The sequence below is a fragment of the Notothenia rossii genome (assembly GCF_949606895.1).
Source record: "Notothenia rossii genome assembly, chromosome: 4".
Lineage (NCBI taxonomy): Eukaryota > Metazoa > Chordata > Actinopteri > Perciformes > Nototheniidae > Notothenia > Notothenia rossii.
In genome coordinates, this window is record NC_136902.1 from 28,697,445 (window position 1) to 28,841,623 (window position 144,179).

Here is a 144,179-nt window from a genome sequence, read left to right on the forward strand (position 1 = left end):
CTTTAAGGTTTATTTGTCCAAAGAAAACAAATAAATATATATAGATGGCTTCTGCTGCCCTAACCTGTCTGCTTAAGTGACGAAAGAGAAATGAAAAAAGAAACTTGTATAAAGTAGGTGCTGTATAAAATCTTTTAAATCCAAAACTGAGTTTGGCTCCTGCTGTCACTTCTGCCTCTTTGATCCCCTCCAGCCTGAGGGGATTGAAAGAGAACTCAGCCAAAGAGAAATAAATCATGTTCCATCAGGTGAAAGAAAACAAGTTGAATACTGTCAATCTAGCAGGATCTCTTTCAGTCGGCCCTTTTCTTCCCCTTCCCTGTGTTGTTAGTTGGACTCCTGACCTGCAGGTCTGCCTATTCGGAGCCACTGGTCTGAGAAAAGGTAATCAAAGTTCTGTGTGGGCGAAAGGAGAGGGACATGAGGGCGTTGAGTAAAATCGAGCCGAGATAGATGGGAATAGGTGGATCTAGTCTGTCCTGAAGTCAATCTGTATTCGCTCAAAGGGAGAAAATGAAGATATGTGCTGGTGGGGGAGGGTACTCGGCAAGAGAAGAGGATATCGCCTTCAGGCACCCCGCCTCTCCTGCTGCTGCTGAACTCTTTCAATAAACATTTAACATTCACAGGGAGAAAAATCAATACCCTGAAGAGGTGACTTCCCAGTGTTCCCATGAGCTCCTACTGGCTAAGAACCTGTTATGTGTGAACAGGTAGAATTGATAAATAACCGTACTGTCCTGTATGCATTCATAAACCTCCAACCTGATGCTCTGTGTGCTGTTACAACAGTTGTGTCATCACCAGATATCTTGTGAAATGGGAAGTGCCACTGTTTTTCCCCATCCTGTATTGCCATTTAAAAGTGTTCTTTCAATGATGTCCTCAATGTTACTTAACTAGCATCATTTTCAATTCTTAATTTTTTTTTAAGAATGCTGCAAAAAGCCTCAGGTGCTTTTGCTTGGGAGAAATGATTGGAGTCTTGACTAATATAAAACCTTAAAGCAGCATTTTCACTAATGGCGTAATCATTTGTGCACATTGTTACCGGTTCACATGGAATGGAAAATGGAAGTTGGTAGTCTTAGATAGCCTCCACTAACTGTGGCTAAGGACGCAAATAGGTTGACGGCCACAAATGGTTTCCAAAATAAAAAATGTATGTGAATATTTAGTGCTCTCAATGAGCAGGAGGCCTCTTCAATGTCAGCAAAGCAATAACTGCATAATTTCCAATGTGACATTTGTTGTGCAAACTCCAGGTACACAGATAGGTACATTGAAATATAAAGCTCACAGGTTCCATCTTATGCGTCCTTGTTATTTATTGTATTTCACAACTTGTAGTGTTCACTAGCTGGGATTTCATATAGATTTTTGTCAATCATCAAATCTGAAGGCTTTTGTGTAATAATATGTTTCCTTTGCACATGGGAACGTCAAGAGCCCTTTTTTTTTGCCCTGTGGCATTGAAGTGAGATCAAATGTAGAAATCTTGCCATGTGCACCCTGATAATATCCACCTTTTCCCTTGCCCCTGCTCTTTTGGTACCTTGGTGACTCATCATGGAGGTGACTAAAGCTGACTGAGGTGGGACAACAGGCTCAGCGGGATGTGATGAAATAGTCAGAGCAATTTTGAGTCAAGCTGCAGCTCTCCTACAGAACAGGAAATAAAGATTGAGCCCTTTTTTATGATATGATGTGGAAAGAACGGGTATATTGAAGAGAGGTTTTTCTTTTTTGTGTTAACATTTAAAAGCATATTTACTATTGGCAGCTGCAGTCAAAAACTGTCAGCTTTCCAAATCCAAAACTGGATTATTCTGTCACAACGTCCATTCCTACTTTTGGACATCAAGACAGGTTTAATCATGTGAACTCACAGCCAGTACTTTTCATGATTGTTTGTGCTCAATCAGAACAAGTCCACTGATACACTCTTAATATTAAGAGCAGGGTCAACATCTTAAAAACTAATTTTAAGAGTAGTACACAGGTGCTTGTTACGACTGGAGCACACAAAAAATGATAAGACCCAAATGCACGACTCCAGACAAAAGATGATTTAAAAAAAAGGTTTTTACTTGCGGTGATAAGCAAGGCAATACATTCACAAGGTTCAAAAACGATCTGGCACTGAGCACAGGGAACAGACAGAATATATACACAAACAAGGGGCTCTACAGGTGCAAACAATAAGGGCGGAGCAGTTAATCAGGTCAGTGACCATAGTGACAAGGTAGGAGTCGAACTACCTGAAAAGAAAAAGGAAATGACAAAGTAAAACAGGAAATGGCAGACAACAAAAAGGGTTAGCAGACGCGGACTTGACAATATAAACTAAACAGAGAAATAATATTAACAAATATGCCGAGACACAACAGTGCTTTAGTCAATTTTCTGTTTAGTGAACTTTTAAGTAGAACATCAGAGTAAAGTCGAGATCTAGAGCATTAGCGACATAATCACACATCCTGATATGGCTGGAAGTAGCTCAGTAATAACGTTAGAAGATTTGCTCTGTCAACTATTAAAAAGAAAAAAGTGTGTTTGATGCCATTACAGGACAAGGCATACAACATAATACAAACTACATATCTATATATTTGTCCATTATCTCTCCAGACTGTCTTGCTAATCATAACCCACCATCCAACTGCCCGACCAACGAACCAACTAAACAGCCAACCAAACTTAACAAACAATCAACATACCAATCGACCAACCAGCCAACCAGCCAACCAACCAGCCAACCAGCCAACCAATCAAAAAACAACCAACGAAACAAACAAAACATCATCAAACCTTTTTTACACTAGCTTTTTATATCCCTAAGCAGGTATGTCTCTATTATTCAACTTCTGAGCCATTTATTTTATGTTAGCAGATGAGGATGAGTCCTGTTTGGTTCCAGTCTGTCTAATATATGTATGGTGCAGTCATTCAGGTTGAAATGGCTCATATTTGGTTTGACTATACTGTATGTTCCATTTCATAAAAAAAGAAAAAAAAGAAATCAAATATGTATTGATCCATACATCCACTTAATTGACAAGTGCCTCGTGCCAAGTGTCAGAAACATTCTGCGCCAAACTCCGAGGCACCTTCAGATACGGAGCTCTGCCAAACAGGAGGAAAGGGCAGCTGCTCAGATGTGTTCAGTGTCGGCTGCTATTACCAGCCACACACAACTTTAGTCCTGCTTCATTAAATGGAAGTCAATGTATTGTACTGCAAAACGAACAGTATTTTCATTTTTTGCGTATTTCACCATCTCTAATTTTGTGCTTTTGTGTGTTTCTACATTTCTATTTGTGTGAACATACCAGCAAGATAGAATAGTGCAGCTGAACAGTGCAAGTAGTGTGTGATAAAGCTATTCTATCAACCAGCGAGTTGGCGGTTATTGCATCCGTTCCGCATCTGTGAGCTCTCTCCTTAAAGTCAGCAAAGAAGCTCTTGGTGAAGCCAATTTGCCAGGAATTGAATCACTCTTTGGAACACAGGGTAGTCTAGCCCAAACGAGGATGAAACAAAATCTGAAGTTGTTTCTCTTCCATTGGGAATAAAGTGCCTTACTGTATTATACACAGGTAATTTAAAGGGGCCGAAAGAAGAGAAAGAGCGAGCTCATGCATGTTTAATAAGTATTTTTCAACGTGCAGTCAAAACAAGCATTTATATTCCTCGAGTCAATATCCAGTGTGCATGTGTGGAGGCTGATCTATGGTTGGCCATGCAAATGTGGGGATTACAACTTCAGGCAAGGCAGGAGAGCTTGGAAATGCAAGCTTTTAAATTAGTCATTCCGCAATGCTTTTGCAGGCACATGGTGTGCACGTACGCCCAAAAACGTGCTGCAGCTGAGACTCATTTTCTTTTGTTGCTGGTCTCTGGCAGAATGTAATGCAAAATCACTACAACAACGTGTTTGATGTCAGGAATAAATTGTGAATCCACAGACTTGCCCTGTTTAGATGACAAACCGCCCAGCATGGTGAGGGATAGCGTATTAATCTGACAAATATCATCCCGGAGACATCGCCCATTCACTTCAGCATCAATCAGCCCCAGGTCCAAAAATTGCCCCAAAAAATCCCATTTGGGTCTTTCATTGATGCGTTTCCCTCAAAGGTGAGTCATTTGTTCCACACGCAGACACTCTCTAATTGGATTGTAAATCTTTGCTGACGATTAATCATACGACCTGCTTCAGAGGTGCTAATGAGGAGCTATTTTAGCTGGATGACATCACCACAAATCACCTCGAGCACCTCCAGGCTCTGGTTTTTAACCTGTTTTGGAGAATATCTTCTAGTTGCAAGAGGAAAAACATTTTAATTGGTTATGCTTTCCTTGTGCTGCCTCTGTTTTCAACTTTTGAGGGAATACTAAAAGTCCTTAATGCCAAATCTGTGTAAGGCTCTCTCTCTCTCTCTCTCACAACCTTTGGCATCTCACTGCTCCTCCAAGTGACATATTAAGCTAGTCTGTCACCCGAAAAGGTTTTCCCATTTGCAGACCAACAATGCATTACTGGAGGCGCTAAGGATGAGTATTTTTGTTTGAATTTGGCCTTTGACCATAAGCGCTGTGTAATATCCTCAATACTCGTTGTCCTTTTTTTGCTTGTCGTCAGGGCAATAAAATATATTTTCGGTCTCAGTTGGAGGATTAAGTTGTAATCACATATTTTATAAAAAGAGGGAAGGAGTGTATTTAAAGCCATCTCTCAGTCTTTCAAGGAACATTTTGAAGTAGGGTTTAGAAATGACCACAATCTCTGCATTTAATGAAGAGAGAAAAACAAAAACTGAGGCGCCTGCATGACACTCAGCTGGCTCTGAAATATCAATCATAGTATTACTATGCAGCCATAAATGCAGCATATCAGTATATCAACTATATAAGTTATTTATGGGATCAGTATGTAAAAAGCATCGCCTTATTATATGACAAATAAATATGTACGGAGACATGTCAATGAGGAAGCCCATTCATTCAAGCTGCCCTCAGTCTATGCCTTATTTTCTTATTTAGAGATTGTCACACTTCTTTAATTGAAATTCGAGAAATCTAGTACTTCAAAGATAAAGCCCCCAAAATTCAACTATAAAATAATATTGACCTTTGGCTATGGTTCAGTTAGGTGGGTACAATAACATTACGCTTTGTGCTATAGAGAAAAATCCTTGTTCAGGTTAAAAAAAGGACATTGTTAAGGGTAGGGGACTTTTGTTTTCATTGATACAATAATAAACACTTGGTGATGTAAGGTTGTCTGGGTCATGGTTGAAATTAGACAACTTTTGACATCAGTAATAAAACAGGAAATGAAAACTGGTCCGACGTTTGCTTGTCTCATCCATCTATCCTCTGCGGACACTGGCTTTCTGAGACATAATTACCACGGAAGATAGAGGGCTTTGTTACTTGAGGTATAACAAATGTAACTCTGGGGCATTTTCTGAAACAACTAATCTCACTCTCTTATTCCTCAGACAGACAGTCTCTATTTTGCATATTCGATTTCTTACCTCTTTTTTCTATTTTGGAAATACTGGTGCCAGTGAATAAAATACTGGCAGCAATTAATGTTTTCTCCAAAGTTAATTTTGCATCACAAATTAGTGGAGTATAAAGGTATCTAACTTTAAACAGGGTTGATTATTCTGTGCTCAAGAACCTATGGTTTAGAGCAGGAGTTTTCAAAGTGTGGGAAGGTGAGCCTCCCCTCAGAGAACATAAGAACTCGGTCTCCACAGACAGCCAAAAGTGTGCAAGTGACGTTTTCTGCCAGAAAGAAGAAGAAGTGTTCTGTCGATCCATGTTGCCGCTCGCACTGCTGGTTTAGAGTATGGAGTGTTTTTGTCATTTTACACTTGTATGGCTTATACGTATGGATTCCCCCCACGTCCTTATTCTGCTGTCAAAGCATGAAACCTATGTATATACATAAAATAAACTGGCAAAACATACCACAAGGGTGAGCAATTGTTTGCGACATACCGTTTTAATCCCAATATATTTGTCTTTTATGTATTTGATTATAAGACTTATAATGGCAGTTCTTCATTTGAGGTGTATAAGTAACGCTGCGCACCATACCCAATGACCTTCAGCCCCATTGCTGCATCTGTTGTGGTGTGAAATCTGTGAAGGAGGACGGTAGGGCTGCCCCCTAATAGTCGAATAATCACTAGTCGACTAATAAAATCTTAATCGAGCAATCTTTCATTAGTCGATTAGTTAAAAATAAAAAAGAAGCTCCTTCCGTGCGCTGCATGTGCTATGACGCATCAGCCGGAAACTCTCAGACTTCATTCAGACCGGAGCCTGATCATTAAGTTAATTTGGTCGGGCAGAAAATCCAAAGTGTGTGTCACAGTCTGCTCCATCTTTCACCAGATTTTTCCATTCACCTGTCTCACCTGTTAACCACACCCACATTTTTGCTCACTCTCTTTCTCTTCTGCACCCATTAGCTTTACTGACAGTATTTAAACCCTCACCAGACACACGCCCGTTTCCAGATCGTACTTTGCCTTCATGCTAGTCTTTCACGCATTTTTCCTCAGATTGCCTACCCGGTTCCGACCCTGCCTGTCCCCGACCTGCCCGCTCTGCCTGTTCCCTGATCCTGCCTGTCCTTGGACTATCCTGCCTTGCCTGCTGTCTGACCCTGCCTGTACCTACGCTGACCGCCTCGCCTGCTCCCTGACCCTGCCTGTACCTACGCTGACCGCCTCGCCTGCTCCCTGACCCTCTGCCCGGCCCTGACTCACCTTCTGCCTGCTGTCCTCCGGTTCGTTTGCCTGTACATCATCCGGTATCCCTTTGCTCTGGTATTATTACCAATAAAGCACATTACCAATACTCCGTGGTTTCTCGAGTGCTGCATTTGGGTCCTTCATAAGATTGTGACAGTGTGGATCTTTCTGAGCGAGTGAAGGACATGCAAACTACAACGGCAAAAAGTCTCCTCCTGCACACACCATCAAAGCGCAGCTTCCTGAATGCTAGCTTCATAACAAAACACGGAGCTTAATTACCTGACAACGTGTGTTACTTTCTCAAAGAAAAAAAAAGAATAACAAAAAATATATATTTATAATCATAATGTATCAACAACGTGCGACGATTAGTCGACTAATCGCCTTCATTGACGACTATTGGCCGACTAGAAATTGTTTAAGTCGTGGGCAGCCCTAGAGGATGGGCAGATGTGCAGTCTTGATTCTGATGTGTTACTGTACAGTTCTGGTGAACCTTAGCAACTGGTTATTGATTCTTAAGTGTTTTTTTTATTAGCATTAATGGTAGTAAAGTGGGAAATATTATTTCAGCTTACACACACACACACACACACACACTCACTCACTCACACTCTCACACACACACACACACACACACACACACACACACACACACACACACACACACACACACACACACACACACATAAACACAACAGATAACAGCACTGGGCCTGTATCCAAGACTGTCCCAGCTAACACTGAACAGGATGAGGGTACAAGCTGCACAGGTCACCATAACCTGGCATGTAGAGAGACAACCATTCATACTTAGGAGGCTAGCTTTGGGTCCCAAATTCTTATGTAAATACAGGGAATAGTCCTCAAAGATTGGTCCAATAAAAGGGCATATCCTTACCTGGAAAGGTGCACTCTGTTTAGACTCGGGACGCTGCTGTCATGGAACTGGACAATACAGTCTCACTCCCTAAACGTCCAGGAGTGACGCTTGGTCAGGGTCCTATGGCGTGCAGTTGTGACACGCCGAGTCTCCTTCAGCTTCATAAACGGACGCAAAGAGATTTCAACTGATTGCAATGTATTCCCATCGGCGGCGGTATTTGACGCTCAGGAAAGCACCGCTTTGGTCCATGTCGGCGGCATTTAAAGGCAATGTGAGCTTCCATTCCCATTGGATAACGGAGGATGTCACATCCGGAAGTAAGTATTCTCCTTACTGTCGATTGATTACACAACATTGATTGGTTTAAATTGTGTACAATGCTTTTGTATTTTTCCCCTTCGATTCGGAGAAACAAATATTTTTTCGGAGTTTAGGATGGCCGAAGACACTACACTACCCAGAATCCTCAGCTATCGTTTGGGACTACACCATGTGCTTTGCTTCACAAACCCCGTGATTAGTCCTCAAGCTCTGTGATTGATTGTGACTGCGGTGCTTCCCTGAGCGCCAAATACCGCCGCCGATGGGAATACATTGCAATCAGTTGAAAGCTCTTTGCGTCCGTTTATGAAGTTGAAGGAGACTCGGCGCGTCACAACTGCACGCCAAAGGACCCTGACCAAGCGTCGCTCCTGGACATTCAGGGAGTGAAACTGTGTTGAACTGGAAGCCAGGCCAACAATGTCAGAGAAATAAGGTTATGGGGTAAAAAAGGCTGACGATTTTCTCTCGACAAAGTTTTGAGGGCATGATGGAGGAACTGACCAGCTTGAACATCTTCTTTCCCCAGTTCAAAGCTAGAGCTTATGGTTGATAAGGTGGTACTTGACTCTTTGATTCACTTTTTTGGAAAGGGGCCTTGCAAAAAGAAGGAAGAGGAGTTGTTCCCAATAACTTGATTCAATGGATTTACCATTTGAGGTTTGTGTAACATCTAAACCTTGCTTGTTCTTTGCTGGGATGTGGCCTGCAACCAGAGTCACATCAGTTAGTCTTTTAACTTGTTACTGGAAAGTGCACCCTACCCTCTTTACATGCAGCTAACCTAATTATTGGACTGGGATAACAACATTCTGCAAACTTACCAGGTAAACACACTTTGAAACCCTGAATTACCCTTTGTTAGAAAAGGACAATCACATCAGGATATGGCCAATTCCATCCTAAGGCTCTTCAGCTATTACTTGAAGTAATGGCATGACCAAGCTAAAATGTATTAAGCTGCCTGTGGCATATCATTTTTTTTCAACGAACTGCATTTCAGCACACAGTGAACCCGGTCAGGATAGGTGTTTGTCCAGACTGTTTCTACCGCAACCCAAAACTAAAATAAAAAACTTGCCACAAAGATGGAAGCCGCATTACCTAACCCTAACTTGTGGAAGAAATTATCCCAATTTGGGGAAGCAAGGTAGCACAATGTCTTGACATGATAGACTACAAATCATGTCCACAATGGCTTTACAACTTCATGAGAGAAACAGAACTTAGGGTAGTACAATCGTTTTCTCCTAGACCTGCCCTCACCTGTTTTCAGCTGCCAGTCATAAATGGCCCCTCCACTCCGCAACAGACAACCATGGAGCTAATCAACTTTGACGGTGCTGTCTGAACTTGGTGGTGGCAGAGTCTGTGATGGGTGCAGGTTCGCAGCAGTGATTAATCTCACCGCACTAAAGTATCTCCCTGGCAGCTGTTGGCATGTGTCGTCCACCCCATTGATCGGGCCCGTCTGTGCAGGCAGAGCTGCATAATTCTATTTAATGTATGAGGAGGGAGGGAGGATCTCAGCCTGTCACAGTCAGTGTGGGCCGATCCAACTGGCCCATTGCTAATGCGGCCTGCCAGGTTTCCCCGAGGAGAGAGTCTGGGTTTAGGGAGCACGGAAGAGACCTCATTCTGCCCATGCCGATTCGTCAAACAGGAGGGGAGAACTATATCTCCAGGTGATCCCAAAAAACAGCCAGACAGACTGAAAGAGAGCAGGCAGAACAGAATATGACAACCCAGAGACAGAGAGGAAATGAGATGAAAAAGATAGGTTGTTAAATTGAAAAACATTAACCTGCTGCTGAGGGAAATGGACATGTACTGTATGTTCTTATCGATGGAAACATCTGAGTGGCTGCGTTAGGGTTGGCATTTGTGTAAGAAGTTATTCAAATGTCTCCGTTAATTTGTGTGTTGCAGTGGCATTTTGGTGAAACCTGAGGAAGCAGTACATCAAATGACTATGTTCAGGTATTTCAAATTAGAGGAATTAGTAATAAGCGTTACAAAAGGTTTATTGTTTAATTTCAACATCCAATTGAAATTGTTGTTGTTAATGCAGAACATGAATAACGAAATTAATGATGTATTCTTCAAAGCATTGAGGGTGTCTTAAGTGAAACAACTCCAACTCTTATACATGATGCTTTCACATGAAATGATAGCTGATCGTGCATGATTTACTGTAAGCAATTATAATACGTTTTGACGAGTAGTTCCTCACCAAAGTCAGTAGAATTCATCCTCTTGGAAACATAAATGAAAACTAATGGCAATCCATCCAGACCTTAGATTTTGAGTCTTTTGAGTCCTGATGTTTGGTAAAGTTAGCCACTTTTGCCGTCTTAGTTTGTCGTATTAATTGCCATCATTTTCTAATCACCACTTAACATAGTTTAGCTGGAGTTGATGAGAGGTCAATCGTTTTGTAGGTATTAAAGTCCTACTTGCAAGTATTTAACACTTTAAACATTTAACCAGATTATGGTGTAGGATTAAAAACTCAGGGAATCTCCATTACAGGCCATCCTGTGGGGATAAATAAATTATTTACCAGATTGAATGGCACTTAATGCAACCTGTTCAAGACCTTTCAAAGTTGTGGTAGATCCTTGGGAAAAGGATCATCGAAGTTAGAGGGCTCATTCTCAGGGAAGCATGAATATTTGTAACAAACTGATTTGCAATCCATCTAGTAGTTTTTGAGAGATTTCAGTCTGCATCAAAAGGATTAACCAACAGACATACCTAAAGACAACAGCTTGAAATGTTTCTTAAATAAGAAAAAAACGAATTAAGCAAACGCATAACGAAAGTATAACTTGGTGCTTAAGATTCTAGTGGCTTTTCAATGCGAGCCGGTGGGTTCACGTCGTAATTTTGAGCGAATGCTAAACAGGCCACCCAGCCTTCAAATCCATTGTGAAGCGAATACTAAACAGACAGGGGCAGTGCACACATAGCTTTAATCAATGCTATTATTAATGGCTGACTGCTCCCGATAGGTAGAAAAGCCAGCTGAGAAGACATTTCACACTTTAATCAGGTAGAAAAATACCATTTGCAGCACTTATGGTCCTCCCTACAAACTGTCACTGCTCATTTAGGAGCATTTTATCCAAACAGAGCAAGTTAGTTTTGTCATTTAAGAAATACATTGTGCATTAAAGCCTAAACTGAATCCTAATGACCATCCTAATATTGACAGTAACATAGCATGGTATCATATTTCGAGATTTTTGCAACAATTTATTTTTAAACAATGTTTCAATGTCAATAATCCCAGATGGACTACCAGTTTATCACAATTAGACCCATGAAGAGATAATCCAAATCAAACTGTGAGGATTCAAACTAAAGGGGCAATATATTGTAATATAATATCATTCAATTATACATTTTATGATGAAAAGCATTATGATGTATTTTTAGGTTAAAGAGCCACATAAAGTGGTTTCTGGCTTGTGTACTACCTCTCAGATTGTCTTGATGGTAGTGATGACGCCTTGTTCCATGATCCCAACAGTTTACTGTAATTGTTATGCTATCTATAATAGGAATGATGGCCAAAACTATTAAAATAAGAGCATGGTTGTAATGAAATGAAGTTAAGGCTGTCCACACCAAGAGAAACACCTACAACAATAAATATAACGATGTGAGCATTCACACTGATGAAAGATGATGTTCTGTACATTCGGCCAAATACGATATATATACGAGATCAACCGTAAGTCAGTGTGGCATCATTGTTTCTAACGTAAAACTTGTATTTACGGGCAATTTGCATATTATGGTATTCAAGCATTTTGTAGCAGATACATATTTCTATTAGTATAAGGCACTTAATTTAGCTTTTGGCTCCGACAATCTTATTATTCAGCAGGTCTCCCTTGAAAAATAGATCTATGATCTCAAGGGACCAATCTGGTTAAATAAAGATTTGAAATGAAATGAAAAATATTATTGAGTATAGGATTAGTAAGAAAGGGGAAAACAAGAAAAGCTGCCACTGCTGTGCCGGTGGATTTTGATTGGCTGTTAGTGTTTCTATCTTCCATCTAACCGCCTTCCACTTCAGTAAAAGGTTTTTTTCTTTCTAAATATACTTATAGTTATCGCCCTTGGTGTATAGGTGGCCCTTTATCCTTTATGGAAGTCCTTTTTCTTGTTTTTATTTATCTGAAGAGCATAGCTTTATCTCAAGATGGTGTTTTTTTGGTCTACATGACTTACTCTCTACCAGCAGGGTTTTGTTTAGATAATGATACGATTGTGAGAGTCGGATGTTTATATTTTAGGCAGTAGACTGAGATAAGAGTTTAATTTTCATTATTCATCTGGCATATGTGCTTATTCTCTCCTCTTTTTCTCCGTGCTAATAACGAGATTGCATCAAAGACATTAAAATAAATTGTTTGATATCTCAAGATTCCATCATAGTTAAATTGTTAATAATTAGATGAAGGTACATTGATCTATTTTGTCCATGGTATCTTGCAATATAGTCGTTATTATTTACTTTTGTTACGACTGATTGCTTGTTGAGTTACTTTTATTATACTGCGGCTTTTTTAACTATGGTGATGTCCTTTTTCTTTTGATTACTTATTTTTTGCATTTCCTATTTTACATTTTTCACCCACTTTTATATATATTTATTTTTTGCTGTTAATGAAAATTCCTCGCTGTGGGACAAATAAAGTGTTTCTGGTTCTCATTCTAAGTTTAAATGACTAAGTGATAAGATTTGTCTACCAACTTTAACATAATTCATTATTGTTTAAATTGCTTACTGAGTATAGCAACCCTAAAATTAGCATGTCATTTGATTCAACCTGTTAAGCCCCAAGCCTGTTTTCCAGGTCTCAGGCTCAAAAATGACATGCCCAGAACAAATGACTATATCTTCCCTTCTAAAAGGGTTAAATTAATAATCTTTTTTCTCAAAGCAATGATAAACCTGTGAGTTGGATGTAGAAAAGTCATAATCAATATAGATTTTTTTTTATTTTAAAGTAAATTCAGATTGAACATAGTAAAGAAATGTAAATTATAGTGTCCGTCCAAAAAAAAACATTACTTATAGTGAAAACCACCCTTGAATGATGGGATGGTAGACTAAAAGCTTTAGGAATCCAAACTATAACATATAATAAGTACCCTGTATCAAGATTGATGCAAAATAAGTGACATTTGACCTTTTTAGAGAGATTTAGCACAAAAAAAAACCTTCTGGGGTCATTTGGTTGCATTTTCCATATCTCTGGCCCCCCTCGGTTGATTTTGATGATTGACACCACATTTGAACCGTTAGAGCCAATAGAATCGAGGGGAAGTTCAGATCCGATAAGTAATAAAGTATTTATACCGTGAGTTCTGTGCTAAGTGCGTTTTAGTGCAGTTTTTCGCTCAGGGCTCATTTAGACGCTTCTTGTGAGACTTGTGTTTTCTTTCGGTAAAAATGGTTCGTATCGTCAGTTAGCTGAGTTTCTTCCCGTTAGGTGGGTATGACACATTCATAGTTTGTTATATGTTAAGAAGCCCTCAGACGCTGTTTCTTGCAGATGTTGCATTTTTTTCGAATGGCAAAAAGTTACCATTTATTCTATGCAAGATTTGTACTGCTCAAGGGACTGACATTGAGAGGGTCACTACTTACAAATATCTGGGATTTCTTATTGAAAATAACTTGTCTTTCAAGTTACACACGGAAAATGTTGTTTCAAAGCTAAAAATAAAATTAGGTTTCTTTTACAGAAACAAATCATGTTTCTCCTTTCAGACAAGGAAACATTTGATATCTGCAACGTTTTTACCTGTAATGGATTATGGTGATCTGCTTTACATGAATGCCTCTGACCAGTGCCTAAAGAGCTTGGATACTGTGTACCATTGTGCCTTACGATTTATTACTGGATGTGGATATCGAGTAAACCATTGCACTTTATATGCTGCTGCTAATTGGCCATCTTTGTCTGCTCGCAGACTTTCCCATTGGTTGTGTTTTATTTATAAATCTCTGCTTGGGTTGGTTCCCTCCTACATTTGCACATATACTGTATGTGTCATAGAGAAAGTCTATATGGCCTCTGCTCCCAAGATTTTATTCAGATTCTGGTTCCAACAGTGAGAACAAAACTGGGCAAAACAGCTTTTAAATATGCTGCCCCCACAGCTTGGAACAATGTACAGAAGGAGCTGAAACTCTCAGATGTAATCACTATGGGGGAATTCAAGTCCATCTTAAAGGACAGAGAACCTGACAACATTGGTAGATGTAGAGTGCTCGTATATCCAAAAATTGTTTTAAATGTTGCCAGTTTTAATGATTTTTAATAGTTTATTTTATTTCGCATATTGACTGGCTAATGTGCCATTTTATTTGTTTTTTACAGCTGTATTTGTCTGCCTGTCTTGTCTGTGTTTTATCTGTTGTAACTTCGTTCATGCTGCCCTTCTTGGCCAGTTCACTCCTGGTAAAGAGATGTTAATCTCAATGAGTCTTATACCTGGTTAAATAAAGCATATATATGTATTTGCCCCCTCCCGCGGGTCCGTATTGTTGTGTCCCGTCAAAAGTGTTGAGTTTAGTCATATTTCATGTTTTTGTTTGGTTACTTTTCGTATTGTCTTCCATTTCCTGTTTTATTTTGACACTCATCGGTTATGCTTCATTCCAGGTTCCTTGATTCCCTACCCTCCCGCTCTCATCAGCACCAGCCCCGCCCCTGATTGTTTCCACCTGTGCTCAGTTACCTTTTGTTTATATTCCCCAGCTCCCCTTTTTCAGTTCGTCTTGTCTTGTCTTGTCCTCATACCAGTACTCTGCTCGTCATTGATTGCTCCTTGATACAAGCCTACTTTATGCTTCTGAAACTTGTTGAAAGTTTAGTTCCTCCCGTTGTGAGCGATTTTTTGTTGTGCCTTTTTGGACCGTTTTTGTCCCCTCGTAAGAGTGTTTTTCTTTTGTATATATTTTGTGGAAAAAATAAAGTATATTAATTATACTTTACCTCTGGCTCCCGGATCGTGCATTTGAGTCCTTACCTTTGAGAATCCAAGTTCTTGACACGTGGGGCTTAACAGGTTAACAAACGCATACAGAACCCAGCTTGTATTCATATTCATATATTTTTATTTTGTGTTGTTTGCCGTGATCGCTGTCTTACCCTCCCCGTTCTGAGTCACACAAAGAAACTCCTTATAGCACAAGCCTGTGTTTTTTTACATTTTATTAATAGCAACATCAGAGTACTAAATGTACAGAGGACGAATCCAATGAGAATCGCATTTACAGTGCTTGCAAATACAGAGCTTAGTAGTACAAGAGTAACCAAATCAAAGTCACCTGGAAATCGAAACGTTTACCAATAACTACAAAAGGAAGAGATGTGGTTCATAGGACACGAAATAAAATGTACACAACATTTAGCCGTCACAGAGACAGACTGGAGTCCCTTTTGTGGAGGTGTGTTGTGTGTGCATGTGTGTTTGTATATACTATAGGTCTTATACAAAAGTTAACAGAGGTACTCATTGATATATTAAACACAAATATAAAAAATGTAAGAGTCACAAAGTACAAACTCTTCATTTTTATGGCGACAACACAACTCGAGTCAGCTTCTTCATGGTGGGGATGGATTGTGATTGTAAGTCGGCTTCGATGAACAGACCACTTGTGTGCCCAAATGTCAAAAGACCTCCCCCATTCCCTAAAAAAGGAAACAAAAAACTTGTACAACTTCCTCAGCCCTGAAAATTTAGTGTTTTTTTTTTTGGACAGCAATGTCCAAATGTATTTGATCAACTCTCATGGAGCAATGCATCAATATTTCCTTGCCGTGTCACTCATTCCAGGCTAACTCTCTGTTCTGAAGACATTGTGTCAATATGTCAGATTTGGGTCACACAGCTAGACTCCATTGAACAGGGGGATTATGGGAAAATTGAGATGTTGCAACCAAAGTGAGAATTTTTTCATTGATTGATACGCACTGACAGCGCCTTAGCTTTTTTGAATAAAAAAGTAACAACATGGCCCAAAGGAGAGTCCGAGCCCTCCGCTTTACAGTAAGCGCAGAGTATGTGATTTTTCTGGAACAATAAGGAGAAGCGGAGTGGATTTAGTTGTATACGCTTCTAGGACCGTAAAGATACACTTTTTCCTTTTTTTGTTGTCAGAACATGTATTTATCTTTCTCCCTGCTGTTTGAGCAACCTATCGACTTCTGTTTGAAATTAAATTCACCAACATGTAACATTAATGCGGACATGTGTGCACCATAATGAGACACCCCAGGGCAAACTGAGTAATCCATACATTGATTACTCTCCTTTTGCGAACGCTTCCAATGATATGGAAAATAAACAAAACCTCGGCCTTGGAGATGTTCAGCCGATATCTAATTCAGAACCATATGTCAATAGGTTCCTCTCTGTATCTCTGACATGCAAACAGGAATCACAGTCCTTGCAAATGAGTGCACGGCACATCCTTCATCTTGACAGGAAAACCCTGGCTGATTGATAGCTTGTTTGTGCTGATGGGAGCATAGGTTTCACGGGCTGCTGAAGGGGAAGAAACGGGAGTTGAAAAATATTCATTCGTTGTGAAAAAGGCATGTCTAGTGTTTGTTGTCTGTTTAAGACTCTTTTTTTTTTTACAAGCACCCTTCCCCCTGTCTTTTGCCTGCACTGCTCTGTTTCCTGAATCAAATCTGACCAGCCAAGTGGAATCATTTTCCTCCCTCTTAGCTATAATAAATCGCTATCATCGGCTATCGTTGAAGATAAACTGAAAAGGCAAGAAAGCAGTAAGGCATTTCCTTACGTATCAGTTTGATTTCAGACAGAGGTAAAAAGCAGGAAGGGGGATGTATGCCTATGTCTACCAATAGCCTGTTTTAAAATGTGTTTCATAGCTTCAAGTTCTATCTTTCCTTGTCCAGAAGTCCTTCAGAAATGCAAAGTCAATTGGTTTTAGCCGGCAGCTCCCTGTGGTTTTCATGAGTGTTGCTACCAATGCAAACATGCTTTTCAAGGCTTACTGAAGTAAAACCTGCTAATGTTTTACCACACAGTATGACACACAGGAATGAATGTCAAAATGTTCTCAGTTGAATCAGATTTAGTAAGTGGTAAGAATGAGAGAGCAGTCTCACACAATCATCATCGACTTGGTATACAATTTCGACCATTTTCAATGTCACATTGACACAAACTTGGTAACCACAAGTACAATTTTTGATGAAAGAGATCGCAATCTTCATTTTGTAAGCTTAAAGCATAATTTGTCTATAAAAACTTGGGTCTTGTTCTCTTACTTCCTTTCGGGTCACCATTACAGTGGGTAAATTGATGTTGTCATGAGTAGGGAAGTTTGCTATAGAGACCAAAACCATGTTTTACACCAGACTGTAAACATTTTAATATCTGCTCCAAAGTCAGGTAAAACAAATAGGGTTCTTTTGAAATTGGCTGAAAGTGACCATTCGTTTGACTGCAGTTTTGTGTCCTGGCGCCAGTCTCAGCTCGACTTGATACGCATACAGTTTAACGCATCTTTATCCCTTTGGACTTCATTTTAGCAAAGATGACGTGTTCCTAGTCACCATAACTGTTGGACTGGTGTTTCTTTGGCTACTATTCCTGAGAATGGACAGCTATACTAGCAGATCTTTGAGCACACAGTGTTTTTAGCTAATTGATGCTAACATTGCAGTCTATCAAATACATGTTTCCATTGGCACCAGAGGGTTGACTGACAAGGCCAGTGTATGTCAAGGCTGACAGTAAGACCCAAGTCGAAATAAACCCAAATTAGGCCTATACTTTATAATGTTGAAATATGAATACGAAAATTGTGCGAAACTCATGTATGCATTTTTAACAAGGTCAAATTTTTCCCCACAATTCTTTCTTTAAACATCTTTCCCTGATGATTTCATGAACTCAAAAATGCTATATAGTTTTTGCAGTCACAAGTATGTGGCAAATCCTACATTTAATGGGGCAGTTGTAGCAATATGTATATACAAATATAAAATATGACAAATGAACGTAACATCAAGTTTAGTCGGTTTCTTGGCAGCTACTGTTGGATTAACACTGTTTTGTTTTTTTTATTTATGTGATGAAACACTTCATATTAGAATCCATGTAGAAATGATAAGAACAGAAAGTCATTGGTTTCCCAGCCAACCATGAATGCAGCAGAACCCAAGATATGATCACACCTCTTCGAATCCTTCAGTACTTTCAGACATTCCTCCTGGAAATCACTGCCCAGCCTCTGAACTATTGCAGCGTCTACTGAAGTATTATACTGGTTAGCTAAAGATATAATACAAGTACTGCTTGAAAGTGCAGGTAGGAAGCTTGGCACAATGTTAGTTTTGTGTTTTTAAAAGAAATACTGTAGTTACACATGTAAACAAAGACACTATCCCCGACCTAGCTGAAAACCTTCCCAGAAATGGGAGAGGTCCTGAAAAATAGAACACACCTGTACACAAATAGAAGCAAATATATAGAAAATACATTTACACGTGTATAATATACAATAAGTTTTCGTAACCCTCTGACTAGTAAGATAGCACTCTTCATTCAAAAAAATATATGTTATGTCAAAGAAGCAACGCTGCAGCCTGACACACACACATGTGAGGCTGACTTGGTATGGGTCATTCATGAGAGTGGTTATCATGTTGTGAATGGGCAAAAATCGTGAGTTTTGCACCACAGTGTTTATCCCAGGCCGTGTTGGCACATCCTGAATGGCTCACATTTACAGATACTGATCCTTCCGGGACAACCTTGAATTCTTTAAGGAGGTGAGCCTTGAAACAACCGAAGCGAATTACGGGAGATCCGCTGTCGTCGCGGAAATAAAACCCACCGCTTTAATCAGTACATATTGCTGTCTGCAGCCAAGAAACGTTTACAATTTCTGAATTGTATTTGTGCTTTGTACAAACCCACAGCACAATGAAAGGTAGATTCAAAGGTGGTTTCCTCAAGAGCTTTTGGAGCACAAAGGTAATCGTTCTGTCAGAGCTGGAGGTTGATAATACAATTATTGGGGGTGGAAAGCTCTCAGGAGCGATTTACTGTCTTTCCTGACCAAGGGTTCCCCTAACCTTGACATAGGAGATAGTTTAAAGCAATTTGGCGGCAGCTGATTGGCTTGTCATAATCCCCTTACTTCAGTAATACAGTGACAGAGTGTTTTGAGATTGAGAGGACAACATGTACTACTTATTCGTATTGTGTTTGCGCTCTGCTTCCTACAGCCTACATTTATTTGTGTGCACAACCCACAACTTCTTGGCTGTAATAGCAAATTCTGATTTGCTAGAAATATTGTCCTCAAGTGCTGATTGGAGAAAGGTAACTGGCCCCTACCTCACATTTGGGCGAGGGAATTCTTCCCTTGCTAGGGTTTAAAATCGACGTCGTAGATCATTTGATCCTGATCGACACTCTCATTTGAAAACTGGATGTTCCATCAACTACAAATTGGTTCATGTTCATCTTGACTTTCTGACTTTAATACAGACTTTTTTAGGCTTCATAAAATAATGTATCAAAAGTTAACCTTGGTGGTTGCGTGGGAATAATCATTTAGTCTCTGTGGAAAGATACATTTTTCAATCTCTGTCCCTTTAATGCAAATTATCACATGAATTTACAGGCTTGAATTGAATCTCTTCCACCCTTTTAAATCATAATGGTTCATTAGAATGTATCCGAACAGCTGCTGAAACTGAGACCAACATAAAGTGTGCAAGAGAGCTAGACAGACCTGAGGCAGTATGAATGTCCTGCCCAGCTCTATGCAGTCTGTTGTGGCTGTACTTACTCTAGCTATTCGTGAATTTGCTGCTATTGGATTTGTTCCTTTACTACAGAACCCTTTTGTCTGTTTTTCCATTAAGCCAAATCAGGTACAAATCTTACATAATAAGCGATTGGAGCGGGTGTTGGGTTGGATTGCATGAGGTGTATTCATATGCTTTTTCTTTCTTCTAATCTCTATTCGGGTATTTAATTAACAGCGCTGAATCCCAGGTGCTAGGGACCTTCACCGTTTGAATCTACTGTGTAAAAAAATAGACATAACTATTCTGTTTTTAAAATGGGACCTATATAAACCATGTTTTAAAATCAACTGTTCGCTAAAGCATATACCGTTTCTTTTTTCCCCCCCTCTCTTCCCAAACTAATAGAATAGTGCCTCATATAAATATCTTTTTAGACTCTTTTTCAACACATATCTTAAAACTATTTCAAAACATATTCAAATACATTTGTAGCATTTTTTAATCTTTCACATTTCTTTAAAACACAAAAAAAAGTAGTTGGAGTCGATACAGGGTTAATATAGCGCTCTTTGTTTAGTCCATCAGTTGTTGAAACTTCCTTCTATCCAGGTTGTGGCACATAGTGGCATTATTGGCACATTGTTCAGAATTACAGTTCACCTTCCACCCACAGAAGCTCCTTGGGTTTTTTTTCAAATGTCAAATGTTTTCCTTGAGACATCTGTGACGTCCAAAAGTCCCACACATCCTGTAAATATACCTATATATAATCTATATCTAAATGACTGTACGTTCCTGGAAATATTGAGTGGCAGCGTTGTTGCTGCTCTGCTTGTCATCTCTAGAAAAATAAATATCTTCACCAGTGTCCAAAGAGTGATCGCACTATTTTACAAAAGAAGCTGTTTTGTGTGTTTCCAACTGGATCCTGTGGAGAACAAAACCACAATTATTCTTAATTTAAGCCCGGCACAAAATAAAAACATTGTAACACAGATAGGACTTTAACAACAGGCGTACTTCCTAATTGTGTGTGTGTTGTGTGTTAATTAAGTGTTAATTGCTGTATACTGTATATGGCAATATAATTCATATAGACAATTACGAATTAAAGCATATTGTATAGTCGAAGTCCTTGAATGTTCCTTTATATGTGCATTTACTAGGTCTGTTTTACGTGCACTGTATAAAGCCCGGTTGAAGTCAGGCTCTTTACATTTCAGCTATTAACATTATTATTTGTTGTTGTTTTTTTATCGACATTAAGAGTGTTTAAATGTCTTTAGGTTATGCTCATTTCCAGGTTCATATTTGTAATTTGTGCCTCTACTGTGACATGTTTACATGATTTAATGTTAAAAAAAGCTCTCTTTTTCTCATGAAGAACCTCTTTTCACCTTCTGTCTGAAACCAGAATCCAGTCGTTCTCATTGGTTAGCTGACCGTACAGCACGAACATACTGTACAACACATGACCCCAAAATTGAAGTACAGAAAAACTAATAATTCTGTTTTGTGTTACACCCAACATGCTTAGGATAGTTGGTATCCATTTCCTGAATCAGTTAAAAAAAATTTTTTCAAAAACTATACAAAAACCTACACTTTAGCCTAGGAAATACATTAGGTCTGCTGTGTAATAGTAACAGATATTGTAAGCATGCAGCATAAGGCACATGCTGTGTAGAGCAGAACAGAATGAGACTAATGTGTGTCCAGACAATGGCGAGGCGCTGTCCTCTCACTACGCTACCTGCAGGCAATCTATTCCTTTTATCTGGGTCAATAGCAGACGTTACACCTCCCCCCGGGCTCCCACAAACACTGTGGGGCCGGAGCATGTGTTTAACTTTCAACGCTTTGAATTTCAAATGCGGGCCATTCTTGCATACATTACCATGCATACAAAACATTTTTCACAAGTCAAGTGAAAGTGCTTCTTCATTCCTGTTCAAAACAATATGGTGTAAGAAAGAAAGGGGCAACATGAATATTAATGAAAGTATTTCAGATATGAGGAGTGAAATCATTAACTTTGAGAATAAAGCTTATTATTCCTGATATGTTCATAATTAGTTTCTTATCTCAACTAAAGGACCTCTGATACGGCACTGAACTGGATTTCTCAGCCCTTTTTCATCGCAGCCCAGCGATTGAAAGGAGCGCAGTCATGTCACTTGAAACAAACCCATGCCAAGTTCCCCTCTGGTCCCAAAGTGGGGCAGCATTACCACGGGTATAGAGGTGACTGAGGCTCATGCAAGGATTTGTGCAATTAAAATGTGGCACAGTACCCACCAGAGCGTGAATTCAGGAAGTGTCTTCCACCCACAGGAAGTGAAGAAGGCCTTCAGCTTGTCAACAAGAGATCTCAAACCATTTCTCTGACACGAAGGCCACAGGAATTAGTTGTCTTTCAGTGGGGGAGGGCCTGTAGGGTAAAGAGGTGAGAACGTTGTTATAGATAGATGGGAGTGTAGTTGGTTGCATATTTGCATTTCATTCAGTAGCACCATTGTTTTCATTGTTAGCTTTTAACCTGAATTGATTCTGAAGAGACATTATTGATAAACATTTGTTGTGTCAACATGAGTTTAGGGAGTATTTGTCGACATTTTTACATATAGATGTGATTATTTATTTACAAAGCGAAGAACAGCTAGGTCAGCATCTACTGCATCTTATTGTGTCTTCTACTAAAGAATACTGTCAAGTCTAGAACATATTGTTTAAAGTGCATTTTTCAGGTATAAATGCTAGCCTTTAGAAAAGACAAAGAGAGGCGTTTACATGTGTGTAATACATTTGTGAAAACAAGCCTCTGACTGACACTGATTGTGGTTGAGATTAGAAATGCATGCAAGGGGAAGAATGTGAGGAATTTAATCATTTTATGGAGAAAAAAAGTCATTGCAAACCATGTTGTTGTTTTTTCACACCGGGAAAGTTGACGATGACGTAACATGGGCACTGGCCATTGGGAATGTATAAACAAGATATATTTTGCCATGTCAACATTTGAGAGGGTTTTTTGTTAAATTACTACGTTTTCCCTTGTAGACCAACGTAGCTATTATACTTTATTTGTGAGACTTGGTTGGTTGAAATGCGGAGACAGAGATGATGACATGCATAAATAGTCCCAGGCCAGATTTGAAACCTGGGTCCCCCTCATTGATACTGAGCCACATGGCGGCACAAGTAATTATTTTTGAAAGAAGTTACTATCACATAATAATTTTGCCAATGCTGGTCAAATCGGTGTCACTAATCACAGAGAAACACAAGCAGAGGGACAGAAAAAAACATACTGAGACTTTTTGTTGAAGTTAATAATTCCTGAATTAATCAGCAGCATTGATGCTAAACATTTTGCCCTCCTTCCATGACTAAATCCAGACACTTTGTACTATTTACACCAGCTGAGAGATCCTATCCTCGCTGCCAGAATAATGAATCTGTTACAGGATTCAGATACTCAGAGTAAGTGTGACCATCTTTGGCGGCCATGCAGCTTTGATGACTTACTGTTATCCACTCAGTAACACAGTCAAAACTCCTTTTTATTTCAAAGAGTGACACATCTTCATCCACAGAGAGAAGTGATTTGAACTCAGAGTGGAAAGCAAACACACCAATGACTCAACAGTGTTACACCTTCCTTTTGGTGTGAAGCAGCGCATATTAGTTTGGTGGGTAAACATAGATGTTTTGAGCACAGTTTACGGATATTACATTTCATGACTTTTGTGTTTAGTCGTTGAGTTTTTAAAGTGGATATATAGTACTTGTCTGCCATTTGAAATGGTGTCAGAAGGATCAGTTCAATGGCTCTGTAAAGACTCCACATTGCAGTGCCCTACATCTACAAACTGACTAATTAAGCCAGAACAAAAATCCCAGGTAGGTTTGGATTTTTGTGTGCAGCTTGAGCGTGCCAGGGCTGAGCACTCGGGCAGATGATCAAGGAATGAATGGACGAAAGCATTAAGGGCAACCCATGGCTTTGCTGAGAAAACAAGCCTCTGACTGACACTGATTGTGGTTGAGATTAGAAATGCACGCAAGGGGAAGAATGTGAGGAATTTAATCATTTTATGGAGAAAAAAGTAGTTTTAACAGTTATTTTCCAATTCGGTGGGAAATTCCGGCCCTATCTCTAAATTGGTTCTGACCCTGATATTTAACTTGGCTGAATGTGGAGGGGGAAAACAATTGGCCCTGTACCTGTACCTTGAGGTCAAAAATGAAGAATTTGTTTTTCCTCTATAATAAAATTACTGGTGCCTTCAACCTGAAAAAAAAGAATCTTGACCCAACTTCTTTGGTGAACAGCTTACTACATGAAATGGCTAAAATATAAATGGGGTGTCAAACATATTGTAATGTAAAACATCCTAGTAATTTCAAAAATGTGTCTGTAACTAGTTATTTTGGTGAAAAGTATTTCATTTCCTTGTCATTTTGTAATGCTTTATACTGTCAAGTTATCAGAACATTTATCCCCTCATACAACCACTAATATTAGGAAAACAACATTTCTTAACCCAGTTTAAATAAATCTGGCTCTGCCCTTCAGCATGGGGTTACATCATATTCAGGACATTAACCTGTAATGCCTGATTTAAAAAATCTCCCTGGAAAAGACTTGAAATGTTGAAATGTCCAACGGAACAATGATTCCTGTGTGCATCCCTCTTGTGCTATAAACAGCCCTGGGCCGGCGTACCTGTTTCCATTGTAAGCAGTCTTGTAGACAGGCGTCTGCTGGATCATCTCATCAGTGTAGATTGGCACGGCAGTCCGGACGCACTCATGTGAGCACTGCAGGCTGTCATTGTAGGCAGTGAATATGTCCACCTTGCTTGGCACCCGAGCCGGGGTGAAGTCTGTCAGGTTTTGGCAGCTCTCTTCCTGCTGGTGGATCTTGCGCTGATGGCTATTGTGGCGGCCATTTCCCGACTGCGCACAGCTACAAAAACACGCACCAAAGACAAGAAACAAACATAAAATCATACCTTGTACCCTTCTCATCATCCAAAGGATATTCTGACATAGCAGAAGTTCTTACAGATGGGTTAGACTGTAAACACAATACATAATACAAAAAGTAAAGGAATCTTTCCTACCAGTTTTTAAGGACGAGTGTTGTGATCAAGGCTGCGATAACCATAATGAGAGACACAGTGATTGTGATTATCTGGTGAACTGCCAAACCTGCAAAAAGACAGTAAACACAAGAGCAGTATAATTACATTTGAGGAGGAATGAGCATGGGCGTCGCAGCCATCATATGAGGGTGGGACAAGTCCCCCCCACTTTTTCAAATGATTAGTTTAGACCCCCCCACTTTTACCATGTGGAAAGTCTGTGAATCGGTCTATCCACTCGCCGCACTTTGTAGAGCGCTGTGTCAGTGCTTCACTATCAAATCCATTCCACTTGCTTATTGAGAGAATGCCCAAATCAATGACACTCTGTACCATGTTTTCACTGCTACTTTGTACCAAGGCAGATTCTCACATAGCACGCGCATGTTCAAGGAGTGTTGTCATAGTTGGACAGCTCAGATCTGTTGTATGAAGCGATGCCGGTAGCAGAGGTAAGGCACACACACCAAATGTTCAGGAAATGGTTAATACAGCGAAAATCAAAGCTGACGATCTCTTGGTTTGATATGTTTTCTCCCCCAGACAACATGGACATAAGAACATTTCAAAGAAGAGGAAAGTAAGTCATCAGCTGGTAGCAGTTAATCAGTTAACAGTGATGGCGGCGGTGGCAAAAGCGTCTCACTTCTTGAGAGGAGTTTCGTCTTTATGTCATGGTAGAGATATAAATACTGAATAGTTTAGATGAGAAAAGGCATCGAAATGCCAGGTTACTAGTATTTATCATGTAAACAGGGAACATGAATAACCGATCTCTCTGTGCTCATGTAAACACCATGATGTCCATGTAGAGACGCAGTCAGTGTGTTTTACTGGAGCCTCAGTTCGATAAGAGATTATTTTCTGAGTTCTTTAACTTCGGTACGCTCTCTCAAAATGGTAATGTGCATTATGTTTTAATTATACTTCTTATCATTCAGAAGCTTTTTGTGTGTGTTTATGTTTTACTGAGTGCTTATAGGCAATTTCCATCCCAGCATTCAGTTAACTATTTATTTTCTGTGCACATTACATAGACTAGCTAATATTCTACCTACTGCTTGGGACTTTGAGTCTTCAAAATGTCCAATGTCCCAGACTGGGACTTACTTTAGAGTCAGTTGTATTTACATTCAGTATGACTTGTTATGATTCAATGTGAAAGAGTATACTGCTCAATAAATAATGATCACTTCACCACCTCTCTTGACATCTAGGCGCTTGAGAGTGAGTCAGAGGCAGAACACAGGGACAGTGGAGAGAGGTCCGTTGCTGAGGTGAGTGATGAAAGGGAAATGACAGTTTAGAGTCAATTGTGATGTGGACTCTCATCCCAGAATTTTAAGGAAATCAGTGGGGATATTGAACAGGAAACATTTCAGTCAAGGGGCATCATATGACCAATATAGACAGAAGAGCAACATTTATTTGAACATTTAAGTCAATGATACCATTCCTAGGTGAACTTAACATCCGTATGGAGTCAGATCAGTCTCAATATTAATAAATGCTCACAGAAGGATTCACAAATGTATTTTGCAATTTATATATAAATGACTCTCCACAACAATATCGCTCAATGCACTCACAAATATTTATTGTTGTATATAAATGTACAAAAAATGGGCCTTTAAACTGCTTTTTATTAATTCAAAGACGGCTCTGAATTAATAATCAAACATGTTTCCTTTCTTTACGACTGGATGAAATGACAAAATGTACCCATCATTTCCCTCATGCTAGTGTAGCCACATAAAACTATCAAACCACCTGTTAAAATGCACCAGAATACAGGAAATCAATTAATTTTTTTCATGGGGGGGATCCCCAAACCCCCTGTTAAAAATGTGCCCCCCACATTCAGGATGCTTCCTACGCCCATGGGGATGAGTATTACTATTTAGTTTTCTGCTGTACTCAACAAAGTACCAGAGGAAGCTCACTTTAAAAGCAGAGGATGACAACCTAAGATTAGGTTGCACTTCAGTAAGTATTGATGATACTGTCATCCACTGTGATTCATAATTTAAGAGAGATATTAATAATTCCATTCCATTACAGCCAACTGTAATGGATAACCAAGTCCAAGTACTTGTAGAATGCATTATTCTTATGTATTTTTTATTTTGTTTTTCAAACCGAATACTTCCTCACACAGCAGACACTTAACCAAAGAGCTGGCACGCTTTAAATACCCTTTTTCTCACGTGAATTCATTTCTGCAGATTTTGCCCAGAGGCTTTTTATTTAAAAATAAGTGAGAGCAATTCGTATGATGGTACGTCAAAAAAACTAAACAAATTGTTCTAATTTATTCTCAGCGCTTTGGGAAGGGAGGTGTGTATGGGATTAGTTTTGTATCATAAGGATAAAGCAACACTTTCTCAGAATAAAGCAAAACTATGAGTTTAAAAGAAAAAAAAACTGAGGCAAGCAAAATAAAATAAATTTCAAAAATAAAACTATAAATTGCAAACAAATCATTTGTGTAATCATGTAAACTATAAGTATTTTTTCTTTGTTTTAGCATAGGTTTTTGTTTGCAGTTCTTGTTTCTTCTTTCTCAATGATCAGACTTTTGCTCTCGCTGCAGCTTTCTCGTTTACGCTCCCTCATTTTTTGTTTGAGATTTTGACACAAACATCCCAGGTGGGCGGGACTTTCAGGGGTGCGTCCCCATTGGCTACTCAGTTTTTGAGTGACAGCCCAGTCCTCCAGCGATTGTACAGTGCAGGCAGCTGCGGTGCGGTAGCTGAGCTTGGATAGAACACCTCCAGAAGAACCAGCATTTCAATTATTATAATACTACAAGTGAAAATATATGTAAGTATTGATCATTTGTGTTCATTGGCTGTACTATACGTTCTGTTTCTTTATTGTGTTAAGTGAGAAGTAAAGAAAAGCAGTGCTATGAAAGTTAGCTTTTGCTACCTTTAGATCCATAACAATGCAAGCTAAGTAGCCTAACAGTTAGCTACAAAGCTAGCAGTGAGTGAGCGTTCAGACACCTGCGCACACACTCTACCAACAGGCTTTCATGATTCTGTTTAGATATGCAAGTATAAGCCATGATAGCTTATTTTATTAACACGCTAATTTGATATGAAAATCAATGGTGGCTGAGTTAACTTTGTAGGAAAACCTACCGTCCATGACTGCCCCTGAGCTGTGTTTTATTTGTTAACTTCATATTTTTAATTTCCTAAAACATTTATGTTCCTCTCATATTAACAGTGTGGATCATTGAGACAGCGAGGTGTCCAGAGTCTTATCCCGTTTCCCCACTTCCTCTGAGGGGACAGCACGGAGGGGGGGCATGAAGAAAAACCTGCACCATCTTCATCCAAGCTGGCGTTACTGTTATCACTTGCTCAGTGTCATTTCATTTGACCAAATGTCTTTACATATACATTTAATAGATGTTATTATTATCCACCTTTTTGTTTTATGTCCTTTTATCTAAAACATTCTTTGAGACTTCATCTTCTGGTTAAAATTTCAATAAATGTAATTTGTATAATCACTCTTTTGTCTTTATTCTACGTGAAAATCTTAGAGATTCCATTAGAATCTGTTGATTATTCATATCTTCCTCAGGCTAGGAATAGTATGTCGAATTTTTAATGCTAAATGTATATCATTTTCTCAGAGGATATAGAATGACACAACACAGTTTGTATCCATTGTGTGTGAATGCTTCAGCTCTTCAGACCAACATAGTAAGATGTGAGCATGTTCCTAATTGTGTTGGTATGCAGCCTAGGTCTGCTCTGTTTAATAAAGAAAATCTGCCACTTTTATATTGTAGAATTTGTTAAATTAAAGCAGTCTTTAATTGTTTGTCCTAAACATATCAATATATGCTTTCGAAATGTAACATGTCTTTGAAAAAATAATAGTATACAGTTTATATTGTGTATCACCTTTAGCTTGAAAATATATTTTAATCTATAAAATAAATAGACAGACAGACACTTTATCAATCCCAAATTGGGAAATTATTTAACAGCACCAGTGTGTTCAGGTATTAACATATTTAAAGTTGGAATAAAGTATAAACTACACAACACAAGTCTAATGCACAGCAATCCATAAATGAGTCCGATATGTTCATGAAAACTCCCCAGGAGACACCAACACTAACGTGGCCGAGTGGACTCCGGAGTTTGCTGCATGAGTTGCACTGTATGATCTGTGGTGTAGTGGGCTGTCACTCAAAAACTGAGTAGCCAATGAGGACACACCCCTGAAAGTCCCGCCCACCTGGGATGTTCGTGTCAAAATCTCAAACAAAAAATGAGGGAGCGTAAACGAGAAAGCTGCAGCGAGAGCAAAAGTCTGATCATTGAGAAAGAAGAAACAAGAACTGCAAACAAAAACCTATGTTAAAACAAAGAAAAAATACTTATAGTTTACATGATTACACAAATGATTTGTTTACAATTTATAGTTTTATTTTTGAAATGTATTTTATTTTGCTTGCCTCAGTTTTTTTTTCTTTTTTTAAACTCATAGATTTGCTTTATTCTGAGAAAGTGTTGCTTTATCTTTATGATACAAAACTAATCCCATAGGTGTGTTAATGCAGGGTTGAGGATACAGGCTCTTAAGACCATATGAGAACATTTTATATTGTTTTTGTTATTTTAGGCTACTTAAAACCATATTAATTGTGTTTTTGGCCAACAAACTAAAACCACAACATCAGACAAGCATATCACTTTTGAAATGATTAAATGCCCGCTATTCAAACATCGAACAACAGAGACAAATATAATTGATTTGATATACTGTCTCTGGCTCTGGGAAATATCTCCTTTATAGGCTCTGTTTGGTCCCTACCACCTTTATGCCAATGGCTTTCCAATGTTTTGGTGCAGTGAAAGTAGCATACTGACGTTTTTGAACCCAAACAATGTGTTGGTTTAAAGTCTTGTTTCGCTAAATCAACACTAACACTAAATAAGGAACAATGCAGCCTTTTTGCATTTTACCCATCTTGCAGATACGAAAGTTTTCCTCCCTTTGTTTTTGTGACTAGAGTACACAAGCATTGTTCTTATTTAAACTTTAACCTGCCTGTGTGCTGATCTCCCACTATTGCCAGAGGACAGTAATCCACAACAAAAACAAACAGGTGTGCTACATGTCTAAAGTAAGGATTAGTGTGAGCCTATTCCACTGTACAGTATGGTTAGTGTGTCGTGTGCTGTATGTGTGTGGGTGAGTGATAGAGCAGGAGAGCGACTAGGACACAATGACACACTGCAGCAGGTGACATTCTGCAGGAGAGGGGGGAGAAAGAAAAAAAAAGCCGTCATCAATAAAATGCCCACGTGGGCCTTATACATCTCACCTCTCCATCAGCCAGCTGCCTGGCTGCTGATCCAAGCCAATTTGTCTTCAGGAAGGCTCAAAAGGAAGTGCTGCTCTGTCGTTTTGGAAAACAACACGGCCTCTCCTCTGCCTGCCTGCTGTCAGGACAGCCTCCTCCTGGATAATAAACTTCTGCAGGCCAGGTCAACCTTGGATTAATGATATCTCCGGCTGGCTCAGGATAGCCTTACCTGCCCAGCACAATCAGAATCCCTCGCCTCGGCAAAGGCACATTAACTTATCTGTCAAGCCATTTGCATTTTCTCTCATATCCCCTCTCTGTCGTTGCCCACCTACGACTCTGCCTCGTCTCCGGCTGACGTCAAGACTGTTAAGTTGAAAGTGTTTGCTTATAAATTAACATCTGTCCAAGATCAGGCATAATAGAGTTCGTCCATGACCTTGATTAATGGCTGAGATCTCTACTGAGAATTGTTTCATTTTACATTGAAGTCACAATGAAACGAAGCACTTTAAAGTCAGGACATTTGAGATTAAAAGATGCTCTTGATGGATTCTTCTCTGCAAAATCACATCTGATTAAATCACATTATGGCACAGCTTTCGGTTGGATCTCTAATGGAAACTGCTCTGCCCATGCAAGGAAAGGTTCTGATTTTAATACCAACTGTCATGGCGTGCATGCAAGCATCGATGGGCGAGTGTGATGTCAGTGAACAAAACACATGCATGTTTAGCAGCCCTGCCAGTCTGGGATTTTATTCCAGAGGAATTTGATTGGCTCAGTTGGTAAACACAGGCATTCTGTGTGCAGCTTAGTGATGCTATGTTACATGTTGCAGGATATTTCTGCTCATTAAAAGGTCGTTCAGGCTACCATTGGAAGCAAAATATACATATTCTTTCCTACTAGTGCCTTTAATTAAACAAATGAACCCAAGCAAATGAGATCCGGCAGCACAAACCATCCCTACAAGACCACTTTCCCCTTGTTTTCAGGGCAGTATGTTAAAGGGTGCAGAGGTAACAGAGCAGCTAATGGCCTGGGTGACAAATCTGATCCACAGTATTTTCATCCAGCCAGTCAGATTGAAAGAAATTTGGATTGGCTGTTTGAAGTCAAAGTTCAAATGTAACCTTCAGTCACCTTGTTTTAGAGCTACCCGGTCAGGTTTGGTTTGGTCAAATCCCTGCCAAACAAAGAGAGTGGGAGGTGGATAGAAAGAGGGATAAAGTACAGCAAGCTTGTGACCTCTGTGGCAGCAGCTTTGGAGCCCCCATTGATGCTCCCAGCGAGAAACAAATGAGATTTTTTGTACCTTCTTGTCTATCACAGTTTGATGAACATGTCAAAGAAATGCTTGGTGGGTAAATGAAATATCTCCTTGCAACCTGCTTTTAATGAGTGTCTATATCTACGCCGGGATCCTGAGTCGAGGCTGATCCTGTTGCTGTGGTCCTGTGTCCTGGATCCTCTATCCTGAGTCCTGATTTGAGTCGTGGACTTCAAGCCGTGGCTGAACCTGTCTCTGCGGACCTGCCTGACTCTCATCATACTACTTCCCTGATGGCTCCCACAGGATTGTTGACATCTTCGTGGATTCATCTTCTTATTATAGACACATGCATTTCCAAACATTTGTTCTACCTATGCTGTAAAATGTATTATCTCTTCGATTTACACACGGCATCTATTGCACGTCTGTCCGTCCTGGGAGAGGGATCCCTCCTCTGTTGCTCTCCCTGAGGTTTCTCCCATGTTCCCCTTTAAACTTTGGGTTTTCTCTGGACATTTTTCCTTGTACGATGTGAGGGTCTAAGGACAGAGGGTGTCGTATTGTCATACTGATATTCTGTAAAAACTGTGAAGTCCACTGAGACAAATGTAACATTTGTGATATTGGGCTATATAAATAAACATTGATTGATTGAATCAAAGAACCCCAGCTTGAAAACTGTGTGTGTGGTTAATGTGATCTAAACAGGTAATGTCTGGTTCGAATTCTCTCCAAAATGTTTTTACCATTGTTACATCATGTTATATACTAGGTTATATTGTTATATTATGTTATATTAACAGGCTAGGTGTATTAAAGATATGTACATTACTTACTTATTTTTGAATGTTTTGTCTTGTAACAGTTGAAACAATTGTGGTATAACATAAAATAATAATAAACAAACTTAGCAGTTCCCTTTAGCTTTACTTTAGCTTAATAGCTAATTGTTTAAGCTTTAACCCCATTACCGCTAATGTGCATCTGGTTTAGTCTTAACTCTCCTATCAACCTAGTTTCCAGACACAGTGGGTAGCTATTTTTAATGAAAACCCGGAGACTTATCTACTGTATGCGACCTGACGACCATCAAACAGCATACAAAATTAGCAACTAGCATCTATAGAGCAATATATTTGCCCAAGTTGGTGGACAGCAAAATAAGGGAGAATGAATATTGGACTTGGAGTCAGATGGATGTGCAAAATGTGTGTTTAAAGCTGTTTGCCCCCAATGGGCCAAACATATTAATGCTGCCTTTGAGAAGAAGCATCCTGAGTTCAGAGCCTGAGAAATGCGGATTATACTTAAATCTGAACGCATTCCTTAAATTGTGAAGTGGCAATTAGTACAGTTCCGGTAGAAATGTTTAATTAGCTAATGCTGGATATAGGGAAACATCAGCACTCATGTTTTACTGAAACTATATAATCCCACAATGACATTTCAATGTGAGGAACACAGACCTGGGTAAAGACTGTAGCTCTTCAGACTCTGTGAATAAACTTTACCTAATACAACATCATCCCTCAACAGAGAGCATCCTGCAATAAGATATTTAACAAAATGATGTACTTGGTAGAAATAGACATACTGTACAGTACCACGTTAAAAGAACAAATGAGAACACTTAATTATAAAAAGCAATAACATTTAGTAACCAAAGGCGATTCTGCCATGACATGCCACGATTTATGTGGCGGTTTTTGACCTTGGCTTGTCCAGCTGCAAGTGAATTTAGTGCCAACATCTAAACTGCAGGCAGTTTGTCCTCTGAGTAACAATGCCACAACAAGGCAATACTGGCGGATGATGAGGGAAAGAGAATGACTACTTAATTGCTATGCATGTATGTAGGAATTATTGTCATTATTGTGTATGTGTTTGTATGCTGTATTTCCAGTAAGCCCTATCAGGCATCCATTGCGAAGAGCCATTTAGGACTAATGGTGCCTACACCCACACACTGTTGGCTTAAAAGCTCCCGAAAAATGTGGGAAAGGCCCCTCATTTGTGAAAGAAAGTTACGGCTCGCAGAGGTTGAGCCGCTAACTCCGACGCACCACAAAGTAACATCAATCCAGGAAAACTCAATACAAGCTAATACGCTGCCTGACCCTTCCAAGATCGCCTCCCTCCTCTCTCCAACCTGAGCACCTGAACGGGACAGGTTTCGGGAAGACTTCCGTCAAAGGTGGCGCGTTGATGGATAGGAATTGCCAATTAACATCAGTGTCAAGGTGGCAATCTAGGCTGATTTCCACTGAGGTGCCAAGCAATCTAAAACACTTATTGAAGAGGAGGGACAGACTGAGAGAAGAGGGAAAGATCAGAAACAATTACTCTTTCATGCCTTTTCTCTCAGTGTCAAAGGCAAGGATGCACCATTGAGTCAGGCAGGATAGCAAATGCTAGAATTTCCCAAAAAAGGTGCCACAAGTATATCGTTAGATGATGGCGCCCTTTACAGGACGATACAGGATACTCTTGTGTTGTGTGTCTGCCTGTATTAGGAACAGTCGAGAACACACAGTCCCGTTAACGGTAGAAAAAAATGGAAATGACTCAGTTTTCAGGTGGGAGTAAAATGCCATTGCCACAGAGCAGCTTCAATCCACCATCCTGAAATGTGCGTGCTGTCAAGCCGGAGACAGGTGGTATTTTTTAGCGAACAAAGCTTGGCGAAATTGTTTAGCAGGTGAATGGAGTGGGAGACATACCACCTGCACTGTTTTGGCTCTGAATCTAAATCCTTCTGGATACTCTATCATCTTCTTTGTCTTTCCTGTCAAGCAACACACATTTGTTGGCAACACTGAGAAGCTAAAATAAATCAAACTTAATTGGTTTTGAAAAATAAGTTGTTGATTAAAAAACGTCATGCCTTCTGATGGACAGAAACACAATCCTCCTCGGTCAACATCTGCACTCCTCTTCCTTTGGGCAGATGTGTTAAGCCATGAAGAAAGAGCTGAACAGCGGAGGAACAAAAAGCGAAGCAGCATCTGCTCGGTCATGCCCCTTCCTCTTCTCTTGGCTGGCGTTTCTGTAAATCAGGGAGAGGGTGTTTGACTCTGCACGCCTGGCATCAGCACTTAGGTCCAGATTTAACACTCGAGAAAAGGAGATCATTTTTACCCACTTTATTGAGAGTCAACACCAAGAAGTAATGGCAAATGTATTGGATTGCCATGGTAACCGATGGGGAGAAGTGATTTCTCTCTGTGTCTCTGTGCGTCTCTCGCTGTTGAAGAGGCTGTATTGTACGCCTCTACAGGTCTTCAGCGGGTCAACATTCTGCATCACAATGTTCACCGAGCTCGCTTAAAAATAGACTCCTAAAACACTTAATATACATTTTACATGTGCTCACTTTGCTCTACAGGGGACGGACTTACTTATTTAAACCATGAATTTAACCCTCCATCCTCTTCACAATCTTGAAAACGTGATGAGAATTGTTGCCGCATTTGTCTTTTTTCGAAATACTTATTTTACTTTCAACATCCCTACTGTAAATAAACGCATGTTTCCAGGCTAGACAGTATCTATCAGGAACACGTGGCACCTTTTGCTAACTTCCCACAAGCCTGTTACATTTAACCTCACAACTCGGTAGCCTGTCTAACAAGGCCTAAGTTATCATCGGTGGCTTCACTGACTGCAGTTTTAATCATCTCGTATCCATAATGGAGCTGACAGCTCCATCTGCGTGGAGTAGAGGGGGGTCGCAGTTACTAGAAGCACAATCACCGGGAACAATCAGCGAGCATCTGGAGGCACCACGGCTACAGTACACCCCCCCCCCCCCCCCCACCACCACCACCTCCTCCTTCTTCTCCCACCTCCTGTATGATGGCCAGAGCGCAGTGGGAGAAGGATCAACAGGAGGCATCCATTAAGAGCAGAGGCATCCAGATTCCACACCGAATGAGATATGCATGAGGTACATTATGATGCTGAGAGTGCACACTGGTGTCCCAATGTCTCATAACGGGAAATTACACATTACATTGAAGTTATTAACTATCAAGGCTAGCGTTTCAATGGATACTTAGTACTATTGCCAGTGGCCCACTGTGTTATTACCTCCCCCTAGGAGGTTATGACTTCAGTTCTGTGTGTTGGTTTGTTTGTCCTTTCGACAGCAGGGTTACAGAAAATTATAAGACAGATTTTGACAAAAAATTGTGAAAGGGTGTATTCATGGACCAAGGGAAAATATATTATATCTTGAAGCAGATCCAAATCCCATAAACGCATATCTTTTTTACTTAAGGGAATGGCGTTGAGAGAGACTTGCGCTCTCTGAGAACAGAATTATACCCACCTACAGAAAGTTTGTATTAAACAAGACCTGCTAACAGTTAACAATGATAATTGTAAAAGTATACATTAATATCATTAAAAAAGGAAATCTGAGTGAGTGGCTGTGGCTCAAGGTAGATTGTCTTTCTCTAATCAGAAGGTCGGTGGTTTGATTTCCAACACATGCAGTCTCATGGTCATTTTTCCTGGGGCAAGATATTTTCATGCACTCGATGACATGAAGAACACGGCGTGATTGTGTGTGAATATTGGTCTCCCTGAGCAGGTAGAACATACATTCTGTGTTAATGGGTGTGGATTGGTGAATGTTGATTTGTAAAGCGCTTTGAGGCTTCATACAGACTATGAAAGTGCTATATAAATGCGACCCATTTAAATAATACAGAAAGCATTAGAAACAATGTCTTTGCTGAAGGCCTTTTGACTGATTGTGTGCAACATTAACGTCTATGTCCTGGGAGAGGGTGTGAACTTCTTCAGCGATTACAAAGAGTTGTCCCTTTGGTTGTCCTGCGCCATCAAAGCCAACAGTGAGTGGGAGGAAAGGCACATAGCCTGCAGTTAATAAGTGCAACTCGGACAAGCTGTGGCGAGCTGTCATGTACTTGATGTGTCATACTCAGTTCAAACCAAACTGATCGGCAAAATGTCACACAAGAAAAACTAATGGAAGGAGCAAAGAGCTCGTCCATGTGGATATAAAGTGGCTTACTTCTGCTCATTGACTGACTGCTTCACACATCAGCTTGAATAGATTAGGGTGAGTCTTAGCTTGACCATCATCAGGCCTTAGAGGTAAATCATATTTATAGAATATTGCAATTGAGATTAACAATTTAATGTGCAGATTTTGGACTCTGAAAAACAAAACACACCGTCCATCTTTATTCAAACCTTCAAAAGTTCCTTAACCTATTGCTACAAAAGCATCAAATTACAGCAATGTTGATAACAACTTCTAATATACCAACAAAAAGAGGTAGATAGAAATGGTGATAGATTATAAAATGAGTGAATGTGTGTATATCTGGTCATTGTCAACATCTCCTGCAAATTAGGAAATACTTATTGAGGAGCGTCAGAATCACCAGCCAATTGTTAGTCCAACATGTGTGCGTCTGCTGTGGAACATAACACTTAATATAAGGAGACGTTTCATATTAAGAGGCAGGAAACATTGGCAACTTTTCCAGTCAGTTCTGAAGCCTGCCATGTTTCTTTACTGCCTTCATCTCTTGGTGAGCTATAAATGGACTTTTCTTCACTATGTACCTAGCACTTCGATGTGAGGCGTTTGGAATAATTTCCTCCTTTCACAAACAACCACTTGCATCCCTGTTTGACAGTTATGTGCTCACACCCCGACACACAGTGAGAGATGATTACGGTCATGATACACACATGCCTGACATGGCGAAGACAAAGTACACTAATGGCTTGAATTTGTGCTGGTTGCCTACAGTATTCGTGAGTCATAGTGAATTAGTTCATGCATGCAGTTCATTGCAGGGGTGAATGGGCATGTATATTCTCACAGTTCCTTAGAGCCTGACTAGCGATGGTTTATAGATACTCTGAGCGGTAGTGGTTAAAGCATGTATGTGTTATTCTAAGTTGTATTTGTTTGATAGACATAGATTCAAATGTATTGGTCTTTATCAGAAGGTCTGTGTAGGTCCATGTGGTCCCCAAATGTAGTAATCAATTTGTAATATTCTTTTTAATTAAAGTACGTCTGAAAATGCATATATTAATTGGCTGATATGTAGAAATATGTTATTATTATTATTATTATTTTTTGTATTTACACATTGATAATGGTGTGTTAATCGTGTGAGCTAGCTAATCTGCGCTAAATCAATGTGAGGCACAATCCATAACGGTTAACTATTTAGCTACATCTACGTAGTATTATTTTAATTGGTTAGTATTGTATGCACCATAAATCTGTGTGTGTATGGCACTTTAGGTCACATTATATTGTAGGTCCAGTTTAATAAACAACTCAATGTTTTTACATATGTACGGTAGTTAGTAGGGGGTCCTTGCGTAATCCCTCTTTTAGCTTAAAGGTCCTTGGCTTGAAAAAAATGTAAGACCCCGGTTCTAATTTAGTTGCTTAAGAAAACACTGACAGGGCATTGCCTAGTTAATGTAGGTAATAAAAAAAGAAAGGCCATATATGAGATTGAATCTATCTGAAATTGAAGATTATTTAGTTTGCTACATTTTATGTAAACATTTTAAGAGGTTGTTAAGGCACCATGGCGGAGTTATCATGTTCACCAGAATTGGACAGACAACCAGAGAATATAATACCTCTGATCATGGCTGTTGTCATTGTTGAGGCATTCTTGGTCAATGCTCTAAAGATAAAGCAGACCTGTTATTAGCCCCCTGTCATTTCCACATCAGCGCTTTTTATATTACAATTAGCTGTGATGTGTGCGTGTCTCCCAGAGGTTTACTCTGAGCTGAGGCTTTTCTGTTTGAGACGCTGGGTGAGAAAGAATCACTGATGTTATAATTATTAAATAACAAGGAATTAAATCAGTCTTAATAGAGCATGATTTTGATGATTTCGTCCCTCACATTGGGCGCAGATTACCTGGAGGATTTGCATGTCATGTCCCCGCTTGAATTTGTTCTGTATAAGTATTTCCACGAATATAATTACATCTTACATCATTCACCTGAGAAGGTTGTCATGGTTAAGTTGGCACAGTGAGAGTTCGCCTGGAGAACAACAAGACACAAAGAAAAAGCCACACAGTATCCACCAAACAGCTGGGTGCCAAATGCAAACAATTCATATCTCAACATTCGGGACTAAAAGTCTGTGCATGCATGAAAGCAAACATACATAATGCATACACAGTATCCGAACAGTTATGTATTTTTCAGTGTAATACATCTCTATAACAATAAAGGTTTACACGCTACAGCTTGAATCTGTTTGGGCAATAAACCCGAAAGTCACAGAAGCCCTCCAAAGTGAAATACTATACAGTATGACATGTGGTTTTGCAGTGTCTTACTGAGGCAGAAGAAAGTATTGCATGTAATGAATTTACTGTTTAATTTAAATGATTGTCAGCTAATTTACCAGCCCAAAGTGTTTGTTCAAAGAGTGTTTACATCAAAACATGCAGCCAACACCCTACAACCATATCTGGCGCTTCAAAATAACATTTCACTCGCTATCCAATAGCAAAAAAGCTAGGTGTAAATAAAACCAAGAATCATTTGTGACAAATAAGTATTGCATTGATCAAACCATATTGTAGCCATGTTATTACATTTGTGAATACAATTGTTTTTCTTTAAGAATGTGACAGGCAATTCTGCAAAATAACACATAAATAATTACGTCATGCAAAATGTGTTACTTAGTGGATCTTCAAAAAACATTTTAGGGAGATTTGCTGTGTTTCTCCGCCCATATTAAACATATTTGGGGTTGCACTGTTCAAAAATAAATGTAAAAGACATCATGATTTTCTAGCATTTTAATCGTCAGATTCATTGATAATGAACATAATCTCATAATCTAGTTATAACAAACCAGAGTCATACTTTAACCAAAGTAAGAAAGACATTTTAATTACTCCTTATATTATATCTAATAATATGTGTTAGATCTGTCCTCCTTCCTCAGTTCTTTGAAAAAATCATCCCCTTGTTTTTTCCATAAGAGACAAATTACTTATGTTTTGAACTAAATGCCTCCTGTATTACCTCACAAAACACAAGCAGAAATCTAGATGAGGTAAATTGTTATGTGTACTCTGATTAAGATAATTTGTTTAAATTCGTTTTTCCTGTGTGATGTTGCATTATTCCGACTTAAATTAATGTAATGTCTCCAAAAAGATCTTCAAAGACAAAGCAGGAAAGATAAGAGAAAGAGACAGAGACCAAGTGAAGCATCTCTCCTTCGGTAATAGTTTCATTTCATCAGCATCCGATGCGGTGCTGTCGGCGTGGTAATTATGTCTCGCCTCGGGGCCAATATGAGGCAGACACAGGTTAATGTGTTGTGAAAGCAAAAAGAAAGTTTTCTGCAGCATTTAAGCACAAGGGTTTTGCTTTGAAAGTGATTCAATTCATCTGCTCTGATGAGACAAAGTTGGCTTATTCATACGATAAGGTGCACCCGATCAGAAAAATCTGACTTTTCATTTCCAGCTCTCAGTTAAGTGGTGGCTCAGTTCCTCCAGGATACATATACAGCCATCATCTCAAATAATTAGTGGTCTCACAGCCACCTCCCAATCAAGTGAAAATAAAGAGATCACAACCATGCTGACAAGACAATTACATACTGCCATTTCATTTCACATTCACTATACACCTATCAGTCATCGTAGTACAACATATACTTATTCCACTTGCAATTAAACCTACATTTAGTGTTCCTGCCTAAGTTCTGAGAGCTTCTTTTTTTTCAAAGATAAACAGCATAAAGAAGCCATGCTTATATCAGCTATGAGATCCAGAAAGGCTAGTGATCCCAGTAGAGCCCTGTGGTGCTTCCATTCATTATTTAGATTCTGGAATTATGTTGTGCTTCATTTACTAACGAAGGAAGAAGGCAGGGACATACTGTTAGAAAGAGTGCGTTATCGGTTATTGTTAATACTAATTACCATTTCTTGGTCAAATAGGTGACCGAATATACCTTTTTTTTTTTTACTACCTTTATTTGCATTATGTTTAAAATGTGTCCAAGAGCTAAAGATGGTTTCTAATAAGTAACTGGCCCAATTTAATTTGTAAGTATGTATATACTATGAAGGTAAAAAAGGTCACCTTAGACAAGGCAAGGCAAGGCAAGGCAAGGCAAGGCAAGTTTATTTATATAGCACCTTTCAACACAAGGCAATTCAAAGTGCTTTACAAAAAATGAAAGACATTAAGAAAATGGCATTTCAGTCATTAAAAAGAAAAGATAATAAAATAAACATTAAAATAACAAATACATGGATAAAAATTACAGTGCAGTTTAAGATGTGAATAGTTCAATTAAAAGCAGCGACAAACAGAAAAGTCTTCAGCCTGGATTTAAAAGTAGTAAGAGTTTCAGCGGACCTGCAGGTTTCTGGGAGTTTGTTCCAGATATTTGGAGCATTATAACTGAACGCTGCTTTACCATGTTTAGTTCTGACTCTGGGGACAGAAAGCTGACCAGTCCCTGAAGACCTGAGAGATCTGGATGGTTCATAATTTAGCAGGAGGTCAGAAATGTATTTTGGGCCTAAACCATTCAAAGCTTTATAAACCAGCAGCAGTATTTTGAAATCTATTCTTTGACATACAGGAAGCCAGTGTAAAGACTTCAGAACAGGAGTGATGTGATCCACTTTTTTAGTGTTAGTGAGGACTCGAGCAGCGGCGTTCTGAATTAGCTGCAGCTTTCTAATGGATTTTTTAGTGAGACCTGTGAAGACACCATTACAGTAGTCCAGTCTACTGAAGATAAAAGCATGGACAAGTTTTTCCAAATCCTGCTGTGACATCAGTCTTTTAATCCTAGATATGTTCTTTAGGTGATAGTAGGCTGATTTAGTAACTGTTTTAATGTGACTGTTGAAACTCAGGTCAGAGTCCATGACTACACCTAGATTTCTGGCTTTATCTGTTGTTTTGAACATTGCAGACTGAAGCTCAGCGCAAACTTTTATACGTTCTGCCTTGGCTCCAAAAACCATTACCTCAGTTTTATCTTTGTTTAATTGGAGAAAGTTCTGACACATCCAGTCATTGATTTGTTCAATGCACTTACTCAGTGTTTGAATTGGAGCATAGTCTCCTGGTGAAATTCTTATGTACATTTGTGTGTCATCCGCATAGCTATGGTAACTTATTTTGTTGTTTTTCATTATCTGAGCCAGTGGTAGCATGTAGATGTTAAAGAGAAGAGGCCCCAAGATGGAGCCTTGAGGTACCCCACATGTCATATTTGTCAACTCAGATGTGTATTTACCTATAGAAACAAAAAAAATTCTGTCCTTTAAGTAGGATTCAAACCAATTTAGAACTGTTGCAGAAAGTCCCACCCAGTTTTCTAGTCGGTCGAGTAATATGTTGTGGTCAACAGTGTCAAACCTTACTGTAAGTACTGCTCCACAAATTCCCCAAAATAGTCACAGCATTTCTCCGGACAACAACAAGTGTGTTGAAGGCCAAATTGAAAACAGAAAGTCATAAAACAGCAAGACTTCATCAATTAAAATAAATATTTTCAAATTTTGGAAATCAGTAGGACTTGTACTGCACATTGAATTCTACATTTCTCCATGTATTAAGACAATTTCCATTGTAATTGAGCAGGAGGCGGCTCAGGACATTTTGATCACCATTACTGTTATAGCTGCTTAATTTTATGACATTTATATTTATGCACCAAATGGGAAAGCTTTAATTAGCATAGTGCTTCCTTCATAAGTTGTTAAACATGACTTACGTTTAACTACCTGTACGGTCCATTTAAAAACCATGTTCCTCGAGGACTTAATGAAATGGTAAATATAATATAGTCTAGGCGTTCTCACAGCACAGAGGGACTGTCAATAAAAAATCTTTAGCGCTGCTGAACTGTACTTCAGGCATGAGGGCTACAGTATGGTGAAGGACATACTGTAGGCTGTCAATCAGGTGCTTTTTTCTCCAAAGTGGAGTTTTACATTAATGAAATGTAGATCAATTCTGTGGATCGTCATGCGCTACTTTGAAAAGGTGATCATAGATTGCAAGAGAATGAAGGCAGGAGACAACCTCACTTTAAACGGTGTTTTATATTTTTTTGCAATATACCCCAATTATTTTGCTAAATGGGGAAGCACAACGATCTATTTGTCCCTTCCCTATCGAGGGAGTTAACAGCCAAGTGCTACCTACATAACACATAATGTTGCCAGAATCTTCTTCTCCCTTGCCAGCAAGAGGTTTTTCACACCATCCCGCCACATGGAGGCCACCATCGAGTCTGTAGGGCAGCCATAGAAATGTGATTCCACACCAGCTTCCCACATGTCACCATGTGCCAACTGTGTTTGTTGGAACACACAACCAAGCTGGAGGTACCAATACAGGAAATCAAACTATGGCTTGATTGGGTTCCCAAACAAATGGGCAGGGATCCACAAAGATTTTGTCTGTGCAGTACTAAATCACATAGTTTTAACATTGAAAGCTTCTATTGGGTTACAATTAAGCCTGAAATGACTTTGTGCTGTTTTGTGAGGAGCAAGCTGGAGAGCAAACAGTTTTAACCGTATTAAAAAAGTTTGACTAAACACCAAACACAAGGATTGAAGTCAAATTGAAACCCGGGTCCCTGTGGGGATGAATATACTGCTCCTATGACCAGTGTGCCCTTTTGCCTAATCTAAGTTTGATCAACTTTTCTCTCAAGTATTGACTTTTCACAGCGTTAGGACTACTTTATTTGTCTGTTCAATATACACTATAGCACAAATTCAGTTGCTGCTCTGAACGTTTCCGATTCTATTTCTGTTGGAGATTTTAATGGTAGATTAGCATTAGCTTTTTAGCTTCTGAGCTGCTTTGCGTGTCTTACCTGATGTGTCCCCATTTGGCTTTGAAGGTTTGACTGTCTCCACGAAGCTGCCTGTGGCCTTGGTGGTGCTTATCCTGTTGGCCTCTGGTGTGGTCACCACAGTGAACGTCCTTTGAGTGAGACTGGTTGTACTGCTAGTGGTCGTGGCCACTGTGGGGGTTGAGACCTTGGTGGACAGCGTTACGTTGGGTTTACCGACGTCATCTATGCTATCTGTCCCCGTGGGTCCCCAGTCGATAAATCCGGCCACTGTGGTAGTCCGGCCCTCCTGAGACTTATCATTGTCCCATTTGAGCTGCCTCCGGACTCGAAGTAACCACCTCACTGCGTCTCCTCTACTGCCGATGGATAAAGCTGCTGGAGCTTCCGCTATTACAGCAAAAGGATCACCACTCTCCATTTGAGAGTTTCTCAACCGGCACTCCTTACATCCGGCTTGTCCTTTATGTGCTGGCTTCCTATGTTTTTGACTCTTGACTTTTGGCCATATCCCTGCCCTGTTGTCTTGAGGAGGAGGGATAGGGTTGAGGAGGCGGCGGGCCAACGGGCTCACTGTTCTCCAGTGGAGCTTGTTGGGCGTGTCCCAGAGCGGCTGCCAGCGAGGTCGAGAGCGAGGCACCGATTTAGGCGTGAGTTTGACCCCCGTACCCTGATTGAGGGGGCTGCACACAGAGAAGTCCAGTGTGAGGTGGGTCATGGCCAGCAGGATCCACACCCGGTGCCCAACACAGCTGCCTGGCCTCAAAGCAGACGGACTGCAGAGAAGGGGAGAAAGTGGAAGAAAGAAAAAAGTTTTAGATTCAAAGCATCTACACAATCCAAGTTTCCTTCGTCTCCCACCATCAAGTCAATGGTCTGTATTAGAGATTCACATTCGATTCACCCTCCATTTGCTCTCACGGCCAAGTTCTACTCCACAACTTCTTCAACAACTCAATTAAAGCTTCGATAATAATTAGCTTCACTGCTCGCCTCTTGAATTACAGTTTAAAGGTCAGGCAGAAAGGAAATGTTGTAAAACATGTGAAAGATTATAGATTTGCACTCTTTGCTCTCAGCTGTCAAACGCAGTGAGGACTTATCCTTGATGTTGCAGATTCATATCAATCCAGGGATGATTACACCGACACACAAGGTCAAGCCTGGTTTAGCTCATCATCATATTCTGCATTATCTCCCTCAGACACAAAGTCATCTGATTCCCAAAGGGCAATTTGATTATGCAGTGCAATGATCGGGGAGGTAACACGCAATGCCCGTAGAAGACACAGCGTGACAAGTCTGTCGCACAAAGCGGCACCTACAGTATACGGGTACCGCTTTAATGTATTCAAAAGTATGAACAACAATGTCCTTTGTGACTGTATAAACCTCCCTTTCGCCCATCAACAAGATGGCAAGGTGATAGATAGGCCGGCTTTCCAGGCCAGGACCCTGCAGTAGACTGATTTTTACAGACAACCTTCAGTGCCCCCCAGGACAAAGCTACACATTGATTCCTAAGGGAGAAACCTCATTATGGGATATCTTTCATCTCGGCTGTCCTTGGCCAATTTAAGCCCACACGGATGACTCATTTTGGAAGCAACACCGAGGTGATGATAGATGGAAAAGTGTGAATGGGTTCATCGATGGTCAGAGGCGACGGGGAGATGTTGTCGTTGGCATCTCATAAAGTTTTCTTTTCTACAGAGCTTTTATTTTTTCTCTCACTTTTGTCCAATTATACTTTAGTGAACTAGACTTCCCTTGGGAAAGGTTTCAATGTATTCATCATAAGTGGTTCTTCTCACATGCCAATCTACAAGACATTTTGAAATCAAAATAGTTCAGCAAATGGAAAAAATATAGTAGATATTTACACGTTTCCAAGTGATTTGATGGATTATAACTGCTCAACAATGGATTTAAAATGCTGTAGGATCTCAATATTATTCAGAAATTCCAACACATTGTATGCCCTGTTGTCTTGTCAGTAAACTGGGCTTGGTTGTTTTCTTTTCCTTGCAAAATACAAGCATCTGACAGTTACGTTTAACACTAAATGTATATGGCAGATTCAAATTACTTTAGGATTAGGATTTATGGGATGTATCTGAATTACTTTCAAACAAATTGAATGTTCAGCCCTACTACTGACTTTTTATCCGAACAAAGTATTTGTGCTTTTATAATCGAGATGTTGTAGTTAGCGGTTTCAAAACGCGGGACATTAATGACGAGGGGTCACATGTTGAAATGTGCTCTCACCCTTCATTGACATACATTTGGTCCTAAATCAGCATACTTGTAATAGAACAATAGGACCTTTCAAGTAATGTTCAACATTTGTGGAGAAACTTGCACTTAGTATAAGGAGTTTAGGAGGAGATTCTGAACTATGTTTTGATTATTCATTTCACCTCTCATTGACTTCTGAGGGACCAGCAAAGCACTAACTGATAAATAACTTTGATTGGCATTTGAATTGAGCCATAAACGGTGAATGATGTGGCCGTTAAAGAGCAGTGACAAGGTCAGTGTATTATTGACAGGTACAAATATGGGTAATAACTTGTGGTGTGAGTGTTTTGGCTATGACCTCCGACAGGGATCCTGGCACTTCCCCAATCAACACACTCAGGGTGACTTCAGTTTAACTCTCGAGGGCACATTAATGCCATATCTGATAGGGAAAGCGTTGTGACTTGTCATAAATAATATGATCTGGAGCTAAATGAAAGGAAGAGATGTATCACTTTAATAGCCAGGTTTGTTAAGCGCCAAGTACCAAACGTTCTGAATGAAGACAACAGATTACTGACAATGGCAGCAGGCTGTGTACGGGTTTTGTGGGCAAGTATTTTACATAACAACCAAAATGATTCAAACCTGTCAGAACATTTGAAAACAGTCTTGCTTGAACGCGTCAGAGAAGAGTTTTGATACTAAAAATCATTACAAAGAGGTAAATATTCATGTTATCCATTAAGCACTGATACAACATGTACAGTTTTGAAGATTTTTAAACCTACACCAAAGTTTTATTTTGTATCTTAATCAATTTTTCTCTTTTAAATACCTACCACTAAATGAATATAATGTGTGAAAAAAGTTTAAACTCCAGGCCAGCACAGAGCACGATAATGCTACTAAATCTGCTTTCTAGCTGGTGTAAAAAACAACATAAAAACGTTTTCTACTAGTGCCCATATTAATTGTCAAACACTTGCTTTGTGTTTAATTATGTGTTAATTAATCAGCATAGTTTGATTAAACAATTATTCTCAATAAACCAGAATGTGTATTTGTCCTTTAAATGTTTTCAGGTTTTCATCAGCTATTACTTATATTACCTAGGTAAAGACAACAATTCAAATGGAATCAGTAATTACTGCACTTCACCATATTGTCTTTAGGGATTCTGTTCAATAAACACGGCTCAGCCTGCTTGTTGTGGAACTAAATGATCAATGTAAAAAAAATCACTATATTATGTGATGACTGTGTTATTAAAGTGTTATGCAATTTATCGTCAAGAACAGTTTTGCTGAGATTATTCTGGCACATCATGAATTCAAAATGAATGCCCAAAATTTGTATCATTATCTGCAACGTTTTTGATTTTGTATTAGTATTTTTATATATAGATGAAAGTCATCATGACTTAATTAATTTACTTCCAACACATGCTACAAATAAAATGAACTAAAAATAATATTTTCCAAGACCTGAAGTTTCATAACTTATGAGCAACACTTTAATATTCTTTGACATCCCACACAATGAAACATATCATTTGGAAGTACACTGCACAGATGGAAGATAAAGTACAGTATTCACAGCGTGAGCATACCAGATTGCTTTCTGGTGGGAATGTGTGTCTGGTGTCCTATTTTATAAGCACATGCTCCATCATGCCGTCATTACTAACTTCAGAATATAGTTAAGCCTCAACAATATGGTAGGAAATCCCTTTAGTGAAGATTGTGACATCCCCCGATTCTGAGCCTGCACGGTCCCCGCCTAACATTTCTATTATCACAAAGCATTGGGATTGTACTTTGAGTCGCCACGGGGCACACTGGCAGATGGATTTTCATCGCAGAATCACATTCAGTTGATAAATTGAAAAACTTGTACTGTGGTGGAGGAGATTGCCGTCCTATGCTCATGTTTATTTGAAGACTAGGGAAAGTAAATATGCATCATCTGGGCAGAATGTATTGACCAAACATGAAACATTCAAGTCCTGGTTCTCAGTATGCCTGTCCATTCTAGAGGTGGACATACAGGGAATGAAATGACTTTGTGAAGTAACCGAGAAAACCGTTAATTAGCGTGTTCATTGGCCTGGAGGGCTCTGGTTTGAAGGTCAGCAGAAAGACTCGCTGGAAAGATGATTTGAACCAGGACCTGAAACACATTATCGGTCTTTGTATATGCCATGTTTGATATCTCTTATTGTTTCTTGTAGGTCTGCATACCTTGTAGAATAAATGACAAATCTCAATAATTTTGGAGGATATTGTGATATAGGAGGGATTAATAACGTTGCATCATTATTCTTAACGTCAGTGAAAAATAAATTACAATTATTCATGGTGTGATTATTTTAAGATACTATATATATCAAATATTTGTGGTTACGTTTGTAGAATACAATTCGAACCCCGGGGTATCTAACAGCACCTGAACACTTGTTTATTAAGAAATACAATTAATGTACTTCTGCAAATGGAATATTGCACTAGTCCATATTGCGATTTGATCACATTTTGAATAATCGTGCAGCTCTTTATTGTACCTATCAATGATGTACATGATGCTCAACTATAGCCAGAGCTCAGAGGAAAACTTGTGTGTGTGTGTGTGTGTTTGATACCGTCCTCGTCTGTCCTTCATGAACCTCAAGTAATGTGGAATTTCAACAGCAAGCAAGTGATGTAACAGTATGTGCGAGATGTGATATTTCGGTGCAATATACAAGTATTTGGATTATGCTTCTTAGACCAAAAAAGTACAAAAATCGCTGGAGCAGGGTTCACTTCACTCTCTCTGCTGTGCCAGTTTAAGCCGTATATTCAGTAAATCTACTTCCAACTTATTCTGCAGATTCCTACAAATGCCCCTATCATGGGGGGGTTAGGATTAGGCCATGACAGGCACTTCAAATCAAACACATGATCTTCCAGCTTCAGAGCCGCAGTCCGTAGCACCTAATTAGGGTTATGAATTTTATTAAATATCATTGGCATGATTCGAGCACTGATTTATACAGCTAAATTGCATTTTAGACTTAGTCACAAATGAATAACATTCTGCAACTATGTTTAAAGCATGTCTAGGGTCAAAAAGTGCACATGTACAACATTTAATCAGGATTTAGAACGTTTTCGCAAGCAGAGTTAAAGCACACAGCGTCTGTCTCACTAATTGAGGAACCAAAAGTGTACTTATTTAGACCGTAGCCACACGGAGACAGTAGTGAAAACGAACCAAATTCGATATCAAAAAAGTCTTCCGTCCACACGCAATTGGCACCAGAAACTTGTCCGTCCACACAAGACCGCTCGACCCGCTGGAGACGCTGTAGTACATATGCCGGGCTTGTAAGTGGCGCTATACTTCCGCCACAAAATACACCAAAAGCAGCGAAGAAGACTTCACGAGCATGATTGCCATGGTTGCTCTTCTGTTTATTCTCCGCGGTGGATTTAGCAGCAGAGGTGGGGAGAAGCAGGGCTCTGACTCTTTTTCTCCCTCCCCGAGGCAAGCGTGTGCTCCTGCTGTAAATCTCCTCGGTAGTCCACCAGCAGATGAAAAACACCCACCTCTCCGCCTCTTCCAAGGGACGAGGTGACCGTGCGGCAGAGTTTCAGTTAGAATTTTTTTCCGCCGGTCAACATGTCTGTTGAAGTTGAAATCTTCCGGACAAAAATATAAAAGTGCCGGTCAAAGGTGTTCTTTGTTATTTGGCCCCCCAGAGCGTTGCGTCCGCAGATCTACCCACCTTGGGACCCGTTATCGTTATCGTTATCTACGTTTCCCTGTCGGCCTCGTGTGGCCAAACCGTCTATATCAGCGGTTTGGGAGGCGCAGCGTGAGAAAGAAATTACGAGAAACAGTGAAATCTAGCTAGTTAACTTCAACTAACTTTATGCGAGTGGCGACATGGATCGATTTTTTGTGAAGTTACCTAAAGTGATAGAGGAGACAGCGTCTGGCAGAAAATGTTTTTCCCTTCTTGTGTGTCAGTCATCCACACCAATCAGAAGTGCTGTGCTCCACATGTACCAGCCATTGTTAACCAACCAGAAGTGGCCCATGATAGAAGGTGATAGACAGATTGGGAATTATCTTGGATGCCAATTTAACATTTGAAAGCCATATGCTTCTAATATTAGAAGCATGACAAGAAAGTTGAAATATAACATTTTCAAATGTAAACATATTAGGAACTCATTAACCATAGAAGCAGCGAAAACCTTTTTTCATGCCATGATACTATCACATTTTCACTACTGTATAACCTGCTGGTCCCAAGCAACTAAGACTGCTATGAGACCACTTGAGGTTCTTTATAAACAAGCCTAAAAAAGTTATGGATAGAAAGTCATTAAAACACCATCATTGCAATATACTGTCCAAATACAAACTTTTCAGTTTTGATAGTCTTGTTCTACTTTCCCGAGTTCGATTGGTATTCAGAATCATTCACAATTCTACAACGCCACCGTTGAGGGGCTTTTTTCAGCCTCGCCGTGAGCAGAGTTGCAGAAACTCCAGATCCGACAGATTGATCCAATCACCTGCCAAGTATTTTTGAAATACTTTTCCAAATGGCTTCAAATGGAGCTTTCCTAGATGGTTTGGTGAAACAAACCATCTGAGTCAGGTTAGTAATGCTCCATCACATGTTTTACATCTATTACAGGGTGAATCTTAAACTGAAGCTTGATTTTAAAGCAACCCAACGGAAATTTCATTTAAGTTTAGTTCTGTCACTCGTAGCTCGGGCTGCAGGGGTGCTAGAGACGGGAGCATGTTGATGCGAACTTCCTAGCCGGAGATATGGCCGCATTTTACAATAAACTTCCATTGGGTCGCTTAAAAACAAATATAGCAAATCGAATCGCAATCGCAATATTTGTCAGAAAAATCGCAATTCGATTTTTTTTTCACCGAAAATCGTGCAGCCCTACTTTATATATACAGTCTATGATTCGGACCCAAGTAGACGGAAGGAATGAGGTATTTGCGGTCTACAGTGACAGAGAAGAGACTGTCAAGCTTGGCTGTACTCAGCATTGAATCAAAACGCACTAAAGCTTTAGATTTGAATAAGTTTGTGAGGCGTTTTGCTGAACAAGATGTTAATCGCCGCATTCAGCTGTTATAGGCATGCCAACAAAGTCAAATAAGACGTTGTGTAAAACTGCACTGCCCAGCCAAAGAAAAGTAAGCACTTTGATATAACTAGGCCAGTAGGTAAGGGCATTTCACTGGATAACAATACCCCTGCATTATAGCAAAAACAACAATAATAATAATAATAATAATAGTAATTGGGAGGGGGGGCGCGGCTGTTCTTATGTTCTCTGAGGGAAGGCTCATCTTCCCACACTTTGAAAACCCCTGGGGAGAACTGTAGCAGATACGACCTGTTTCGTTGCCGTGTGGCTAGGGCACTAGGATCTCCTGTCACTCCTGTCTCTTTAAAACCCATGCTACACTGCTGTGAAAACAGGGAAAACATTAGTGTAATCCATTGCTCACGGTTCTTAATACAATTTACCTGCCATTGAAACTGGAAAACCTTGTATAGCCAACACAATGCCATCAAAAGACCAAAATGAATGAAGAGCCGCCTTTGAAGTCTGTGTCAAAAGATTCACAGCCTAATCCTGAATCAAATGCTTGAGCAAAGGGTGGGAGCGGTTAATAAAAAGGCCTTTCACACACAGATTGCCACGCCTTGAAGCTCCAGGTTGCTTCGCATAAGAGGATGCTGGCCCACATGTCATGTTGCTGACATGTGAAGTGCTCAACTGTGGATGTTTTGCGATTGTTTTTGTACTCTTTCAGAGTCAGCCATAGCACGTTCAAGGGTTCTCAGCAGCACAATGACTAAGACACTCAGGAGGAAGTAATTACATTTCCTTCCCTTTGCTTCATGTTTAGCATAAGCTTGAGGGTCTCAAATAGAGATGTTAAAGACATATTAAATATACCTCTGTGGCAGCAACAGGCTGTCAAGCAGCTATGAAAATCCCATGATGACCCGAGCCTTATACAGCATCTTACTCACAGTTCACTCGTGGTTCAGTTTCATCACAACTGTATCTTTAACTCTGCTGCATGACTCACATCATGTGTATTTATGAAGTCAGCAGTGAGTTAATGAACAGTTGGCTAACCTTTACAGTTTGTATGCTAAAGTAAGCAAAGTCATACATGGCATTAACTGTATGGACTCATATCCAGGAAAGTTGACGATGCAATGCATGCACTGAAAATAAATTATAAACACAAATATACTGTAGCTACTGTTGGTATACAAACAGTAGAGCTCTAACACTTTGTCATGGCTTGATTTGAGAGTGAATTGGCAGCCAATGGAAAGGTTTGGATTACAAACCCTGCTCAACAATGAGGGTTGACTGCTCAAAGGTGGCAAGTAAGTGCCACATTAGATGAGTAAATCTATCAACTCAATTGCCCGATCAAGAAAGTGGTAAAATTTTTTATTTTTGATTAAAACAATGTTAGTGAATAGAGGAACCTGAATACAATATATAATATAGGAATAAATACAAATCAGCAGCACTATGAAAATGGAATGTTACATCTTACTAGTCATTACGTGACACATTTTATCCAGAAAGCCTTCTTATCTCCAAGAAGAGCAAGCTCATTACATACTTAATGCATGCAACATGTCAAGCGTCTTTTAAAGGCGAGCAGTGCATAGTGCTTGATCACTCTGCCTCCACCAACCCAGAAAAGATCAAAGTAGTAGAGTGCTGTGCAGGGCTGTTAAGCTCAGCAATTCTGCAAACCATGTGCTAGTGGGGCATGGTTTAGCAAAGAAACAAAGGGCAGTATATCGTCTCTTCGAACAAGGCCGACTTTTCAGCTCCTCTGAAGGCTTAAAAAAAATGCTTCGATGTTCTAGTACTCACAAGAATTAAAGCTTAACAAAAAGTGGTACAACGGTACATTAGAGTAGCACTAGAGCCAAACTCCTTCCTTATGGTGTATATAAATGATTGTCATGAGAGTACAAGGGGCTAATGAAGGATTATCTGACTCTTTGAACTCATCCTTTGCGTCATGTTAGACCCAGTAAAACAAAACTATTATCTCTGCAGCTAATCGGATATTGCACCTAATTATTGTGTTCGGCACTGTATCTCTGGCCCACTTCTTGTGTCATCATCACACTGTGATCACTTGTGCAAACTAGGTCTTAATTAGAACTTTTCACAAGAAGTGAGGCCTCAGCAGATGGGCTTCCCACCTGAGGGAGGTGAAAAAGGCATGCCTTCTTCAATCCCTTCGCCCTGTGTCCCCAGGCTGCCATCAATAGGAATTGTATGGACTCGACAGCACTGCCACTGAGCACACATCCTTTCCCAGCCAACACAGCCATTGAAAGGCTTCTCGTTGAAGGTGACTCCACCTCTGATGAAAAGCTGCGTGTGATGCCAGACTATCTTGCAGGCAGGATTTAGACTGGATCAGTTGGTCTGCTTCTTCTTTTTTTAACCTCTCAGTGGGGTTTTTTCCTGCCCCAGGGACAATACAGCCTTGTGTCAACGATTTCCAAAAAATAACCAGTTTTCTTATTCAGGGTAGCACTAGCAATTTCGTTGAACTCTGGTGTCTATGTGTATCCAACACTCTTCTAAAAACAACACTTAGTAAGAAACAGAAAATCCACAAGAGAAATGGTTCACCAAGTTTCCAGCTCAAGTGGGTGCTTTTCTCTGATGGGTCCAATCCGACACAGAGAGGTCAAAACGGGACCTTGTGAGCCCGTAGTGTACAGGAGGACTGCCTCTCAACAACACACCTGTTTTCACTGGCTTGACTTTTCTTTTTTATTTGTTTGGTGTTCAGTGTACTCCAGGGTGGCACGGCCTTGTTGATGTATCCTCTTTTTGGATTCTTGTCATAAATTATTTAAAATTAAAAGAGATAATCTATTAGACAGCTTACATGTCCATATGAATACAATCTTTTATCATTTATGTTTGTAAGTCAAGTAATACTTATCAGGAAATAAATTAATTGTCAGCATGTTGTGATGTCGTGCTTTGCTTTATGGGAAAATGTATCCAAAGCAGAAAAATATTCCTCTCCTTTGCCGATGAAGCTTTTTGGTACAGATTGTTTCTCTGTGAGGATAACCGATTACCTACTCGCCTGATTTTCATGAAACATGGTGGTAGGTAGTACAATGGCCCAAGAAAGAACCCATCATAGAGCAGTTCTGAAACATTAGGGGAGATGAAATAAGGCCTTAGCTAGGGTCTACACTCTCCGTCTTGTTACAGATGCAATAGAAGAGAACACGAACAATAATGCCAGTCCTCACAATCTCTTTACTGAGGCCTCAAAAGTGAAGTAAAAGTAAATGATTGCTTATACCATCATTATCTCTCAATACAGTAATGAGCCTACAACTTTTAAAATGTATTCACTGCTTCAGTTGCCCTGGTCATGTTGAATATTTTCGTAAATTCATGCTTTTGTGCTTTGAATCATCACTTCTTTCAGAGGCTAAAGCCTAAACTGAAGGGCTAAACCAAACTCTTTCATTATATACAAAGCATTCTACAGTTGGTTTCAGTACAATTGACCTATTCAGAATCTCCAGCGTGTAGACAGCGGCTACTATATATTGCTTATAGACAGGTTTAGATGTTGGTAACCATGAGTTTTGCTTTTTGAATTAAATATACCAATTTAAATCCAAATAGAGTAACATGTTTCCAAGATAGATTTTAAGGTAATCCTTGAAGGTGGGGTAGGTAAGTTTGAGAAACCGGCTCGAGATACACTTTTTGTTATATTCCATGGAATGCTCTTAACATCCCGATAGCAATGAATATCTTAAGTGTTTTGACAAAAAATCCATAAAAAAATGTCATCTTTGGAAGCCGTAGTACTGTAAAAAGCACCACCAATCATCTGAGCCAGCCCGGCTAAAATAACTGGATGGCCTACCTGCCTGTCAGCCTTCCGTCTGTGCACAAACTTATCTCGTGCCCTCATTGGTCATGTGCGCGTTCGTGTGTGTTGGAGGAGGGGCTCTGTAAGTAAGTGGAAGATTTTCTCCGGTCGTGTATTTTCAAATTATAGCGATCTCGAGCCGGTTTCTCAAACTTACATACCCTACCTTTAAGGCAAAAATTTTGTATTCATGGCTGAGGTGAAAAGCTTGGTGTATTACTATTAGCTAATGGAAACAGATTCAGCAATAAAGGATGGTTTACATGAGGCATGCACTAAGCATCCGGCTCTGCTGAAGAGGCGATGGCAGCCGCTTCAAACCATTTCCTCATCGTGCCACACATTTCTAAACTAACATTATGTATTGAAGCAATTTGCTTTTATAATTGTCATCTTTGTAATTTGTCTTTTCTGCAATGGTATAACGTCTTTTGCCTGGAGATTGGCCCCACATGCAGATTTTCCTCGAAAAACAAACTCCTAATTTATTCGCAGTGATAGACTATAGAAACAAGCATTCATTCACAATTCTTTTGCATATGTCCTCAAACATTTTTTGGGGGATATACACGGTTTTTGTTATGATATAACACATGTTATAAAACGGACAAGTCAAATCAAGCAATATGATTGGTTCTTAGCCGTGATATACTGAGCGTATACCACGGGTAGAATTGTAAATTACTTTTCACAACAAGTCAGTATCCCTCCGCGTCTGAGAAAAACAGTATACCGTTGGGCTTCTTTTCAGCCCAACGGTATACTGTTTTTCTCATACTGGAACAAGAAAGCAGCGGAGAAGTAACGGGGCAGAAGCCCTCCTTTTGGACGCAGCGGTCCAGACAAAGACATCAAACGCCAAAACATATTCAGTGTGCAGTTCCTTTGGCATTAGGGCAGGGATATCTAGATACTTTTGAAGGTTTAACATAATGAATTGTGCTACTTTTAAAGCAAGCAACGATGTTTTCAAATCTGTAATCAAAGAGGTCCGCAAAAACGCTATCTACCAATCAGATTCATTGCTTGATTTGACTTGTCATTTTTATAAATATATTTAAATTTCTCCCGTTACGAAACAAACTTACAAAGCAAAAAATGGAAACATTTAAGATTAACTTCGACCCCCGGGGGGGTCTTACTATAGTATGGAGGAGTGGATTGAGCAGTGCCTATCTCCAGAAAAAAAAGCACCTATGACATGCAGAGCTACGTGAAGAGCAGGTAGACCAACCGGAAAAGTACCACCATTCAAAAGCTTTCTGATGCGGGTCTTGAAACAAAGCAGAGAAATTATGACCGTTAGTGGCCACAGGTGCGAAAGCTCTCTCCAGAGCTACTGGAAGCCCAATCTCGGGGACCGGAGAAAGTGGAGCAATATTCTCGCCACGCCAAGCAACAGCCTCGAACAACCTCAACCTATACACGTGACCACGTAAGCCATGCTACTGATGCTGGACAGTTTTTCAGTGGATGCACAATAAACAGCAACATACACATAAATGTAAATAAACAGCCAAATAATGGATCAACGCTCTCTGTCTAATATGTTCGCTTGCTGTTAGTGTTGTTGCATAGCAACCACCTTGCACTATGTTTTGTGCAGAAGGCAACGGAGGGACTATTTTATTTTGAACATCATTATTTACTAATAAAAACTATTTAAATTAGAGTGTGTATTTTTCTTTCATATTGCCACACTTGGTAACCGTTTTATAAAAGCAATAGCTTGATTAACCTAACCCTGATGATTGACTAGATGTCAGAAATCAACATTTAGTAAGTGTCAGTCAGCGAAATAACATGTTGTATGTAACAAGCTTTTACCAGTAACACCATAAAGTGTATTCAGGGGGAAATCTGGAAGGATATGTTCTATCTTTAAACAATCAGATATGTTTTAGTTGGAAACATTCATTGTGGCATTCAATGCCCCTGTGGATCATTGCATTAGACGTTATTTATAGACAAGTTGTCTGAAAAACATGACACTGTCATGGCTTTCCTTAAAACCCTCCCGGGGGATGCGTGGGTTGGTGATGTCTTCTTTTAAATTCATCCACTTTGAATCATTCAACTTAGTATCTCCAGTAGCTGTGTTGCTACATTGAACAATGTTAAAGGATTATGGATTAAGAACAGTGAAGACAGTGGGATGCTGCTGGTTGAGAGCTCATACAATGTGTTTCTTTTCATTCCACCTTCCCTGATTCTGCCAGCCTCCAGGGCAGCCTGCTCACACTGGGGAGAAGAACACTCTTAAAATAGATGGTGGGGGGGGGGTTTGGTGTAGCATTTGCATTATCTTAAGAGAGCGACAGAGATGGAGAAAAGATAATAAAGGAAAGGGAAGGCAGTCTTGCCCCTTTGGGGGGTAAAAAATCTCTGATAACATCCAGGCCATGGAACAAGGACACTTCTCCTTTCAGTTGACTCACAGAATGGCAGGTTGGACCCCACTGGCTAAACAAGCTGCATTTGACTGCTTCATCAAATTACAACAAAGGCTCCTCCAGAGTGTGGGAGTAAGAGCAGAAACCATAACAATATTACTAAAAACAATATAAGAATACTTTTTTTTATGTCAAATGTTTTCAAAATCGCTTATAATAGAAGGCTGGGGTTCTGTAGTTGGAAGCTCAGCATTTGGCTAGCTGCAGTTCTGCTAGCTTCATTGACTCAAGGCCATCTCTTAATCTTTTAATGATTTATAAAGAATGTATGAAATGTATTTTTAACAGCTTATAAATGGTATATAGCAACATTTATCCCATGTATTTTATCAGACTTTCTTTAAGAGTAATATTTGTGAAAAAACACGATAACGAGACGGAAATATGGGCATACAACCCAAAAACATAATTCTTCTTGTCAAACTATACCATTTCTTTCTCGACTTATTCAACAAATCGAATAACATACTGTGTTGTTCAAGCACATTTAGTTATCTGAAGTATTAGACATGTGGGGAAGACAACGGGATTTTGAGTTAGGTCGCGTTACTTTTGTAAGTTCTGATTTTACCCCAACTTTCTATACAGTAATCATTTGGATACTTAATGACATTTTTTAAACATATTTAACCAAAACCATTACAATTTATTTAGTCGGAAGAACTCCGCCAAGGCCGAATACCGTATCCTGCCATGTTGACAGTGACATTTGAATGATACAAATAAGTAATTTTTGGCACATGAAAATCGGCAATTATTTTTTTGTAATTCTTTTGACAGGCAAACCGACAAACATCCAAAGTGAAAGTTAAAGTCGAGTGAAAAAATAAATTACATTAAGATTCTATCATCAAAGTGTTATTCCACCAACATTTTAAAATCAATTTAAGATTTTAGTTACGCATGTCACGAGTCACGACAACATTGTATTCTAGCTTAAATAACCAAACATGACATTATTGTCAGGCCCAGAAAATAGTACCTGACAAAACTCTCCATGTGTACGGTATGTGCTCCTTGTCGCTGTCCAGGGAACACATCCATCTTCTGCTCCACAGATCACTGATTGGTCAGCTAAGACTGATGAATGTACATAAGTAACATCATGCACTGTCACAGTATGATAACAGATCTGAGCTTTCAACAATAGAGGAGGGTTCTTGCCATATTACCATCACTATAAAATCACAAGTGCATGAAGCCTTAGAGAGCTTAAAATGCCCCTTAATCTCCCTAAAGAATACACTGACCTCTAAAAAACAACAACGCTGACTCACTGTAAATAATTGCATCACTCACTTATTAGAAACACTTATATACTGCTAATTGCCCTGCTGTCGTATAGCAAACATTAATTCACATTCACAAATTACTCCGACCCCTCTGGGATTAGCAAGTTTTTTTTCTCTGCAGCATATTGAGAAAAGAGGGCACAATAACAGTCCTTCTCTGCCCTTCCCTATTCCATTAATTCCAGCATGTAGCTTTAAGAGAGGCTGACCCAGAATAATCTGTGTTTTCAAGAGGAGGTCATCAGAGATGTACTGTAAAGCTGAGACAGCCTCAAGTATGGAAGCTCTACACAACTGAACTTATTCCTGCTCTCTTTGTAAAAGAGAAGCAGTACAAGTGGAGAGGCTGCACACTATCACCACACTAAGGTTATTGCTGATGTTTTACATATGTTAAAAAAAGAGGTACAAAGGTTTGTAGTTACTTGCTGCAGACGAAAAAGGTTGCTGCTGTCCGAGACAGTTTGCTTATTTAGAGTTCTAAAGGAGTAACAGACAGATTCTGAGCAGGAATCACAAGTACTGAGTTGTACCCAGGATCACAAATGGTGCCATGTTAGGGCCGTGTCCTCATAGAGCCCTTTTTCTAAACCAGTGACGTTTACAATTAATTCCAATGATAACAGAGTGCATGCCGTCGGAGGGGGCCGCCTACAGAAACTGTGATGAAATGCTTGTTTTTGGCCATGTCTGTCAGTCGTTAACTATCATAGCAAAGACCTAAAAGCCCATTGGTTGGAACAGATCAGCTGGGTGGACACCAATGTTGCTGCCGGTGAGTGTGTCTGTCATGGCTGTGAACCTGAACAGTGACAACCTCATTCATACAAAGTGTGAGAGCAAGAATCCTTGTGTGTGTAGGGGATGTGAGGGTGCGGATTGAACCTAACACAATCATAGGGCAAGAGTCCAGCACATGGTCAGGTTCTTCCTGGTCAACACGGCAAAAAAAGTAGTTAAACGTGTTGAAAATACATTTATATCAAACTTTTAGCAGCAGTTAAAATAAAGCCAGCATTTAGGTCATTGTTGTTTGTTTTTTCTGGGTACATCTAAAATTAAAATGATGAAATAATCAAGCATAATCAAATCTTGTTTTGATAGCCGGGCACTGATTGCGCAGAATGAGATCATCATCCTAGCATTAAACATAGCCAGTATAAGAGATTTCCCTGGCCTGATGTGTAATTTAAAAGTAAACGACCAGGAGTAAAACAAGGTTAAAAACAGTCCACTATAAGGCGAGTGTCTGTTTAGCTTGAGCTTATAGCACGAGTTGGTTCACGGGACTTGTGTGCAGGCCTTATCCCAAATGTTACCCCAACCTTTAAATACCATCCATGAGGTGGGTGCGGTATGAATGTCATGGGTAACCTGTGTGTTTAAAATGCAACTATGATACTTGCTATCTTGTAGATCGTACTGATAGTGCAGCCTTCAAAGCCAAAACACTACAACGTAAACATTTTGCAGTTAAACAAGGTTAACACGAATCATAATATCCAATGTTATGAGTCTTAATGTCAAGCACTGTTACAAACTTTAGCACTTCCTAAAAAGAGTGAGACAAATCTGTGGAATTTAACAGGCATCAGCAACACAACTTTAAAATGATCTTTCATAAATAGTATGCAAACTATAAACGCACTTCACTGGCACAGAATTATTGTTGCTGCATCAGAGGGGGGAATAAATGTATTCATAATATATTCCAGTTTTAATAAATAAATTGGTTTATCTGTTGTAAGTGTGGTGTTGAAGACAATGAGGCTGGAGACTTAAGGGACACAGAGATTTTACGGCAAAGGCGAGACTGTTATGTTGTGAAGTGCTTACACAGAACAAAACTCTCAAGGGGGGCAAGTATGTGGGAGCTTCAACTTCTAAAAGCTACACAGACACACACACACATGCACGCATGCATGCATGCACGCATGCACACACGCACACACGCACACGCACACACACACACACACACACACACACACACACACACACACACACACACACACACACACACACACACACACAAACACACACACACAATCCCTGACCATGCTGCTCCACTTAATAGCCCTTCCTCTCAGGTGTTCCTTCTCCTGTTACATTGTTGTGTACACTCACTGGGGACAACGAGCAAAAACAAAACATTGCCTGCATTATTAAAAAAAAATCTAACTTCAAAAGGTTGATGGATTATTTATAGCCAATAAACAACATGTGTGTTGAAGTTGTTTTGTTTTTTACAAGCTATTTGCAAATTTCATAAACTTTCATCATTGTATCTATTTACCCAGGGACTGCCAAGACCTACAGCAGGCCTATTCAACTGGTGGCCCGCGGGCCAGATGTGGCCCAGAACCAACTCCCGAGTGGCCCAGCCTCCCGTAGCCAAATTCCTACACTAGTACAGACCATGAACGCAACACTCCGCGTTGCATAGAAACCACCAAACCACAACGTAGCACGTTTTTTGAAAGTGCATCTCGTGGTGCTAGTAACGGTGGTCCTATGATAGCAACTCTAAAACATGTCTCTCTCAACTCTGAAGCGTAAACAGAGACAAAACGGTCATTGATCTTGTGGCGCAGATCCAAGTCAAGCTGGACCTTTTCGCGACCGACTTGAGCATGGGTCGGATGCTGCATTTTCCGACGCTCCCCAAACACATTACATCTCCGGCACAAATCACGGATGTGATGACAGATTTCATTGCAAGGTTGAAAGACAACTTTGTCGGTCGATTGGATGGACTTGCTCTGCCCACAGAGGTGATGGGCTTTGCCAGAGACCCCTTCACTGTTGCAATAGAGGGGGACGTATCAACCAGAGCAAAGGAAGTGGTCCCCTGCATCGACAAGGGGAAATATACACTGGAACTTATTGACATGCAGCGCACTAACGGGCCAGCAAAGTTTTGGAGTGATGTCAAAAAACAGCAGTTAACGTTCAGAAAGTAGCGATCTGTGTGCTCAGTATGTTTGGATCAACATACACATGTGAATCAAGCTTTTCACACATGAACTCAATGAAAAGTAGCACTCGCTGCTCCCTGACTGACAGCACTCTTTACCAATGTCTTAGGATTGCATTGACATCCTATGAGCCAAAAATCACTGCTCTTGTTCAAAACAAAAAATGTCCCTTCTCCCATTGAGAAAGTCAGCGATGACAAATCACAAATGAGGTGATAGTAAGCACCTAGTTTACTATAGTAGACGTGTAGTGTAGTATTCATTCATATAGTTACCCATATCTCTTGTTATGGGTTTGTGCACTGAAGGGTAACTTGACAGTTCTTTCTGTAGTCATTTAAATGCACTTTGTAATGTGTCTGGGTCAAATGTGACCAAAACGTATGATTTTTTTGTTATTACTTGAAAAGTGAAAAAATAGTATTGCTACAGTACTACCTCTTTGTGTTGCATTGGAGCTCTTTAGCTGTTTTTTTTGTATGTCAGGAAATGTATTAAGACTGCTATTATTGTATTCAGTAAATGCACTTTGTGATGTGCCTGGTTAAAAAAAAATAACCTGAATATTTGACTTCTAAAGCAAACAAATGTAATGCTACAACTGTGCACTTTTTTTCAGATTCTGTTAAATTAATGCCAATTTGTTGTGTTTTTATGCACTTTTTGACGTACCTTTGTTAGATGAACAATGAATAAAAATTGCATGTTTTTCATCGCAGTAATATGTGTTTGTTTAAAATGCGTCACTACCCGCTTTTTACAGGCCGCTGAATGTTTGGCCCAGCTGAATTTTGTAGTTATAAAATCTGGCCCAATTGAATGTGTAGTTGAATAGCCCTGACCTACAGTGTGTGTGACAGGCCTGATTAATGCATCTGAATGTTTGGCTCTGATATTTCAAAAACAAAGGCTTTATGGCCACACAACAGTTTGTTGGATTGATTCTATAGATTATCAAAACCGTTGTAAGACAGTTGTCCACTGATCAGTCATATTTCGAAGGGTTAGCATTGTTGTTAACAGGGTGGTTTGTGTGACTTTGCGGCACCGGCAATACCAAGAAAGAGTTTTATTATGTGTTGTTATCAGACATGTTCCCCTGTTTTATGTTGGGAAAGTTAATCAGGTTTAAAGTGGGATATACTGCAAATCTTTTTCGGTTGTATTTTATTTTTCTCTAAACCTTTTCATTTTGAGATTTGTTTGAGTGAGAGTGAAAGAAAGTCTGCTAACTTGGTCCAGTTTTAGAGAAAATTTATAGTATTTCATACTCAATGATTTATTAAGGACATATGATAAGATATTAATTTTAACAGAAGAATCGGCAATAGTAGGAATTGGAAGTTCAGAATAAAAAAGAATCCATAATTGTAATTGGCCAAAATATTTGCCACTTGCTGGTTGGATCAGTCTGACTTTGGTCTGAACTGAGGTGTCTGGGCAGCCATTGGGTGGATTGTCTCAACATTTGATCCAAACATTAAAGCTTCCTGTAAACTTGACCTTTCACAAGGACACACTACATTAAAAAAAAAAAGCGTTTTTTCTGCAGTAAACTGAACGGCACTTCAGGGATTGTCTTTTCACATCATTATAAAAAGAGATAATGCTCTCATACAGTCATTATAACATCTGGGATTATGAGGACACTGCTCATGATTGTCCCACGTTAAAGAAATTGCATGGATCAAATAAATGTTACAACTCAACAAGTCATTGTTATTCATAGTGGGCAAAGGTATTTACTGATGCTTTATTACCCTGCCACACAGTAATGCAGGGATCACCAACTACATTTGTCCAAGGGCCAAAATGTATCCAATAGACACTTTCGCGGGCCAGTAATTTTTGAAAGTAATCAGAATACAGTTACAGTTACGTGTCTTAAAAACGTATTCAGATTACTATTAGAATACTTTTGGAATACTTTCTTTTTCCATAACTGATGGGTATGTTTTGGTGAATAGGAGACACTTATTTTACTGTTTTAATGGCTTATCAAGAACTCAAACACAACCTCTTGGTGTCATTCTGGACAGCTCCCTCTCATCTGCACCCCACATAAAAAACATCACCTGGACTGCATTCTTTGTACTGTCTTAAAACCTTTCCTTGGAATATGTTATGAATTGTAACGTGTCCTTAGGTGCTTTGAAAAGCGCCCCTAAATAGAATGAATTATCATTATTTATTATCTGAAACGATGTAATAACTTTTAAAACTGTTTCTAGTCACTTGCCCCATGCATTCAGCAGCAGCAGGCCATTCACTTTGATTTTATCCCGTTATGAAATGTCATAATTTCGACAATAAATAAATGCTACATAAACGTTATCTTGCACATTTTATCTAACCATCTCCGTTTCTAACTTTCAATATATTTTAAAAGAGATCTCTCTCTCATTTGTGTGCAGGGGCGGGGCCTCACATACACCATCTCTCTCGCTCACAGACATGCTGCAGCGCTGTGCAGTGTGCACAGTTCTGCCGGCAATGAATATTACATTTTGTGAGGAAACTTTTCCTCCAATAATTCCAATAAGTATTCCAAAATGTATTCACTTCAGGTTTACGAAAGTAACTGTAATCAGATTACTCGTTTTTCAAATGTAACGCCAGCTGAATAGTTAGCCTACTTGATTTTTGTATTCTGATTACGTAACGCCGTTACATATATTCCGTTACAACCCAACCCTGCTTCTAGGCTACTGTCCCGCAGCTCCTGCCTCTCTGTTGGACTCTGTCGCAGCGGGGCTGCTGCTGTGGTGCAGAGCGCATTAACCAGACTCTTCACAACGAAGGATCACTTCTTCTTCAAGGCAGGGAAGGTTTCGCAGTACGCAGTCTACTGACCCGCAGCTGCTGCCTCTCTGTTGGACTCCGGTACTGCACCTTACTCACGAGACGTTGTAAAAAAAATGGGTGGGGGGCGAACGCAGTAACCACTCCGCCAACGCCACAGTCACCCCCGCCGTGCGGGCCGGATGAGAATGTCTGGCGGGCCGGATGTGGCCCGCGGGCCGCCAGTTGGTGGTCACTGCAGTAATGCATTGATCAGTTAGACCTGACAGGAAGAACAGAGCCTCAGCACAATGTCATCTAAGTGTCTCTTGAGAGGTAAAGCCTAAACTGACTGGAATCCTCTTGACTTGCACAAGGAAATCTACAGTAAATCCACACAACAGAAAGTGTAATCATGCATGCAGTTTAAGAGAAACACCCAACTGTCATTTAGGAAGATATACAACCATTATAAAGGCCGGACCTCTCAGAGAAATGTGTTATTCAAATGAAAAAATATGGCAGGGCTGCCATTCCATTCCAATAAACTGTTAATGATGAAGCAAATTGAAAATGTCAGAAGGTATACAACATGCTGAAAGGAATTCTCTGCAGCATGATGAATGGGGCTGCATATTGGATATTTATGAGTTATTATGAGCCTACATGGCTTCTGCCGTTATTCCATTTAAAGCTCATTTTAACTGGCACCTGGACCACAGTCCTGGAGACAAAATAACGTGTTATGACACTGAAGGCAAACTTTAGCACCATTGTTGAAGCAGTGGTTAACATATTGTCTCGATGGAAAGGAAATTCTTCACAAAAGGAAAGCACAAAGCCTAATTCATAACGATTGTCTGCAGGCCTTAATGTGTGTAAGAGGGTAATGTGTTATAAGGAAAGAGTGACAGTTAAATAACATCCTCACACTGTACAAATGCAAAGCATGTGGTATTCTCTAGGGACATCAGCACCTTGCTTATCCACTGTTCACAGACAGTATCATATTGTGGCAGAATGTCAGAATGGACCATTAGCAAAAACGCTCTATTGTTATTTTTCTAATCCACTTCGGCTCATTATTTCCTTTGCTTGGCACTTTTCTCCACTCATCTCTTCTCTCATTATGCAGAGCACTTTTCAGGGGATGACGCTCCAACAGCCTTTTTATTTCTGAGGGAAGATCACAGGGCTGGCAGATTCTGGTGGTTTAAGTGCCGATGATAAACGTTGTGTTTTTTTTTTGTAAGGGGTTAATCATTACAGATGACATAAAACATTTAAAGGCTACACAAATCGGACTAGTGCAACTTAGTCTAGAAGTTATTTAATTCATCCACACTGAAGAGACTGATTAAAACAACCTGACTTGAATTAACAGTACTTATAATTGCCAAATATTTATACCGTAATAGGCTTTATCATGATTTATTGGGAGAAAACTATTCCTCAATAATCAGACGTTCATATATCATGAATGGAATAATCCTGTATTTCATAACTGAGTTTCCACTGCCAATATTCAACTGTGAGATCGTTATCCGGGTCTCCTTAGATCGAACATAGATTGTCATGACATGCTTACTTAAAATTCAATACCGTGGATTTGGAGTTAAGTATATTGCCCAAGGAAATGTTGACATGTTGGAGGTTGAGCCACTCACCCTCTTCTTAGATGCCAATATTCTCCCTGATTCACAACCGCCCAGATCACAAGTCTTATTGGAATGTAAGGCTTTTGGACATTTTGGGCAAATGTATGTGCTTCATATTCGCTGATCAAACCAGTATTTCCCCTAGCTGTAGATTGTATTCTCACTGTAGTTATGGAAGTATTTGCATTAGACGTTATACATATACAGTAAAGGGGATTATCCTCCGTCCCCTATACGTTTGAACCGTGATACCACTGAGTCTCTATTTGCAGCCTGTTGAATATACACTGCCTCTGTTGGAGCTGAGGAGGGCTGTGTGCTCAAGCTCTCAGACTAAGTGACAGAGCAAACACAACCCAGCATGCACACACACACAAACACACACACACACACACACACACACACACACACACACACACACACACACACACACACACAGAATATGTAAGGGTTTAGAGTGCTTTAGTTATTCATATGTAACATGTGTAGCCTTTATTAGGCAATGCTTTTATCCAGTATACTCTGAACTTTTAACAAACTACCTGACGGATGCTGAGAGTAATCCTAATTGATAAACAATCTTCAGTTTTGACCTTTAATTTGGAGAATGCTGGTGTGCTGCAGTGCAGTATCTTTCTTCCACCAGACCTCATCACTTCGTGTAAACAAAAATGTGAAATGTGGAATCATCTCTACGTGTTGGTTGTGTTTTTTTAAGAATATCAGCAGCATGTGGTTGTGTAACTTTGACAAATACAGACTCTGAGGTGTAGGAGTTAAGCTCTGCTCAGTACCTTCCTGTATTAGGGAGATAAATACCACAGTTTGATTTATGGATTGCCTTTGTGCAGCAGGCCTCTGGGAGGCAAATATTCTACCAATTCTTCTAAATGTGTGGTACTGTTCCACACACACACACACACCCACACACACACACCCACACGCACACACACAGATACACACACACACACACACACACACACACACACACACACACACACACATACACACACACACACACACACACACACACACACACACACACACACACACACACACACACACACACACACAATTGGTCACATTGCACTTCGCATCCATGTCTGTCAAAAATGTCCAGAAATGTGTTTAAAATAGTCATATTTAGCATATGAATCCCAGATTCTGGCTTGTTGTTTAATATCAGTATGGCTATAGGTAGTAGTGTAGGAACAATTGTTGCATATCTGTGTTCTGAACCAAATCACTTTTTAAGGTAACAGTGACCTTTGACCACCACATTTGAATTAGATCATCCCTGAGTCTGATTGGATGTTTATGCCAAATGTAAAGAAATGTCCTAATTGCGCTCCTGAAACATCACAAGTCCGGAACAAACAGACGGAGGGGCTGCAGGACAGATGGACGGACGGACAAACCGAATACATAACGCCTCAGGCCCCTGCTGTCAGTGGGGTGGGTGGAGTGTGGATTTGTGTGTGGTTTTAGGGGGTCTAAGATGCAACAGCCAAGGGCATTGCATCATCCCATTAATTACTCCCACTGCACAATATCCTCCACTACAGTGTGCATGACCCACATGCACAGAAAGATAAGCAGGGCTGTAAAGAGCATGGGAATGGGGAGAGAAATAAGTGACCAGAAATGCAGGACAATGCGCCAATCAACTCACACCCTCTCTGTGAAAATGTTTATTCCGGCCTATTGCTCAACACACGTCAATGACCACTGAATGGCAACAAGAAAAAAGTGTGGGGGGGGGCTTTCTTGTGTTCATCTCTTAAGTCTTTTAGTTGGAAGTGGCCCGCTGAGAGGCGCCCCCCGAGCCTGGAGAAGGCCAGTTAGTGGGAAGGGCGATGACGGATAAATCTGATCCTTTGTAGAGGCAGTATTGATCCGGCAAAAGCCAACTACATAAATCAAGTTTGAGCTGTGTGCCGTTAGTTCCTTCACTCTGTGGGATGGATGTGTTTCAGTGCAATGGGAACACACACTGTTTCTTGTGTAGCCCAAACTGGACAGGATGGTCATTAAACCAAATCAGACTGAGGGTGATGGCGTTTTCATGGGAACTTCAATTTGAGGTCTGAAGTGAAGTCATTATATCTATCTATGCTCCACCACAGCCACCAGACTCCATTGACAAAGAACTGTGGGCAGTGGTAGACCAGCAACTCCCTTGTTCTGAAATATATAATTACTTTTTTTCAAAGTACTCTGGTGGCTTTGAAACAAGATAGATTTTTGTAAGATATGCCTTTCCTGTGTGAGATAAAATATGTTTTGCCACCGTTGTCCAGCCTCTACTGTAGGTTGATGTCAGAAACAGAAACAAGTTTATTACCAGGTAGGTTCACACGTACGAGGAATTTGACTTGGTGTCGTGGTGCATACATAAAAGTAAAACAAATTGTAAAACATAGATAGAGAACTATTTTAAGAAAACTATAATATTACAAAATAATAAAACATATAGTAAAATAAAATATAGCATTATTTACATTAAAATAGAATTGAAATATGTGCATTAAAGAAAACTGATATGTATAATATAACTAACAACCATCTCTTCTCAAATCTGTAAGCCAACTTCTGTACAACCATTTTTTTTTTAATGGAGGGATTTAATGTCAAATGAAGGTTAATATCCTGTTTCACAGGGTCCAAAAGTAATTTAATCCTTGTTATCTACTGTAGTATTCATAAAACAACTTTGACCAACAGCGCATTAATTCTAGTATTTTAGTGTTATTAGTTTTCCAAAAGCTATATGAGTTGAACTCCAGTCCTTTCATTTTCAGCATTTACTATGCAGTTATATGCCATGGAGGGAAATTATCTTTACAATGGCAGTAATGGTCCAATTCTGCCTATGTCTCGTCTCTACTAATTGCTATGCCAGTCAACGACGAGACATTTATGGTTCACCCCGGTCCAAGTTTCTCTCATTTTCACTTGTCTTTATCTCTCGTCCGTATTTCAGATATGGCTCAAATGAACCGGCGTCTTTGTCTGCTCTGTTTTTTACACTATTTCACAGGGACAACCTGTTCTGTTCCTCCTGGATTTAACAGACTGCTGAGCACAGGGTGTTTACCACATGCACGCACACTCACACAGACACACACATCTCCAGAGGATAGGATCTCAGAGAAGCAACACAGCCTATTTCACTGCAAATTAGGTTAATCACGCTCCAGAGAGGCCCGGTTAATAACTCTCATAGAGGCTATTAAGATGGCACCTAAATCACAGAAATATGTGAATATCTCATGGACCCTTCCACAGTATTGCCACGTTAAACCCTGGAGTTCTCGGTAGCCGACTGCTGGTCATGCACCCTGAGCCGTTCTAGACTGATGATGTTGTGCAAGAGCAAGGAGAAAACACCTCAGAGTGTAGAGTAGGGCTGCTCGATTATGGCAAAAATTATAATCTCGATTATGCCCCAACCTTGGACACTTTCAGAAAAGCCCTCAAAACGCACCTTTTCACCAAGGCTTTCCCCACTATATAGTTAGTTTGATAGGTTTATTTTTATTTTTCCGCTACGTGCTTGCCCCCCCTTCCCTGACCTGTCTGCCTCTTTTCCCCTACTCCCCCCCCCCTGCCCGACTTGTGAAACGACCTTGGGTTTCGTGAAAGGCGCTATATAAATATTATGTATTATTATTATTATTATTATTATTTATTTGGGTCAATAATTGATATCACGATTATTAAAAACGATTAATCATTTACTTTGAAAACATCCATTTATTGAAAAAAAATGTTGAACAGTATGTTTTTAACAGTTGATTACCCTGAACTTTAAGTATAATTCAACTGAAAAACCAATACAAAAAATTAAAAATAGTTTAAAAACAAATTTTAAACAAATTTTATTTCGATTATGTTGTTTTCATAATCGTTGCAAGCCAAAATCGTAATTGCGATTCAAATATGATTAATTGAGCAGCCCTAGTGTAGAGTATAACATATCAGGTAGGTACCCTGCTTCATTAAGGCAGAGACATAATTTGAGTTAGACTATTACTCCAAAAGAAATACTTTCTTTTTACCACGGATAAGACGAAATACTAATCACATAATAATCTGCAGGCATCAATACACATACATTCTGACATAATTTCAACATCTTCTTTCCTTTTGAACCATACTTCCAAACACTTGACATATCTCTGTTACCCTATCTCCATTAATTGCAAGAATGTATTCAGGCCATGAAAACTACACCTGTTCAGGACAAGTCACTTGTACTTAACAATACTGTCTTTGTAAGCAAGGGGAAACTGGCAAATTAAGCCCTCCCTAACCCTTAGATGCATAAGTGGGTCTTTTTGGACCCGGTGAGGTGGTTTTCTTGAAGTATCTTTGTAATTTAAAAAAATGTATCATTTCATATTCCAGCTATTCTTCAAAAAACATGTTTTGGATATCATGCCATTCAAATGTTAAATTTACATTTTATACATTTTAAGAAATTGTAGTTTTTGTATTTCTACCCCAAGCTTCCATAAGTGGGTCAAAAATGACCCGCATGCATTTCCTATGGAATCCTATGGCAACCTTTGATTCTTATCACCTGTTGCTGTCAGGAATACATTCACTGTGGACCACACAGACTACATCACAAGTGGCACCTCTCAGGAAGATTATTTTACACGGCAAGATCTGATATCTGTCAGTATAATAATAATAATAATAATACATTATATTTTTATAGGGCTTTTCAAGGACTCAAAATCGCTTTACAATATAAGGGAAGGTTAGGGTGGGGGGTATAGGACTATCAAACTTGATCAACCGGCATGGATTGATGGGGGGTGGGCTATAGGTAGACAAGAGGAGAAGAGATGAGTTTTGAAAAGGAACTGGAATACTGTGAGGGTCTAAGAATAGCGGAGATCTTTGCATCAATTATGTTCAAAACATGTCTAGAATTATAAATAGTGAAAAATGTAATATAAAAAATGTCTAGTGTGAACTAAAATATAATACTAAATATTATACAAGTGATTTTTCTCCACCAAAATGACAAAAAAGGCCTAAAAACACATATTATTCTAATACCGGTCCTTTTTGACCCACTTATGGACGAGTGTAGGGTCCAGTCACTCGTGCATCTAAGGGTTAAAGGCAAGGTGTCTCCACTGGTAATATTTAGCAGCTGCAGTGTACCGATAGCATCTCCCGTGCCTCAGCAGTACGAGAGCTCTCCATGGAAAACTTAAAATTGTGTGGCATTCATGAAAGATTGAGCCCCGAGATGCTGAGCCTGGGAGATACACTTCGTTTGGGAATGTTAAGGAACTAAATGGATCTCATTTCAGATATACATGAAACTTGACGAACCTATTGCTATGAGTGGAAAGTCACACGTTTAAGTGACTTGTATTTAATAGGACATGTTGGTGTAATGAATCTTCCTACTGCCACTTTTGTGTTCCCATTAGCATCCTGAGTAATAGTGGTGTGCTTTGTTAGTTAATGCTATAGGGAGAATTCAACTAAGCACACTATTCAAGCCACTGAACAAACATCTTGCAGTTGCCAATGTGTCAGTGTTGTGTGTTTAATTGGGATAAAGCACCTTGCCAATGTTAGTACTGACTCTAGATTTGTACTTAGTGTCTGATGCTCCTAAAGTTTTCAACAAGCAACTGTGCTTCGTCGTTACAAACGTATTTCAAGTGCACATAAAACATGTGATTCAGTCAATAGAAGTAAAACTAATCAATCCAGATGTTCAATATTGATTCATGTAATTAATAAAGCAAAAGTGCAATACACTCATTAATTCCAGATGTACAAAATTCCAAATGTGCACCTTATTTCTGTTGCTTTAACTACATTTAAATAAGACATAGAGTTAAAATAATGGGAAGTTATGGCATAGACATGTTTAACTGTACAATACATTTATCATTTGAACTTATTTGATTGAGATAATTAAGTTAATATATGTAATGTCATTAATAATCCACAACCTATATAAATATATTTAATATCTATATAATATGTTATGGCAAATGTATGAAAAATACAATGAACACTTAATAACATTTAACTGTGATCCACTGCCCTACATTAGAGAAAAAACGTCATTATCAAAATCTAAAACTTAACTACAATTTGTTTGCAGTTATTAGTGTGAATGACATAGCCTACCATCATCATGCCATCACACTCAAGTCAATAAACGACGATATTACAACAAACCGATGTATTTAAGTCGTCTTCATGAGACCACATTACATAAAAAGTAACTACAGTGGCCATCTAAAATGATTGGTTTTAATCTAACTTGGAATCTATCCATCCATCCGTCCTTTCCTTTCTCTGGGTTTGCTAAAGTCAGAGCTGTTACATTTACTGAACACCCACTGCTCGAGCTTCTGTAGGTGGTTTGTTCTCTGTCTGTTCCAACAGGTACAGAAGCTATCTGTGCACATGCTCACTGCACATATATATACCAAAAAAAAGAAACTAATAATGGTCAACACAACTGGGAAGCAAGGCTTTATCCCAAACACTTAAGAAACAAATATGCCATCACTATAATAATAATAATACATGACACACACAATACAATACAATACATCACACACAATACAAGCCTTTAGCCTGTAAGGACACAAAATAATCTGGAGAATTGGGTATTACTACAAGAAGTCCACAATAGCAGTTCCTGTTCACCCCACATCCCATTTTGACATTCCACATCATGACAGCGAGCGACAGGGACATTTCTGAGACTGGAAATTGCTGTCTCTGTGCCTCGGACCGATTCCGTCTGGAGATATGGAACATTAATGCATTTCATTTCATCATCTTATGCAACTGCTCCGTCTACGCCGTCTATTGCCATTAGCCTGCGAGGTCAGCCCTAAGACGTACAGTGTGTGTCATGCATAATAAACGAAACGGCTTAAAATGGGCAGGAATTAGGAGCTACCGGTGGGAATGAGATCCAGCAGCTGGCAAGGCAATCCCACCTCTTACAGGTTAGGACTCATTTCACAGTGTGTCATTAACTCTGAAGCTATTTTACGGCAAATGAAGGAGACCATTTTTAGCTTTTGTTAGCAGACGCCCCTAACTGAGTCAGTTAACTGGTCTCAATACTGCTTCAGTTTAGGGATATTTATCTATGTATCATAAAAAACAAAGAGTTTTTATTACGTCCTATGACTTGTAAAGGTTTATAACAGGAAGAGTAGTATACAGGTAGCCAACTGTGATTAAATGTTGTGTAAAGCTTACATCTCCATCCTTAAGCACAATACTTAAACGGACAACTTCCATATTTATAAGACTTCAAAAGCCAAAATGTATCAGAAATATGTTTAATTATTTTTATTTTTAACAGCAAGGACATTAACAATAAAAAAGATAATGCATTTTAATATCCTACAATTAGTAACTATTATATTCATCTGCCCGGAAAGCAGTGTCGGGTTCAGTGCCATGCTCAGGGCACCTCAGCAGTACTGGTTTTATAGAACCCAAAGCCAAGTTCCTACAGACAGAGCTACTGCCTCCCCGAAATTAATGCATCTTTTCAACTACTAATTACCTCATTAATTGCGCGTTCCTGGGAGAGCGCGTGCATGTGTTTGTTCTCACAAGTGAGGAGGAGCTGCCAGACCTTACCTTGAGGCTGGCTGTGAATGTGCGTGCGTGAGGACATGTGTGTTTTTGAGCGCGTCCGCGTTTGTCTGTGAGTGTATGTGTGTCGCTTGCGCCGTACTGTTGGCGACCCCTAGCGTGGAAGACGTGAAGTTTTAGATCATATTCTTGCTTTTAAACATCATAAAACATATGCACATTCAGCCGTCGCCTTATAATTATTTAGTGTCAGCAACACAACGGAAACAAATCGGTGTTTCTAAATAACTTTAGTGCAAGAGAACCTACGTTTGCATGTTTTGTACGGACCTTTTGATATAACCAATTCCAGCAGACTCTTATAACTTGCAGTGGCGTAGATTGAAAACTGAGACAACATGTTGTCGAACACTGGCTTCAAATGTGAAACATCACAAAACCCCGTTCACAGATTTCGTTTTCCCAAAATTGCACTGTAATTACTAATAACGTTCATTTCTTACCTGCGCCCAAGACTCCGTTTTATCCACATTTTTCTCGATTGCCGAATCCGACTCAGTCTTCCAGGTATCCTCCCATTTAGATGGGTTTCCTCCAAAGTCGACAATAGCTGATAAAACACTCAAGTGACGGACCGTACTCCGGCTGTCAGTAACGCAACCATTATTTTAAGCCATATCCTTCAACGTTGCGCACATGAAATTCCTCCAATAACGCTGCCAAATCCCACTCACATCGGCAGAACAATAAGTCTTTTAAGTTGCTCGTCAATTGTTCTGTTGGCGACAGACAGCGAGGGGTTCACGCGGTCAGGTGAGCGGGAAACCGACAGAGGTACCCTCAAACTTTGCCTTCACGAAAATCTTTCATATCCCCTAGTTGAATGTAAAGATGTAAGGTGTGCAGAGGAAAAACAAGGCATGTAGTTGGCATCCTCGTTGCTGAAATGACAGCTTCTCCTACATTGTTGAAAACATCCAAAAAATTAGGGGGCGGAAGATGAGGATGCTCGCTTTTTGAAGGAGACGACAAGTCACCGCTGGTAGGGGGTCCTCATTATCTATTCACATCAATGGAGGGGGGTGTTCAGCGTGCAGAGGGGTAAGACAAAGTAAAACAAATAATGAAAAAGAAGAATTAGGTGCAACTGAAAAAAGGAAGAGGATAAACGCTGAAGAAGAATCCTGGAGATTGAGAGTTGTTTCCGAGGAGTTCGAGAGAGGGGGAATGACAGTTTGTCAAGGGAGAGGAGAGGAGGCTGCTCCGTCTCCTGCTGCTCCTCTTCTCTTCAGACTGACGAACGACCTGCCCGTTGAGCTGCACGCTGCCGTGACGTCATTTTAAAGCCAGATATGTCATGTGCGCGAGTGCCTCACGTCACATGGGGTGGAGGATCTCACTCATGAGTGTCAGATTAGGCATGACAAGGTGCAGAGCTGCCGGTACAGTATGGAGATATATTGATCGATGGCCTTATGAGTGCATTTTGCATAAGAAATGCTGGACATAAATCTGAAAAAGTACCTCAGCTGGTATTCAGTGCCTTTGTGTAATAATATATGTAACCTTTTTGTTTTAGACATTTCGAGGCTTCTCCTGACAATTTGGCCATGATCTGTGCTCTCCCATAAGGTCACATTTGAATTCACTTAACCTCAGTTAACAGCTTAATTATAATATAATTGAAAATAATAGTACTCGCAAGCAACGGGTGACAACCAAACAAGCATAAAAGGCATTTACAGTGTGTTGCCACTTTAAGGAGTAGCAGGGAATGTGCAGAGCAGGGGTCAATTAAAGTAACTGAACCAAGATAAATGAAAGCTGCACTGTTGGAGTGGATGTTTTTGTAAAGTATGTAAATTATGTTTAAACCTATGGCATAAGGTTTTATTACCGGAAAAATTGCCAATCCCCGTGAAAATTACTGCAGTGTATTACTTTCAGACCATTTATTTCCTATATTGCAGAAACAGTTTGGCCAGGGGGCGCGGCCAAACTTTGGAATCTGATTGAATCATTATATGAAATAAATCCTGATTGTACCTTTTCTTCCCATAGCATTTAAACAAGTCAAACAATAGCATAGTGGTCACCTGTATGCCCATTCTGACAGCTGCAATGCAATTTGACATTTCCCTATTACATAACCAACATTAAGCTGTCCTAGTCATATCCTATGGTATGCCTGGACTATTGTGTTGGTTACTTTTAATAATAATAGCCTGTGTGGGTGTGTGCAAAGTGCTGACTAATAATTCACAGGGTATGATTTAGACTTGCGGCAGGATGTGTTCTCGTTGAGGACTGGCTGTTTTCGCTATTATTTCATCTGTTTATCAGCTGGGTCATCTTGTGTTTTTTTATATTTACATATTCATCATGCATGTACATGTTAGGTTGGGTTGTGTTCATGTATCTGTAGAATTGTAGCAAACACAACACAATGATAGGCAGAGTTACATGTCTATTGCTCGTCTGTGGTTTCAGGACCATGGACAGCGCTGTTGAAGAGTAGAGGGTCCCGGTGTCTGGTGTTATCTGTCCGTAGTGCTGACATGGAGCAGGCAGGATCTGACAACCCTTCACTAACTTCCTCAGACCAGCAAAAGATGATCTTTAACTAGGGTCTGTACCCATTTTATTGAAGCGTTATTAATAACCTTGGCAATCACATTCTAAATCAACCTTTGAATGATGTATCAAATGTGTTTATTTTATCATTGTTTTTAAATCTGCTATATCTGCACGGTTAGAGATAAAGAGTATTATTAGATTATTTGTGAAATTTGATTTCAGTGGTGGCTGCGAAAGATTTATTTCCACTGGTGTGACCCAACATATCCAATAGCTACATGTTGCTGTAGTGTCCAAAGGTTACAGATGTGTTCTTTGGCTATCTCAGTTTAGTATTACATGGCAACCAGTTATTATGTGATTCAAGTCACATGAAACATCATATATAGTGCATTTTAATTAGTACATTTGTTGAATATTGCCTTGTTTTGGTTCAAAATATGTTACTAGAATCATATCAATTCGATTTGTCCTCATTTGTCAATTATTTTGAGAGTTAAAAGTAAATGTTTCAAGAAAGGATTGGTACAGCAAAGTGCATTATCTTTTAGTTTGAGATATTTATCATATTCAAATAGAGAAGAATCTCTTTACGTTGGCAGAAAATATTACACATGTTATGTAACAAAGGTATTTACAAAGAGTTAGGTAACTCTGTTTCCCTAGTTTAAGAATCTGAGCCTCAGAGTGTCGTCTGTCAAGGTCATTAGGATTCTTTTTCAGGAAAACATTAAGTTTTATACAAAATGTCATGGTTATCCAGGTGTTCTCGTGTTTCACTGGTGGACAGAATAGTGGAATTATTTTCTGAAAAACTGACTAACATATTTGAAAATGCTTGGAGTTTTACATTTTGCCTGCAGCCTGGAAGATGCATCAAAGATCTTTACTTTACAGATATTCTAGTACCCCCTATCCAAAAACATCCTGCCTCGACACATTTTGTTAACATAACATTTGCCATGGGCAGAGAAAATACTGTATAGTTCATACATATATAGATGGATGTCTACGGATGTCGAAATACAGGAAGTGTCAGACGCCAGGTTCCATCGCATCACACTGAGCTTCCATTGTAGCAGTAACTCCTTAAACTGATGTTAACTCTGTTTTGTTATAATATTAACCAACTGAAACCTGTAGTAAAAGGTGCTTTATAGTGTAGTGGGGGTCTTACATCTGCCATATTTCCCCTACGACATGAATACAGCATTAAACTCTCATGCTGGAAGCTTTTTGCAGTCCCGAAGTACAAGATGTCAGCGGTGGGCTGAATCCCATTACATTAGAATCAATGTGCCGATGTGACTGCACAGCAAGATCGGTGAAAATATTACCCAGGACAAGATCAACTCTTGCGTGAGCAAAATAGAGAATGTGGCGGCCTTTCATCTCCACCTGGGGGTCAAAGTGTCAAACCAGTGAACACATCACACCTGTTTTAGCGTTTCCTGGAGTAAAAACGGTGCTGCTGTATTTGGACTTGTTATGTACACACATCTCTACCTATTTTGAACCTGAAGAAATAAGCCTCTTTTTGCCTCAGGTGTGTCGGGATTTCTCCCCCACTATGCAGGATTGCCTTGATCAGTCGTAATGAACACAGACGCTCTCCTCCCAATCAGATGAATTGCAGCTGTTTGTGAAATTGACTGCTCCGCTCACGACGAGGCAACTTTCCTCCCATACTAATTGTTGCTATAGAGTACACTTCTGTCAAATACCCTCATTACTGCATTAGTGTGTATATATACATCCAGATCCAAGTGAAACCTCTCCCCAGCAGATGGAAGCTGTCATGTCCTTCCCTCCGTATTCACACTCACTGTTTTGCATGTTGTCTTCCCATGTCGCACGTTGGTGTGTGTACTCATGCCCGTTTGTTTCTGTTGCCTCATGCAAGCAACATAAGTGTGAACAGGGTTATTTTGCCTCAGAGACACAGTCACAGGTTGTCATGCATGTCTAAGACTGTGGGTGGCTTCTGCTCACATGGACCTAAACGCAGCATACTAAACATCTGTTGTGTAAGCCATTAACACCCCGCCATGAGAGTGTGAATTAAAAGGAAGAGGGATTTGAGTATTGCTGTGTTAGTGCTATGCTGGATTGAGTCATTCTGAGCAGCAGTGGTGGGCACAGTTTAAGTGTGCACGCTGGATCGGAGGCTGCAGAGGGAGTTTATGGCCGTGGTCTTGCTGGGGTTACAGACGGTGAAAATAGGGGCTTTATGTGGTTCTCTCAGCAGTTCAGTGGGTTATTTCCTGTGCAGAGGATGTCATGAAACTATCCTCTAGATGGTTCTTTAAATGCCTTTTTTTTTACCTCAGGAAACAGTTATCAGTGGCAGGGTTCAGCTGTCGGAGGCTATGATGTTAAAGGAAACAGGTTGATAACATTGAAATATTTATAATAATAACTGGAACGAAAGCTTACTGTATATAATATTTGTATATTAGGTATGCTTATTATTTAGTTATTTGTTTGTTGTTTTATTTTAAACTGGCATCACAGAAATTAACATCTTGTGATTTATTTTGAGCAAAACAATGTTTTGTGTTAAACCTCCATTGCCAGGTTGATCATATTTCTCAGCAATATTATTGTAATTATCTCCATCATGGGTGTTGTGTTTTTTGTCTGTTTGTCAGATTGACTACAGAGAAACTCCTCGCCTGAGTTTGGTGAAACTTGATGGAATGACTTAAAGCTCCTGAACACACTAAGGATGAGGATAGAAGAAATTCCCAACTGGAGTTATTGGACCATCAGAGGGGTTGGGAATTTGCCATTGGCCATGAAACTGACCTAAAGCCGCTTAGAGTTGCATCCTTTTTTTCACTCCATTTTTAAATTGTGTTAACTGTATCGCCCTTAAACGGCTGACTGCCTCGTGAGTTAATCAGCTAGTCGCTAACGCTAATCTTTCTGTGTGTAGTGATGCGCAGGTTATTGGAAAGGAGGATGTTGACAGAGGAGTCTGGGAACCTCAAAATCAAAACAACAAGCGAAAAGAGGCTAAAACGCTCTATAGAACACAGTCATTTCATCAATTGTTAATAAAGAATACACAGTGTAGCTTTAAGGATAAGGGACACTCCTAACCGTTTTAAAATGGCACACGTTTGAGTCAGAAGAAAGAAAAACAACATTTGTTAGTTACTTACTTATGTATAACAGAATTCATACGAGTAACTTTAATAATATACACTAAGATATAACACTCAATTTAGCTACACTAATTTCCCCGCTAACCATCCGAAGTGGAGACGTTGTTTACCATTATCAATAGACAGACTTACACAGATAGAGCTTCTGGGTAATGTTACTTATAGATAACTAAAGTGCTCCATAATTAACAGATACATTAGTAGATGTTTAAATATTTAAAATATAATTAGAGACGTGCTTATTTGTCTAATGTCTGTTTATAGAGCCGCTGCAGCACTGTTATGCTTTGTAATCTCAATTTAAACATAAATGATTTGGGTCCAAGTTACAGTTGATGTGAGTCAAATACGAGAGGATGTTTTAACCTAAAAGATGAAATAGATAGAAAATATACTGGTGTAAAAGTGACATATGTGAAACACCATGTCTTTATTATTACTGGCTATGCTTTCGCAGCAATATCATTGTCTTGCATATGTTGGAAATTAACAAATGGAAATAAACAGAAGCTTTTCAAATGTCATGCTAAACTTTGCAAAGTGCCGGTAAATCACTGGGTTAATTGAGCATACTCAGCATATAACATTGTATTGTAATTGAGTTCATTTTTGTCAAGTGATAGTGCCATAACAGGTCTGCTCATATGCTTCAATTATACAAATCATTTAATCCAGTGTTGCGGCAGCTTTTCAGTTTTCTCTTGCTTGATCACACAGGAGCTATCTACACTGTTTGTGTATGCAAAGACCCATTAACCTGCTATGAATACATGGTTTAGTTACACATTTGTTAGGTCACTCTGTACAAAGCTTATAATGAGAAACACACTTATGAAACGGTTAGCCTGTATTTCTGGATATTCAAGTCTGTCTTGATTGTTGTATGTCTTTTAAAAATGGACCTAGAGTCTCTTCAATAAAGCTGATGATGTCTCAAAGACTGATGATATCATTTCAACTATATTTTTAAAGAACAGGAGATAAATACTGTATACATGAGACAAAATGTCATGCAGCATATGCAGCACACAAAATGAAGTCTACCCCCTGGTATGAGTGCCTTTCCGAAAAGTTATAAAGCACTGAGTCAGACGATTTATCCTCAGGTTTTCCATTATCAAAGTCATTGCTTATGGGAATTTCTAACATAAATCTCAGGCACAGACAAAATATATTGCAACGGCTGCATTATGGGAATTTGTTAGTTTCCTTTCGATGATACTGGTTGGTAAAGTAGTGTCAATCACAACAGGCTGCCAGGCATATCTTCCTGAGGGCCAAAAATAATGCAAGGAAAATAGTTACTATCATGGGAGTGGTTGTTTTTTCTTTGCCAGCCACTTTTTACAAATATACTAAATGTAGTGTAGGGCAAAGACATCCTGTTCCCGTAGATGCACGTGTTCTTAAAGGGGCCCCATTGTGCTTTTTCTTTCCTGCCTGTAACACCTCAGTTGGATTCCTTTGTTTACTTCTGTGACATAATGACATCAGTATGTAGCACTAGCGCTTCTATCGGCTAGCGCTGCAACACATTGTATGTGATAGGCTAAGGGGCGGGACTTCTCTGAGTGGTTGATCAATCACAACAGAGCCAGCCAGCTTACCAATCACAGCAGACTGGGCTCTGGTTTCAGACAGAGGGTGAAAAGAGGTGCCCCTTTAAATAATTACATTGTAGACCATTATATCCAGTTGTCAGTCAATGCGTTAATTCCAGCAAAACCCCTCAGAAAAAAACCCAGACATAAATTGTTGATACTTTTAGCAAGTACTGTACAATAATTTGCATATATCCCTTATAATCAACTCTTATTTACCTAATCATGGCCAAAGTAACACAGGAAGTATTATAAGTAACTAGGTCCATAAAGGATGAGTTTGTGTGTCCAAAAAACAAGTAAAGTAAACGTTGAGGTATTTTTTGTATGCAACTTAGTACTCGAGTAAAGCTAATTTCAAATATATTTTAACCCACACAATGATCTAACCCTAAACCCATCCAAAATACCAATACTATTTCAAGTATTATTTGTACTTCTTTGCACCCAAACCACGATCTTTTCCAACGTAACTTCCGTACTGGAATAACACAATTTCCGTTGTTTAAAAAAAACTAAAAACACGATTTATACCTAGCCAAATAGTTTTGTTACCTAAACAGGTTCTGCAATGCAGAGGCCTGCGCTGATGCATTGATGTTGGACATTTGTAGGAAAATACACAAAAAATAACAATACTTTGCATTAGATTTACACTCTAAAAACGAATTCAGGCGACCTTTCACCTCCACTTAATTAAATGCATGGTTGCAAGATAAAAATGTGAGTTAATTGATTTAGATAAACATTTTAAGTTGCAAACATTAATTTATAAGTTGTGTTGACGTAATAATGTTGGTAATTACATCAACTTAATATTGTGTGTAATTTGAACTCTGATTTCTGCGTTAATTGACTTAAAACTAAATTCAAGTTGTAGTAAGTAATGCAATTGGCTTGATAACTTAATTGTTCTACACCTTGAGTTAAGGATTTCAAGTCCACTCCCACTTAACATGCCTGGACAAGTTCCGACAGTTAAGAAAAATAGAAATATACAAAGGACATTTTAAGGTGAGTGTCATCTTTTGTCATTCAAATACAGTAGATAGCCTTGTAGTTGCACTCTATAGGCAAATTGCTGTTTGACCAAAATTAGCAGCCTTTGAACTGTGAATAGTTCTGTGAGAGGGTACAACGTAGTAGAGTCTACTGTGAAAGTAAAAATACTTTGGTTACTATTGTGATATCGCTTTTTATTAAAAATGAATCTCGGTGAAGCAGATCAAGGACATGCTTCTTGAGGTAGGATCGTTATTTAGAGTTGTCATTGAAATGCAAGTTGTTGGCAGTCACCCATTCAGAATATATCAATTTAGGTAATTTCACTTTTTTTCCTTTTTCAAAAATAGCACAATACAATTGAAGTACGTAGAGAACTATAGCCATCCGCTGCCTTGTCGTGTACCTTGGAGAAAAGGAAGAGGACCTTTTCAAAGAGTTTAGCAACGTAATTAAGAATCTTGAAATAAAATATAATCCATGGGCCCAGTGTAAAAACACAGGACAAAGGCACTGCTCTCTGTCAGTTACATTTTGAAGCATATTGCACTTTTGGTCACACCCCAATCAATAATATCTTAGCAACATTCAGCAGGGATAGGTGTTGACAGCAATGGGAAAAGGATTGCGTACAATTTGAAAAGTGGCTTCTGCTCTTCACTTAACCAGTTCACATATTGTATGGAACCTGCAAAAAAGATGAGAAGATACACTAAAAGTTGCACGGTTGTGATTGACAAAATCTGTGCATTTAATAATAATAATAGATTTAATTTGTTAGCGCTTTTACAGGTGCTCAAAGATGCTTTGCAGATAATAGTGAAGAGAAAAGAAAAGAGAAGAAAGGAACAACAAATAAATATATAGTTAAAGTTAAATAATACAAAAACAATCACACATTAAAAGCCAGATTGAAGAGGTGAGTTTTTGTGAGTTTTTTGAAGGTGGTGAGGTCGGTGCAGTCTCTGATGGGTTGTGGGAGTGAGTTCCAGAGGGAGGGGGCAGCGATGGAGAAGGCTCTGTCCACCCAGGTCCGGTGATTGGTGCGAGTGGGGATGGATAGGAGGTTGGCTTCTGATGAGCGGAGGCAGCGGGAAGGGGTGTGGTGGTGCAGCAGGTCTGTGAGGTAGGGGGGGGGGCCTGATTGTTGAGGGCTTTGTGAGTAATGAGGAGGACTTTGAAGTGGATTCTTTGACGGACGGGGAGCCAGTGGAGGTTATGGAGGATGGGAGTGATGTGGTGAGGAGGCGGGCAGCAGAGTTCTGGATATGTTGGAGTTTATTGAGGAGGTTGGATGGTATGCCATAGATAGAGGATGCTATTGCAGTAGTCGAGTCGTGAAGTGATGAATTCATGAATCAGGGTTTCAGCAGCAGAGGAGGAGAGTGATGGGCGGAGACGGGCAATGTTTTTGAGGTGGAAAAAGGCGGTCCTGGTGATGTGATTTATGCGGTGGTTGAATTTGAGCTGACTGTCGAAAATGACTCCGAGGTTGCGGATGTGAGGGGGGGAGATAGAGTGTGGCTGTCAATGGTGAAGTTGAAGTTCTGGATGTCTTTGATACGGGATTGGGGGCCGATGATGATGATGTCTGATTTGGCACTGTTCAGTTGGAGATAGTTTGTTTGCATCCATGCTTTTATTTCTGAGAGACAGTTGGTGAGAGTGGAGTGTGTTGTGGGGGTGATGGTTTTTGTTGAGATATAAAGTTGGATGTCATCGGCGTAGCAGTGAAATTGAAGGTTGTGGCGACTAATTATTTTGCCAAGGGAGAGCATTTAAAGGATGAAGAGGAGGGGTCCAAGCACCGAACCCTGGGGGACGCCTTGGGACAGAGGAGCAGTGGAGGAGGTGCAGTTGTTGATGTTGATAAACTGATGTCTGTCTGTGAGGTAGGATTTCAGCCAGGAGAGTGCAGTGTCAGTGATGTTGAGTGATGATTCGAGGAGGGACAGCAGGATGGTGTGGTTGATGGTGTTGAATACTGCGGTGAGGTCGAGGAGGATAAGGATGTTCAGGTTGCCGGAGTCAGAGGAGAGGAGGAGGTCGTTTGTGATTTTCAGAAGAGATGTTTCTGTGCTGTGTTTTGATCGGAAACCGGATTGAAATGGCTCAAAGAGGTCATTGGAGCTGAGGTGGGATTTTAGTTGTGAGGCAATGACATGTTCAAGTATTTTTGACAGAAAGGGGAGATTTGAGATGGGCCGGAAGTTGGACATGATGTCAGGTGTGAGTCCAGGTCTTTTGAGAATGGGTGTGACAGCAGCCAGTTTGAGAGAGGGGGGAACTGATCCAGATCTGAGGGAGGAGTTAATGATGGTGGCGATCAGCTGGGAGATGGCAGGGAGGCTCTCTTTAACAAATTTGGAGGGCATTGGGTCAAGTGTGCAGGTGGAGTTAATTCCAGTCATGAAGTGGGACAGTTGCATGGGGTCACAGGGGAGAAGTGGGACAGGGGCTGTGAGGTGAAGGAGGGGAGGTGGGGGGTGCTGATGAGGGTGTCAGATTGCTGTAAATGTTGCTGATTTTGGTTTGAAAAACGAAAGGAAGGAGTTGCACTGTTCGGTGGTGAAGGAACGAGGTGGCGTTGTCACAGGGTTTGAGAAGTTTGCTGATGGTGGAGAAGAGACGCTTGGGGTTGCTGGAGCCAGACTGAATGAGTTGTGAGTAGTAATTAGACCGGGCTGCTTTGAGTGCATTACTGTACTGCTGGAGATAGTCTTTGTAGATTTGAAGATGGACTGTTAGTGTGGTTTTCTTGTGTTGGCGTTCAAGTTGACGTTTCCTTGATTTCATTTGGCGGAGTTCAGGGGTATACCAGGGGGCGGAGTGTATGAAAGAGACATTTTTAGTTAAACACTAGGCAAAGCACTCAAAACCACCTCTGTGTGTCTTCAGGACCACATTGCCATGATGACACACACATGCAGACTCAATAGGTGAAAACAATAGCAGCGTTGCTTTAGCAGCTGGTAATAATGACTCTGAATTCGGCAAGAGTGACAGTTTAAAAAGTATGCAATTGCCTAATTCATTATCTCTTATGCGCTAACCTATTATTTAATAAGTGCTTCAAAAGGACATGAATATCGCCTACATCAGTGACCGGTCCACCCCGGGATCTGACCATACGATGGCAACCATCGTGGTCGAGGGAAACAAATGAATGAGCAAGCATTCTGCATTAAATGTGTTCAGACTGTTTCAAATAATGACTGTCGGCAGGGTAAACATCTTTGTTACATCTTTTGTGAAATTGATGTGTGTGATCTGCAGATTGGTGGCCATTGAGAGTTTGTTGCTGTAGTTTTACAAAACCTTTACAGATTTTACATATTTGGCACTGGTTTTAAATATGCAAAGGCCTCTAACTTCGATGTGATGGCAGCATGCATTTGCTGTGTCCCCATTTCCCATAGTAATATGGCTAATGTGTTTATTTATTATTTGTGGGGCAATTTAAATTTGTGTTATTTATCTTTTTTTTCAAGATTTAAATGAAGCTCAGCGCAAGTTCTTTCAGGAAGACTGGGTGTATATACATTCACTCCGCAGCTGCATATAATCAGCTCATCACAGGCGTTCTCTTTAACCTATTACATTTCACCTCATTCTCCAGCAGCCAATCAACGTGCTGCAGCCAAACTATAAATGGATCTCCTCTCTCCTGCAGTCAGCTGTGATTTCAGGTGTTTATGCACCTTATCATATGGCATGTGTCAATAAATGTTCAAACTAAATGAATTCTCTCCTGATTGAAACATCATGTGTTGAAATAAACAACTGCAGTTCAAAATAAAAAGTGAATTGCCTAATATTTTTGTTGTGGAATCAATTAATTTCTTTCTTTAGAGGCAAAAACATGAAAAAGCTAAGAAAAAAAACTATGGAATACAATATATTTGGAGCAACTTAATTTATTAATGGTTGTCAACTTAAAAACGTGTGTTCACAATAATGGTAATTAAGTACATACAACTTAAAATTCCTTTTAAATCATGTGGTAAAACTAGTCGGAAGAACTTAATCTTTTTTGAGTAATCAACTTCAAAACTTGTGTTTATGCTACCAATTATTAAGTAAGTGGTAATTAAAAACACCTCTGATTGTAGAGGAAAAGCCTTTTCCCCTAACTCAAATAACTTTGTTGCTTCAAGACAATTTCATAGAAGTTGTCTTAACTCAATAAACATCGATGCAAACTGTTGCGTTGATTTTCTTTGTTGAGCCAAGGCATTTGTTTTTAGAGTGCACAAACCCCACAGGGATACATTGACATTGTAGCGCCTTGATATTACCATTGTTGGAAGATGTATCTGACAGCTACTGTATTTGTGAAACCAGGTAATCTTAAGAGATTGTTGTGGGTCTATTGTGTGTTATTGTGTTCTACTGGAGGTTGACTTGTGTAATTCCTCAGCGATTTATGCTTACTGCTCGATTTCTCCAAAGTGCTGATGAAAACAAATACATCAAAAAAGAAAGTTGGTGCGAGAACAGATGACCTTTCCAGGTTTCTATTTCATTTGATTTACTATATTAATTTATAGGGGTTGTCGTGCTGAATAATGGCCTTTTATTGATTTGTGTTGCACACCTTTAGTGTTTAAATGAGGGGATAAGCAGGGCAGCAGCCACAGTTTACATGAGGTCTACCAGTCTATCAATGGAAGTCAAGATTCCTTATCTCAGACCAATAGAAGGTGATATACGGTATACCCACTGCTACACTCCATGGCAACCATATAACATGCCATTCAAATATGTTATAATCACTATATCTCATGCAGCAAAAAAATGTTGCGCATGTGACCGAGAAAGCTGATGTGTTACTATGGCAACTTCAGTTAGAGGAGCCTTTCAGTGGCAGCTGCGAGGAGGAGACAAACTTTCTAGGGATCATGGAACATGGCAAGGGTACAGAAAAACATATTTCTGTAACAAACAATGGATTAGAAACTGAGGGAAACTGTTAATATGTTGTTACATTATACATTATTGCTTCTTTAACATTGGGCTGTTACTTTGAATGTATAAAGGCTTTTATGTAGTCCTGTAGGTCTTGAATTGTGGGGGTTAACCGGGGGTTAAGCCCTAAACATGAGCAGCTTTTATGCAATTTTGGGAATACAAATAATGTTGGTTCATGTCTGAGGGAATTCAACTGAAAAGAGCGATCTCTGTCTACTCCACTTCCTCACATACCGTCTGTTAGTACAACAGCTAATTAGTAAATGAAGATGTTTAACACGAAAGCAGCTTTCGAGTACTTAAACATGAAGGCATGACTTCTAGCTTCATGTGAACTGACAGGAGGCATTACCTGCCCCGTCTACTGCCCACAGTGGCCTGTTCTTTAGGAGAGGCTAAACGCAGCTTACTGACAAGCCTAGTCTGACTACTTCACTTTGAATATTTTTCTTCTAATACTCCCTCCAAGCAATACCTACTGACTTCGCTCATATATTTTCATTTGCTTCAGAAATCAGAGTACAGAGTACATTTCAAGATGGAGTTCCCTCTTCGTTAACACCATCAGATCGAATACATCTAAATCCAAAACTGTCTTCTCTATACAAAAGCAATAGTATTACTGAGCAGATGATTGTGTATGGAAGACTTAAAATGCAGAACAAAAAATTTAATCTGAGCGAAATAAAGGGAAATCCAATACACATTAAAAAATCCATTAATTGCAGTACAGTTTTGTCCAACAGAGAGCAGTATAACGATTTTAGTTTTGTGTTGTCATTAGATTTCACAAAGAGGTTCAAGGACATTTTTTATTTTTATTTTTAAATACAACTCAATATTTATGCCAAAATAAAAAAGAATCAACCCTCCAACCACTGCTTGGTCCACAGAACCATGGCGCAAATTACATTTGTTGACAAAAGGTTTTTATATTCTTTTAAATTGCAAAGATTACACATGTTTAGCGAGAAACTATAAAACGGAAATATTGTTGGATGTTTTAATTTTACTGTAATACTAAAACGTATCACGTGTGATAATCGCTTCTGGCTGGAAAAATAACCACATATAAGTTTTAAACAGGGACATTTCTGCATAATAGCTAGCCAAAAATGGATATTTACAGGAGATGTTTTTAGAGTTTTAGGACGTAATACAAGGTCACCCAGTTGAATAAGTATAGCATGTGGAGCCCCCATTGTCTTCCCAATATTGGTAGCATCAAAGAAAAACATTTACTTGCGTTTTCCTTATTTCTTTCAAAAATGTATTTACGGCATTAGTGTGTCACACAACACCAAGTGCAACACGCAAGATCTTTTGAATTGTCCCTACTTCTAGCCAATATTGTGCTTTTACATAGCTGTGCAGGACTTATATTGCAGAGAATAACGTTGCCATGGTGAGGAAAATGTGACCAAAAACCTTTATGAACTGCGTGGGGTTCAGTGACTTAAAAGAGCTGTGATCAAAGAAGTCGAGGACAAATATATGGAACAATATTTCACTTTTTACTGTTTGATTTGTTTTAGTTTAGGCATTTGAAACCTTGCATACTGTATGACACTGCCAACATGAAACCAGGTTGCCTAGGTGAGTACTGTATGTAGTATAATGGTTTACACTTGCGTGCTATATTAGTGACACAGCACACACTATCAGGCCGGTGGAAGTGATTTACTGAGGAGTCACAGATGACAGTGCAGTCAGGTGAATCTGTAGTGGACAGGTGTGGTACGACACACACAGATTAAAAAAAGAGACAGGGGGAAGCAGAAGAGCGGAGGACAGGAAGAAGATACAGATTCATCATGAAAAGGGCATGAAGAGTCAGGCTTTAAATAAGAAATTGTTCACAGTGTCTTTTTTATATTTTTTATTTTGCTTCCACACGTTTTGACCCAAAGATCCTTATGATATTCCTTCTGTGGCGTAGATTACATTTAAATAATTATCTAATATGTCTCTTTGAGAATGTTATTAGATAAAATCTTGATTGTAAAAATTGTATCTTCCAGGTGTTTCTGATACTCCAGTGTGTTTCACCACTATATCAAAACTGTTCCTCACAGTCCAATGCAAGTTCCTTGTAGATTGAATTAAAGATGCATTATGGGAAGTGGATAAGCCAATGTTTTTGGAGTTTAGCTGAAACCAAGGACTAAAAGTCAGGATACATCAGCCTTTTGTTTCATTGATCTTGACACGGTTTTTTTTATCTGTCTGGTGCAATTTTTCAAACGTTATGGTATTGCAATAGTAATTTGTAGTTAGTTGTTTTCTTATAAATTAAAATAAGCTACATTTTGATGGCGTACGGACAACATTTGCAGAACATTTGACTAAAACAACTTTTGTGACCTCTACTGTGACATGTTTACATGTTTTAATTTTCAAAAAGGTAATTATTTTTCTCATACTCTCTTATCATCCTTCTTCCACCCTCAAACCAAAGCACTGTCTGCTCTGTTGTGATTGGTCCACAACTTAGAGATGTCCCACCCCTTAGCCTATAACCTCCAATATTTCGGAGCACTAGCCAATAGAATGTGTGAGTGTAACAAACAAGTAAACAAAGGAGTCCAATTGAGGCGTTTCAGGCAGGGGGTGTGCATGTGTTTGAGAGAAAGTCCCTCTTGTGGGAACTTTGGAATTTAAGCCTTTGCAGACCATTTACATGCACAAAAACCTGTAGAACAATTTACAGGAAAGGGAAAATCCATAATAGGGCCCCTTTAAACTGTAATTCAAAATGGATTGTAATGCAATTTTTTTCATTTAGGCTGATTTTCTTGACATTATTTCTTAGACGTAATTCACTTTAAGGATCTGTCAATGAGGGAGATAAAGGGTGAAACAGGGCATCCATTAGAGTGTGGATGAGGCGCCTCCATTGATCTCCTGCCATCCAGAGCTGTGATACTCGACACTCCCCAAACAAGCTGGACATGCGCTTATTCTGTCTCTTATTAAATACGGGCCCACACACACACACACACACACACACACACACACACACACACACACACACACACACACACACACACACACACACACACACACACACACACACACACACACACACACACACACACACACACACATCTTCACGATTAGAAGTAGAAGAAGTAGCAGGTTAATAAACTGACATTCACCTTAGCTTGCATGTAGCGTTTGGCGTATGAAAAGAAACAAATTGTGTTTTTATGCTGCTACACAAAGAGATGCCTGAAAGAGAACTGGCAGTTTATGTCAAAGCAGATAGCGTGAATATGAATGCTGAAGGAGCAGTGGAAGAATTGCACACTTATAAGACGTACCTGTTCACCTGCTCCGCTTGTCTGTAACAACTACTCTGAACTCTCTTGTGTTTTCACACCGCTGTCGTGAAGTCACACCATTTTTTTCCCCCCCATGTCAGCCGGAGAGGCAAACAAGTTCAGGCTAAAGTTACAAATTTGATGATGCACGCAACATTTATAGCAAAGAAGTTCCTTCACCTAATTATAATGAATGCAAAAGAAAAAACTAGGAAAAAAGGAAAAGTTGATGTTGAGTAGACTGTGAAATCGAGCATAGAATTTTTGTCTTGGAGCCACTAGCGTATGCTTTCCAAAGGAAAACAGACTGGGGTTCTTTCATTTGGCATCTATGGATGGCCACAGACATATGCCTGGAATAAGCGAAAGAAAATGAAACAACAAAGTGACTCGATTCATTTCACACGCTGTGCGAACCCTCTCTGGAAGTGGGAAAGATTGGCGCGTGATAAATCACCACAGTGCCTTAGTGTTTTGCATGATTAGATGGTGGAGGGAACATTAAATCAAGCTCGATTTGCTAATTGACTTCCTGCAAGAACCATATCCCTGTGCATTGTGGCTGCACGCATTTTACATGCACAAATTGAAAAGAGTTTCCCTCAAAGAATGAGGCCCATAGCCAAAACCCCTATCAATGGCATATTGTTGCAATAATGCACGGCTTTAGAAGCTGTGGTATGTAGCGCCATGTCTCTCCTCCTATCAGCTCTGCGTGTCATTTTGTTGAATCATACGAAGGCAGCCAGATAAATCAGTTAGAATTTCAGCAACGTCAGCAGAGCCGGGGGAAGGAGGGTGCAGTGAGATGTGAGGGAGCTGACCTTGAAGTAATGTTCAATTTGTATTAGCGATGGGGGCTAAATTCTGGCTAAACAGCCGCTTTCCGAACACAGCGGTTGCCAAAAGGTGAAGCACAACGTTAGAGTTTGACATAAGGATTTTATTTATAGAAACATACTTGATTAAATTGTGTTTGTACTTAACATGTATAGTGTAGAATAGTCATCCCAGTCTGTTTCCTTTTTTCCCCTAACCTTTTTATTCATTTTAACCCACAGAGGAGTAAGAATAAAGCCACTCTGGAATGTCAAACGTTAACTCCCGACTTCCAAACAGGGCATCAATGAAAATGTATTGGAGCACACTCAAGGACAATTCACTTTCCCCTGGAATATCTCTCTTTAGTCTGGCGGAGGAGATGTAATGATGAGAAATTCTTCAGTGAAACATTGTCACCCTGCCAGTGCCTACCTGTACGTAGACAGTGTAGGAGCAGTGGGAGTCATCGCTATGGAAACAAGCACAACAGTGATGGAAATGAGGCGTACAGTCGGCATGTTTTTTCACAAAGCACAAACTGTGCAGCGGAGGACAGATTGCTCTAATTGATCGGTCGACGGAAGTGCGAAGAAATTGCCAATGTTTCTTTTCCCAGGTCACACATGTGCAGTAGATTTTTCACCATGTCTTAGCAGGAAAACCGTTGTAATAAATGCGGCAGTACAAAGAAATTGGATGAAACCTGGAAGGAGAAACACTGTCGGCTTCTAGCTGGAACCTGGACGCCCAGAGCAAATTTGGCCCAGACAGAAGTGTCTCTCATTTAATTGATCCTGCTATGTTATCTGGAGGAGTATGAAACATTTCTATGCATATAACGGCAGCTTCTTCGCAAAGCATTTGAGCTTGAATTATTATTGCACCTTATTGAGAAAGTAAGACCACACAAAATACTGGAAAGGTCCAGCAGGATCCAAGACACGCTTTCTATCCTGAGATACAGAGCATGTGGACCACCAGCGTAATTCTATTTATTTCAAGTCACTTCTGTGCCCCTGTCTCAAAAGAAAAATGCTCTTGTAAGGAAATTTGAGCCAGAATAACCACGGTTTATTGGTGAAGCAAAATCTGCCGGAGTGCAGTGGATGGATCGTGGGCATTGTAAAGCCAGCACAGCCAATGTCACACATGGTTAGCTTTGTTATCAAGATGAGATATCTACGGAGAGAGAAGGAAGGAGCAGGAGTGGACAGACCTAGCAATTGTTGCCTTTCTGGGAGGAAAGTCGATAAAGGACTTTGACTTACAGAAAACGGTCCAGACTAAAGAGAGATATTACCAACATTAAGGAAAATGCATTTGTAGTTACTAAAGCTCAAGATGTTATACAAGGAAGTAGGAACAAATCTTACGAACTGATCTTTAAATCTGCGCTCGGAACAATTTGAATGTAAAACAGGTACATGGGCATACTTGTAGACAAATAGTCACAATGTTAGAGCATCATTCCAGGTTTTCATGGGAATTTCTAGTAACAGCTCAGATGGTCAATAACTCGTCCAGTTTTGACTTTTTGATTTGTGAAAAGAGATCTAAAGCTTACATTTGAACAGTAAATTGGAAAAAAAAACAATGTCATCCATCCAAGTAGCTTTTCCAGAGCTTTGCATCCTATCACATGTTCTTCATCAGCAGAAGTTTGTCCAGTTGTTATGGATTTGGAAAACATTTTAAAATGCTAATTTTCAGGTTGTAAATTGACATAAAATGCAAAAATACTGCTTGGTTTAGCAAAAGATCATAGTTTGGCCTAGAACAGGTAGTGAACATTTACTCTGGCTTTGTGAGGCGGCTGTGGTTCATGTCGATGGTCGTCTACTGTAAGGAATAAAATCAATATATATGTGCCGGACACTTTAAACACACAACGTCTAATTCATCTTATTGACGCTGTATTACTCACTCGCGGGAGACAATCTAATGCCATGTCACCAAGAAGCCAACAGGGAGAACTCTGATTGATTGACCACTCGCTTCTTTCTACAAGACATAATGTGATCGTAAACTAACAGAGCCTTGCTTTAATCAATGCTGTCAATCCCAAATAAACAAACATGAGGATTACCTCACTCAGGTTTCATGTCCAGGCAAGCAGAGTGATCAAAGTATCTACTGTTATGATGTGTGTTAGTATGTTATGAAAGTATGTTATTTAGCTACAACACTAGAGGGCGACCGACTATGGACACGCCTACTGTATGTGCTGACAAAGGGGCCAATAGAACCTAGCCCCGCCCCGCCCCCGTCGACGCTAAGCCAATGGGAGAAGACTACAGATGATAAATATGTGACACAAACAGGAAGTCGGTCTCTTTCTCATCCCCTGCGACTGGAGAGAGCAAGCTCGGCCGGGCTAACCTTTTGCACATTCATTGTATCATTGTATTATTATGTTATTAAACGCTTTTAACTTGTAAATAAGCTTCCAGAGGCCTGTACTACGAAGCCGGTTCAACCTAACCTGGATATGTTTGAGTTAGCCGGTTGGCCTAATCCAAAACATACGCGCTCTCGCTAAGCGGTCCTACGACGCGGGTTATCAAGTGGATCGCTCAAGCCAGCCGTGTCCTATCTAGTTAGGTGCGCGTTCACATGAAAAGGGTGGTATTTGGAGCATTCGACCAATCACAAACATGGAGAAGCGTACTGACAGCGCAGCGTCATACTTCCTAAATGAAAAGTCAACTATAATATTAGACATATGAAGGAGTTAAACTTTAAACATCCATGACCTAAACACTTTATCCAGGATAAAAGCCACATAGCTGCACCTGCTGGTATAAAAGTGTTTGAATGCGTACATTAACAGGTTTATGATATCAATGCCCCGTCTAAGACACGATCTGACTTTAATTACATTTGACTCGAGTATTTCGTCAACTTAATGTGTTGCTTAAAATAATACTTCTGCATACAGTATGTGACACTGTGAGTGTTGCACGGCCAGATACGGCTCAAGAAGCTGACTCAGATAAGGAAATATATGATACATTATGATGTGATATGATATGAATGATAATGGGACACATCAACATCTGCACTCACAGTGCCGCGGACTGTACGTAATATTACTTATGTTGTGGCAGATATTTAAATAAGCTTTCTTAACGCTAATGTTATAATAGTCAGATTGCTCTGGAGATGGGAGGTGATATTCTATTAATGTTCGCGTTCAAACAGTCGGTGATTTTTGCCGGCCGTCTTTCCTGCAACGGCAGTTATTCTGTATTTCCTTTCTCCTGTAATACAACTTGATCGCTTTAAACTCCGCACACTGAGCTCTGATTGGTCAGCAGGCAGTGCTTTCACTGAGTTGAGCTCTTAGCCTGGAACCTAACTTGCTCCGGAGCAGGTTAGCCGTTCAGCATAAGTTACCATGGAGATCTAGCCCCTTAAGAAGTGAACCAGCGTCGTAGGACCGGAAACCCAGAGTTTTCCCTGAAGTTAGCTCGCTAAGCGAAAATCCGGCTTCGTAGTACAGGCCTCTGGACTCTTTTCAGCTAATCCTAAACTCATATCGTAAAAAACTTGTACACTACCAATGGGATGATATGTGATTCAATCCCGGGTCGAGGTGTCGAAGGGTCCTTGGGCAAGATACTGAACTGATGGTAGGCATGAACAATGGTTCATGGTTTGCCTCTGTAGAGGAGCTTTGAAATTTGTTGGGATATTTGTTGGGATAATAGGCTCAGCTAAAGGTAATGAAATGAAAGACATGTGTTTGACCAACTCATCTTCTGCGGACTGTTCATAACCCTAGATGTGGTAAAAAATATATATACATCCGGTAAAAACATGTTTTCCTCGGAACGTAATTGACAATGCAATTTTGTCTTATGAGAAAGTCATTTTTAGGCAGACAGGTTGATGATGAGGATCAGTGAAACGCTCAAAATTAGCTACGGAATGAATCTTGTTGTTTTCTCAACTGCTGTTCCTGTGTTCAAGAACGAACGTTGACCCTGTGATTTTCAGTGAAAATTAATAATCTTTCAGTGATTTTGACGACGAGATTTCGTTGTTTTAGACATTTGGAGCCCTCATGGTACGAAAAGAATAAAGTCGCACCTGCTTGTTGTTTGTAGTTTTGACTGTTACTTTCTTAAATAATTCTGTCATGATGCGACTTTTAGACACTGGGCCTTGTGCTTAATACCTAGACTCCTAACTTTCTGGCCACTTAAGCAGTGAGGTGATCAGAGGGAATGGCTTTTCCCAGAGTGAGAGGTTTGTCACTGAAACTGAATTAGGGCAAATTGATGGTATTACTCCTCGGGCTGCACTACCGGGACGGTGTAAATCACTTTGCTGCTGAGCAATAAAAAAAATTCAGCCAATGGATTAAAGACACTCTGGCTATGAACTTTTCTTTTCTCTTCTTCAGCTACGCAAATATGACATTTGGAAAGAACAGGACCCTTGAAGTGAAAGCAGCAATCATCCTTGTAACACATCCAGCCATACCATACCACTGCTATTGTCTGCCAGGGGGCGGAATACCAGTGTGTTTTGATAAGAGCTTGTGTGCTACCAGCATATTATGCAGCAGTTAATAGGTTGTACTTCCTTTCATGTGCAATTCAAAGGATTTTGCTGTACGAACATCATAATTTTTTTCTGTCCTAATGCCCCCGTTCTGTCTCATGAGTAAATGCAAATTTAAGGCACATTCAGTACTTCTGCGTTTCAAGGGGATGCATTAAAAGTCTGTTTGTTATTTGCTTGATCTCGTCTTGGCCCCCATCTCCTCACCTATTTTCCTTTTTAGCCCTCCCTTGCCTCAGCGGGTTATGGCATTGCTGCACAAATCCAATAAGATTCATCACAGGCTCAAATCAGATTAGTTTAATCCACTGTAAGGCAGGAGCCAAATGTACTTCCTCTCAATATGGCGCATCAAAATCCTGACAGAACAATGACAACACTTAATAGCAACATGTCATGGCTAAGCCTGAGCATATACAGTATAAAAGCACAGAAGCAATGTATGCTTAGATTTAGAACTTGTTCACCATTAATACACACTTCACTAAGCTTTATGTACTTCTTGTCAAGGGGCTGGAACATTTGGATAAACGCCTAAAAGCCACTTGAGTTTTATGTTCAAAGGAACTAGTTAGAGTCACTATTGTGGTGACGCAGGAGCCCACCAGCAAAGAACACTTTGTACCAGACGATTTAGAAAATGTAGGAAGCTGAAATCGGCACATTCTGAAAAGAAAATTAATAGAGCTTCCTCGACAAATCAGGGCTAAAAGATAGCCTCCTGCCTTTTTCTTTTACACCCCTGTTCCTCATTGTTCGCCAGCCTCCCAGCGCAGCAATTCACAGAGACACTGTTTTAATCACCTTTTAATATCGCCTCAGATTAGATCCTTCTTTCTCTGCTTACTCATTCCCCTCTCTGGTGGCGTTTAATTTATCCACAATGCAGCAATTTGGGATCAAGAGTGCGGGCGGCTCCTAACGACTCTCCCAAAATGATTCACATGTTTATTGAGAGGCTTGTAAAGACACTGCCACACGGCCGCCGCCACCTTCCCATTCCACGCTTAGGCGATAAATCGTGCGAAGGCTTCAGGACAGGTGATTTGAAAGATTGATTTCTTCCCTTGCTTACACATTGCTTTAGTTTCCTTGTTAATGCAAAACACTATGGTGTACCCCGGCACTTTGCTGATTGGAGATCCACTTCTGCTGAATACCTTTTGTGGTATGTGGAGTTATATTTAACCATTTGCTAATTGGCAACTGAATGTGTGCAAGTTTAAAGAGGCTATGTGACATTGCTCGTGTCCTTTTTGCATGATAATGACATTTGATCATCTGTAAGGAAACAAGAAGAGCCTGTGGTTATGACTTAAATGTCATGCTTTATGTATGTGCTGATGTTGGTATGGTATGCAAGGACACTTATCCCTTGAGTTCTGCTGTAGCAGTGAGCGTGGCTCCCAGTAACATTAGTTTTGTCCTTTTCCTCTCTGGTTCTTCCTCTCCTGCAGGCCCTCAGGGCTCCCTTTGTATTTGTCTCACATAGGGTCCAGTTGTCAGAAGGGCGGCAAACATACGGTAATGATGCCAAGACAGGGTTTGGTAAGTGGTCAGACAGCTGCAAACTGCAAAGCAGATGGACTGATGTACCCTTTACTGAGCTGAATGTCATTGGCTGGCATTTCCCACAATGCCTCATGGATAAGACTGCTGAAAATGCCCTGCAGCAAGAAGGAAAGGCGGTCTGATAATGTACAGGAAAGAAATGCTTAGGGATGTGATCTTGTACTTTATAACAGTGACATAAGTTTCTGATCATACATTTCTATTACAACTGTCCAATACTAAAGGCTGTTTGTATAAAAGTGCTATGCTGAGTGCAGTTGATGCCTCTGCGTTCTTTTCATATGGAAATGAAGTATGTTTCTGGGTAGGTTTGCTTATTTGATCACAGTAGGTGCAGGTTGTTGCTTCCCCCAAATACACGGGAGCTTTTTGGCGGAATCCAAATGTTCACTTACAGATTAATGGACTTGAGGGGTGCATGTGATGTTCAGAGTGCCAAGGGCGCAGCAGATCCACAATTCATGAAGTCTGTAAATGGCCTCAAGCAGACTTCCTGCACCACATTTTAGAAGCAGGTCTTCCAATTCTTAGCCATTTGGCCGTAGCAAGGTAGCATTGCTCATAGGAAGAATATAAACCACTGATGAGTTTAGAATGGACATTAACCTTGTTGGACAAACAAACAAGATTTAGAGTTGCCATATACTTGCTCAGTGAGGCTATACTTTAGCTTAAAGGTGACCTATCATGCAAAATGCACTTTTGTACGTCTTTTATACATGAATATGTGTCCCCGGTGTTCCAGGGAACTCACCAAGTGTCAGAAAGCACAACCCTCTCTATTTTCCTCCATACCCAAATCTCTTAAAAAGGGGCTGCAACGGATCTGATCCAGATTGATCCAGATTTGAACACTTCTCTGGCATCACAGAAGTGGCGCTACGGCTATTGGGCCAACTCCACCAATCAGGAGGAGACAGCCTCGGACATTGCCGTTCGAAAGCGCTGGAGACGCTGTAGTACATATGCCAGGCCTGTAGATGGTGCTGTTCTCACAGAATCAGCCCATGCAAAGACAGTGTTAAATTGAGCGAAATGAGGAATGGCTAAAATGCATGATCTGTTTGGTATTTTGAAAAATAAAAAGTATAAATATGCCTTATATAGGTATGGTCCTACACTATATTATTCAAATATAGCATGCTAGATCCACTTTAATGATAATGTCAGAAGGACACAAAAAGACAATGTAAACATACTGATGATACAAATAACATATTATGCTAATTTCCAGGTTCATATTTGTATTTTGTGTCCCTACTGCATTTTGTGTCCCTACTCATACTGCCTGTGCTGCTGCACCTCTTTTCACCCTCTGTCTGAAATCAGAGCTCTGATTGGTTATCTAGTCGGCTCTGTATTGATTGGACATAGATGTCTGGCCCCTTAGCAAATAACAAACAATGTGTTGGAGCGCTAGCCAATAGTAAGTTACAAAAGTAAACAAAGAAGTCATTTTGAGGTGTTTATGGCAGGGGGGAGTGTCCCGAAGAGAGACTTTGGGAATATAGCCTTTTCAGACCATTTACATGGACAAAATCCTATATAACAGATATATCATTGAGCATCATTTCTGTCTTAACTAAGTTGGTTAGCATGCACACATTTGTTAATCAGCAGGTTAAAAAACAAACTACAGCAGAGATTGATTGAAAAGTCATAATTTGTGTAGCATTTAGTGTTTAACCTACTTATTGGATGAATTTAAATACTTCCCATTGATGGCAGTCACAGGATAAGAAATGCCTGCTGTTGGAACATGTTGGTAAAGGAAAATACAGAAATAATGGGGTGAGTAGTGTTTGTGCTAACTTCCACACAATCAAATCCATCTAAAAGTTGCTTTCAGTCCAGACCTAATTGTGATAAAGGTAGGAAAGTTCGGGGGAGAAGTTGTAACCTATTGTCTCTCTTCAACAACAAGCTCCATCTGCTGATGAAGAATGTTAGATTCTGAGGAAAGTTGCCAATCATTTCTGATACATTTGAAACCAATATGCCACATTTATTTTATACATTGTACACTGAGATTGTTTCATTTGATTTTGTCAGTTTTAGTTGTGTGTCATATTCCAATGTGCCAAGTTTAATTGAGAACTCATAAGAAAAAAATACTTTAAAGTGTCAAAAGTACTAATCCTGGCAACGACTATTATAGTCTGAAGTCCTTATAACACGCTCTTACGCCTCAAGCTTGCTTGCTCTAGCAGACTTTAGTCATATCACAGTATATGACTTAAATCTGCAAGGGACAAGTCTGCAAGTGTGGTGAGTGGACATTTAAAAAGCAGAATTTCTCTCCTATTTGGATTTGTATTTCCTGAGAGACTGGCTGAGGTGGTGATAAGTGGTATTCAGTTTCCAACTCCAGACAAGTTCTCCTCCAGCAACTATTGATCAAAAATCAAAAGAAAGTCTTCTTTGATCAATGAGCTCTGGATTGTCTCATTCAGAACCTAATGACAAGTCAAATAACACCACCTGCAAGGTCTCTCAGTAACACTGAAGGAAAAGTGTGTGTAACACCGTGTCTTCGAAGGATGATAAGGTCTAAGTGTTTTTTATCCCCCTCCCTCCTTTAATTTGCAGACTGCCTTCGGCAGTAGCAATAACTGTAGATTAGCAGTAGTGCGATTTCTCTGGGGAGAGAGGCTACAGAGGAAACTGTTCCAGGCAAATGTGTTTCTTTCCAAAGGCCAGCTTCATTGTCTTTGCAGCCCCCGTATTTCCCCCAGTTTTACGGCTCTTCTGAGGGACAATTTGTGTGTTGGGCCCTAGTTTTATTTGTTGGTGCTCGGCGAAAGGTAGGAGAGGATGTCAAATGAAACCCATTAATCACCTCAAAGGCTATAAGAGATAATTGTGAAGGGAGAGCAGCAAAGACATTGAGAGGGGAGAATGAGTGAGCGGGTAAGGGGAGCTTAGCGAGGGAAAAGATTCGAGGGAGAGCAAACCAAATAAATCAGGAAGTGTGGTGTGGAGATTCTTACATATAACAGCCTTTGCCTTCAATTTCCTCACTCACTCTTTCTTTCACTGTTGGGAGCGGGCTGATCGAGTGTAGCAGAACGGTGAAATATTAAAGTAAAAACATGACTTTTCAGGGCCCCACGATGCTCCCTTGATGGAGCCTTGTGCCTTTTGTTTAGATTATACGGCTGCATTGGACCGAAATTTAGAGCCAGCTGACATGGCACAGACATGTACTTTATGAATGAATTGTGAATCCGTTCACTCGCTGTGAAACAGAGTAACAATAAATATGTCACCTGCTGTGAATGATGCTGTTACTCTTTGGGACTATAAATCACAATTATGGTCAAACAGCAATAACACCATCTAGATTATAATAAACTGTATGCACATAGAGTATATGTGGTACACCTGCATGTATCTTCGTCTTGTTAACAATGTTGGAGTTTGGAGTCATAGTGTCCTTCTGCTTTTTATTTTTTATATATTTAGAAATGTTGAAGAGAAATCATATCATGATTTATCACAGAGTCACATGGTGGCTGGCAGGGGCCAACAACGCTACAATGGCGCAAAAAACACTTATCTTAGGAGTGACGCGCTGCAAACTCAAAAACAATGCAAATATAAAAACACAAATGTGCCAAATCACATGATAATGCAGAAACATCTTCACGAAACATGCACAGCGTTTACTAAAAGCGTTGCATAAACGAAACACTGCAAACACAAATCTGCAAATAAAAAAACACTGCAAGAAGCTCAAAACACCATGGAAACAGGGACACTTAAAAGCACACAGCTGGGACCGGAGCACTTCAACCAACAATCACTGTCACTGAAATCTTAAAATGTACGTTTTATCGGCTTATTTTAACAATGTGATTGCATGATGAACAAACACTTACTTTTTTACTTATCCAACTTTACAATCCCCAAATAAATCCAAGCTGTGTTTATCTCTTTTTAGTGTCCCCATTTCCTTTTTTTTGCCTCGTTTTTGAAAGTGCAGAGCATTTCTCCGAATGTAAATGTTCTGGGCTGTTGAAGCGTGTTTGCTCCTGTCAGCCGCCATAAGTCAGGGAAGTTAACGGGTCATGTTTGAAACCGTAAATGAAATGCAAATGGTTGATAAAATGAAAGATGTCTCCAATTATCCCACCTTCCCCTGCCAATTCTCCCTGAACTTTTGATGAACTTAAATGCGATTTACATAATTAATCAAAACAGCAGACAGCCTTCCAAAATGTTCACAAGATTAGTTACAATAACATTTCAGTGAGGACCACAAAAAAAAAAGTTTCTTCATATCAAATAAGGCAGTGGATATTTGTAGGGCATTAACATGCAATGAAGAACATCAATCCATTCAGTTAAGCTCCATAAACAATAACCTTCAGGGGGCGTGCGATGGCTGGCTTCAAATCACAGAGTTTAGATCAGTTTTTAGTGTTGAGCAGAAATTCTGCGTTACAACGTTCCTAATTTCTTTAATCTTGTTTTGTAATTCTTTTAGTGAATACAAAATGTAAGATCATGTCTTTTTTGTCTACTGCATAACAATGAAGGCTCAGAGATGACTTTGGTGAGTGAAGGATCCTCTGTAGAGCATGAGTCACTAATTTACATATTCCTAAAACCACTTAGTGACCTCTGGTCCCTTTTTCTAATTTCTTCAGGTTTTGCATTTAAGTTGTCACCTTAGATACTAGCTTTAAACCCACACTTTTGCAGTTAAAAGTATTCACATTTCCATCAAGTAAAATGTTATGCAGGTGTTTAGTTTGAATTAGTTTTGAAGTACGTTTGCCTTTTAGTTCAATTTCTTTGGTTCAATTTAAGGAGAGTTGACCGAATTCATGCAATCTCCTTTTTCGGTAGTAGCCTAACAACTGCAATTGAAATACGTTTATGTTAATACATTTTTCTTACAAAATAATGTTTGTATCTAGCCTCATTTAGTTGTTTTTGAACGGCAGTCGAACAGGTGGGTGTTCAGTCTGCGACAGAGGATGTGTATACTTTTCTGTAATATCCACTCCACATGACAAGAGCCTGAAGCTCCCTCCATCCTTCAAAGGCTTAAGCAATGTCCACCTGTTTGTCTCCTGCTCTGCACCTGAGACAAGCAGGATGGATAGCTCAGGGGGTCTGAGAGGGTGGACCATTTCCAGAATAAACACAGTGCCAGGTCGGGTCAGGACATGCTGTTGAAAACATTTGAAAACTTGGCTGCAATTGAGGTAATCAGAAATACTTTTTAAGACACTAAATCAATTATGTTCGTTTTGTGCAAAGAGTCAGGAAAATATTACGTATGGCACTCTTAATAATTGGACTTCACTTACTGAATCACTCGTCAAAACTAAAAATCAAGCCTTCTAAATGAAGAAAAAGCTCATTTATTCACCACCCGCACACTTCTTGCTTCCTACAAGACAACATTGTTGCTCGGTTTTAATCTTCAGAATGCCTGACTGGTGTTGATCATTCTGCATATGAGTCAATGGCAGTGTTATTTGGTGATATAAGAGTCTCCCACTTACTGTGCGTTGTGCCAGCGTTCGGCTTTGGAGAAAACATTTGATTCAGACGGAGATGTTTCACAACAGAATTAGAAGACTGTCAGAGGCTGCCAAACTTTTTTTCGCAACAGGATATGCAAATGACCGGATGAGCTGGAGGGAAAGAGGTGGAAATTATCTTGAAATATAACACTCTGAAGGAAAATAAGTGTGAACTGTCACGGCTGGCTCCAAGAGTCCCAGTTCTCTTGTCGCTCCCATCATTCAAATTGGCTAGAGCCTCGCGGTTTCCTGCCACTTTTATGGTGTCTATTTATTGTCGGCTGTTGAATCTTTTACTTATCCAACCTCTAAATATGTAGCTTTATTCAATGGAAGGCCTTTGATTTAAGGTCCAATTCATCAAAAAGCAGCACCGGTGCTTGTTTATAACTCTGTGTCAATAATGCATTGACCTCAGACTCAATGGGATTTTTGCTTCTGCACCTCATCCATAGTACCCAAAACCAAATTAGGAACCTTATTTTAGCCTCTTCTTCTTCCTCTTCTTCTTAATCTCTTTCTGGATTTTGACTGAATGAGATTTAATGATTTTATTACCCAATCCTGTGACAATTTACAATAACCCTAATTTTGTTTTCTAAAGTTTAGTTTTAGGAATGCTTATACTGTATGTAGTAGTTCAATTTGAGACTGTGTCATTCTTGATTTGAAAAGTGTCCAGATTATTGAAACCTAATCTTTTTTTTGATAGAATTGTAATGTTGGAGGTTTATGATGACCGACATCTCTACATCCCATCCTGGAAGCCAGATTCTTTGGAAATGAGGGTGCCCAAAATTACACAAAAAGTGATAGGAGAAAAAGCGTCAGAATTCTGAGTGGGACATTTCTGTTCCCAAAATTCCCTCGATGTGAAAAAGAAACTGTGTGTCCATGGCTGCTAAAAATCCCAGAATGCAATGCCTTATATTTTAATAGTGTCAGTGATGATGTACAAAACCTTCAAAAATGTGGCCTGACATTTGCATACATTGGCAACTTAAAACCAAAGGCCACAGACTCCTAGCATTCTAATATGTAAATCTGTATTCATTGTTTGTGGAGGAGCACCACATTGAACATTAGCATGACCCATTTCAGATATTTGTTTCTAGACGTTCTGGCTCTAGGGGGGAACTGTTGCAGTTATATTTTCAAACCCTGATTGTGCGTCCAGAGGGCCCATTGAAATGTTATTTCAGTTTATTTGGGTTTTGTGTTATTCCACTTAAAATCCTTATGCCTCCTCTAAGGCTATTCCAGCGGATCATTTTAAAATGTACATCACGTGTTATGTGAAAGGCCGAAAGCTGTGATTAAATTTACTCATTGCCATCACTCCATGACTGAGTACCACGCCGTTATTTTGCACAGGTCAGGCCGCCTGAGAGCAATATTCATAAGAGAATAATGTCTGTGGTGCGCTCATTAAGAAGAGGACAGACATCGCCATTTTCCCACTTTTAGAATTGTAAAGACTTTCTCGAGGGGCGCAGGATCAAAAGCATATTAAAAGAACACTCTGCTAGTGCCAACCCTTTAAGTAATGGCTTGCATTTTAAGGAAAGCCAGCCACCGGGCTCAACAAGGACGATACTGGAACGCAGTTTAATATAGCAGCTGCTTTTTATGCATGTTAGTTTATTTATTTCTACTTGAGTATTTATGCACTTGTCATCCAGGTTTGGCTTTAATTGGATATCTTCCCTGCACCATGAGATGGACACAGAATGCAGAAGTGAGTTTTCCCAAAGTGTGAGCTGTGGGTGTGGACACAATTAGAGTGAACATTCTTAATCACCAGCTGCCACATGCTTTCATTGTGAAAGTGGGATAAAACTGTCTTTAGGGTGTCAATTAAATGGACTTCAATTGATTTACAATATGCACCATGTAAACCAAAGCAGTGAGGGTCAGTGTTTGCTTTAAACAGAGATTTATCGTGTTGTTATGTGATCCAACAGCCAGAGCTAAAGGCATTATGGTGTAAAATATGGTTTAAAATAACAATGCACATCTCCGGCAGTGTCTCTTGCAAGGCATTCAAAGTGTTGCAATCCATTATTCACATGGAAAGTGAGATTAAAAGCTGTGCAAAAAAAAAAAAAAAAGTGGGCTAAAGAGAGAAGTTCAAACGTTTTTGTTTTACCTCAACACAGCTGGTAAATTGCCCCACACTGGCAGGTAAAGAACACCTGCACAGTGTGATATGTTTACCCTGCTAACACAGTGGATTAAAACATGATTCTGTTTCCTCACAACTTAATGATCCTGTCTGTAAAACAAATGGGGTAATATCCCTGTCTTTTGACAAAAATGTATCTTCTAAATAGTTTTGGCCAACCGGTTTATTTGTTATACATCATATTAATGTGTGACTCCTCGTGCTTCTTCAAGAAAATATTTCGAAGCTGATTTCATCCACATGTTCAATCAAACGTTATATTGTTAGAAATTATCTTTTGCCTTGCCACGTTGCTGAATAATGAACTCCAGGATAACGTGGAACAAATATCGAAATGTGAATCATACGTCAAAAAATAGTTTCTCCTCAATGTCACTCTGTTACTTTTACGACAATAAATGTACCAATCGAGACGTTGTAATAAATTAAATGTTTCTCAAGAGTGGTAGGAGTGTACAGGTGGTCCTTATAGTGGATGATTACAAATGTTATTGGTGACCCCCTGACCTTTTATTCAGTGATTCCATCAAATCCTCATTGGCACCAACTGTGAAGAAAGATCAACATCTAATCGCCAGATCAGACTTTTCTTCCCAGAGGCAGAGCATTGCAGTCAGTGGGTGGCTTTTTTTTATATACGAATTTCCATATTTTAAATGTCTGTTACATCGAAGTGCAGATCTCTGTCATTCTTCACAACGAAGAAGGAAACCTCAAGTTTATAGCCTGTTTTACAGCTGTGTTGCAGGTCAACCACTGAATGATGCTGTGGACAAGATCCAGTAAAGATATATCACTGTCATGACCTTGTGGCGCCACAAATCATGGGTTCGGAGGTTGTGGAGGCGACACCGGATATTTCATCGTGACACAAGGTCGTAAGATTTACAACGCCACGTGAGATTCAAACCTCATCAAAGAGTGGGAGGAAAACCCCACTTTCACTGTCGGTGCCATCGCATTATTAACTCAGGTCTCATCCATATACAGTGATCACCTCATCCCCCCTTTACCAATCCATATCTCTATTTCACTCTCTCATTCTCTTACTTCTCTGTTGACAGGACGAGGTTAAAGCCATCAGCTGGAAATGTATGACCCACAATAGAGCGAAGTATGTGGCACGAGCTTGGTTCAATAATCAATCACCCATGTTATCAGAGTAAGAGTTCCACTAATCTCGGTTGGAATAAGTTAGCGTGCTCTGTGTGTACTGGCAGTGTAATCGAGTATGACACAGGGTTCAGCGGCTTGTAAGAAAGCGTTTGGCTTTATTGGAATAGCAGGTTTCTGTTCAGAGGAACAGGAAATTCCCACACGTTGAGAAACAATTGGATGTTTAACCAACGCTGACTCTGCTTTCTGTTTCTATTGACAGATTAATAAGCAAGAACCACATGAACTCAATCAATCAACAATGGCTCTTCAGTTCAATTCACAGGCTTTGATGCTTTTTTTTTCTCTTTGGCTCACACTAAACGCAACTTGATTTCAAAACACAGTTGAGCAGGGATTGTGTTCAAATTGAAAAAAAAAAGAGATTATAGGCCTTTATGAGTAATAGAGAAATGCATATACAGTAGCATTTAACCCTCAATTATCACCAAACACAAAGCACAGATGTGGCTGTTGGGAATGTTGATTTATAAACCATAGTATTGTTTACATGCTGATGGCATTTGAGGAGTAGGAAATGTATTACACGAGGTTTTGCGCTAAAAATCATGACAATTCTTTCAAAATCATTAAGGCATTCCACTAAAAATCACAACATCAATTGGTGCATAAATGGTTTCATTAAACCGTTTTTTTTTTTAGAGCTTTTCTCCCTAAAACAGCTGCCATCATCTTCTGGAATCAACCAGAGGTAAGAAAGAACCAAAGCCTAAAGTTGCGGAAAAGAATGCAAAAGAAGAAAGGACCAACAGAGTCTGTGTTTTTTACTACAATCCACAGCTTACACAATCACAATTTAAGCAAATGTAAGTAAAGATATAGATAACAGCGGTTTTAAATCATCCCTTAATTACTTCTCTTCACAGTGCTTTTTAATTATTTTGATTGATACCTTGATCGATAGGTGTCATTTTTGTATGTGTATTGTTATTATGGTCTCTGATGTAGCACATATCATAATAATATCGTTAAATTATACCATCTGGTGAGTTGCTATATTATGTATCAGCCAACAGCTTGTGATATTGCGTTGCGATGTTAACATGTGTTTGTGTCAACAAAACACAGTAATTTATCTGATTTCCGTCAGAACCCTATCAGTCTGCCTCTCGACAAGTCTGTCTGAAGTAGTTAAAGCTTGTCTTGTGTTGTGAGGATGAAAAGACGATGCATTTAGAAAAGTGAATATAGAAAGCCTTCAAACAGTTTATCATACATTGTTGATATTGTTTTCTGATGGACAAATTGCAACCATTCTCTCTGAAGTTATATTTCTGTCTTCTTTGTTTCAGAGCTGTTGTTGTTCCAGAGCTGATGTTGTTTATAATTTTGGATGATGAGTAATGTCAGATCTGGGGTAAGATGGCTCCAAATATTTTACCTACTGTAAGCCCTGATGGAATATTCATGAGTGTTGAGGTAATACCTTCTGCAATATTGGCATGTTATATTAACAGCTAAACAATACCCCTGAGTAAAATACATCTGAATTCCCTATATGAGCCAGTTGAAAACGTACTCAGTTGTATTTAATTAATTATGAAGGCTCTCCACGGCAGCTTGTGTATTTTCAACTACTTTAATACAAATATTCCCGGGATTTCTATTTTATGTGAGAGTGTAGAGGATTGTCAAAATGTATATATTTAAAACAGACCCATGACACAGGTTTGTTCAAGCACTGCTACGTGTTTTTTTTTAAATCAGATTCACTTTACAATTGATATAACATATCTAACAAAAGACAACTTATTTTTCTTCAGTATCAAAATAGTTGCCCAATCAGCCAATGAAACACTGAGCAATAACACACTATATGCAACGGTTTTTTTTGCTTAAGTGAAGGTGTCAACAGCTTAACTTTAGCTATGCTCAACAACAGTTGGATAATCGCACTGATCATTTTTGAATGCTACTGTTGTTAACTCAAGGCTTTCTGCACTTAAGCCAGTACGATTAGCCTGCCCCTGACGCAACAATTCTTTAATTATTTCTTTACCATTATTTACCAATTTGGGGAAATCTTCAGTGTCATTAACAGCCTTAAGAGAGCAGGGCTCCTCACACACGTATACTATCTTCCAACAAAGTGCAAAGTGTTGCCGTTTTGATCTGACAACATTATATTGAGTTATATTTAAGCAAGTCAGCAGCAGGTCTGTCTCTACAGTGAGTGTCACCTCGTGTCTTAAGTATAGCCCGCCTATGGTGCTGCATTCTGATTGGCTAAGGCACTTTTGTGAAAAGTGAATAGAACATTTTGTGTTACAATTGGCTGAGGAGCTAACTGGCTTAATGGTGCACAACAAAATACATTACAAATTACATTTAAAAAAGGGCAATTCTCTAAAGCCCCTGTCACACTGTCCCGAAATTGACACCCGATGGACACACGATAAAGGAAATGTTCAAATTCGGCTCTGATCAGCAGGTTGCAAGGAGAAGTCAGATTGTATAGAAGTCTATGAAAAAATGATCGTACTTCTTACTTGATTTATTACCGCAGTAAATATTTTCTTTATGAAGTTATGATATGAATCACCACTTTTTAGTGGTCTTGAATACAGCATGATGTTTGTTTCGTAAATGATTGTCCCATTAAGAAAGAAATAGCCAATAAAGCAGTGTTTGATTTGGGGCACAGTTATGTGTGATTGACAGGTAACCTTTTAACAGTATATTTTTACTTCATGAAAGTTGTGGTCATCTCAGGATAACCGGCTCGGTAAGCTCCACTTAGCTTCACTCTCTTTTATCAGTTTTGGTTCCAAAAAAACAAGATGGCCTTTGTCAAAATGCTAAACTTGAGGCTTCTAAACTGCTGTCCATAAACCAACGTGTGAAGCCATGGTTGCTACTTATATTCAGTATATATTCTGCATAACAGAGAAAATGCCCTTGGATATTTCCTTATTTATCATTCACTTGTGAAAGTTAATTTATGAAACTCAAGGTTACAAGTCAATTTGAGGAGGTTACATTTTTATCAAATAAATTCTAGTTAAGACAAAAATAATATTTGAAAATCCGAAGTGTGCTGTAATAACCGGCTTAGTAGGTGCCAATGTAGCAATTGAGAAAAATGTACAAACCTTTGCCAACCATGATACATTTCATGTTGCCTTAGAACTATAGATGCCCTGACACAATATATGCTGTCTTCTACAGTGACTTCTAAAGCAGAAGTACATAAAAAGTAAAACAAACTTTTTTTGGGTGAGCGCCCTTATTTTAGCCCTCCTCCTGTGTCTGCCTGCCAGTCAGAACTTTCATGAATGCAAAACTTTCTTTACTCTTTGTTGCAAACACATTGTTATTCTGCCCTCACCACATATCATACAGTTTGCACAATGTTAATTCCCCCGACTTCTTGGTGTCGGCTGTTCAGACCAAATTGATTTTGTCCTATTCTCTCATCAGAAAGATAAATGATTTGACTCTGTCAAAGATGGCACAATTGGTGCCTGAGCTGTTTTAATGGACACCTTCTTAATCCACGGCTTTGTCAATAGTCCACGTAAACACTCAGACAACAAATCTCTGTGTACACTCTGTCTCCCCTGCCAGCGCAGCACTGAAAGCAGACCAAACAAAAGGTCATGATAATATACCTCCATTCTTATCCCTCGTATTCTGCTGACTTGATACCCATTGTTATTTGCAGCGGCGTCTCGGGCAAGTTGGCGTGTTGACAGGCCCCAAAATTACCTTTGTCAAGTTTGTAGCCGCTTTCTGCTTGTTTAGATGATTTCTCTTTTGTTATCACACAAAACAGGATTCAGTGATAAAATGTCTGGGAGAAGTTTTACAAGATAAAGATGACACTGTGCTAACAACTTCCCCGAGTTTGGGAGGAGGAATGAAATCTAATTAGCCAATACAGATCCGCAGCAAGCGCAGTTGATGTAGTATTGCTATACCTGCTTCTGAGAGAACAGAAGGATCAAACAAAGACAGCACCGTCACTCTGAAGCCAACCATTCTTGCCTGGTAATTAGCGAAATGTGTTTTCTGTTGAAAAAACACCATCAGTTGACAGAGAGCTGCAAAGACTTCAGACAGGGATTTTGCAAAACAGTAATTGTTGATTGCAACTCTCTTATTTTTCATGTTATTCGTCACTTTGCTTTAGTTATTTCTAAAAACTCTGCTTATCGAGCGGGACAAAAGTTATTTTTCTGCAGTGATTGATCACAATGAAGTGTATCTTATTGCACCTAATTACAATTTTGAATGTGTTCAGTACTATGGTGTCTGTTTGCACCACACATTTGTTTTACAGTGATGTAAATTGGGCAGGATTTCAGGTGCTTTCCCGATCTGTATTTAAAATGTAAGACATTTTTTTAACAATATATTTTTAAGTCCATGCTGTAGTCTCACAAGCTTTTTTTCTGATGATGTTTATCTTTAATTGGTCCTGTTAACCACAACTTTTATTTATTTTATTTTTAGGGTTGTAGACAATTGAAATATGCTTGGTTGCTGCAGTTGCAAACCAACACGTTCTCACTCCCAACCCGTCACATGTTGACGGACGGTCAGGGCCCCTCCCCGTCACTCTATTACGGAAAGGGTACCCCTTGGAAGTAAGTCAGTTTTCAACGGGCAGGGCGTCCCATAGACCTTCATAGAACTCCCATAGCATTGATAATAGACGCCATGAGAACGCTCCCCGACGGTCGGTTGTTATTGTCAATATTAATATAATAATTATTTATTTTTTAATAGCTGGTCGACACCTCTTTTAGCAGAAACAAAGGCTACATTAATGTATTAAATCGATGTTAATTCATGTGTGTGGATGTGGAATTAATGGACGTGCCGTTGTCCATTACAAATTCTTCAACTACAATCCTAATTATATTTTAAAACATTTTAGAGGGCCTCACGAAATACTTTAATGTAAATAAAAATGTAAATGTGAAGGGATGTGTGTAATGTGGTGATTGACATTATTCACCCACGGATCTATGTGTTGGGGTATTGTTCCGTACAGACATTTTAGTTAACCGGACTTCCTGTTGATGTGAAAGCTGTTAAATAAAGCTCTTCTGACCTTAGCTGGCATGTGGGTATATATTGATGCTGCCCATTATGGGCACAAGCAATTTTCACCCATTTATTAATTATATGTTTTAAACTTGAGTTTTTCCTATCCCCTAAACCTCCAGGGATGTACACAACTGTACGCAATGTATGTACGCAACTTATTTTTATGGAAATACGAAAACGTCTTTTAAAACTACAATTCCCAGTTGACGTGCCATAGAGCATGTTGCAAAACACACAATAGCCAGCATGTGTAGTTCTGGGGACGGGGCGGGGGAGGGGGGGACAGGGTGGACCCGTTCAAATCCAGTTCTGGACAGTCTGCCGTGGTTCCATCCCATTTCAAAGTGTTGTTCGACGCTCGGCGTAACCCTCGGCGCACACTCAAACATCCAATCACAGAGCTTGAGGACTATCACGGGGTTTGTTAAGCAAAGCGGAGAGAATACTTACTTCCGGGTGTAAAATTCTCTAAAGCAACTAAGCTACTATGAGCTGCTCCGACCCTAGGTCCTGACGGAATCCAACTTGTGTTTATTAATCAAACAGATAAATAAACACAAGGATAATTATGTGTTATTGTTGAGTAAATAACAGTGTGTGGTTTAGAAAATAATACAAAATTAGAAGGAAAAAACGATGAAACAATACAGATTTCAGTATTCTGAGCCCCTACTCTCCCCATAACTGACAGCAACAAAAGTCCTACATTATTCAATTAAAATAAAGAAGTAAAAACAATAAGTGTGGCTTGATATTGTATAAGAAAAAGGTTGATAAACACTGTGAGAATGGATCTGCGGAGAGCATTTCGCCACGATCCCAACTCGTCTATTACCAACGTTCAGGGAGCTCTATGCAAGTCAATGAGACGCCCTGCCCGTTGAAAACTGACTTCCAAAGGGTACCCTGTCTGTAATAGAGTGACGGGGAGGGGCCCTGACCGTCCGTCAACATGTGACGGGTTGGGAGTGAGAACGTGTTGTGCAAACAAAGAGTTGAAGAATTCAAACAAAATTTGACCCAGAGAAACAGAAGGACGTTTTTATATCTCAGTTTGTCAAAGTTGCTTGCAGAGCTGCACCATGGGAGTTACTTCCTTTCTGAAATGTATGCGTTTTTTAATCATGAAATAACTAGATATTGTGGTTGTTAATTGTTGGGCTGATGAGAGTATTTTTTCTCATTTATTTTATTTCTTATTTAAGATAAAAAGTACTCTAACGGTGAGTCATGAACAATTGTAAATTGGAATTATTGATTTTTATTTCCTGAAACGTAGGAGCCAAAAATATCACTTTCCATTCACAACTCTATATTTCCTTTTGAGTTTAAGGTTTTACATTTAAATAATTTGATATTAAGACATTAAACTACCCACAGATGCTTAACGTTGCTTACATCTTAATGCATCCAAAAATAATAATCAAACATGATAATATTAGCACTGAATGGGGCTGGTCGGGCTGAATTATAATTATTAATTTGTATGATACTTTAAGCATTAAGCTAATAATATGTCTTTAGACTTCTGTTTTTTGTTTATGGGCTTTATAGTATTTTGCAGGATTACGATTCAATCCGATGCTGTGTTGTGTTTTACTGCATGCCAACAGATGTATCTTGTGTGTTAGAAGCACAGAAGCTCTCGGTATTAAATCCCATCAAACAGACAGCAAAAGAAAAAGAAACACATGTTACAAACTATGAATTTAATAACGAGCAAATAAAGCATTGTGACAGAGGAATACCAATGGCCTTATTAGCAGAAGATAATCTTCCAGCAGACAATTTCAAACAGTTTCCCGGGCATGTGTTCAAAGTGATGCAACAACAACCACAGGCAAGCTATTAAAAACGCTGATACACTTTTTAGCCGCACGAATGCTACCAGGCGAGGGACACAGGAAATTCATTTTCTTGTTATTGCAAAATTATTCAAATGAGAAAACCATCAATAAGATTCCCACAGAGAAAATCCCCCATAACAGGTCCAATGGGAAGAGAGATTTGATAAGAGGCCTTGTCCCGCTGGCACAACATAATAAAAGGATTTTTCAAGCCCAAGGGGTTCAGTGTCATAGATGCTCAAGTCTTTGATGGATGCCGAGGAGCTAACCCTTCTTCCTATGCACACCCGTGCTTTTTTATGACGTTTTTTAACGACAATGCAGCGCCAAATGAAGTAATTCGCTAACCCGTGCTAGTTTTTTTCCTCACCTCTTCAGGCCGCATTGATAACCCAATTTTCATTAAATATAATCTGGCAGTTTAACATTCACCATAAAACCTAATGCAGCGGGGACAGGTATTTTGCAGGTTCTAATTATCTCACGATAGCCTCCAACAGCTGCTGTGTGTTTATTTCTCTTAGCACTTCAAGAAAAGTCCAACCAAAAAACAAGTTTCCCCTTGGACACCCCGCTGTCATGTAGTGTGGTTTTACTTAATATCATTCCTGCTTAGTTTTTTCACTTTATCCTAAAAGATAAGACGGAGCCATTACGATCATCATGCTCAGCTTCTGACTGACCTCGTTGTATCACATTGTCAGGGCTGCAGGCAGGATTGAAAGGGGTCTGCAACAGCGAGTAGCAGATTTCTGTTGTTGCAGCTGTTAATTGGTGTGAAATTACTTTTTTGGTGGAGGCATAATGTATCTGACTTCGCTGGGAATAATTGAGTTTGATATGGTTGACAGACACACCATGAAAAGTTGTGTGCAGTTTCATAGCGGTGTCGGCCCGGACATAAACTAAGAATTGTCAATGGGTTTGGGCGAAGGCGCCGTGAGGCAACCAGGATATTGTTGCTCACCCTGCAGGGCCATTAAAGCCTTGTATGTCCCATAACATGTGTAGGTAATAAACCAGGACTGGGCATCCTGCCAGTGCACTTATAAATAATGTATTACCCATTCGCCTTTTGTGTACAATAGCAAACTGCAGAGTGAGAGAAGAGGTTGCTTTGTGTCACTGAGTAAGATGCAAAGATGGCCGTTTTGTGTAAGCAGTGAATTCAAGAGGTAAAAGGCCTTGTGTTGACCTTCAATAGGCCCAAACTGTAGCCTACTGTGACAGTTTACTTATTTAGGTTCTTTGGGGTGCCAGTCAGGTCTCTCTCCTGACGTTTGAGATTTGGCTAGTCAGTCAGTTTTAGTAATTCTGCACAAAGGTGTATACATCTCACTGCAAACACCCAACATTGAATTACATTAGAAAATATAAGAAAGGACACAACTCAAAATTATAAATCTCAAATAGCAAGTGTATTTTTGAATACCCCACAAACAATCAAACAATTAGTCTTCCCACAGTTCAATGTTAAATCCAAAACGTTCCACTTCGGGTTTTCTTCAAAATAAATAAAACAGTCAATTTACCACGGGAGAATGTCAGTCATTTTTAGAAATCCAGTCGGTTTTGAAAATCCAGTCCGGGTTTTTAAGGTGGTTGAGAGATGACCTGCTCCTTTCAGTTTTGTAAACAATAATCCGGGAAGTGAAGCGACAGAAGAGTATGATGACAGTGGACGGTGGATCAGACAACGGTAACACAGACTTTAAGCGACCTAACTGCTGGTCTCTAAACAGATGAGCGTGTTGCTCCACCGATCCCTCTTGCTGCACACACCTTTCCCTTCCTGCTCCGTCTAACTAAATAGGGGAAAAAGGAAATGGAGGCGCCAACCAACAGCGAATCCCTGGCTGGGTGGGCGTTACCGTGAGTGACTACCGGTCACATAAAACCCCGGTTGTTACACTCCTGCCCCCATGAGAGAAGCCTGACATAGGAAGGCTTTTTCATTTTCCTTATCCCTCCTTATTTTATTTCCGATATTGTTGTTCCAACTTTAAGCTGGAAAACCCACAAAATGCTCTTCATCGCTTTCCTCTTCAAAAATCTTGAGGATACGCTGATGTTGCTTTCTGTTCGTCTCTTCAGCAGTGGGAAAGCATGGTTTGATTTGAGCCACATTAACAACACGAATGTCCTCTCCAGTCTCTTCTAGGACCACCTCAAAGTTTAAAGGTCCGACTTGCCTGATGACACGATAGGGACCTTTCCACCTAGGTGCCAATTTGGCCATATAGGATTTATCAGCCCTTGAGTAAGGATGTGCTTTTATCCACACACGATCCTTCTCTGAGAAATCCACATCTCTTCTTCCTTTGTCATAGTTTATTTTTTGTCTCTGCATTGCTTTATCCATGTTGCCGTTTACCATTTTCTGAAACTCGGCTATCTGTTTAGCTGTAGTGTAGGCAGAGGTGTCAGGATCACAGAGATGGGGCTTTAGCTCAACATCCAATGGGCCTTTCAAAGGACGACAAAGGTTTAGCTCTGCAGGGGTGACTCCTGTGGACTCATGCACCGCTGAATTCAGTGCAAAGCGGAATTCTGGTAAGTATTTGTCCCAAGCTTTGTGTTTTTCTTCCACATAGGAACCTATCAAAGCTTTCACATTCCGGTTAACTCTCTCAGTCAGATTGGTTTGAGGGTGGTACGGTGAGGTCCGTTTCTGCTGAAGGTTCCACCGCCTGCATGTTTCTCCAAAAACAGCTGAAACAAACTGGGTACCTTGGTCCGAGAGGATGAAGTACACCCCAGCGAGTCAGAATCTCCTTTGTTAATATCTGGGATACTGCCTCTGCTGTTGCTTTACGAAGTCGAAACATCTCAACCCATCTGGTGTAGTAGTCCACAAAGATAATGAGATAGAGGTTACCACTAGAGCTTCTTGGGAAGGGTCCCATGAGATCAACTCCTAACATCTCCCAAGGTCCATGTACCACAGTCTGCTGAAGTTTCCCTGGAGGTTTTCGGGTCTGAGGTTTGTAGAGCTGGCAAACCTGACAACAACGTACATACTCTCTTACATCAATGCTCATTTTAGGCCAATACACAAGGGCTTGTAGTCTTTTATACGTTTTATATCTTCCGAAATGGCCGGACACAGGATCATTATGATAGTGGTGGAGTAGTTGTTGGCGTAGTGAAGATGGAATATACACCTGGTGTAACGTTTTGTGAGGTAAGTGCACCACTCTGTATACCTTGTCCTCCAAAACAGTAAACTTGGTAGTTGCGTTTTCAACGACTTCTCCTTTTTCCATGATTGAATCGTAGAGAGTCTGGATGACAGAATCCTCCTGCTGGGCTTTCCAGATGTCCTCATCAGTAATTTGGAGGTTTTTATAGGTGTCCCTCTTGGAGCGCAGCACAGCAGCACAGGTGGCAGGTTGTGTCTGGGCATCATCCACGGGAGCTCTTGACAGCGCATCTGGAACTGTGTTGTATTTTCCTTTACGGTACTCCACAGTGAAGGAGAATTCCTGGAGACGGAGAGCCCAACGAATAAGTCGAGTGCTGGTTTTTTGCGTTTTGAAAACCCAGACAAGTGAGGAATGATCGGTCACTACTGTAAAGTGTCTGCCTTCCAAGTAGTACCTCCACTTCTCTAGGGCCCATACGACAGCGAGGCATTCTTGCTGGCTGGCAAAAGCCAGGACCTGCTCTGTACCGAGACCAGTCTGTTGAGCCAAGACTGCCCCCAAACCGACATCACTGGCGTCAGTATAGACGATAAAGGGGAGTTTAAAGTCAGGATGACCCAGGATTGGCGGTGAAACCAGATGTTTTTTTAGAACCTCAAAAACAGTCTGACATTGAGAAGTCCAGAGGAACTTGGCTCCTTTCCGTTTAAGGGCGTTGAGTGGTTCGGTTAACTGTGAGAATCCAGGCACAAAGCGATGATACCATCCAGCCATCCCAAGAACCCTTTGGAGTTCCTTGATGTTCTGGGGAACAGGGAAGTTCTGTACTGCCTTTGTCTTTTCAGGGTCAACTTCAACACCAACAGAGGAAACTACATGGCCCAGAAACTTCAGAGAGGTTCGGAAAAACTGATTCTTTTTCATGTTGACTGTACGATTAGCTTCATGTAGCTTGTCTCGCACCGATTGTATATCAGATGTGTGTTTTTCGAAGGTGTCAGAATAGATGATGATGTCATCTAAATATACAAAGCATGTGTTTCCCTGTGGGTCCCGAAGTACTATCTCCATCAGCCGTTGGAAAGTAGCTGGGGCGTTCTTAAGTCCAAATGGCATTACTTTCAATCGATACAGGCCAAAAGGGCATATGAAGGCAGTTTTTTCTCGGCTATCCTTATCCATTTGAACTTGCCAGTAGCCACTGTTGAGGTCCAAGGAAGTGAATACTACAGATCCAGCTAATGACTCTAGTATTTCCTGGATGTTTGGTAAGGGATAGGCGTCAGTGTGGGTAGCTGTATTCATCTTTCTGTAGTCCACACAAAACCTTGGTTTGCTATCCTGTTTTTTAGGCACCGGGACAACGGGAGCAGCATATGGAGAGGAAGATGGCTCATTAATGTATTTTTCTAACATTTCTTCTACATGTTCTTTTATGACCTGAAGTTTAGATGGGGACACACGATAGGCCTTCTGTTTGATGGGCATATTGTGGGTGAGGAACATTTTGTGTGTCAGAATATTTGTGTTTCCAAGTTTTCCTGTACAAACATCAGAGTTTGCTTGTAGTCGACGTAACAGTTGTTTTTTTCCGAAATCGTCTAGGTGAGAAGTGAGGGTTGCAGCCTGTAGGAGGTCAGGGCATGGTTGTAGATCAACCATGCTACCAGGAGGCACAGCAGAGAAGAAGGCAAGTTGTGGTGAAAAACCTGTACTCTGACTTTCTTTTAAGAACTGATACTGGCGCTTCTTATTGAACTTAAACCAGTAACTGTTCTCTGATACATCAAACTGCAAGCCGGAAAAGAAAATGAAGTCAAGCCCGACCACTGCAGGGAAAGCATGGAAGCAGGCAGGACGACACAAGGTAATGTAACTGTTTGTGTCTTTAATGTGAGGTCCATATCGCTCCATCCTAAAGGCTGTCTCGCTTCGCCATCTGCCAAGTACAAGGGTCCCCTTGTCCAGGGTTTGAGCACATCTTGCTGTCCTTTAATTCCTTTCCATATTTTTTCGTTTACCAGAGTGTAAGATGAACCGGTGTCAAGAATTGCAGTTCCCATCCATGGACCAATGTGCAATGGAACCATCAACTGACAGGGAAGAGTGCCCCCTGGTGGTATTGAAGAAGAGTTGGCAGGAGTAGTTGGTCCTAGGAAACCAAGTGTAGCACGGCCATCATGGGGAGTTTTTGGTTGTTGATATGGGGTTTTCTGAGAAGTAGCCCTGTTAGAGTTCCAGTGCGGGCAGGAATCAGGGGCTGCATGACTTCCCTTACAGCGCCAACAGAACACCTGGGGGGGGGGTCGGTTGTGATTAGGTTGGCTTGGTCGGACAGGGTTTTCTCTGTTAGGAGGCATAGTAGCAGATTTAGAGGCAACATGCTGAGGTGTTTTACTTAGCAAATTCTTTCTTTGTTCATATTGCATCTGGTTCTCCCGGTCCTTCTCCAGTTGCTGACCAAGGCGGACAAGTCCATTGACAGAGGTGACTCTGCAACTTCTCAGCTGACTGGCCAGTTGGGGATTGATGTTTTTCAAAATCAACTTTATGATCTCCTCTTCATCAATATTTGGTTTCCAGCGCTTGCATAATGACCGGTACATGTAGGCAAAGTCTCTGACGCTTTCACCCTCTCCCTGAACTCTATTGCGCACTCTCTGCCAGTTCATCCTCATAGTCCTCTGACAGGAAGGCAGCACGGAACTGGTCATGGAATTCTCTCCACGTGTGAATTTTATGGCGGCCAACATCCCACCAATCTCTTGCAGTCCTGTGAAGCACATTACGCAGGGTGGCAATAAGCTCCTCATCCGTGAGCGGATTTAGAGCCAGGAAATCATCACACCTTTCCAGATATTGGAGAGGGTCAGGTGTATCATTCAGTTTCCCAAATGATGGAAATTGAAGTTTAACAGGACTCTTTCCCATGAACCTGCTCTTTACTTCCTCATGAATGGTAGACCCCCCAGGTGACCCAAAATTGTTCTCTGACAGTCCAGGCTGTACGGAGGATTGTGATCTGGGGCGTTTTGGAATGGGCAGGGGCTTATCTTCCTGTAAAACCACAGGGTGGGTTTGAACACTCACATGGCCAAAGGTGGAGCTAACTTTGGCTGCCGTAGTTATGGTAACAGACATTGGGGTGAGAGCAGAACAAAGATCCTTGAGCAGGTCAGTATGATAGTGATTTAACCGACAGCCAATGGATGCATTGAGCTGTGTTTGCAGATATTCAAACTGCTTATCCATATGTTTGACAACTTCTTTTTGTTTTTCATGAAATAGGCCTGTCAGGGCTTTGTTTACTTGTTCATTATGAGTTGTGATTTTGTTTGTCATTTGTTCCATGTTATCCTTTAGCTCCTGGCGATGGTGATGTTGGTCCTCAATCATTTTCTGAAGCTGCTGTTGAATCCTAGAGCCAGAATTATTTACCTCTAAGGCAAAAGTTACAGGTTGAGGTCCTCCATTTCCATTGATGTCGTCTTATACAGCAGTTTGAGGAGTTAAGGGATTAGCCAACTCTGAGAATCCAGTGAGCTCCATGTCCAACAGTGAATATGTTGTGGGAGGAGACTCGTGAGAAGGTACTGTATTTGATGTAGGGGACACCACCAATTCTCCTCCCATTTCCTGCAACAAGGATTCTGAATAAGCAGCCATTTTGTTTTCCTTTGTTCTCTTTTTCCCAAAAATAAAAATAAACAAGGTGTATAGGTCTACTAGCCACAGGGGTGGGTTTCTTTATTTAGTTATTTTCTTTTATCTTTGTCATTCAATGATATTTCATCTTCGGTCGCATCTGGGGTGTCATTTTTTATGTGACAGTTTACTTATTTAGGTTCTTTGGGGTGCCAGTCAGGTCTCTCTCCTGACGTTTGAGATTTGGCTAGTCAGTCAGTTTTAGTAAGTCTGCACAAAGGTGTATACATCTCACTGCAAACACCCAACATTGAATGACATTAGAAAATATAAGAAAGGACACAACTCAAAATTATAATCACAAATAGCAAGTGTATTTTTGAATACCCCACAAACAATCAAACAATTAGTCTTCCCACAGTTCAATGTTAAATCCAAAACGTTCCACTTCGGGTTTTCTTCAAAATAAATAAAACAGTCAATTTACCATGGGAGAATGTCAGTCATTTTTAGCAATCCAGTCGGTTTGGAAAATCCAGTCCGGGTTTTTAAGGTGGTTGGGAGATGACCGGCTCCTTTCAGTTTTGTAAACAATAATCCGGGAAGTGAAGCGACAGAAGGGTATGATGACGGTGGACGGTGGATCAGACAACGGTAACACAGACTTTAAACGACCTAACTGCTGGTCTCTAAATAGATGAGCGTGTTGCTCCAACGATCCCTCTTGCTGCATACACCTTTCCCTTCCTGCTCCCTCTAACTAAATAGGGGGAAAAGGAAATGGAGGCGCCAACCGACAGCAAATCCCTGGCTGGGTGGGCGTTACCGTGAGTGACTACCGGTCACATAAAACCCCGGTTGTTACAGTACAATCCCCCAATTTAACTCAAGGTTTTATTTTAGAGTTGCGATTATAGGATGTGTTTGACCTACAGTATTGAATCAGTCTGAACACTTGTTTGACCAGCCATTCTTTTTCTTCCTGGAATATGAAATCACTTATGGGGGTTGGAGGTGTCGTGGGAAATTCTCGCCAGCCATAACAAAGATTAAAATATTCTGCAAAGGGGAGGTATGGTGAATTCTTTCTTGGGTTTGATTAACCACAAAGGTTTTGACATCGCTTGCTTTTTTGGTAGAATTTAAAATGAAGCTTTTCTGGGCTCCCACGAACAGACAGTGTTGGGTGTAACGCGTTACAAAAGTAACGGAGTTACAGTAATATATTACTTTTTGCTGTAACGAAGTAATGTAACGCATTACTAATGAAATGTGGGTAATATATTACCCGTTACAATGCTCAGTAACGCAGTTACAACACATTTTAACCCGAAATTAAATGGTGTTTTGTTTTTTAAGAATGTACTAACATAGCGAGACATTCCGACACCGGACAAATTGTGCGGGTAGATTAGTAAACCTGGTGTTTACCCTTCAGGCTTGGCGTCGAGATCTTCGGGGAAGTTGAACGTTATGCAACCATTCAAAAAAGAGAACGTAGCGAAAAATACAAACAACAAACTGTGTCAGGTGCGCGTGACCTGCTCCGCTGCGCGTGCATCATGTCCAAAGTGCTTCCACAGCAGTGACACACATCTGTGGATAATCATTTATACGAAAATGGTTAAAGCAACCATCACTAAACGCCAGCAACACTGCATCTACTGCAGACAGTAGCAAGAGGTCAGATGCGGACATCACGTTACCCTCCGTTGTGGACACTAGCTTACTCCCGCCTGACTCGCCGTCCCCGGAGCAGCAGTCTTCGTCGCCCGAAACTACGCCGCCCCTCTGCGGCCCGCAGGTGCCAGGTATATCTAAACAACTACCCGCCTGTACAGTGGGGTAAGGCGGTCATTTTGCAGCTTGTGGTATAAAAATAGACAATGGCTAGAATATTCATGTGAAAATAGTACCATATTCTGACATGCCTGTATAAATGTTGGGTCAAAAATAATGCATACAATAGCACAGATGCCTTCACCACGAATGGCTACAAAAAGATCTCATATCCCAAGCTTATCAACGAGCTAATGTTGCAGCTGAAATGTTCTCCAGGTCACAAAGTCAACCTCACAGGATGATGTGATACCAGTTTTCAAGCACAGTAAATATTCTCTTCCCAGCGTATATGACGGGACCAAGGTGATGATGTATTAGGCTACATGGTTTTAATAATACTTTTGCCTTTCAATGTTTGCCATTTCAAACCATGAGCATGGTTTAAATAATATTTGCCTTGATTTACAATATGTTAACCTTCATTATAGTCCTTGACAGCGGTCTGTACTGTTGTATTAACAACGTGTCACATGTTAAGAATTTACAATCAGTATCGAGTATTCAACTAAGCCCTGTAATACAAGTTGTTAGTAGCCTTAAGGGCCTACACAGTTGTTATGCTATACCACATTGCCCTTCACTGGATGCATAATGAGCTGCACTAAACTACATTTTAGCATTTAAAATACCTAGCTATTCTTTTGCGGTTATTTTGGTGAAAGTAACTAAAAAGTAACTAAAGTAGTGTAACTCATTACATTTCAGAGACAGTAATATTGTAATGTAACTTATTACTTTCAAAAGAGAGTAATAAGTAATATGTAATATATTACATTTTGGAAGTAACTTGCCCAACACTGCGAACAGATAATATACAAAAAGCACCAAGTGCCAGGTCGTGTTCTTCAAATGGCTACAAGCACATCTTTCTTTGGCAAGGGAAGCTCATCTTGGATTTATTTTTGTTTAGCTTTTTCTGATTTGTAGAGCATTAAATTGAGACCTGAAGAACATAAAGTGAAGCGGTGTACCCCCATGAGGGTATTAGTATAGGTTTTTGCTGTTAGAATAATGGAGTAGCCTCCGGAGAGTGAGAAAAAGCGAAGCATCGAGGGAAGACACCTGGAGGTCTGCTGGGCTGGGATGAATAAAATATATTGTCGCTGTATATCAGAACAATAACTAGAAGAGAAAACATCAAGTCGCTAATAAAACACCTGCTTCAGGTAGGTTATTTTAGAGTCCTGTATATCTTTGACACCTTTAAACAGCAATAGGTTTAGTGAGATATAGTGTAACCAAAGATAACTCCCTCCTGGGCCTTTACCTGATCTTATGTTTTATGTGTTGTTTTCTCTATAATATAATACTTATACTTCGAGACACAACACAAAAGTCCCAGTATTGGCCCAAATAGACTGGAATATGTATTTGATTCAGGAAAAGTGAATCTAATGTGAAAGTACCTTGATTTGCATTACCTTATTGGCTCGACTGGGTGCGAAATAAAAGGGACCGTTCTGTTAAAGTTAATGAAAAAATGACTTACTTCTTCCTTGATCTACATCAGCAAACATTTTTCTGACAATTTTGTGATCTCAATAGCAGAATATAAGTCTTCCTAAAAACAGCATAATGCTTATCATGTGAATTATGGCCTCATTAAGAGTAATATAGATGATAAAGAAGGATACGCCCAGGGTGTTGTTACCTGATGATTGACAGCTCACCACAGCATGGTGTTGTCTGGGTTGGCTGTTTTATGGTGTTTTACGCACATAAGCTAACGGCTAATACTTAATTTGTGAGAAAAATCTTGATGCTGTATATAATATATATATATATCGTTATTTTAATTTGTTTGGGGGGGTCTAACTGTTGCTGCTACATATATGGCACATATTAGATAAAAAAGAAACATAAAAACTAAACTTTAGCAAAAAACATGTCACATATGTCGGTTTTCTTGCATAACACAATGGTGTAAATTGCAACATTATGCAATGTAATATTTTAGGTTAGCAGCATGCAGAAGCCCTCAGCACATGTACATCTCAGCGGTGATTGTTACGTTATTGAACACACACTTATCTAAGTTTCAACAACCTATCTAAATATTTTCTTATCTACCATCCAGCCATAATTTTAATCCAGTGTTGATGCCTCTGAGCCAGAAACTACAGTGCATAACCGACCTGGCTCATACCCATTTAGCAAAGCCTTTTATCTGTGTCCAATCAAAAATAATTGCCTCCTCCTTCCAGATCATGCCACCTATACAGAGGGAAGATCCTTAAAACACCCCAACGTTCGGAGGCACACATCTGAATATGTCGATGTTAAATAGCTGCCAGAGATTAAACACAAAGCACACACACACACGCACAAATATGTACACATATAAACAAAGAGGTCCACCTCCTCACACCCACTCCTGCTAGATTTCTTTATAAACAACATGAGTCAGTGAGGTTGGCTTTTTATTGCCGCTGTAGCTCTCCACATCCCCGTCCTTGGACCAGACTCAGTCAATCACGCCTGCGGGAAGGGGGGGAAATGGAAGTGAGCCGCCGTCATCAACAGATGACCACAAATGGGCCGAGGACATACTGACCAGGGGCCGTGTTTCTCTCTGGTAATTGGCTCAGCTTTAGATCTTAATACATTCAACAGATGTTTGCCTGAGCCCTGAGCCATTATACTGCCAACTGTGGAGGAACTCGCCCGCTGTGCTGTTGTGCCCTTGTTTTCAGCTGCTCTGAGAATGTCTCACTGCTTTACTTGATTGCAGTGTATATCATATACTAAACCTCCTAGTCAAATGGTAAATGGTAGAAAAAGAACCCACTTTGTCAACAACAATTGAGTTATACAAATTATTCTCAAATTGGGATGATGGGATATGTCAGATGTTCATCCTGCAAAGTATTTTCTTTTCTCACAGGGGTTTAATATCTATATTTAATTGAACATCCCATTCCATGCGCACTTGATGTAAATAATATCCTGCATATATTGTGTACATTTTGTTAACAAAAAATTCGCCCTTCACTAGTGTTTTTATTTGTCAGGCAGTTTATAGATTTGTTATCTTCCCGGTCACCTGTATATTTTTCTTACTCTGTAATGCTGGTTTGAGATGTTTATATTTTAGAATTGTTTATTTCTACTCTTAATTTATTATTATGTGCAATGCCTTGTTTTGTTATATGCTTCTGCAACAAAGAAGTGTCCCAAATTGGGATTAATAAAGTAATAAAGTACATTTTATCTTATTTTATGTTAATTCAGTGGGAATAAATGCTATTTATAAAATGTATTAGCTCTAATATCTCCTGAACAACTAAACGATTCAACTGCTCAAACCCTTTTATACACAAATAATCTTTGCAAATAGGGGTAAATGGACGTTATTCACTGCAGGCTCTTACATTAAACTGTGTTCAACACATTTTTTTATACCATAAATTACTTTAGGATATATAACAGGATACTGTGTAAGGTGCTGAAAATAGTCACTTTTGAGAATGCATCAATGTATTAAAGTATCTTGAACCTTGAATCTATGAAACCTCTGCAAGCTCTGCAAGTGCACAGTTCACAGCTACAGCGCCTGCTTAGAGCTGGCAGCTGTAGTCAGCTTGGATTCACATCAGTTACACTGGATTACAATAGAGACCCATAGTTACTGCCAGGAAGAAAAGTGTCTTAACTTATGAACATGTCCCAAGAAACTATTCATGCAGCACAATCCACTTCTCTGCTGTTATTGCTCAATGTGTTCTAAACAAGCAGGGCTTCTCGAGTAAATTGCTGAATATTTTACCTCTGGCAAAGCTTTAGAGCTACACCGAAAAGCATGCACATATACTTTTGTGTACATTAAGTAATGGAGCTGCCTTTCATACTGTTGGCTGGGTCCCTAAGATCCGATTGAGTAATACCTCAATGCTGCAGCACACAATGCTGTTTTAGAAAACAGTGTTTCCACTTTGAGGTAGCCGGTTGTGAAAGGCACTGCTATTTAAGGCAATGCTCACATGCACACATAAAAAGACATAACAAGTGTTCACTGTTTGGTTTGGAAGAACTCGACTGCCTGCACAGAATCCCAACCTAAACATAGTCTTTTTGGATGAAATGGAACACCAAAACATCAAGGTTTGGGCCTAAAGACTACTCCTTTGTGTCCAATGTCCTTTTTTATGGTCGAGGGTCATACTTCTTTCGAGTGTAGGGACTGTGTCCTTCAGTGTAAACACAAGTAATTTTGTGGCAACTAAGGACAATCTTGAACACACAGGTCAAACGTGAAAATGTGGTTTATGCTTGTGATGGCCACAGCCACACAGGGTAAACCAACTACACTGCACCCTCACTCACCTTCAGTAGTTTTGCTTTAGTGCAGTTGCAATAAAATATGTCAATTAACACCACACATTTGCTTTAAATGGTAAACTCTTTATTTGATTCTAATCTGACATTACTTCAAACATTTTAACACATCTAACACAAGTATGTGTTTGTATTAATTACATTCTTTGTCTCTTGAGTTACCATGTCCATTGGGGAGGTTACTTCCTGGTTCAGCAAAGGGTGTGTGTGTGTGTGTGTGTGTGTGTGTGTGTGTGTGTGTGTGTGTGTGTGTGTGTGTGTGTGTGTGTGTGTGTGTGTGTGTGTGTGTGTGTGTGTGTGTGTGTGTGTGTGTGTGTGTGTGTGTGTGTGTGTGTGTGTGTGTGTGTGTGTGTGTGTGTGTGTGTGTGTGTGTGGCATTTTATGCTGTTATCAGCTGGGATACAGTTTGTATGGACATTTAATTCACATATTATTGGGGGCCACCAGTGCCATTATTCAAGTCAATTATTGAAAGGGGGAGACAGAGACACAAAGCAAATGTTCCCAGTCCAGATTTCAACCAGGGCCCTCTACATGGGGACCTAGCCCCAGTATCTCGACCAACTCGTCTGTACAGCAGCTTGAAAGGACATGTTGACAAAATGTTCAGCCCTGGCTCTGATTTAAGCTGATGGCAGGTTCTGTCTTCTGGCAATCTGTAAACTCTCTGGAGTGATCTTTCCAAAAGATCTCTAAAAAAAAACTCTACGGGCAATTCAGAAAATGTTTCAGGTTTCTTTAAATGATTGTAGCTCATGTTAGATCAGTGCCAAAACTGAAGTATCCTTGAGGAACTGTTCTGCTCCTGTACGCAGGATGGTTGGTAATGAGCTATCAAACTCTTGATGAAAGCAGTCACTAATACTAGTGCAAATCATTTAAAACTCTATAAACACTTGCCTTTCAACAATAGGCACAGTTGTTTGGTTGCCTTTCTTCTGACATGGCCTTCTCAGTTGGGGGTGATAATTAATTATTCTTGAACACATATATATTTGTATCCATCTCACATGATCCATCAGACGCGCACAAATGGAGTTCAGTTATCAACAGCTTTTGCTTATGTCTTAGCTGCAGCGTTTCCACCAGGGGGGCGTCTTGCCGTCATTTGAAAAAAATTAATAATTTAAATTAAATTAAATATTTATTCAGTATGATAGCTGTCTAACAGAAGTTAAATTCATTTCTCACTTATTTTGACAATGTACTTAACCCCAAATAAAAGAACCCAATAAAAAGAGTTGTTAAATAATAGTGAAGTCACGTTGTAATAACAATAACTCATCTCTCTCTCGTTTTATTTTTCAGCTTTGCCAAAAGCCACTGTGTCAAGTGTCCCTCTTGAGTTGCCGTCCGGAGTTCTCCAATATGGCGGACCATCTCGCAGTACAGATCGGGCAGGGGGATGGATCGGGTAGTGACAGCCCCCTCAGCCCTGGTCTGGCGGAAACACTGCTTAGCTCAGTAGCGAACTGTGTCTACCACAACTGGACCTTATGTAGACACACACACACCCCCCGCCGCCGCTGCCCCCCCCACCCTCCGCGGCATTACAATGTCCGTCTTTTCACTGAATTGTCGTCTTGAAAACGGTACTCACAACAATTCCGCAACAACTTCATCTTCACCTGTTGCACTTGTAATTTCAACGGTAAAAACAATAAAACGGCATGAATTGCTTCGTCGCATTCATCTATCCTCTGTCTCGAGCCAGTTAACTAGCGGGCCTTCTAGAGTAGCCTACCCTGGAACCGAGGGAAACTCTTAAAGAATACGCCCATTGGCTATAAATCAATATATGATTGATTGTTCAAACTATCAGTCCAAACGTACGCTTTCATTCAGTGCAACGGCCAGGGCCTTCGATCAAGGATGTAGAATACCTTGGTTGAAGGATATTCTAACCAGAGACCCAGAACAAGATCTGATTGGTTGCTTTCTTTTCTAACACAAAACCACTGAAATGCGTAGTGCATGGTCCGAGAAGGACAAACAAATCAACGTAACACTGTAATATTACAGATCAACAACACAGATACCATTCTCCTTTATTCATTTTATATACATTTTATTACATTTTATTTATATAATTAAATCAATTTTTGTTTGTTTTATCTGAGTTTTCCAGGGTATTCTCTGAATACCTTGAAGGCCCTGACGGTTTAATGACATGATCGGATATCTGGCTCCCTGCACAGTGTCTCACCTTGATAATCTTTGACTCCTTTGAAGTCCGCTTGGTTTCTATCTCCTTTTTTTCTATCCTCAGGCTTTGCCTAATGTTCTCCCATAACCTTGAAAACGTATTTCCCATCACATCAGCATAGTCTACATCGCCTTATCGCATTATGATGCTTTGGTATGACCATTGTAATTGCGTTTCCTGATAATTGCTTCAAGAACGTTAACCTCTTTTATTAATGGTGACTCCATTCTCACTAAGGCCGTTCTCCGAGGGTCAGCTTTATTGAATTGTCTGTTTGAATCTCTGTCTGCTTTAAATGGAACTGAATTCAGCTTATTTCATTTATCATAAGCCTATAGTCTGCGGTCGTCTCCGCTTTCCCTCCCATCACTCATAAAGAATTGAACAAATCATTGTATCCGCACTGGAGGGTTAGCTGGCACAAGGGCGGGCTGCAGTTTGACTGCATTATTGAAGACAAAATAAAAAAGTTACAACCTGATTGCGCACACTATATGGGACATCAGTAAAGCAAGCAAAGCGGTGTTGTATGCTGCCCTTCATTTCCAATGACAATTATTTCCTGTACAAGTTCAAACCGGAGAGACGTGATGTATGGAATACATATTTATTGTTACACGTCATGTAAATGAAATGATTGCCATGATAATACAACAGGAGAATGGAATGGTGTTTGACGATTAGGCCCCGGTTTGCAGGATAATCTTTCGGGAGGGAAAGAACCGCTCCGATGAAAATCCCCGGGGTCTAGACACTGGTGGTGGTGATAAGTAGGTGGGACCGGTCTGAAGGAGGAAGGTTTAGCTTTGTCCTGGAGGTGACGGGAGGCGAGAGGGGTGGAGGAGGGTTGCGTGTGGTCACCTGAAATGACAACTGACAGGGAGGAAGAGCGGGCATTTTAAGGATTTTAACGTGTGCAGCAATTGGCTGCTGAGGGGTGACGCCCACATGTTTAATGAGGGGGGAGAGAGCAATAGAGTGACGTGTAAGTGACTCATTGTTAGGTCTTCCTTATTGAACTTGCGCTAAAGCTTTCATTTCAAACCGGAGAGACGTGATGTATTGAATACATATTTATTGTTACACGTCATGTAAATTAAATGATTGCCATGATAATACAACAGGAGAATGGAATGGTGTTTGGCGATTAGGCCCCGGTTTGCAGGATAATCATTCGGGAGGGAAAGAACCGCTCCGATGAAAATCCCCAAAACCAGTGAAGTATAGAATACTGAGATGAACTGAGTTTCTTACCTTGTAGGGTGACTGTGGTGATCTGGGGAGGAAATAATAGATTAATATATGTATGCGGCAGGGGGCCGGAATCACTGCCGGAGCTTACGGGTCATGCTGAGACTCTGACTGCATCAGTGCCGGTCTTATCTGAAAACAACCTGAGGGTCGCCTGCCTGGCTAGCAGGGCTTGACTACGCCGCCATGAAGGTCGAACGTCCTGCCGAAGCAGGGATCTTGTTTATAACGGAAACCGAAGTCTACGGTGGCCCACAGTCCACAAGACCGAAGTCTACGGGGACCTGCAGTCCACAAGACCGGGGACACACGGTCCCTTCTTCTTCTCTTTTTCTCTCTTTTACTCTCTTCTTTCTTTTCCTCTCCTCTTCTTACGACCTGACGTCGCAGGGTATACATTTTTACACGGGCACATTGAGCACAGACCGGAGTCTACGGGGACACACGGTCCCTTCTTCTTTCTCTTTTACTCTCTCTTCTTTCTTTTCTCTCTTTCTTTTCCTCTCTTCTTCTTATGACCTGACGTCGCAGGGTATGCATTTTTACACAGACACATATGAGCACAGTCCTGGGATTAGATACCTGCGTGCAGGAGAATGTAGCCCGTGACGTGTAGATGCAACGTGAGACGAGACATTATTCCCTGTGGGCGGGAGCCCGCGGACTAGGACAGGGATGCAGTTTGAAATCCGATACAATAATGAACATGTATACTTGTAAACGTGTTATGAACCACCACCAGTTATATGCATAAATACCGTAGTTAGGGTCTGAGAGATCGTTGGATGGCCAGCACGGCGCTGATGTCCGGGCGAGTGTAGGATGTGAAGGCAGAGGAGGACCGCCGTCCAGTTGTTGTAGGGAAGAGGAAGAATTACCTTGATTGCGGCAGGTTGCTGCACCTATCCTGGACGAGCCCTGAAATGCTGTTAAGACACCACCACCAGTTATATGCATGTTTACCATAGGTAAACTGAGAGATCTTGGATAGCCGGCACGAGCCGATGCCCGGCGAAGAGGGAGATGTAGACAATGTAATGCAGCTGTTGCTTGGGTACAATGATGTATGAATATCATATCCTGCTTAACATGAGCCATATGAGCATGAAACCAAGAATATGAAGTGCAATATGAGCAGCACGAAATAATGTTTGCTTAGGTAAATACTGAAACATGACCCATGATATAGGACTAGCCCAATCAGCAGTTCGATTACGCCACAGTGAGACATAGATGCTGATGTGCTTGGTTGGGTGATTAGACTGTCTTCTATCATCTTACTTGAGCTTCTCTTTCTCCCTGAAGAAACCCCCCAAAGCCCGCGGATGGGGCGACATCCGTGAAAAGCCTCATTGAGTCGGAGGAACTCACGAGGTCATCGTAAAAGAAAGTAACTCCGTTCCAGTGGGCGAGCAGGAGGGACCAGGAACGTAGGTCTGAGCGGCAGCCTTCGTCTAGGAAGACGCAGTCATGGAGGTTGTCGACCACCGATGCTGCGTCCAGGAGGCGGGAGATGAACGAGCGCCCCTGGGGGATAACGCGCATGGCGAAGTTGAGGTGTCCGAGAAGGGAGAGCAACTTTTGTTTTGTGATAACTTGTTGCTCGCAGTATGACTTGGTGATGTCCCGGATGCGCTGCAATTTGTCGGAGGGGAGAGACGCCTTCATGTCTATGGAGTCGAGGATGATGCCTAAGAACTCTAAGCGTGTGTCGGGAACTAACATTTTCTCCTTGGAGAGAGGGACGCCTAACTCCGGAAAGCAATGTTTAAGCTTGGCCAGTGAGATCCCTGAGCTGTCCTGTGGCGGATCTATGAGGAGGAAGTCGTCCAGTAGGTGAAGGACGGAGGAGATTCTGACGATGTTCAGCAGGATCCAGCAGAGCGCTTCCGAGAAGGAATTGAAAATGCAGGGGCTGCTTCTGCACCCGAAGGTCAGGCGAACGGCAAAATAGAGTTTGGACTCCCACTTAATACCGAACGAATTCCGCTGAGACGGATGAATGGAGATGATTTTGAAGGCATCGGTAATGTCCGCTTTGGAGAGCCAAGCTCTGTGCCCTGTGAACTTGATAATTTGTATTGCATTAACCACTGGGGCATAGTGAAGGGAAAACTGATCTGGAGGGATGATACTATTGACGCTGCAGAATGGGCCGGAGCGGGGAGCGGACAGATCGAAATCAGCCTCTTTTCTCCGGAGTATTTGCGTGTGGCTATTCCGATGGGATTTAAACGGAACACTGAGAAGGGGGAGGAGCTAGAAGGACCGATTATGTATCCTTTGAGAAGTTCTTTGTCGATGAGCTGGGAAACTATGTTGGGTTCTTTAGCGGCTGACTGTAAGTTTTTTGCTACGAAAGTCACTGTGGGAGATGAGAGGACCCCTACCCTGAAGCCTTGGGAGAGCCTTGACAGGAGATAGTCAACGAATGCGGAATCTGGGTGAGTAGAAAGCGCAGCTGCTAGCTGAGGGATGTTAATTGGAGTGGGGGGGTGATATTTCAGAATGTTTTTCCACCACGAGGTTTCTGGCGCAGAGCTACTGTGAGGCTGTGCTGCGCCTGGGGCAAACGGACTTCGGGTGTGCATCCCTGCAGAGACTGACGGCTTGGTCTATCGTTCCCAGCATACTGCATGTGGGAGGCTCTGGGCGCGGAGAAAGGCACTGAGGGGCAGAGGGGAGCGATGTGGCCCTGCACTCCGCAGCTGTTGCATGAGATAGCAGATTGGCCGCCGGTGGCCATCACGAGCAGCTCAATGTCCATCACTGACCAGTCCAGGCGGATATTGCTATGTGCTAGGTGGAGCGCTGCTTTGCTTGAAAAGCTTTTGTGGTACTAATAGAAGCCAGAGAGTAGGGGGGCGCTACTGCTGGAATGCGTGGGACACCCTGACCCGGCAACCCCGGCGGTACTGAGGCAGAGAGCGCTGCTCTGAGTGCAGCGGAAGTTGGAGCTCCTGTGACGGAGTCTTCCAGGGCCTGGAGGCGAGCATCGATAGCTCTCATTGAACTCGCCAGGGATTGCAGGGAGCCGGCCACGCTACTCTACATGAGGGGCGTGTTTGAGACACTCCCGGCCTGGCGAGCCTGGGAAGGGGTGGATTTTGGAGGCAGACGGGATCCTGGCGGGCTCGACTTCCTGCCCCTTTTTCCTCCGGGGCTGCGGCCGCGTCCTCGCCCTGATCTCTCCCGGGAGCTGACTGGAGCTGCTGCCCTGGACTGGGGAGCTAAGCCGGAGACCTGGTCCGAGAGCTCTCGGAGCTGAGAGAGAGTGAGGCCTGGGGCTGTGGGAATGCCCTGCTGCAGTAGCCGGGCGATGAGGAAGTCTGCCTCTGATGATAATCCGCTGAAGGGAGCCGAACCGGGACCGAAGACTTCCAGAGAAGGTTCGTGATCCGAATTGTCCGAGTTGGACATCTTGAGCTATATTGGTTTACAGTTTTCTCGCAAGAAGGAGTATGTAGTACTACCATTGCGTGTGGTCACCTGAAATGACAACTGACAGGGAGGAAGAGCAGGCATTTCAAGGATTTTAACGTGTGCAGCAATTGGCTGCTGAGGGGTGACGCCCACATGTTTAATGAGGGGGGAGAGAGCAATAGAGTGACGTGTAAGTGACTCATTGTTAAGTCTTCCTTATTGAACTTGCGCTAAAGCTTTCATTTGTTATCTTCTGTATGAATAGTCTAGGTTTCAACTAATAAGGCTCCAGGTCAAAATCCTTTAGAGCTGTTAAATATTGAAAGAGCTTTTGGGGGGGATACATTTTTTTATTAAACATTTCTTTACATTGTGTGTTGGAAATTAATTTATTTCTCCAATGCCATTTTTATCATAGAGGCCCCTAAGGCTGTAGCAAAGTGTAGTAAATGGGTCCATTTCCCCCAATTTAGATTTTGTAGATTTTCCAAGGCGGTGTGTGTGCATGAGCAAGAGAGTGTGTCCGTGTCTTTGTGTGCCTCTCTTTGTCTGTCCAAAGCTAATCTCGCACACTACTGGACCCATCTGCCTAATATTTTTTGTGCTCAATTATGCAGTATGCTCAAGGATCTCTGAATGGTGCAATGATTCACTAGTTTGAACAACATGTTTTATTGACTTTTTAATAACTTGAATGTTTGCTGACTACCTATTCTTCTGAACAACCCGGTGGCACACAGCAATATGGAAAGTTTGTATTCAGATAAACCTTACCAAGTCAATAACAAGCATTGCACACCCTAACTGAAGATTAATAAGACAATGTGATTGGATGGGGACAACATCAGTTGTTTTTGTTCTTGCCTCACTTTTGGTAATTTTCTTTTGCTAATTTTATCATCCGCTGTTGACAAAGGACAACGAAAGAAAAAGAGATCAAGACAGAGCTGGGAAAAATTGTTTAGTATAGCTGGCATATTTTTACTTTGATTCTTGTTGGATCTATGAAAACTGGACTTACCAAGATGGATTTGGTGAGTTGCATTTTGTTGAGTTTAAATGATGTGTTTAAGGATGAGTTAACAATGCAATTAATTAAATAGTGAACCTTTAATTGAGAAGGTGTAAAGCTGTATTATTGAGAGGTGAAAAAACATTTATGAGTTTATTGTGTCTATTCATTATACTAAAGAAGCTGAGAATGCTTGTAGAATGTGATTTCATGGCATTTGTCTGGTGTTTCTGAATATGTTTATTCTGTAGTGGATATTCTTTTCTCTGAATATTCTGCAAGAGGTTCAGGGGATCACTACAATGTTGATTTATCTTCAGGGCCCAGGAGTTCAAAACTTTGAATCCCTATCTGATCAGATCAGATTTGGATTTCGGGGAGTTCAAAACCAAAAAACCAGGATTAGGATCACTTTGATATACGATCAGATCAGGAAATCCAATCCAAGCTTTAATCTGGATCAAATCTTCAAAATGGGTAGTTCAAACCAACAACACAGGATTGGGATCAGTTTGATCCCAACAAACTGGATTATCCTGATCCCACCAGAGGGGTGGATTTCCAGTGGATTACCAGAGCAAAATGTACTGTACAATTTATTTTAAAATAAGTTTCAATTGAAATAAGATGGCAACGTTTGTTAACTGAAATAATACACAATTTTTAGCCTTCATGAGAAATCAATTTTATTTTTCATTTTTTGGTCACGTTTGTGGTGGCCTATTTTGTTTTCAACCAAATGTTGATGACATAAATGTTTATGCTCATAAAAGTATCACAACAAAGATTGTCAATCACAAATGTAATTTAGATTAAAGAAATAATATCTTCAACAAAAATAATATCCATTAATTTGTCATCACCTTTCAAAAGTAATTGCCGACAACTGATGTCTCTGCAATGTGGTCTCTTTTCTTCCTTGTATTATTTTTCATGTCCACTAGATGGCGATCGGTAGGATTATAGCACTGATATTCAGGATCTAATCATCTTGAAAAATCGTAATCTGCATCAGGCTGATCCTATCCTGAATTGCTTTGAACTCCAGGGACAAAATTTGGCCGACTTGTCTGATCCTGGATCACAAAAAATGGGGTTTCTAAATCTGATCGGATCTGATTGAGATTAAAAGTTTTGAACTCCTGGGCCCAGGAGATCATGAATATCCAGTTCAGCTTGTCATTGGCCACATGGTGATAGTGAAACATTTAGAATGATACTATGGTTGCCATTAAGGGGGCCCAATTATTATTTGGGGGTTTTCCCTTTCCTGTAGTGTGCCTTACATGTTGTGTGCATGTAAATGGTCTGCAAAGGCTGAAATCCCAAAGTTCCCTCCAGAGGGTGTTTTTTTTTCCCAGCACACTCACCCCCAGCCTGAAATGCCTCCAATGACTCCCTTTTTTAACTTCCGTAACATAATGTCATCACTACACTCCTATTCTATGGACTAGTTTTCACATTGTACCTGATACGCTAAGGGGTGGGACACCTCTAAGCGGTTGACCAATCACAACAGGGCTAGCTAGCTAACCAATCAGAGCAGACTGGGCTCTGGATTCAGACTGTAATTCATTTTACAGTAAGTAACTTGTCAATTGCTGCCAGTTAAATACTGTAAAATGAATTACAGTAAGTAACCTGTCAAGTGTTGCCAGTTACTTACTGTAAAATGAATTACAGTAAGTAACTTGTCAATTGCTGCCAGTTAAATACTGTAAAATGAATTACAGTAAGTAACTTGTCAATTGCTGCCAGTTAAATACTGTAAAGGAAATCACAGTATTTACAAGTTTGTATTTACAGTAACAGTGTAAAATGAAACAGTAACTTCCAAGTACTGTATTTGTGTTTACGGTAATAGTGTTTGAACTGTAAAATGAAACACAGTAATATTTAATTACTTTATTTTTTGTTAGAGCAGTAGTGTTATAGCTGTAGAATAAAACAGTAATTGTTAAGCATTGTATTTTTGTTTAAGCTAATAGTATTTTAACTATAAAATAAAACAATGCCATTTAAAAAGTACTGTATTTTTGTTTACGGTAATAGTGTTTCAATTGTAAAATAGAAAGACTAAATTAATGCTATAATTTTTAAGTTACAGTTTCAGTATTGTAACTGTAAAAAAATGTATTATAGTATACTTCATGTCATGCTGGTAATTTACAGATTACCAGAAATTCTTGACAAAATGTTAAAGCTCACCAATAACTGCAGGGAGAAAGCAACAATACATCTTAACAATGTGTTCTTAATTGTTGAACGGTATCAAGACCATGTATTTTCTTGTGCTAAATGATAAATATTTTCATCCATAAAACAATCGATATTAATATCCAAAAACATGGAGATTGCATTTTTAAAACAGTGTCGATAACAAAACACAAAGAATATGAAGCCATTTCTTCTGCCAAGCCATTTTAGAGACGTGCTGTAGTTGAAAAGGTGTCACGACTTCGACACAAACTGGAGAACCCAAATGCACGACCCGGAGACACAGTCTTGAATGTAACAAACATTTTCTTTTTAATGTCATTGAACAGAAAATCCCTCTAAAATAAACAAAACAAAACAACAAAACCTGACCAGACTCTTTGCTGAGGCCTGGCACGACCACATGTGGGAACAAACATGAACTGACACAGGATAGGGGGGAGACAGGACTATTTAAACATGAGGTGAGTGGGAACAGGTGGAAACAATCAGGGGCGGGGCAGACACTGACGATGGCGGGAAAACACAAAAAGGGAGGAAGTAACAGGGCCTGAAATGAGAGACAAGAGGTAAGTAGAAAATGAAACAGGAAATGGAAACGAGACACGACATGAAACACAGGGACTTAACTAGAGATGAATGACATAAACAGACAGACCTGTCATGACGTGAATAAACATGAAAACCTTACTAAACGTGAAATGACAGACATAATACATTATCATAACCAACACATTTGACGAGATACAACAAAAGGCATTGTTTGGCAAATACATTATCACTATTCTTAGATAATACACAATATTTGAAAACACTTTGAATACAAACAACCAAATGCATGCAGGAATGGACCCTGTCCTGAACTTACAAACCTTACACGTGTAAGACTTTTTGATAAGCTTGCCGAGTACAGTTAGCTTAACTTGCGTTTTCACTAAGCGGCCTGACGTCGGACTGTCAAACTTTGGCTAGGGTTACATAAATTAACTGACAAAATTATTTGTATTAATTACTTTCTTTGTCTCTTGAGTTACCATGTCCACCGGGGGAGTTTACTTCCTGGTTCAGCAAAGGGCGTGGCCTAGCGCTGAGGGCTCATAAATACTGCAAGGAGCCAATTGGGACGGATTGGGAAAAACCACCTGCTTTCATGTTAAAGGGGAGATTTGGGTTTACTATTAATTATCCCTTGGTTTCAACTTGGTTTGGCCAGGCCACTATATAGGTTCCTTGGTTTTTCATTGTAGCAGGTCAGTTTGTTGAGTTAACACCTAAGTGTTAAGTTGATGTCATGTTTCTTTGAAGCATTTTCTGTTGACCTCTTTTATAGGCCTAGTTATTAGAAATGATTGGTTTATGATGTTTTCTGTGGACTTTTGGGTAAATAAAAAACCCTGTTTATTTAAACCACTCCTGTGTCCTGTTGTTCATACCCCTCACTGTTTATTCATCATTCAATTCATTCTAAATGTTATTCTGTAGATTCTGTACATTACTTTTCACTTTACTGCTTTTTGCACTCCTGGTTAGAAGATAAACTGCATTTCGTTGTCTCAGTCCCTGTAATCTGTGCAATAACAATAAAGTTGAATCTAATCTTGAGCAGGAACAAATGTATTTACTTAGTACATATCTGACATTAACGATTAAACACATTTGTGCACTCTTTATAAATGCAAACTGGTCAAGACCACTGACGGAAGTAGTTTTGCAAAGTAATAAGTCATTCTGTCATTTGTTTTCAAATGAACAGACACTTAAGTTATTCATTTGTAGTGATATAATAATTGTTCATCTGCAATGAAGAACGGCAACGCAAATCCCGCCATTGCAAACCGAGTCAAGTCGACTCCGAGCTTTCGGACTTCAGGCAAGCTTTTTGAGACCTCCCCCATCTGCAATCGGCTATTCTCATCTAGTTTCGAGCCGCCACAATAATAATACAAATGATGATTATTACCTTACTTTTGTCTATTTTTATTCCTCTGTGTTGCGTTTTTAAGGAGCAATGCCAAGACACATTCTTTGTATAAATCAGCACCACATTTGTAGTTCTTCCAGTTTGCAAAGACATAGGGTCTTACAAATATTCAGGGGCGCCGCCAGGGATTTTGGGCCCCATGAAAAGATATCACATTGGTTACTTAAACATTTTTTTCTTATTATTCTAAAATCGTTTGGGCCCCTGTCAATCGCGGGCCCTTAGAACCGTTCTAACTTTTCACCCCCTTACGGCACCCCTGCGAATATATATCTAATAAGTATATAAAATATATAGTATAGCCAAACTAGTAATTACACTGCATCAAGATTATATATATTAAGAAAAATATGTTGGTTTATTTAAGATATTTTAGCTATAAATGGGGTTTTTCGGTTGGTTCTTTCTTTTTTGGTTACTGTGATCTTCTACAGTACATTGTTGGTTACTGTGATGTTCTACAGTACATTGTTGGTTACTGTGAATATCTACAGTACATTGTTGGTTACTGTGATGTTCTACAGTACATTGTTGGTTACTGTGATCTTCTACAGTACATTGTAGGTTACTGTGATCTTCTACAGTACATTGTTGGTTACTATGATGTTCTACAGTACATTGTTGGTTACTGTGAATATCTACAGTACATTGTTGGTTACTGTGATGTTCTACAGTACATTGTTGGTTACTGTGATGTTCTACAGTACATTGTTGGTTACTGTTAATATCTACAATACATTGTTGGTTATTGTGATCTTCGACAGTACATTGTAGGTTACTGTGATCTTCTACAGTACATTGTTGGTTACTGTGATTTTCTACAGTACATTGTTGGTTACTGTGATTATCTACAGTACATTGTTGGTTACTATGATGTTCTACAGTACATTGCTGGTTACTGTGATGTTCTACAGTACATTGTTGGTTACTGTGATTATCTACAGTACATTGTTGGTTACTGTGATCTTCTACAGTACATTGCTGGTTACTGTGATGTTCTACAGTACATTGTTGGTTACTGTGATTATCTACAGTACATTGTTGGTTACTGTGATCTTCTACAGTACATTGTAGGTTACTGTGATCTTCTACAGTTGGGACGTTACTTCTGCTATTTCTACAGTAACTACAGAGTTGCTGTAATTTTTGGTTCGAAACACGGTATTATACTTTAAAATGGTATACAGTAATTTACTGTGCACAAACACCGTAAATAACTGTAGATTTCATAGCCATTTTTTACAGTGCAGTATGAGGACAATTATTATTATTTTATAACACCAAAGCATGTAAACACGTCACAGTGGAGGCACAAAATACTGATTTGACCCGAAAATGAGCAGAATAGGGCCCCTTTAAATCCATACTAACATTCAAGAGTCTATTAACTGATGTGAAGAAGTCTTGGTCTGGATGAAAGTGCTGTAAAATCAAAAAGACTGCCTTATACTTCTCAGTCTGCTAGTGGCAAGGTCAAGTGCACATACACTATGACTCTCTTCAGGTCCAAGACAAGGATAGCCTACTGACTGTCAAGCATCCGTGAATGTGTCCAGTGAACCTGAAAAATGAATCTTTTACACATGTTGCAGTCTGGCAAGCGTAAAAAATAATTGGATAGAGTATGTGATTCCTTTTATAGCAAATCAATGTTCTCCACTAAGGTGCAGGTTACGCAGAGGTGAAAGTTTCCCAGCTGAATTGTGGCGCAGGATTTATCACAGTACCCCTATCATCTGTATTTAACTACCCATTTCTCACTGTAACCATTATGGCATTAAGATTAGAAAATGACTCTGCAAACCCTTACGCAAGAATGACACTTTGACATTATGAAGGACTGAAGCCATTCAGCCATGATTTTGCGCAACTTCTAATGGCGCCAACTTCTCCAGAGACCCACTTTCATTTTACCTTTAAAGTCTTTCAAATAATTCAGTGATTAATTGTCAAGTTTTGAGTTCATTTTGAAATGTTACTCAGGGGCATATAATCACTGTTGCTGAATATTCAAACTGACACATCTGAAAACTTTTCCACGCCAGACTTTCAGTTTTACTCAGATTGTGACAATCAGCCTGAAATTATTTTGTGTCAGAACAAAAAGAAAAATGTAATTGCCATGCACAGTGGACATGAATAACTGTGGGTTTATTCAAATCTGAATCCTCTTCGGGTGAAATTAAATGTATAATGCCTGTAGCAGCTAAACTGCGTAGCTATATGGCTCAAGCTGGTAGAAAACTAAATAGAAACTGTTCTATTACTCCACCAAACAGTATACCAGTATATGTTTTAATTAAAGTCCGCCCTCTTGGGCATACAGTAGGACTAACAGTCTTAGTTTAACCTTGTCAAGTGGTTTCCGTGTAGGCGTTTCGTAACATATTGGCTGTCTAAAGGACTATTCCACCCGTTTATCCTGCATTGGGTAAAAACATATGGTGATGGGGTCTTGCTTTATTATGATCAGGATTAAATCGTTGCCATTGTCACAGCAAGTGTTGGTCAGTCACAATGGTTGTAGTAGTTAATTGCAGAGAGACTGCTTCCTGGTGGGGTCTTTCACTATCTCCATTTTTGCATTACTATTAGTTCAATATTTTTAGAAAACTCAAAAAATCCTACTTACCAACTGAGAAATCGCATTGCTAGAGAATAAAATATGTGAAGGAATATTCTTGGGTTTTATTTTAATAAGTGTGCCACATTACATTGCATTTAGCTGACGCTTTTATCCAAAGCGACTTACAATAAGTGCATTCGACCAGGAAGATACAACCTTTAAGAAAACAGAATCATATAAGTACATCAGGTTTCATAGAGCCAAACATTTCAAGTGCTACTCAACTGCCACTGTTTCTATTGGTTACGATAGGAGTTTCCTCACCCAAATGACTCCTGAAAATTAGATAGCAGGAGCCGTGACACACAATTAAGGGTCAGCTATTGACCATTTTAATGCCCCCTGCTCCAAGGTAACGTTTTGACACTACTGAATATGTTTAAAAACCTCTTGGTCTCCATTCTGGATACTGGATTATAGTAGTTGCCTTTTTTCTATTAGATGAAATATTGTGCTAATTTTAGGTTCATATTTGTATTTTGTGGCTCTACAGTTACATATTTGCGTTCTTTAATGTTAAAGAAGTGCTTTATTTTCCCTATGCTGTATATGCTGCAGCACCTATTTTCACCCTCCGTCTTAAACCAGGGCGGGTCTTCTCTGATTGGTTAGCTGGCCGTCTCTGATGTGAATGGTCAACTGCTTAGAGATGTCCCACCTCTTAGCATAGAAGCCCGAGTGTTACATCGCAATGTCATTCATTGTGTTATGGAAGTAAACAGAGGAGTCCAATGGAAGTGTTTCAAGCAAGGGCGGAGTATTTGGGACAGAAATGGGGGGTTACGTATTGTAACCCTAGTTATATAAGCACAGGCGGAGCCCTCTACTGGACTCTATGGGTACTAGCCAGGGGCGGACTGGGACTACAAATCAGCCCGGGACTCTCGACCGGCCCACTTCGGTACCGCCGGCCCACCGCGGTGCTAGTGACTTACCGCAGAGGTAGACATTAAGGGTAAAATGCCACTGGCATTATATTATCACTGGCCCCACCATTGTAACCACTGGCCCGGAGCATTCGTCCAAAAGAAAATCGACTAATGATGAAGAAAATTAACACATTTGTTGCAATAGTAATGTATGCACAAACTACATTACTACTTGTACTACAACATTTGAATCATCAGTTCTTCCTCATTTTCCTCAATTGTTCATATTTGGTTTATTAAAATAATGATATTGTGGTCATTGTTAAAAAATGTCTGCTATTATTATGAGTATTATTATTTGTATAATGCACTTTCTGCCTTCCTGTCATTAGGAGTTAGACATGTAATGGCTACGTAATTGATTTGATTAGAACCTTCATTATCCTAAACTGCTGGGACATTTCGCCAATACCTTTATATTGTCTACTCTTCACTTACTTGTCAGCATAGGTCGGGATTGATGTACAGAGCCGACAGAAGACGTTTATATTGGCATCATATTGAGAGGTGCAGCCAGGGGCGCCGCCAGGGATTTTGGGCCCCATGAAAATATATCAAATTGGGCCCCCCCACCACCAGGCCCAGGCCACGCCAACCAAGCACAATTGCTAACCACACCTCCAGAACCCAACCCACTCATTTATGCTTTAAATAACTCCACCTGTACAGGCTTGCATCTATCTTGTAGTCCAATACTAACTAAACTAAATATTTACTGACAGTGAGCTGTGAAAATATAACACTGCAGACGTGCAACTTTCTGCTGCAGTAGAATTCACTATTTGATATAAGACTAACATTCCTGACAATAGACCTCAATAGTCATCTTTTATGGTGTAAATGCCTTTTTAATAATAACACTTATGAATGGAACATTCTCAACATGAATGCATAAATCCAAATAAATATAACATGACCTCTTAAATTAAAATAAAGTGAACATTACCACCAACAAAATCATTTATAAAATGCTATAACACAAAAAATAACATAAGCAGCAGATTTTAAAATTAAATATACATACCAACTACAAAATAAGCAGGTATTAAAGTGGAACACAATGGAAATGGAAATGAAAAGGCCTTATGGTGGTGCCAAATCAGAGCCTATTACCTGTTCTCAGTCTTTTTCTCAGCATGCATCTGAGTCCTTGCTCAGCCTTACTCACCAAGAGCCCAGCGCCTAGCCTTCTTACAGGCAAAGTCACTGATTAAGTCCTTGAAGTCCAGCTTTCTAGCTAACTGGCTTTCAATGGACAGCATGGCAAGACTGCAAAGCCTGTCCTGAGACATAGTGGACCTCAAATAGTTTTTTATCAATTTTAGCTTACTAAAAGCTCTCTCACCTCCTGCAACAGTCACAGGCAGTGTGCAAAATATACGTAAAACAATGCACACTTCTCCAAAAATGCTTTGCAGCTGCATCTTGTGAATTGCATTCAGGAGAGAGGGGACAAGTTAGTGTGGAAAGTGGCAGCATACACAGTGTTCAGGTGTCTTACTTCATTTTCAAACTCAGGTGTAAGATCTCTTGATTACTTCCTGATCAGTGGTTGGCAAACAGAAGGGACTTTATCCTCAGCAATCTGCCCAACTTTCAGAACAGCAGAAAATTCTTCCACAATACATTGAGTGGTGCGGAACCTAGTGTCTAAGTTGCATATGATCTTGTCCATTGAAGTAAAAAACACTGTGTTGCGGAACACCGTTGCTGCATTGTCCTGATCTGTCTTCTCTTGAGAGGTCTCATCATGGAATCTCTTCCTTTTCCTCTTGCGACAGTGTTCCATGCTAAATTCAGGTGCAACATCCATTTGAGCAGCAATCAGTGTTGCCTCAGACAGGAGTGACTCCCATGCATCTCTAAGAGCCTGTATCTCTTCCTTTAAGTCTCTGATATTGGCTGTCTCTATGTCGAGTGAGATCTTCCCAGACTGGAGAATTGTATTCCTGTCCTCAATGCATTGCAGTACTTTTAGCCAGACAGTGAGGAGGACAATAGCATTGAATGACATGAAGTAGGTCTTCAGCCCACTAGCATCTGATCTGGCCTCACTGGTGAGACTGCATGTCATGAGTATGCTATCAAGGGCCTCAATGACATCAGGTAGGTGTCTTGCTACAGGTTTAACAGCATGGATCCTTGAACTCCAGCGGGTATCGGAGGGGCGATGCAAAGAGCAAACTGTTTTCTCTTTGTAGATGGCCCATCGCGCTGGACTGGCACTAACAAGTGTGTAAAGGCGATTGATGCAGCCACATTTTTTGTGTGCTTGATTCTGCAGCATGCACACCAACAAGATTTAGGGTGTGGGAGGCACAAGGTGAAAATGTAGCCAGATTATTTTTTTTCAGTATTTGGGTTTGACTTGACTTTTCCTGACATGTTTGCCCCATTGTCATATCCCTGCCCTCTGCAATCTTCAATGTCTATCCCTTTGTCTTGAAGCACATTTTCAATCATCTCGGCTATCTCACTCCCTGTCTTTTTGTGGAAGTCCTTGAATTCAAGGAACCGTTCAGTGATCTCCCAGCAGTGGCGGTTCTACGGGGTGGCACGGGGTGGCAGCTGCCACCTCAGAAAAATGCCTTGCCACCCCAGCTGCCACCCCATTTGGCAGCTTTGTTTTGAAAGAAAAGTTGTGGCTCATCGGACATTTATGAGAGAA

At 40.1% G+C, this 144,179-nt stretch overlaps 1 protein-coding gene across 2 annotated transcripts; it reads right to left on the bottom strand.

Moving 5' to 3' along the window:
• Positions 1 to 15,799: 15,799 nt before the first annotated feature.
• On the bottom strand, positions 15,800 to 120,397 carry ajap1 (adherens junctions associated protein 1). 2 transcript variants are annotated; one of them, XM_079679528.1, is made up of 6 exons: positions 120,177 to 120,397; positions 43,499 to 44,253; positions 24,953 to 25,040; positions 24,553 to 24,795; positions 22,122 to 22,254; positions 15,800 to 20,751 (listed from the first exon to the last, which is right to left on the bottom strand). In XM_079679528.1, the coding sequence occupies exons 1-5, from the start codon at positions 120,194 to 120,196 to the stop codon at positions 22,182 to 22,184; spliced, it is 1,179 nt and encodes a 392-aa protein (XP_079535654.1). In that variant the 5' UTR covers positions 120,197 to 120,397; the 3' UTR covers positions 15,800 to 20,751; positions 22,122 to 22,181. The 2 variants fall into 2 exon arrangements, with proteins under 2 accessions (XP_079535654.1, XP_079535653.1); XM_079679527.1 differs by lacking the exon at positions 120,177 to 120,397 and adding an exon at positions 73,992 to 74,746.
• Positions 120,398 to 144,179: the final 23,782 nt, after the last annotated feature.

Bases quoted from the DNA above. Each gene is read 5' to 3' on its own strand.
- ajap1 (XM_079679527.1), bottom strand. From the start codon at position 74,020: ATGTGGATAAAACGGAGTCTTGGGCGCAG. The intron at 44,254-73,991 runs GTAAGAAATGAA...CCTTCTCTGCAG, and splicing joins AAACGGAGTCTTGGGCGCAG to TCCGTCTGCTTTGAGGCCAG. The intron at 22,255-24,552 runs GTACGCCGGCCC...TTTACCCTACAG, and splicing joins ACTGCTTACAATGGAAACAG to GCCCTCCCCCACTGAAAGAC.